We start from the raw sequence: 144179 nt of genomic DNA on the forward strand, positions 1-144179 counted from the left end.
CTCCAGCCTGACTTCATCTCACCAAAAAAAAAAAAAAAAAAAAAAAAGTTATTCTTTCCAGCCTCAACTTTGATCTATCGCTACTGCCAGCATTCCAGAGTTTATCTTGGATCATTGACTGCTTTTGGACTCTTTTGGCAACCCTAAACGAAAAAAGCAAGCAAGCAAGCAAACAAAAAAAACCCCTAAACAGTAAAAAAGTAAACAAATTTGTTTTCAAGAATTCAACGGCTCCCCCATAGGCCATCCCTGTTGCCAATCTCTGCGCTTTGCTCTAATCCTGTAAGTCAATTACAGAATTTGATGTGTATATATATACACAATGAGTCATAAAAACCACAACCACCTGGATCTGCCCTGTTTCAGACTTCCTTGTTTCAAAATCTTCTCAGTGCATTTGCATTTTTCTTGCGTCTTCTTCCTTTTTCTTGCATCTTCTTCCTCATGTGTAGCTTAGTGGCCTCTGACACCTTCCAACAACTGGAGTTTGAATTCTTATAGGGACATAGTGAAATTTGAAAGCCAGCCAGGCAGCTGTGCAACTGTCTTTATGTATCTTACAGCTTTTGCACCATTAACAAAACTGAAAGTGCAGGGCAAAGTGCTCAGTGCCAGCCAAAATAGCACATGCTCTAGCGATTTTACTAGGTGCTGATCTTTTAGCCTCTGTCTTGGTTCTTGAGAGTGTAGTTTAGCTCTTAAAGTGAGGTTACCTAGGTTGGAATTCTTGCATCACCAGTTTCTTCGTGACTGTGGCAAGTAGCTTAGCCTCCCTTTGCTTCACTTAACCTATGTGCAAAATAGAGACACAGTCATGCTGACCTCATGGGGTGGCTGCTGCTGCTTCCTTTTTTTTTTTTTTTTTTTTTTTTTTTTGAGACAGAGTCTCACTCTGTTGCCCAAGCTGGAATGCAGTGTTGCAATCTTGGCTCACTACAAACCTCCATCTCCTGGGCTTAAGCGATTCTCGCACATCAACCTGAGTAGCTGGGACTACAGGCATGCACTACCATGCCTGACTAAGTTTTGTATTTTTAGTAGAGATGGGGGTTTCATCATGTTGGTCAGGTTGGTCTCAAACTCCTGACCTCAGGTGATGCGCCCTCCTCGGCCTCCCAAAGTGTTGGGATTACAGGTGTGAGCCACTGCATGTGGCTGGGCCTTCTTAGAAGAATGAAAAGACATACTGATGTAAAGCACATAGTAGGTACTTAGTAGATATTAGCTATGAAGAGTATTGTCATTATGGTAAATTATCACCACATGTATTTAATAATTTCATCTTATAAACAAACCACCAGTTGGCCAGTTTTTTTTTTTTTTCTAAAGACCCAATAACTGAGCCATCTGTATTCTGTAGTGGAGATATGAAACATTCTTCTGTGTAATGAGAATGTAACTCAATGAATCCTATTAGGAAGAAAAAGGCCTTCTGTATGGTTGGCATTCTTCCTTTCACCTTTGATGTGATTGTACCAAGAAAAAGCAGAAACATAGGTGGGTGAATACATTTGTTGTTTGCCCACATAACATTAACAGCTGACTGTTGGTTTCTAAAGGAGTATGAAAAATAATCTTGAAATGAAGAGTTTTTTTGTATTTGTAAATACTGTGGAAACGTTTTGTGTTTGAATTCTTCAGTTAAACCCTTAGAGTCTCTTTGATAACATTTGTGGTCTGATTAGTAAGGGGGTACATTGTAGAGTAACTGGAAATTCAGAAAAACAAGGAGGAAAATTAAAATCCTGCTAAAATACCAATGGTGTGGCTTTTAACATTTTGGCATGTTTTCAATACCTTTTATGTATTTAAAACAATTTGGGATTATATGCCTTTTCAACCCTATAGGCTTGTATTTTTCATTTACTAACTTGTTCTATCATTAAATGTTCTTTTACAAAATGATTTTTTTTTTCAGACAAAGTTTTGCTCTTGTCACCTAGGCTGGAGTGCAGTGGTGTGATCTTGACTCATGGCAACTGCTGCCTCCTGGGTTCAAGTGATTCTCCTGCCTCAGTCTCCTGAGATGCTGAGATTATAGGTGCTTGCCACCATGCCCAGCTAATTTTTGCATTTTTAGTAAAGACGGGGTTTTACCATGTTGGTCAGGCTGGTCTTGAACTCCTGACCTCAGGTGATCCGCCTGCCTCAGGTGATTGGCCTCCCAAAGTGTTGGAATTACAGGCGTGAGCCACCACGACCGGCCTTTTACAACATGATTTTATTTGATTTTTTGGAGACAGAGTCTCACTCTGTCACCTTGGATGGAGTGTAGTGATATAATCTTGGCTCACGACAACCTCTGCCTCCTGGATTCAAGTGATTCTCCTACCTTAGCCTCCTGAGTAGCTGGGATTATAGGCATGCACCGCCACGCCTGGCTGATTTTTGTATTTTTAGTAGACATGGGGTTTCACCATGTTGGCCAGGCTGAACTCGAACTCCTGACCCTCAGGTGATCTGCCTGCCTCGGCCTCCCAAAGTGCTGGGATTACGGGTCTGAGCCACCATGCCCAGACACAATATGATTTTAAAAATAACTGTGTGCTCTTCCACCATATGAATCTTCTATTACTGATTTAAACCCATTATATATTATGGAACATTTAGAGTTATTTCCAGTTTTTCACTGTGGTGAACATTCATGAAGCTAAACCCATTCATGACGAATTCTATTTCCCCTGTAAGCAGTATCCCCAACATTTAGTGTCATTATTTTATTTTCCAATGATATTTTGTTGTTCAATTTTTGATTTACTTATGCACTAGTGAGGGTGATCTGTTTACCTACTTTTCATATATTTAGTAGCAGTTACTTGGTGTTTGTTTGTGAATTATTTCTTTAGGACCCTTATACATTTTGGTCAGAATGTTAGTCTTTTCTTGCAGTGGAAAGCTATTTATAAAGGAGGGATATGAACTGTTTGTCAGTTATTACAATAATTATCTTGTTTTAGTTGTCTGATCATGGCCAGCTTAAACAATATTTATTGGACAAATGGCCAACGATATTTGAAAGAAAAGCCTGTCTTTATTCCCTAGTACATCAGTTCTTTAATTTTTTTCATGTTCTTAGTCATCCCTGTGTAAATAGTAGTCATGTAATTTAGAGATTACTAAATGAAAAGCCTAGGTAGAGTTTTGTATTCTGACTTAAGAGTCATGTGTCTCATTCTGTTGAAACTCTGCCTAAGGACTGCAGTACAGTCCAAAAACCCCATTCCCAAGAAGTCAAATGTGTTTAGAATAAATCACCACTTATATATGCTTGAGTCTGTTCCCCCTCCAGTCCCCCGCCAGGATTTGAAATGATAAAATTAATAATTACTATCTATCCAAGAATTGTGTTTAAGGCCTGCCCTACCCTACCCTACCCTACCAATTTGCCTTTCCCTCCGCCATCCTGAGAGGAAGCAATCATAAAGGACCTGCCGTCTGACCCCTACCTTTTCCCTGTCTCCTCGGCAGCTGTTCTTAAGGGCTTCCTGGGTGCTCTCCTCTCCTGCCTTTGTTCAGCACACTTACTAAGGCCCCCCAGGCAGTTTTCTCCAACCACCCAGGCCTCACGGGAAAAAGTGTTGTGTGTCTTCTCTGGGTCTGGCATTCAAATTGTTATACCCCAGATATTTAAATATCCCTTATGTTCGAGGCCGTAGGGCTGCAAAAATGAACAAAATAAGGGTATGACCTGAAAGAGTCCAGATACCCCTGGGGGACACAGATAAGTAGGCAGGCAGTGGTTGTCTCAGGGACAAATATTTCAAGGCTTATTTTATAGTTTTTTTTTCTTTGTTTTTTTTTGAGACGGAGTCTCACTCTGTTGCCCAGGCTAGAGTGCAGTGGCACCTCAGCTCATTGCAGCCTCTGCCTCCTGGGTTCAAGCAATTCTTCTGCCTCAGCCTCCAGAGTAGCTGGGATTACAGGTGCCCACCCCCGCGCCTGGCTAATCTTTGTATTTTTAGTATAGACGGGATTTCCCCATGTTGCTCAGGCTGGTCTCTAACTCTTGACCTTGTAATCTGCCCGCCTCGGCTTCCCAAAGTGCTGGGATTACAGATGTGAGCCACCATGCCCGGCCTATTTTATAGTGTTTTAAGAAAGGAGGGGGCAGGAGAGACAGTGGTTGTGGCTGTCTGTCCTAACCACTTGCGTATTGAGGCCTTCAACTCCCCTCCCTGTCTCATCTTTTAAGAGAGTGGAAGGACTGTCCACTCAGTTTTGTTTTTACCGGCAGGTAATGTGGTACAGTGATTAAGAGCAGAAACTAGGAATTTATCAATTCTGGGGTCAGAAATGGGAAATGCCATTAGCAGATTTTTAGGCAAGTGACTTGAACCTCTGAGCCTCAGTTTTCTTATCTGAACAGTGGGGACAATGCCTTCCTGTGGGCTGTGGTGATGGGGGTAAATGAGATTAATAATGATGCTAGTTATAGGGATAGCACTCACTACCTACCAGGTTCGTGTTGTCTCATGCATGGAAGCAGCCTCCTCCAGATTGTTAATGCTGAATACATGGAATTGGTCTGGCCACCCTTGAGGACAGAAAATAACTGAGAACAAAATGGTCTTGTCAGACACACTGCCTGGTTTCCTGGTGGTGGGAGGTGTTGCCAAGATGTGTACTTTGAAGGTGGGTGGGGCTAGAGTGAACAAAACTCCATCTCCAGATTTCAGCAATGCAGATGGGAAGGTAAACAGCCCTGCATGGGCCTGGCAGTCAGCCTCTACCCCGTCTCCTCACAGGATGGACCCGACAGTGTATGCTGAGCTGTTGAAAGAATCTGGCAACCAGGTTCTTAAGAATGGAAACTTCTCTTTGGCCATCCGAAGGTACGACGAAGCCATCCAGATTCTCCTGCAGTTGTACCAGTGGGGGTAAGTGTTCGCATTTCACCCCACTTTTCTTTCTCAGTACATGGGGACTCTGTTCCTTATGTTTTCTTTTCATTTCTTATCATTCCACGTAGTTTCTGTTTTCTTTCTCCCTCACTTCCTATTTATCTTCTCTGCATTGTCAGCTTAGAAACTGTGGGTAGATTGTTTGTTTAAGAAGGGAAATAGAAAGTGAAACAGAGGACTGTTGATAAACGAAACAAAACTTCCCCTTCTGGCTGGCTGGGGTTAGATTTCTTGGGATGGTTGAAGTCCCTGGACGAACCTCCTGGTTGTCATTCATTTCATCTTCTTGATTATCTATGCCATTTACTCCCTGGCCACAGTGCACCCTGCCCCCCACCACCTGCCCCCGGCCCCACACTAAGGTTCACCTTCTCTTTCCCTGCCCCTTCAGCTTCTCTTAGACCTGTTCTCAAACAATGCAGTATCACAACATGCTTAAACATTTCTGAGGACCCCCAAAGAACTTCTTTTGTTTATGTAGGCTGTAGCTGTCAATACAGTATACTAGAACTTAAAACAAAAAAATTAAAATATGCATTTATTTAAAAATATCAATAAATTTGCCGGGTGCAGTGGCTCACACCTGTAATCCCAGCAGTTTGGGAGGCTGAGGCGGGCAGATCACCTGACTTCAGGAGTGCAAGACCAGCCTGGCCAACATGGTAAAACCCCTGTCTCTACTAAAAATACAAAATTAGCTGGGTGTAGTGGCACACCCTTGTAATCCCAGCAACTTGGGAGGCTGAGGCAGAGAATCACTTGAACCAATTACAGTGAGCTGAGATCGTGTCATTGCAGTCCAGCCCAGGCGACAAGAGTGAAACTCTGTCTCAAAAATAAATAAATAAATATATCAATAAATTTATTACATGTATTTTTTTTTTTTTTTTGAGACGTAGTCTCTCTCTGTCTCCAGGCTAGAATGCAGTGGTGCGATCTTGGCTCACTGCAACCTCTGCCTCGGGTTCAAAGTGATTCTCCTGCCTCAGCCTCCCGAGTAGTTGGGACTACAGGCACACACCACCACGCTCAGCTAATTTTTGTATTTTTAGTAGAGACGGAGTTTCACCATGTTGGCCAGGATGGTCTTGATCTCTTCACCTCATGATTCGCCCACCTTGGCCTCCCAATGTGATGGGATTACAGGTGACAGCCACCACGCCTGGCCTATGTGGTGTATTTTTAAACCGTATTTTCCAAAACAAAAACTTGCACATTTTTGCAAATCTCCTTAACGCCTTTTCTCTGTAGAAGACAGCTGGCTTCTTACATCTGCATTCCGTCTATTACAATATCACGTTTCATATAGCTTCTGGAAAACTCCCTATGTGTGTGTGAGGGAGTGAGTATGAAAAAGGCGCATTGAGGCTGGGCGCGGTGGCTCAAGCCTGTAATCCCAGCACCTTGGGAGGCCGAGGCGGGTGGATCATGAGGTCAAGAGATCGAGACCATCCTGGTCAACATGGTGAAACCCCGTCTGTACTAAAAATACAAAAATTAGCTGGGCGTGGTGGTGCGCGCCTGTAGTCCCAGCTACTCAGGAGGCTGAGGCAGGAGAATTTCTTGAACCCAGGAGGTGGAGGTTGCGGTGAGCCGAGATTGCACCATTGCACTCCAGTCTGGGTAACAAGAGCAAAACTGTCTCAAAAAAAAAAAAAAAGAAAAAGGCGCATTGATGTCTTTCTTACTGTATTAGCTTCCTGTTGCTACTCTAACAAATTACCACCAATTTAGGGCTTAAAGCAATACAAATTTACTGTCTTGCAGTTCTGAAGGTCAGAAGTTCTAAACGAGTCTAATAGGGCTAAAATCAAGGTATTAGCAGGGCTGGTTCTTTGTGGAGACTCTGAGGGGAGATTCCACTTCTTTGCTTTTCTCAGCTTTGAGTGGCAGCCTATATTCTTTGGCTTGTGGGCCCTTCCTTTATCTTCAAAGCTTATCATTCCAATCTCTCTTCTGCTATCACTTCCCCTTCTTCTCAGCTGTGCTCCTGTCTCCCTCTGTCTCTCTCTCTCTCATGGCGACTCTTGTGATTTTTTTCATAATTCAGGATGATCTTCTATTCCTAAAAGCCTTAAATTGATCACATCTACTACATCTTTTGTTAATCTCAGAAGTTAGTTTTTCTGTAAAATAGAACAGTATTTGGGGGCCATTATTCAGCTTACCACAATTGTGAAAGTACACCTTGTGGGTCATCTGCAGTGGTCTTGAGGGTCCTCAGAAGTTCCCAGATCATCTTTTGGAACAGCTGCAGTAGAGCGAGCAGAGGTTGGCCTCTGTGGGGTGCATGCAACCTAAGCTTGTGCTCGGAAATGGCACCTCATTAAATGACTGAAACACAGCTCCCACCTCCCACTCCCATCTCCTTGATGTCTACACTCTAGTTGAGCTTGAGTAGAGTGTAAGTGGCTTGTGCCTGTAATTTCTGCAGTTCTACCTGGCCCTGGTACATGTCAGAATCGTGTCAGAGCCAGGCCTAGAGATCCTCGATCAGGGCAAACATTCGGCTTTCTTAGAGGTGTTGTATAGTGGTTCTGGTTGTAGTTTGACCCCACACTATGTGTGTTCAGAGCTCAGCTCTACCACTTACTTTGTGACCCCTAATGGGACTTATGCCTGTACATTCATACTGCCTTTTATGGGACCTTCCTGACACTGTTTCCCTTGCCCATCACCTGCTGCTGGCCTTCCTGCCGCAGCTAGCCAACACTGAGACTCAGGTGCATGTGATTTACAGCGTACTTACAGGAGAAGGGGACTGAGGGAGGCAGGATGGCCCAGTGGAAGGCTCTAAGCATGGATGGTGTCTAAACCAAGCAAGATTTTGCGTGATCACATGGGCAGCTCTGGAGCATGAATGTCCTGCAGAGCTGGTTCCACTTTGAGGCAAGGGGGTTGACTGTTTGATTCTCATGTCAGTCAGCCACTGGCTGTAGGCTGTCTAGCCCCCCAGCAGTCATTCTAGGAAGTGGGGCTATATTAGTCTGCTTGGGCTACCATAACAAAATAGCACAGACTGGCTGTCTTAAACAACAGAAATTTATTTCCCAAAGTTCTACAGGCTGGGAAGTCCAAGATCAAGTTGCCCCCTGTGAGGGATGTCTTCCTGGCTTGTAAATGGTTGCCTTCTCTGTCTGTGTTACATGCAAAGAGGGAGAGAGAAGCTCTCTAGTGTCTCTTCTTATTCCATCGTGAGGGCTTTACCTTCATGACCTCGTCTAAACATAACTACCTCCCAACAGCTTCATGTTCAAATACTGTCACATTGAGGGTCAAGGCTTCAACATAGGGATTTTTTTTTTTTTTTGTGACGGAGTCTTGCTCTGTTGTCCAGGCTGGAGTGTAATGGCGTGATCTCGGCTCACTGCAACCTCTGCCTCCCAGGTTCAAGCGATTCTCCTGCCTCAGCCTCCTCAGTAGCTGGGATTATAGGCACCCTCATGACCGCTAATTTTTGTATTTTTAGTAGAGACAGGGTTAGTCAGGTTAGTCAGGCTGGTCTCGAACTCCTGACCTCAGGTGATCTGCCCGCCTCCACCTCCCAAAGTGGTGGGATTACAGGTGTGAGCCACCTTGCCTGGCCAACGTAGGGTGTTTTTTTTTTGGCTGTTGGGGGCGGGGGAAATTCAGTCCATAGTGTGGGTGTGACTCCTGGGGAGAGGGCAACTCTCATTAGGCTGAGGATAAATCTCTGGAGAACAGGGTGCTGAGAACCTCTAGCTACAGCCAACAGACATTGCAGCTGGGAAAGACTGCACTGGCCAGGGTGTCTGGGATGGACACCATGGCATCTCTTACACCTGTGGTCACAGCTCCCTAGCTGATCCCCCACTACTTGACCCACTGCCTCCTGTGTGTTTCTGGGCCTCATCCTTTCATCTAGAGGTTATGATGGGCCATGAAAGAAGCCAGACACAAAACACTGAGGGTGGGGACAGTAATGGAGGTGATTTTTCCTTTATTAATATTTTTGTGCTTATCTGTATCATCTACAGTGATTTCTGTATTATTCTACAGTGATTTGTATTATTTTTACAATTAAGATTTTTTTTTTTTTTTTGAGACAGTGTCTCACTCTGTCGCCCTGGCTGGAGTGCAGTGGTGTGATCTCAGCTCACTGCAACCTCCGCCTCCTGGGTTCAAGCGATTCTCCTGCCTCAGCTTCCCGAGTACCTGGGAATACAGGAGTGCACCACCACGCACGGCTAATTTTTGTATTTTTAGTAGAGACAGGGTTTCACCATGTTGGCCAGGCTGGTCTTGAACTCCTGAGCTCGTGATCTACCTGCCTTGGCCTCCCAAAGTTCTGGGATTACAGGTGTGAGCCACCGCGCCTGGCCACATAGGATCATGAGGTCAGGAGTTCGACACCAGCCTGGCCATCATGGTGAAACCCTGACTCTACTAAAAATACAAAAAGTAGCCAGGCATGGTGGTGCGCGTGTGTAGTCCCAGCTGCTCAGGATGTTGAGGCAGGAGAATCGCTTAAACCCAGGAGGTGGAGGTTGCACTGAGCCAAGATCACAGATCACACCATTGCACTTAAGCGTGGTCAACAGATCGAGATTCCATCTCAAAAAAAAAAAGGAGATATTACATAAAAAAGAAGTCATAAGGCTTGTTTTTTTTTCTTCTTTGTATCTTACATTCAATTGGTAGCTGGGCTTCTCTTGACATATTGTGGTTTGCTTTGAATTTTCCTTCTTCTTCTGGCCTGGTTTCAGCACTAACTTGCAGCTCTATTACCTCTAGACCCAGGCCAGAGCCACCCCTGCCCTGCCATGCTTTAAAAGGCCCCCTTTTGGCGTCTTCCGGCTGTGCCCCTCCTCGCAGGCAAGAGTCTGTGGGGCCAGGGCCATACTCACCCAAGAGAAATCACCCAAAGTAGATTTCTTGCCTCCACTTTGGTCTACACTGTGGGTACCAGGACTATGGAACTCTCTGCCAATATGCCCTGCTCCCAGGGCCTGCACAGGCCTCTTACCTGTAGCCCATTCTTCTGAGGGCTGGCAGTGAAGATGGTGTGATTCCATGTGGAGATCAGTGAGAGATGGAACCGACGTGTTGAGAACATTTGTCTTTAAAAGATGGGAGCAGAGTGTTTGGGAGTGAGGAAGGACAGATTTATAATTTGTAAATGTTGCAGGCTTTTTGGGGGCTTGGGAGACTGATCTGATAAGCATAAATGAGTCATTTCCTACTGAAACCCCTTTCCTGATGGCAGCAGCCAGCACCAGAATGAGGGACTTCAAGGAATGTTTTCTGTATTTGCAGAACCATGACAGAGCACCGATTTGTTCTTACAGGGTTCCCCCGAGGGACTTGGCTGTGCTGCTGTGCAACAAATCAAATGCATTTTACAGCCTTGGGAAGTGGAATGAGGCATTTGTTGCTGCCAAGGAATGCCTCCAATGGGATCCAACCTACGTGAAGGTATGGGGTGGGAGGGTGAAGGTATGGGTGGGAGGGTGAAGGTATGGGGTGGGAGGGCGAAGGTATGGGTGGGAGGGCGAAGGTATGGGTGGGAGGGTGAAGGTATGGGGTGGGAGGGTGAAGGTATGGGTGGGAGGGCGAAGGTATGGGGTGGGAGGGCGAAGGTATGGGGTGGGAGGGTGAAGGTATGGGGTGGGAGGGTGAAGGTATGGGTGGGAGGGTGAAGGTATGGGTGGGAGGGTGAAGGTATGGGTGGGAGGGTGAAGGTATGGGTGGGAGGGTGAAGGTATGGGGTGGGAGGGTGAAGGTATGGGGTGGGAGGGTGAAGGTATGGGTGGGAGGGTGAAGGTATGGGTGGGAGGGTGAAGGTATGGGTGGGAGGGTGAAGGTTTGGGGTGGGAGGGTGAAGGTATGGGTGGGAGGGTGAAGGTATGGGTGGGAGGGTGAAGGTATGGGTGGGAGGGTGAAGGTATGGGTGGGAGGGTGAAGGTATGGGTGGGAGGGTGAAGGTTTGGGGTGGGAGGGTGAAGGTATGGGTGGGAGGGTGAAGGTATGGGTGGGAGGGTGAAGGTATGGGTGGGAGGGTGAAGGTATGGGTGGGAGGGTGAAGGTTTGGGGTGGGAGGGTGAAGGTTTGGGGTGGGAGGGTGAAGGTATGGGTGGGAGGGTGAAGGTATGGGTGGGAGGGTGAAGGTATGGGTGGGAGGGTGAAGGTATGGGTGGGAGGGTGAAGGTTTGGGGTGGGAGGGTGAAGGTATGGGTGGGAGGGTGAAGGTATGGGTGGGAGGGTGAAGGTATGGGTGGGAGGGTGAAGGTTTGGGGTGGGAGGGTGAAGGTATGGGTGGGAGGGTGAAGGTATGGGTGGGAGGGTGAAGGTATGGGTGGGAGGGTGAAGGTATGGGTGGGAGGGTGAAGGTATGGGGTGGGAGGGTGAAGGTATGGGGTGGGAGGGTGAAGGTATGGGTGGGAGGGTGAAGGTATGGGTGGGAGGGTGAAGGTATGGGTGGGAGGGTGAAGGTATGGGTGGGAGGGTGAAGGTATGGGTGGGAGGGTGAAGGTTTGGGGTGGGAGGGTGAAGGTTTGGGGTGGGAGGGTGAAGGTATGGGTGGGAGGGTGAAGGTATGGGTGGGAGGGTGAAGGTATGGGTGGGAGGGTGAAGGTTTGGGGTGGGAGGGTGAAGGTATGGGTGGGAGGGCGAAGGTATGGGTGTGAGGGCGAAGGTATGGGGTGGGAGGGCGACGGTATGGGGTGGGAGGGCGACGGTATGGGTTGGAGGGCGACGGTATGGGTGGGAGGGCGACGGTATGGGGTGGGAGGGCGACGGTATGGGGTGGGAGGGCGACGGTATGGGGTGGGAGGGCGAAGGTTTGGGGTGGGAGGGCGAAGGTATGGGGTGGGAGGGCGACGGTATGGGTGGGAGGGCGAAGGTATGGGGTGGGAGGGCGACGGTATGGGTGGGAGGGCGACGGTATGGGGTGGGAGGGCGACGGTATGGGTGGGAGGGCGAAGGATTGGGGTGGGAGGGCGAAGGTATGGGGTGGGAGGACGAAGGTATGGGTGGGAGGGCGACGGTATGGGTGGGAGGGCGACGGTATGGGTGGGAGGGCGACGGTATGGGCGGGAGGGCGAAGGTATGGGGTGGGAGGGCATGGGGTGGGAGGGCGAAGGATTGGGGTGGGAGGGCGAAGGTTTGGGGTGGGAGGGCGAAGGTATGGGTGGGAGGGTGAAGGTATGTGGTGGGAGGGTGAAGGTTTGGCGTGGGAGGGTGAAGGTTTGGGGTGGGAGGGTGAAGGTTTGGGGTGGGAAGGTGAAGGTAGGGGTGGGAGGGTGAAGGTAGGGGTGGGAGGGTGAAGGTTTGGGGTGGGAGGGTGAAGGAATGGGGTGGGAGGCTGAAGGAATGGGGTGGGAGGCTGAAGGTTTGGGGTGGGAGGGTGAAGGTTTGGGGAGATGAGTTGGAGTGTTGGGTAGTGGATGGAAGCATGAGGATGAGTGAAGGGGTGGGGCAGAGGCATCTGGGGGTGGCAGCTGCTGCCTCCTTTCTCTTAGCCTGCCTCTTTTCATTCCTTTTAAAAGTGGAAATGCTAGGAATGCTTCTAGTTCAGCTCTCTTTGCGTCTTCAGACAGCTGCCCATAGGGCATGTGATCATTATCTGGAGAAGGGTGAAAACAAGGGTTGCTGAGTGTTGAAATGCACTGTGTAGGGACGGCAGAGCTTGGCGTCCTAGTGGATGGAGTACAGTGGAGGTTTCAGAGGAGCTGGTTTTGTTCTGAGGTAGTTACACCCAAACTCATAATCTGTTCATACTCTTTGCTGTTTGCAAGATTCATTTGAGCAAAGCTTTACTTCAAATGCAAGCTGGGTGAATGACACAAGACCGATTCTTCTGAAGGCATTTGATACAGTAGAAACCAGCTCTTTGGAGGGATCATGGAAGTTTGAGAGGCCAGTAAGACCCTTTAGATTGTTAACAAAAGTCAATAGACATCATTTGATTGTTTTTTCGTCAAAAATGCCCTGAGTGCCACTCTTGATGGCACCTTTACCATTCTTGCTGCCTCAAGGCGGACAAAAGGAGGGGAAGACTGATACTAGCTCTTGAGTAGTTTGCGTTCAATCTGGGGAGAAGCCGAGCATTAAAATCAGAGGCCTTAAATTCAACAGCAACTCTGGAGCATCTGAAGCAGCACACAATGTGTGACTGCTAGGAACAGAATGCGATGGGAAGGGAGTGGTGGAGGTTTGACCTGTGGAGTACTCCAACTTTGAGAGACAGATTTGGATATTTTACATGATAAGTGGACCTTGACTCTTAAACTTATTCGATTGGAAGATGGATACTTTAGAAAAACCTTGTCCAACCTGGGGTCCAGGACAGCTTTGAATGTGGTCCAAAACAAATTCATAAACTTTCTTAAAACATTGAGTTTTTTTTTTTTTTGAGACAAGTTTTGCTCTCGTTGCCCGGGCTGGAGTGCAGTGGCGTGATTCTCAGCTCACTCCAACCTCTGACTCCCTGGTTCAAGCGTTCAAGCGATTCTCCTGCCTCAGCCTCTAAGTAGCTGGGATTACAGGCACGTGCCACCATGCCCAGCTAATTTTTGTATTTTCAGTGGAGATGGAGTTTTACCGTGTTGGCCAGGATGGTCTCGATTTCCTGACCTCGTGATCCGCCCGCCTCCCAAAGTGCTGGGATTACAGCTGTGAGCCACCACACCCGGCCTGCGGTTGTTTTTTTAATGCTCATCAGCTCTTGTTAGTGTTAGTGAATTTTATGTGTAGCCCAAGACAGTTCTTCCAGTGTGGCCCAGGGAAGCCAAAAGATTGGACGCCACTGCTTTAGAAGTTATTGACTAGTTTCGAAAATGGGAGTGCATTCGTAGGAGATTTCTTCCCAAAGGTATTTTAGAATATTCCCAATTCTCTAGCTGGGATGGTGTTAATATTTGGGTTTTGCCCACATCTCTGAAGTGGAGGCTGTGACTGTGACCCAAAGTACTTGATGATTTTACATCAAAGGGGCTCTTCCTTGAGTGGCCAAACCTGCAGCAGCCCCTGAAGGCACAGCAAATTAGATTGACAAGAGACAGATTAATAGTAGACAAGTATACAGATTTCATTTGATGTTGACTTTTATGTGCCAAAGGAATCTTCCTAGAAAAGAAGTAAAGCTCCAAAAAAGTAGACAGGCCTGAGATCATCTATGATATTTTTAATAAAAAGTAATAAATTGTAGAGATGTGACAAGACAGAGGAGAAGAGTTTTAGGTCTGTAGGGGCTGCAAACTGTGGGAAGGTGTATGTATGTGGGAAGATAAGGGCTATCTTAGCAAGGTTTGTTCAGGCCAGTCTTGGTGCTGAATTTCTCTCTTCTTCATGGCCATAAAACTTCCCTGGGAGAGGAGATTTATGGCAGTCCTCATTTCTTCAGAGTTTCTGCTTTTTAGTCAGTTAAGTGAAGCTCAGGGAAGCTTCTTTTGCATCTGTTCAATCTCAGATACCTTCAGCTCAAAATAATCCTTATGCCAAAGTGGCATATTTTAGGGTGGCATATTCTGATCCCCTTCATCTTCCTCTAAACAAACAAACAAACAAACAAACAAATAAACAAAAAACCAAAAAACCAAACTCTTAAATCCGAGGAAGGCAAAGCAATGGGAGATTCTCTACTAGGTTGCCTGGTTAGAAAAAATAAAACATAACTTTTTACTTTTTTCTCCTCCTTCCTTTGTTATCTGAGGTCTTCAGACTTTCAAATGAAGGTTAAAACAAATCAATAAATAGTCAGAAATTTGGTGTAATGTGGAATTTTAAAGTACTTCCTATTTTATGAACCCAGTTGGTGAACACCTGTTACCTTTTTTTTTTTTGAGACAAGGTCTTGCTTTGTCACCCAGGCTGAAGCCTCGACCTCTTGGGCTCAAGTGATCCTCCTCCCTCAGCCTCTGGAATACCTGGGACTACAGGCTTGCACCACCATGCCCAGCTAATTAAAATTTATTTTCATTTTTATTTTTGTAGAGACAGGGTCTCACTATGTTGTTCAGGCTGGTCTTAAACTCCTAGGCTCAAGCAATCCTCCTGCCTTGGCCTCCCAAAGTGCCGGAATTACAGGCTTGAGTCACCACACCCAGTCTCCTGTTGTCTTAGACAGAAAATTGTTTTGGTAGATACCTGAGATTGATTCAGATAATCGAAGTGGGAAAGCAATATCATTTTATTCTTATTCGAAGAGTCATATTATTTGTATATGGGCAAAATGTGACCATTTTCTTCTATTGATCGTTGTAATTTTCTTCTTTCTATAGAAATCAAATCTTTCTTTGACCTCTCGAGAATGCTGCTTATAATGTAGAACTCAGTAAATCTCAATGTTTGTCATTACAATTTTTTTCTTACATACTCAGTGGAAATTGTGTTTATTTTGAAAGGGGCAGGAAAAACACCTTTGTTTTCATGTCAATCTCATTCTTTTCCTGAACACTAGTCAAAGGATTGTTTTCATTCTTCTGTTCTGGCCCAAGCTGTGACTTGAAGTATGAATAAATAAATAAGGCCAGGTGCAGTGGCTCACTTGAGCTGCACCCCGGCCTCATAATCTCAGCATTTTCGGAGGCTGAGGCAGGAAGATTGCCTGAGGGCAGGAGTTCAAGACCAGTTTGGGCAATATAGCAAGACTCTGTCTCTACAAAAAATAGAAAAGTTATGTTGGCATGGTGGTGCACACCTGTAGTCCCAGCTAGTTTGAGCCCAGGAGTTAGAGGGTGGCAGTGAGCCAGGATTGTGCCACTGTACTCCAGCTTAGGTGATAGGGCAAGATTCTGTCTCAATCAGTCAATCAATTAATCAATAAACAAACAAACCAACCACAGATGTAACTGGAAACAGACCTTCTTCCTTCTTTCTGTGTCATATGTTAGATGCTATTTAAGTCATGGATTTGAAAGTGATTGTTTTCTTGACAGTTAAATGACAGGAGCAACGTGGCACAGAATATAATGTGGAAACCCTGTACTCAGTGCTGGTTAGAAATCCCTGTTTACATGGAAGTAAGACAAGGTCTGAGTCTGTTGCCCAGACTGGAGTGCAGTAGCATGACTGTAGCTCACTGCAGCGTCGATCTCCTGGGCTCAGGCAATCCTCTCACCTCAGCTTCCTGAGTAGCTGGGACTACAAGGCATGTGACATTACACCCAGCTAATTTTTCTTCTATTTTTAGTAGAGACAAGGTCTCACTATGTTGGCCAGGCTGGCCTCCAACTCCTGAGCTCAAGCGATCCTCCTGCCTTGGTCCCTCGAAGTGTTGGGCTTACAGGCATGTGCCACTGCACCCAGCCAGAAGAAGTGAGACTTTCAGAGTTGGATTTCCCGTGTTGCCAATCTTGCTTTTCCTTTCACCAGCAGGTTAAAGGAGTTGTGGTACATGACAGCTTTGCTTTTTTCCTGTTCCAGGGCTACTACCGAGCTGGTTATTCCTTGCTGAGGTTGCTCCAGCCTTATGAAGCCGCCCGCATGTTTTTTGAGGGTCTGCGGCTTGTGCAGAGAAGCCAAGACCAGGCACCGGTGGCTGATTTCCTTGTTGGAGTCTTCACCACTATAAGCAGTAAGTTGGAACTGGGGAAACTTTTTGTAAAGTCCTTGTTATTTTATTCTAATAGCTCCTGGGGACTCAGGATCATGGGGAGATAATTTCTGGATATTTCTTTGTGATTGATTTATGTAGTTTAATGAAACTAGTTCACACATTAGAAAGCATTTTGGAAGCTTCAGTGGCTTCTGCCTTTGTGAAAACAATGAAGTGCTTTTTGCACAAATGACTTAAAGGTTTGCGAGTTTGGTTTCAGACTTTTTTTGTTTTTTGAGATGAAGTCTCACTCTGTCACCAGGCTGGAGTGCAGTGGTGTGATCTTGGCTCACTGCAACTTCTGCCTCCCAGGTTCAAGTGATCCTCTGCCTCAGCCTCCCAAGTAGCAGGGACTACAGGCACGCATCACCATGCCCAGCTAATTTTTTGTATTTTTAGTAGAGACAGGGTTTCACTATATTGGCCAGGATGGTCTCGATCTCTTGACCTCGTGATCAGCCCACCGCGGCCTCCCAAAGTACTGGGATTACAGGCGTGAGCCACCTTGCCTGGCCGGTTTCAGACTTCTTAAGTATTTTGTGTTGCTATACGTAGAGATTTCCGTATTTATACTACTCGCCTGATGTTTTGCTCTTTCCTGTGTTTGTTTTTTTTGTTTTTTTTTTGAGATGGAGTTTTACTCTTGTTTGCCCAGGCTGGAGTGCAATAGTGTGATCTTGGCTCACTGCAACCTCTGCCTCCCAGGTTCAAGGAATTCTTCTGCCTCAGCCTCCCGAGTAGCTGGAATTATGGATGCCTACCACCATGCCCGGCTAATTTTTTGTACTTTTAGTAGAGACGGGGTTTCACCATGTTGGCCAGGCTGGTCTCAAACTCCTGACCTCAGGTAATCCACTGCCTCAGCCTCCCATGGTGCTGGGATTACAGGCGTGAGCCACCGCACCCAGCCTTTCCTGTGATTTTTCACATGTATGTTTCCAGTCTATTAAGAAAATACTTATTTGCTATGAAAATAACCTGGAAGGGCTGAGGGAGGGTCCTGTGAAAGCTGATAATGGGTGCTCTGTGTCAGGGCCGTGCAGCTCACTGCCTGGTGGTGTAGAATCAGCAGAGGACCTACGTGCTCAGCCTAGCAGGGAGGGGAACCTTTTGTGTCACTGCATTAAGTTACTACTCTAATGACCTGGCCTAAGGCATAGCTTTGTCAGTGGCCTAGATCAGGCAGAACCAGAAACTAGTAAAGCACAGTGAATAAACTCACTCCTTGCCAGTGATGGTGCAGTCTAAAGTCCTGCCAATACCTAGGCTGTTGTTTTTAAACACGGTGTTTGATCAAATTTAAGTTGCACTAAGAGTGCTGTTAATTTATGCACTGCCAGTGAGAGACCACACTGATTGTAAGACACGTCCTGATTTCAGAGACGTTAGAATATAAAAAATGGCACATGTTGGAATTTCTGAAAAATGGTCTTTGTCTTTTAAATGTGGGGAAACCACAGCTGGCAATTGATAGACTGTTATCAATCAAACTGTTCCCATTGAAGTTGTGGGAAACCAACTTCTGTGTATGGTCTGTGGGTGGAATCCCACAGATTTTGAAAAGTTTGGTACAGAGAGGGGGTTAGTGCAGTAGCAGGCAGTGGGAGAGAGTTAGAGGCAGCTGCAGCCATGTCCCCTAGACAGAGAGGTAGAGGGTGTCTGGATAGGCGATGATGGGTCACAGCTTTCCACTCAGTCTTTTGCCAACAGTGGCCAGGGCTAGCTTCACTTTCTTCCTAACCTGGTGGCTTGGTTTTTCCCTGCACTTCCTCACTGCCTTCTCTGCATATTTCTTTTTTTTTGAAATGGAGTCTCGCTCTGTTGACCAGGCTGGAGTGCAGTGGCAGACCTAGGCCCACTGCAACCTCTGCCTCCTTGGTTCAAGCGATTCTCCCACCTCAGCCTCCTGAGTAGCTGGGATTACAGGCGCTGCCACTACACCCAGCTAATTTTTGTATTTTCAGTAGAGACCAGGTTTTACCATGTTGGCAAGGCTGGTGTCCACCTCCTGACCTCAGATGATCCCACCACCTCCACCTCCCAAAGTGCTGGGATTACAGGCATGAGCCACTGCACCCACCTGTACATCTTTTAAATGTCACTATTCTGTCAGAAGCCAGGCCAGAGTTATGGGAATTCCAAAACACTGCTTCCTGTGACTGCCCCTTAAGGTAACCTGGGTGGTTTGCATTCTGCCTCACCCTGAAAGGGGGCAGTTAACAGGACTTCTTAAGGCAACGCATCCAGCACTTTACCAAAGTACTCCTTTTTGGAAGGTAAAGAAATTGGCGTGACCTAGTTTCTAAATTTTGAAAAATATATTTGTGAGAAACTTTGTATCCTTTCATATAGTATACGTTTGTTTTGATATTTACTTGTTTTTTGAAATTAATAACCTTGGAAGAGGTGACAAGTTATTCTGACTCTTGACCTGTCCCTTTGGACAGTCTCATCTGTGAATTTGAGAAATGTGATTGGAGGATCATAAGGTGTAATAGGTTGATGGGTTACCAGGCCAGAAGAATGTACACTGATGACAAGAGTTGGTAGATGTGGGTTCCAATCTTGTTTCTTGTCATGGACTAGCTGCATGATATGCCATGAAACCTGTCTTCATTTGTCATAGTTTTTCATCTTTTAGGTAACAATATTTGTCTCATTTTTCTTAAAGGAAGTGAGTTTTGTGACTTAAGCTTCCATTTCCTCCTCTATAAGTGGAGATAATAGGTACTTCCTTAGTGGTTTGTTTGAGGGATTAAATAGAAGCACAGATCATGGGGCTTGGCAACTAGAAAAGCAAAGTGAATGTTAATTATGCTGCCTAACTCTTGGAGGATTGATTTCATGATGAACTGAAAATAATTGCCACTTTAATCAGTGATAAAGGACTTCATATTACTTTGAAAATACCTTTTTTTTTGGGTATCTTTAATTTGCCATTTGTCTTTGTGTGATCTTAATTGGAGGACCTTTTCTCAAATGTTGTAGACTTTTCCCCACATTAAAATCTCTAAATTATGAAACTTTCTTTCAGATGACTCCATTGTTTTGCAAAGTTTCTTGCCTTGCTTTGATCATATTTTCACAACTGGATTCACAACAGAAGTGTGGCAATCTGTAATAGAAAAGTTGGCAAAAAAAGGATTATGGCATGTAAGTAAAAGGTGATGGCTCTCTTGTGGGGAGCGTATGTTCTTGATTAAATGATTTCTTTTCGTTGACACTGAGGGATTGCAATTTATTATTTGTTTATCTTGATGCCAGGATGAATTTTTAACTGGGACATCATTAAAGATGGAAAGTCTTTGAGATAGATTAACTAGCCAGTTTCCATTTATTTTCAAAGATGGAGAAAAACACTTAGATTGTGGCAGCCTCACTCCTTGCTCTGTCTCCACTGTCATCAAAGAAATGTGAAGTACAGATGCTGATGGTAGCATGGAATGAGAAAAACAGAGTTGAGTGTTCATTTTCACAATTCTTTTTTATACTGTGTGTTCCCGGATGACCTATCTGGGCTGCTCCCAAGGGTTCCGATGTGGTTTTGAGGGACTGCTAACATTTGGGTAGTAGCTAAGTGAGGTTGTAGGACCTGAACCCAGGGCCAGGAATCCACGGAATGGAGGAGTAGGTGGACTGTGGAGGCCTGGGCTTCAGTTTTACACAGATGTGTCCTTGAATCAGAATCCTCCACTTACTATTTTCGGCTAATTACTTCCCCTCTGGGTTTTATTTCCTCATTTCTGAGTTGCATTACATAAACTTATTCCTTCAGAGTTTTGGTGAGAATTAGAAATAATGGACAAGAGCAACTATCAGGTAATGTTTGTTGATGGCTTGCAGTGCCAGGCGCTGCGCTGAGGAGTTTTATAACACCGGGCATATTCTAAGTGCCCGGTGAATAGTAGTTGTCATTGGTGATAGGCTATAAGTGCTCATGAGAATGTGCTGGCCAAAGCTAGGAGTTTGGTTAGAACAGGGAAACAGGGAAAGCTGGGCTCTCTAAAGCTGGGCAGTCCAGAAAAGTCACCAAAAGTAAGGGCACCCTATTAAGGACTCCTGATCCAAGCAGGTTGGGTGACTTCAGAATAGAGAATTCTTAAATTTTGGGCAAGATAATGGATTCTATTGGAAATCTAATGAAATGTATGGGGCTCTCTTGTCATGCATTGACAGTTATGCATATAGTTTCAGGGGCTCATAGGAAATCCCTAGAGTCCAGACATGGGCTCCCTGAAGCTTACCCCCATATTAAAAATCCCTGGGAGGGCAGGCTGCAGGGATGAGGAAAGCAGATTGAACTCTTGGGGAACCAGCAGTCAGAAATCCAGGGTCCTGTTAAAAGACATTTGGGATCTTTTCTCTGTGGATAAGGCAGCTGGACCAAGAGACCCATAATGATCCTCCCAGCTTTATTTTTAAAGAAGTTTTGAAATTCTGTAATTCCAAGTTCTGGGTTAGATCTATGAGTAGGAGGACTTAGGCCTCATTAGCAGGAATATAGTTTAATTTACTGCACTCGGAAAAAGAACCTTGTCCTCTCTTCCCTGTGTGGGATGGACATGAATAGAGCTCCATGGCCTAGGTAGAGGAGGAGAGAATGGGAGACAGGCAACTCCTAATAGATGATTGTCCCAGCCAGTCAAAGGAGGGCCCAGGAATCCAGCCCAAGTGGCAGGTCCAACATCCTACCTGCAGTGCAGCTCTGGTAATTCCCAAATATTGTAGACAGAGGCATCTTTTAAAAGGCCAGCAATCTGGACTGCTAGAATCCTGAACGTACTATGTGGAGTGGAGTGTGGGCAGTGAGGCCTGTTTAGGGTAAAAAGTTTTAAGAATGGGTGTCACAGAAGTTGCAGTGAGCTGAGATCACACCATTCTACTCCGACCTGGGCAACAAGAGTGAGACTCTGTCTCAAAAAGGGGAAAAAAAAAAAGAATGGGTCGGCTGGGCACAGTGGCCATGCCTGTAATCCTAGCACTTTGGGAGGGGCAAGGTGGGCAGATTGCCTGAGCTCAGGAGTTTGAGACCAGCCTTGGCAATACAGTGAAACCCTGTCTCTACTAAAATACAAAAAATTTAGCTAGGCATGATGGCATGTGCCTGTAGTCCCAGCTACTCAGGAGGCTGAGGCAGGAGAATTGCTGGAATCTGGGAGGTGGAAGTTGCAGTGAGCCGAGATTATGCCACTGCGCCCCAGTCCTGGGCGACAGAGTGAGACTCCGTAAAGACTGGGTATCAATCTGAAGGAAACTAGAAGCAAGATGTGGCCATGGGCTCAGTTCCTGTCATCCTAAGTCCACTGGCAAGAGCCATACATGAGAGAGGCTGGAGCTGAGACTGGTTCTCCAGTCATGGTCATCACAGAGCTAGGAATTCTTACACCTGGTAGCATACCTGAATGATCTCAGTAGGGGCTTCTCAGGATGTGCTGTGTGACCTAGGAAAACTGCTTAACTTCTCTGGGATTTATTCTCTTCAGCAACTTAGATAGGGTCAGTGGTTTAACAACTGGGTCTCTGAAAAAAAGGGTCCCGATCGTAAGGTTTGTTCTCGCCGAGTTTAAAGCGAAGAAACTGAGGCCAGCACAAGAAGATCCAATGTGAGGAGTTTATTCAGGCTCCCGGGTGAGGTTCTGCAGTCCGACAGGAAGGGCCGGAGAAGTCACAGACTCCTCTTCGACATGGGTTTTTATAGGGAGTGAAACAGCTTGATTGGTTGTGGGAGAGCAGGACTGCTACTGGGTAAGTTACAAGCCTTTACCTAGGACTTGGCTTGTTGTTGGTTGGAATTACTCGGCTGCTATTGGTTGTTAAGACTTGGCTGCTATTGGCTGTTAAGACTTGGCTGCTATTGGTTGTTAAGGCTTGACTGCTATTGGTTGTTAAGAGGCTAAGGTTACAAGACCTCGTTTGCATACTGGGCTCTTTAAGGGAAGGCCAGGCTGTGCGAGCAGGAGAGAAGGGAACATGCCCGAGCATATCTGAGCTTGCCTGAGCTCGTCGGGCTTGTCGGGGCTTTTGAAAAAGAAGGGGGTGGGTGTGCATCCGAGCTCCCGACGAGGCAACCGGCCTTACACTGATTTGTAGCATTTGCTAATTTTGGTAATATAAATACTCTCACCATGGCCAATTTCCAACTGCTAAAATGACATACAAGACCTGGAGTTAGGAAGAGATGTGCATAATCAACTCAGTAGCTGATAGGAGCTGGCTCCAGCGTACCAGTACCACTTGACAGGGTCTAATGGGCTCCACATACTTGGGGCTTTTAAAACACTGATGTGCTGAATAATTGATTGGAATGGGATATTTCTAAAGGATTTGAGTCTTCCAGTTGCTAAACCTTAAGAACTTGGGAGGGAATTACTTTTTTTTTTTTTAATCCCATTGCAACTATACCGTGAAATGCTGCCTGACATTAGCTGTTCCTGTCCTCAGCAGGCTTTGAGGAAGTGTGGAGGGGCCGTAGTCCTCAACAGGAAGTTGACTAGACAGAGACTTTGATTGTCACAGCAAATAGCTGAAAATCTTGGCAAGCGCTTTAAAAAAAGACAAAGCTAGACAGTGTTTTTAATTTGCTTGTTTTAAAGCTTAATATAACTTTTGTGCTCTAATAACCTATGTGGAGAACATTATTATTCCAGCCTTTTCTTTTTTCTCCTTCCACCAGCCTTTTCTACTTCTGTCAGCAAAAAAAGACCGGCTACCGAGAAATATTCATGTCCCAGAGTTATCACTGAAAAGTCTCTTTGAGGTAAGGTGATTTTTTTTTTTTTTTTTTTTTTGAGACAAAGTCTCGCTCTTTTGCCCAGGTTGGAGTGCAGTGGCACAGTCTTGGCTCACTGCAACCTCTGCCTCCTGAGTTCAAACAGTTCTCCCTGCCTCAGCCTCCTGAGTAGCTGGGATTACAGGCACCCACCACAACGGCTGGCTAATTTTTGTATCTTTTTAGTAGAGGCAGGGTTTTGCCATGTTGGCCAGGCTGGTCTTGAACTCCTGACCTCAGGTGATCCGCCTGCCTTGTCCTCCCAAAGTGTTAGGATTACAAGAGGAGCCACTGTGCCCGGCCTCGTGAGGTAATTTCTTGAAACATACACTTCCTTGTGTCTGGGACATTTTCCTTCAGCTGCCTTACCACAAATTTGTTATTTCCAATAATGCTAGGCTTGGACCACAGCTAATCCAAGTTATACTGATTCCAAACTTTATGGGTAAAGGAGTTTGAAGCTTCATCTTGACTCGTGACTTCCATAATTTTTCCTGTGTGTGTGTGTTTTTTTTTTTTTTCCAGAAATACGTTTTCATTGGACTGTATGAGAAGATGGAACAGGTGCCCAAGTTAGTCCAGTGGCTCATCTCCATTGGTGCCAGTGTTGAGACTATAGGACCGTATCCCCTTCATGCCCTCATGCGACTCTGTATCCAAGCCAGTGAGTCTTCTCCCAATTTTACAGCCTCTAAGGTGTACTTCCAGCCATTCTGGGACTCTGCTGAGCTCAAGTGAAACTAGAATTAAGCCACTTGAATGCACACCATTTGAATATTCAAATGATCTGATTATTCAAATGAAGGAAGCAGCAGGGAAATAGCATCATTTTTATCTTTCCTGGCATCTAGTAGCTCCAGGAGGCCCAAACGGAAAGGATTCTGTGTTTCTAGAGAGATCTTGGCAGCAGGGTGGAGCCCTGGGACCCAAGGAAGGGACTTAGGATAGACAGGGGAAGCAGCTAAGCAAGGATGTGATCCTAGTGGGGTCACTCCGGCCTGACCTCAAGAGCAGCTCTGCAGCAGGAATGCACTACACTCTGGACTGCCTTGAGGTGCTGGAGCTGGCCTTTTGAATCCCCATGTCAGTCAATCGAGAGCTACAGAACACACTCAGAGAGAGAGCCAAGGTCCAGAGGGAACCTCTCTGGGAAGTGGTTGCTGGGCAACGCTCCCAGGAGACCTTCAGAGATTCCTCCTGTCGGCAGAGGCAGCTTTGGTCTTTTTCTCTAGGTTCATTTTCACTTTAGCCCAGAGGGCTGACTGCTGTGTTGTGGGACACAGGACACAGTCCCTTGGCTGGGGGGACCCCAAGGGAGACGTGAGCTGTTGCTCATACAGTTTGGTTGTGCTTCTTTTAAAGGACTGCTATTTTCATGAAATTCTTTTTTAAGCTTCACCATCTGGTTATAGGATTTAACTTTAAAAATATTTTTATTTTATCATTAACACACACATACACACACACTCACACTTTAGATAGAAGTTTGTTTTTCTTTCCAAGCACACGTGGCATCACTGTGGGACATTCGCCCATAGCATTTTAGTGCCAGAAGGGGCCGAGAGAGCTTGTCTAGTCTGCCTCTTGTAGGCTGTATCATTTCCCCGGAACAGGGGAGCAGGAGGTGGCCATGGGGCTTGAGGCCTGGGACCCCTGTCTTTGCATTAGCTAGATTTATTCTGCTGTTATTCGTTTTATATAGTGGGGAATTTATAAGAGATTTTTTTTTTTTTGAGAGTGAGTCTCTAGTCACGTTAAAAAAAAAAAAAAAGAGTGAGTCTCATTCTATCACCCAGGCTGGAGTGCAGTGATGCGATCTTGGCTCACTGCAACCTTTGCCTCCCGGGTTCAGGTGATTCCCCTGCCTAAGCCTCCCGAGTATCTGGGATTACAGGCACCAGCCACCACACTTGGCTAATTTTTTTTTTTGTGTGACAGAGTCTCGCTCTATTGCACAGACTGGAGTGCAGTGGCGCGATCTCAGCTCATTGCAACGTTTGCCTCCCAGGTTCAAGCGATTCTCCTGCCTCAACCTCCTGATTACAGGCTCAATCTCAGCTCACTGCAACCTTTGCCTCCCAGGTTCAAGCGATTCTCCTGTTCAGCTGGGATTACAGGCGCCCGCCACCATGCCTGGCTAATTTTTTTTTGTATTTTTAGCAGCGATGGGGTTTCACCATGTTGGTCAGGCTGGTCTTGAACTCCTGACCTTGTGATCTGCCTGACTTGGCCTCCCAAAGTGCTGGGATTATAGGCGTGAGCCCCACCATGCCTGGCCAAGAGATTTTATTCTTACACAGAGATTGGTGGATAAATATTTAAAAGTAAAGCCTGACTGAAAGCTGCTTAATCTAATCGTCCCAGTTTCAGATTAGGAAACTGGAAGGCAGAGAAGTGTGGCTCTGGATAGGAATGTCATGGTTCCCCATTGTGTCTACTTTTTACTCTAGTTCCTGTGATTATAGATGGTATCAGTAAGATCAAGCCTTCAAGTTGACAAGTTTTAAACCTTGATTTGTTTCTCAGAGGAGAACTCCGACATGGTGACAAATGGGTGTCCAAAGATTTGACAGAAGTGTGTGACTTTCCTAGATCTCAGGAGCTCCAAGGAAGGAGTCTGGGAATAGAATTCAATATATGTCCTATTGATAATAATGTAGTAGGGTAATCTCACTAGAGATACTGGCTTGATTATTAAAGTGGAGGCTGTTGTGCCTCACCCAAATCCTCTTTACCACCAACCCCCTCACCCCCACCTGCTGTCAATGGTGGCTGCTAACAACTCACAGCTGGCCCCTTGGCCAGAGCGTTGCTCCTTGCTAACAGAAATCACTTCCCAGGGAGGTTCCTTCTGGACCTTGGCTCTCTCCCTGAGTGCATTCTGTAGCTCTCGATTGACTGACATGGGGATTCAAAAGGCCAGCTCCAGTGCCTCCAGGCGGTCCAGAGTGTGGTGCATTCCTGCTGCAGAGCTGCTCTTGAGGTCAGGCCGGAGTGACCCAACTAGGATCACGTCCTTGCTTAGCTGCTTCCCCTACCTGTCCTGCCTCCCTCGCTCTTTCTCATGCTGTCTCTAGCTCAGTCGCATGTATAAGAATCCCCATCTCGGGCTTCTAGGGAACCTGACCTAAGATGATTATGGGTAACTTTCTATAACTCACCCTCTCACTTGACAAACACCTGTGTCTCTCCACACCTGTTTGTGGTGAGTGGAAACATGTGTTGGATTCTTCATTTGATTACCTTAGTGTGGTCCACATTGACTTGCTTTGTTGATTTTCTTTCTTTCTTTTTAATCTATTGCTGCTGCACAAATTAACTTTGCTGACTTTCTGTATGTGGAAAACATTAGTAAGTCATTTTAATTCCCTTCAGGGGAAAACCATCTTTTCCGGTGGTTAATGGATCACAAACCCGAGTGGAAAGGCCGCATCAACCAGAAGGATGGGGATGGCTGCACTGTCCTGCACATCGTCGCTGCCCGCTCCCCAGGATACCTCATCAAGCGTGAGTAGCGCCCCCGCCCAGAGGGTGCGCTGTGTCTGGATGGTGCCAGGCATGTGAGGACTCACGACACCAATACCATGTTTTACTCATTCTATCCCTAGCTGGCTCAGAGGGCTAAACTTCCCCTTGAACTAAATTTGATTTTGGTGGGTGGGTGGGTAAACTGTAGGCAGAAAGAAGGTGGGGTGAGAGAAGGAAGAATTGCTGGGCTTCAAGTGCTCTTTTGACTTGAAATGGCTTCTGTGGGGTTGAATGGTTCAAGAACGTGGGCTTCTGGCTGCCTTTGTTCTCTCCCTGGTCACGTGGTTACTCATTTTATGTTCTGCCAAGTCAGTGTTAGCTGCCAGAGAGAAATCGTGAGTCAAACCGCACATGGTTCTGCCTTCATGGCACTTAGAATCTAACACAGGGACTGCATCTTCCCATACGTGCTGGGACCAGACGGGGCACATGAGGGAGTGAGGCTGGCACATGTGAGGAAAAGCTGGTTCTCCTGACAGCGGGCACTGTGTTAGCCTGGGAAGCAGGAAGGCTGTGTTGACTCTTACAGAGCTCTCTGATGTCACTCATTTTTCTTGAAGCTCTCGGACCCCCCTCAGTTTTTGCTTTCTGTTTGGGATGGAGAGAAACATATTTTTTCCCTTAATGATAATCGACTCAGCCTCTGTGGTGAGGGGAGTGGTGGGGAGCTTGTGCCTGGTGCTGCTGCAGCCTGGAGTTCATCGTAGGAACCAGGCTGGGCTGTCATCTTTTGATGGCAAGAGATGTTGGACATCTGAATTTTTTTTGAGACGGAGTCTTGCTCTGTCACCCAGGCTGGAGTTCAGTGGCGCCATCTTGGCTCACTGCAACTTCTGCCTCCTGGGTTCAAGCCATTCTCCTGCCTCAGCTTCCCGAGTAGCTGGGACTACAGGCATGAGCCACCACTGTGCCCGGCTAAGTTTTGTAACTTTAGTAGCTATATTGGCCAGGCTGGTCTTGAACTCCTGACCTCAAGTGATTCTCCCGCCTCAGCCTCCCAAAGTGCTGGGATTACAGGTATGAGCCACCATGCCCGGCCAGAAATCTGGATTTTTTTTTTTTTTTTTTTTGAGACAGAGTCTCACTCTATTGCCCAGGAGCAATCTCGGCTCACTGCAACCTCCACCTCCTGAGTTCAAGCAATTCTTCTGCCTCAGCCTCCCAAGCAGCTGGGACTACAGGCGCACACCACCATGCCTGGCTAATTTTTTGTATTTTTAGTAGAGATGAAGTTTCGCCATGTTGGCCAGGCTGGTCTTGAACTCCTGACCTCAAGTGATTCTCCTGCCTCAGCCTCCCAAAGTGCTGGGATTACAGGCGTGAGCCACCGCGCCTGGCCCAACAAAATCTGGATGTTTAAAAACTCTGAAGTTTTGTGATTTTTCAACTGTCTGTTCAGATTTAAACATACCTGTAAACTAGACCCAGCCTGAAGGCCTCCTTTTGGGGACCTCTGGGCTGGTGGTTACTCCTGGGAAGCCATACTTTCCTCTCCTCAGCATCTCTCAGGAGGAGCCCAGCAAGGCGTTTCTCTAATGTCATTCCAGCTGAACTGGGATGCAGGAACCTATATCTAGGGAAATAAGGGAAAGAGTCTGGATTTTTGAGCTTTACTGAAATATCATTCATATACTATATAATTTACCTGTTTAAAGGTGTACAGTTAAATGCTTTTTGATCTATTCAGAGTTGTTCAAGTATCATCACAATAAATCTTAGAACGTTTTTATCATCCTAAAAAGAAACTCCACATCCATTAGCGGTCATTCCATTTCCCCCACCCCAAGCCCCAAACACCACCACTTTTTGTCTGTATAGATTTGCCTATTTTGGATATTTCATATAAGTAGAATCATAGAATATGAGGCCTTTTGTGACTGGCTTCTTTCACCAGCATATTTTCAAGGTTTATCTGTGTTGTAGAATGAATCAATACTTAATTCCTTTTTATTGCCAAGTAATATTCTATTGTATAAATATGCCATGTTTTGTTTATTCATTCTTCAGTTGATGGGTGTTTGGATTGTTTCCACTTTCTGGCTGTTATGAATAATGCTGCTGTAAACATTTGTGTACAGGGCATTTGTTTTTATTTTTCTCAGCTAGATACCCAGGAGTAGAATTGCTGGGTCACATGGTGACACTATATTTAACCTTTTGAGGAACTGCTGGACTGTTTCCCAAAGTGGCTGTACCATTTTACAGTCTCATCAGCAGTGTATGAAGATTCCAGTTTCTTCACATCCTAACCCTTGTTACTATCTGTTCTTTTGATGTTTTCTGCATTTTAGTCCCTCCTTAAAGGCAGTGCTATTCTGGCAAAAAAAAACTGGCTCTTCAAGAGAGAAACCCTGAATTGTAGCATTTCTTGATTTCCATGGTGCAGTCAGGGGTGTCTGATTTTTTGGCTTCCCTCGGCCACACTGGAATAAGAATTGTCTTGGGCCACACATAAAATACAGTAACTAACAATGGCTGATGAGCTTAAAAAAAAAAAAGGTCTGTGCACAAATCTCAATGTTTTAAGAAAGTTTGCGAATTTGTGTGGGCCGTGGGTTGGACAAGCTTGGAAATGCTCCCATGGTGTCTCAGTTCATGGTGCCAATGTGATGTCACGCAACAGAGTAGGGAAGAGATCTGTGGTAGGATGACATTATATTTTGTTTTTAGCATACAGATACGTATTAAGATAGATGTAACAAAGCCTCATCACAGATAAGAGCAAAATGTATTAACAATTCAGAAGTAATGGGTTTTGTTTGTCATACAATTTTTTATTATAATTTGTATCAACCAGCTTGCAACATTTCTGGACATTAAACAATTGGCTCTTGTGAGCTGATATGAACTGGGTCTCAGCATACCACTGTGCTAAAGGTAACGTTAGCCTAGAATTTATGGTTAAAGAATGTGCCACACCAATCCTTGTGCTCTCTTTATGTATCTCTATTCTGCAAATCTTCAAGAAAAAAATACTTCCTGTCTGACTCTTTGATTTGCAAAAAACACATCTCCAGGTCTCCTGACATCCATGTAGCTTGGGAAGTATTTGGGTATTTTATATACATACTATGCCCTGGGTGCTAACTTGGTATGGGTTCCATTCAGATTTCAGCCAGCACTGTCCAATGCAAGTATAATGAGAGTCACATATACGATTTAACATTTTTTTTTACGTGAGTCATGTAAAAAAAAGGGTATTTATTTTAATGATATATTTTATTTAACCCATGTATCCAAAATATTGTCTGTTATTAAAATAAACATTATGAGGTATTTTTCTCTATTTTTTTTTGTACTATCTTTGAAATCCAGCACGCATTTCACTCTTGTCACGACATCGCATCCTGCAGTGGTCACATTTCAAGTGCTCTATAGACATATGTGGCTGAGACTCTAACCCATGTGTGGCTTAGAATAACAATTTTATACCATTTCTTATAAACACAGAAACGCTTCCAGCTTTCTGAAAGTTGGGAGGATAAAATATGAAGTAAAGAGAGGGCTGCTGGGTGTGGTTGCTCACGCCTATAATCCTAGCACTTTGGGAGGCTAGGGTGGGTGGATCACTTGAGCCCAGGAGTTTGAGACCAGCCTGGGCAACATGGCAAAATTAGCTGGGAGTGGTGGTGGGCATCTGTAGTCCCAGCTACTTGGGAGACTGTGGCAGGAGAATCGCTTGAACTTGGGAGGTGGAGGTTGCAGCAAGCTAAGATTGCACCACTGCACTCCAGCCGGGGCAACAGAGCAAGACCCTGTCTCAAAAAAGAAAAAAAAAAGGAGAGCTGTTTCTTCCTTCATATAGATGTCAACATAGACTGCCACTGTGTCTTTCAATGAATGAGGCTTCTCAGCTCTCACAGGCTCCTTCTCCTTCTGCTCTCTTCCATACCTTCTTCATCTTCCTCTTTTTTATCAGGGAAAATCTAGTCCCTTAAAAAAAACGTTTTATTTTGCACTAATTTTAGACTTACAGAAAAGTTGCAAAAATCAGATTTTCTATACTCCCCTCACACAGCTTCCTTATAAAGTTAGCGTGTATATAATATGAGTTCATTATGGACTTGGATATTTATTTTATCCTATGGGATAAAATCCAGTACTATGATTATTTTGTTCTAAAGTTGCTCCAGCTTTAGCCATAAGGCGCTTCTTTAGACTGGCTCCTGTGTTCCTTCAAAAAAGCCCCCATCTTTATTTGAGCGCTTCTTTACTTTCAGACACCACAAGATGTTCCAGGCTCATATTGTGTATTCCCTGTTCCAGCCCTGGAATCAATCACTTCTCTAAGGATCCCTGGTTCCTATTGGAGAATGTTAGAGGAAGCAAGATCTGTTACTAGATATGCCGTTGCTAAGTGGAAGGTCACTGTTTCTAGGACTTCTCGGCAGGCAGAGCTAGGACATACGTGTATGTGCACTAACTGATGATACTACAATTGTTATTATTGTATCTGTCTGCATATGTCTATGTTAAAAACCATGAGTTTATCCTGATATCTCTGATTCCAGTCCAGACACCATGATCATTTAGCCTTTTTTATTTATTTGTAACATCATTCGTCTACCATATATTTACTTAATCAGTTCTGTGAGTCTCAGACTAGGTAACCTGTAAAACCTCTGTGAGAAACACATTTACCGACTAGATTTTTATTCATTTTATGTTCGTTTATTTGCAGTGTTTTTTGTGTTCAGCCTTAGAGCCTCCAGTTAAGATACTGAAAGTTCTTTTCTTTCCCACTGTGGCTGTGGTAGTAATTTGTAGAGCACTCAGGCTCGTTAGTTTTAGTGTGTGTATTCCGTTTTAGGCTTTGCCCCACACTGTGATTGATTTTGTTTATATTTTGATTATATGAAGGGCGTGTGAAATACTACCACAGTTCTAGGAGTCAGAACTTTACAAAAGATAGGCTTAGAGAAATGTCACTTCCTTCTTATCCTTGCGCCCCCACCATTTTCATTTCTTCCTCCTTTCTGCCCCCTGCCCATCCAGCTCTATAATCAGTTTCTTTAATTTCTGGACCATTCTTTCTGGATTTCTTTTGCAGCGATGAGCACACACAAGCTATTTTCTTATACCTCCTTTTTTTTTCACGAAGAGTTACGTTTTCTTGATACTCTTTGGCATTTTACTTTTTCTTTTTTCTTTCTTTTCTTTTTTTTCTCTCTCTATTTTTTGTGTTTGAGACAGGATCTTACTCTGTCACCCAGGCTGGAATGCAGTGGCGCAGTCTTGGCTCACTGCAGCCTCACCCACCCAGGCTCAAGCGATCCTCCTACCTCAGCCTCCTGAGTAGCTGAGACTACAGACATATGCCACCATGCCTGGCTAAGTTTTTTTTTTTTTTTTTTTAATAGAGACAAAGTTTTGCCATGTCTCCTAGGTTGGTCTCAAACTCCTGGGCTCAAGCGATCTGCCCGCCTTGGTCTCACAAAATGCGGAGATGACAGGCATGAGCCACTGCACCTGGTCTGATTTTTTCATTGACAGTGTGTGCTGGAAATCACTCCATATTAATTCATATGTATAAATGCATATGTAGTTTTGTTAGATATTATCAATGTTTCATCTAGGAGAGGGTTGTGCCAATTTGCCACTGACAATGTCTGAGGGTGCCTCTCTCCCAACAGTCTCACCAGTAGAATTTGTTTTCTTATTTTAAAAAGTTATCTGGTACGATAGGTGAGAGTTGTTTTTCCAGTACAGGTTCAATTTGCATTTCTCTAATTATGTGTGAGTTTGAACTTTTAAGAATGTGTTTAAGCTGGGTGCGGTGGCTCACGCCTGTAATCCCAGCACTTTGGGAGGCCGAGGCGGGTGGATCACGAGGTCAAGAGATCGAGACCATCCCGGTCAACATGGTGAAACCCCGTCTCTACTAAAAATACAAAAAATTAGCTGGGCACGGTGGTGCGTGCCTGTAGTCCCAGCTACTCAAGAGGCTGAGGCAGGAGAATTGCCTGAACCCAGGAGGTGGAGGTTGCGGTGAGCCGAGATCGCCTCATTGCACTCCAGCCTGGGTAACAAGAGCGAAACTCCGTCTCAAAAAAAAAAAAAGAATGTGTTTAATAATCATTTTTATATCTTTTACCATGAATTATGTTCATGTCTCTTTCCCATTTTTTTGGGACAAAGTTTGGTCCTTTGTCCTTAATTTTTGAGAATTTTTTGTTCATCAGCTCTTGTCTGTGTTATATATTGCGTTATTTTCTCCAAATTTGTCAGTTGTCTTCTGACTTTGGTGTTTTTTGTCATGCAATTTGTTTTTATGTAGTCAAATTTATCCACCTATTGTTTATTGCCCCCAGATTTGGAGTTACAAAGTCTTCCCTTACACCAAAGTTAAAGAGGAGCTCATCCGTATTTTCTTCAGATGACTGTAGTGTTTCATTGTTTTACATTTAGATTCTTGGTCCCTTGTAGTTTAATGTAAGAATCTAGCTTTCTTTTTTCCAAATGGTTACCTGTTTGTCTCTGCAGTATTTATTTAAGTCTGTCTTAACCTCAGTAATCTGAGATGCCACTAATGCTGAACTTCCTGTTCTATTCTGTTTATCTCTTTGCCTATTCATGTGTTGTAGGCTTCTTTGAATCACCTTTCTGAAAACCAGTTTAAAAATTTTCAGTACACTTTATACCCACCAGGATGACTAAAATAAAAAAAGATAACAACAAATGTTGACAAGGAAATGGAAAACTTTGATACTTCATATATTGCTGGTGGGTAAGAAAAATGGTGCATCTGCTTTGGAAAATAGGCTGACAGTTGCTCAGAAAGTTAAACAGTTTCCATAAGACCAGATATGCTGTTCACAGGTATATACCTAAGAGAACTATAAACATGCCCAAATAAGAACTTGTACATACTTGTTCTTACCAGCATTATTCATAATAGCCAGAAAAGTGGAAACACCCCAAATCTCCTTCAACCGAGGAATGGATAAACATAATAGTGGCATATCCTTACAATGGAATATTATTCAGCCATAAAAAGGAAGTACTGATACGTGCTACAACATGGATGAACCTTGCAAACGTTGTGCTAGGTGAAAGAAGCAGACACAAAAGGCCACATGTTCAGCCTGGTGCTGTGGCTGACACCTGTAATCCCACTTTGGGAGGCCAAGGTGGGTGGATCACGAGGTCAGGAGTTCAAGACCAGCCTAGCCAACATGATGAGACCCTGTCAGTACTAAAAATACAAAAATTAGCTGGGCTTGGTGGCAGATGCCTGTAATCCCAGCTACTCGGGAGTCTGAGACAGGCCTCCCGAGTAGCTGGGATTACCGTGCCATTGCACTCCATCCTGGGCGACAGAACAAGACTCCATCTCAAAAAAAAAAAAAAAGGGCCACATGTGTGATTCCATTTATATGAAATTCCAGAATAAGGAAGTCCCTAGAGACAGAAAGTTAGATTACTGGTTTCCAGGGGTTGGGGAAGGGAGTAGAGAAAGACTTAATGTGTATGAGATTCATCTTAGGGGTGATGAAAATGTTCTGGAATTGTATAGTGGTGATGGTTGTACAACTTCATGAATATACTACAACTGATTAAATTATACACTATTTTTTTTTGAGACAGAGTCTCTTTCTGTCACCCATGCTGGAGTGCAGTGGTGTGATCTCGGCTCTTTGCAGCCTCTGCCTCCCAGGTTCAAGCGATTCTCCTGCCTCAGCCTCCCAAGTAGCTGGGACTACAGGCGTGTGCCACCATGCCTAGCTAATTTTTGTATTTTTAGTAGAGACGGGGTTTCACCATGTTGGCCAGGTTGGTCTCAAACTGCTGACCTCAGGAGATCCACCTGCCTCGGCGTCCCAAAGTGCAAGTAGTACATCGATGTGTAGAAAATGGGAAAGTGGAATATTTCCTTACTTCCTCACTGGAAGGGATTTACAGATGCTGACAATGCTTGGGAACCTGAAGAAAATTTAGATTCTCCAGAGTTAATTGAAGCATTTATTAATTCTCAAATTAAGTAAGAAAAGGATGGTACAAAATACTTTATCTCACAGTGAATCTGATGACAGCAAATCTAAGAAGGAAAGAGATGCTACTGAGAAACCAAGAGAGCTTGCTAGAGGTCTTAATCCTGAAGGAATAATTGGTGCCACAGACAGCAGTGGAGAATTGATATTTCTCATGAGATTCAGATGAGACCAAATTGATGCTGGCAAAAGAGACAAGTATGAAATGTCCTCAAATTGTAATTGCCTTTTATGAAGAAAGACTAACTTGGCATTCTTGCTCAGAAGATGAGGCTAGTAATTGTCAACATTATTTTATATATATATATATATATAACAGATTTTCTATATCTATATCTATCTATCTATCGATAGAGATATATAAAATCTGGGTCCTGGTTTTTTATTTACTAGTGTGAAGAAATAACTACATTCTAGTGAAAGTCAAGTTTGATATGTTCATTCTGAAATGGTGTTGAGAGAGTTGTTGGTTTTTTTATTTTCCCATCAATAGCTCTGTTTACTTTGAACAGAGAGACAAAGGTCTCTGTAGTTGCCTCCCTTATCAGAAAAGAACATTCGATACCAGGGTGTATTATTTCCTCTGCAGTAGAGAACAGATTTTCTAAATATTGGGGGAAATTTTCATAGTCATTACTCAATCATAACTTGGGTTTTCATAAGCCTAAGGATCATTCTGGTGGTTTTGTTTTTGTGTCTGTATATGTAAAATGCACACGTAATAGTTTTCCTTTTTTTTTTCAAACAACTGTCAAAACAGAAGTCCCAGATAAGCCCATGTTTCTAATATGCCATTATTCTGAGCAACCTAAGAGATAAATCCCTTCCTGGTAAATTGAAAATTTTCCTGAAGCCATGCATATTAAGTGAAATAAATGATTCTAATTAATCAGACAATTTAAATTGATTTTTTTTTTTTGAGACCGAGTTTTGCTCTTGTTGCCCAGGCTGGAGTGCAATGGTGCGATCTTGGCTCACTGCAACCTCCGCCTCTCAGGTTTAAGCAATTCTTCTGCCTCAGCCTCCCTAGTAGCTGGGATTATAGGCATGCGCCATCACACCCACCTAATTTTGTATTTTTAGTAGAGATGAGGTTGCTCCATATTGGTCAGGCTGGTCTCGAACTCTCAATCTCAGGTGATCCGCCCGCCTCGGCCTCCCAAAGTGCTGGGATTACAGGGGTGAGCCACCACACCTGGCCTTAAATTGATAATTTAAAAGCATTCATATCTACAAATGCAATAGTTGTTTGCAAAGTTCCTTAAAGAAACATTTTATTACTGCCAACAACCCAAGAACCTCCCCATCCAGATGAGGAAACTAAACTAATCCTAGTATGTTTTAAATAAATAAGACAGTTAAATGGGCATTTAAAAAGGTTCTTTGAGTGAGCCATTTCTCTTCTTTCTTTTTTTTGTGTTTTGAAGTTTTATTTTAGGTTGGTGGGGGTACACGTGCGGGTTTATTATATAGGTAAACTGGGTGTCATGGGGTTCTGTATAAAGATCATTTCATCAACTGGGTAATAAGATTAGTACCTGATAAGTGTTTTTTTCTGATCCTCTCCCTTCTTACACCCGCCACCCTCAAGCAGGCCCTAGTGTCTTTTTCTCTCCTGGTATCCATGTATTCTAGTTGTGTAGCTCTCACTTAGAGGTAAGAACGTGTAAGTTGAAATCCCTGTTGCTACATTGACTGAAAGATCATGATTCATGGAATATCTAAGACGTTGCTCATGGAAACTAATCAGATGGTTAAAGATGTTGGCAGTTTAGGATCTACTGCTATAAATGAGTGAACAAACTCTTGTAATCTAAACCAGCCATCCCCAACCTTTTTGGTACCAGGGACTGGTTTTGTGCAAGACAATTTTTCCACAGATGGTGTGGTGTGGTGGAGGGGTGGAAGAGGAGGATGGTTTTGGGATGAAACTGTTCCACCTGAGATTACCAGGCATAATAAATTAGATTCTCAAGAGTGTCAGTGTAGATCCTAGATACCACTTATGCACAGTTCACAGTAGGGTTTGCACTCCTTGAGAATCTAATGCTGCTGCTGATCCGACAGGAGGTGGAGCCGAGGCGGTTATGCTGCTGTCCTCTGCACACTTCCTACTGTGCGGCCCAATTCCTAACAGGCTGTAGACCAGCACCTGCCCACGGCTGAGGGGCTGGGGACCCTGGATCTAAATAATTGACTCCCATGTTTTTTCTTTACCTCAACTCATTCCTTATATGTAGCTCAGTCTTTTCAGTATTTGCTTTACTAGTTCAGCAAAAGCCAGGAAAAACAACTCTGCATTAATCAGAATGTTATCCAACTGTATATCGTTTATTATTTAAAATACTGGTGAATGAATACTTACCTGGCAGGGGAGATACCATGATCACAAAGGTGGTTTTCCCAGGGCGAGGCTTATCCATTGCACTCCGGATGTGCTGACCCCTGCGATTTCCCCAAATGTGGGAAACTTGACTGCATAATTTGTGGTAGTGGGGACTGCGTTCACGCTCTCCCCTGGTGTATAAAAAAAAAAATACTGGTGAATGATGGCCAATAAATAGTTTTATATTCCTTTAAAAAATTCAGACACTTCCAAAGAATGTGATGAAAAGTAAATCTCTTTCTGCAAAATCAACTACTAAAATGTTTTTTGTGAGTCTTTTCAGTAATGTATATTAATAATGCCAGTTTTTTCCTTTTTAAATATAAATGTAGCTACACTCTACATTCTGTTCAGCAAATTGCTTTCTTCACTGAACGGTGTATCTTAGTCATCTTTCCCTAATAGTATCTGCATGGCAGTTTCATTTTTTAACAGCTCATAGAATACTCTATTGTGACCATATGCTACTGATAGATGGTTAAATGTATTTTAGTTCATTTTGCAGTTGAAAACAATGCTTGGAGACCATTCTTCTACATACATGTTTGTGAATCAGTGGGATTGTATCTATAGGATGATTTCCTAGTTGAGAAATAGCTTGTTTGAAGGAATTGTACATTTTATTTATTTGGATGTATTTTAATTTTATTGAAATTTTAAATATATTCAAAAATCAAAAGGTACAAAATGTATACATCAAGGGTCTCTATTCTACCTCTGTCTATTAGGCACCAAGGAATGAATGTTACTGATATCTTATATTTTTTTTCTGCAAATATTTTGTGATGTCCAAGTAAAAGCATGTATGTTTAAGATGTGTCAGCATATTGGTATGTATTTGGATTTTGAAAGCTGTTGCTAACTTAAACCCCAGAAATGTTGCCTGAACACTGTGTGAGTTTATTATCTTCTTCTTAAGTATTTTTTGATACATAGAGAATCAAGAACTCTCCAGATTATTTAAGTCGGTCTAAATTTTAAACCCATTTGAAAAAATTGCACTGTCAGTAGGGCCTTAGAAATCTTCAGTTTCGTTTGTAGATTGGTGAGTGCTTGTTGTTACAGTGGTCTCATTGGCTCTGGTGCTTAGTGATTTGAGAGGTGGGTGCTTGTTACAGTGGTCTCATTGGCCTCATTGGCTCTGGTGCTTAGTGATTTGAGAGGTGGGTGCTTGTTGTTACAGTGGTCTCATTGGCTCTGGTGCTTAGTGATTTGAGAGGTGGGTGCTTGTTGTTACAGTGGTCTCATTGGCTCTGGTGCTTAGTGATTTGAGAGGTGGGTGCTTGTTGTTACAGTGGTCTCATTGGCTCTGGTGCTTAGTGATTGGAGAGGTGGGTGCTTGTTACAGTGGTCTCATTGGCCTCATTGGCTCTGGTGCTTAGTGATTTGAGAGGTGGGTGCTTGTTGTTACAGTGGTCTCATTGGCTCTGGTGCTTAGTGATTTGAGAGGTGGGTGCTTGTTGTTACAGTGGTCTCATTGGCTCTGGTGCTTAGTGATTTGAGAGGCCCAGGATGGCAGAGACTCAGGAACTCCCCAGAGCTGGGCAGCAGCAGAACCCAAGCCTAGATATATGGCTAGCTCCTAGAATTGAAGTGAGGTTGGGTCATGGCATCTGTCTTGGTTACAAGCTACATTCAAACTGGTTTAGGCAAGAAAGAGAGTTTATTGTCTCATGTGACTGAAGACTCCAAAGTTTGGTTCAGGTGCTTGCTCCAAAGCTGTCTTCAAGAATCTCTCTTGTCTCTTAGTCCTTTGTGTGAGGAAATAACTACATTCTAATGAAAGTCATGTTTGATATGTTCATTTTGAAAGTGGTGTTGGGAGAGCCGCTGGGTTTGTTTGTTTTCATCAATAGCTGTTTGTATTTATTTCCTCTTTCTGTCAGGATCTTTTTTAGACAGGCTGCCTTTCAATTAAGGCCACCGGAACCTTCAGGCTTACTTTGTGCTGATTTGTCAGTCTCGGTCAAAGAGGATACCTCCTCCCAATAGTTCAGTACAAGTCCTCCTAGTGTGTCTTAGAGACTGACTTTGGTCACATGTTCTCTATGAACCAGTTAATCACTAGAGGCAGAAGAATGGAATGATCTGATTGGCAAGACCCTGGCTAGGATTTAGCCCCTGGAAGAGGGTATGGGACAGAGCCAGAAGAATAGAATTATCCGAGTGGCCAGAACCTGGGGAAGTGTTAGCTCCTGGACCTGGGGGTTGGTGAAGTGGTAGAGAATGTGGTTGTTGCAGGGGTGTGTGTCTGTCCGTCTGGTGTTCACACCATCAAATCAGGTAAGACTGAGAGAGAGGAGGTGCCTTCTCAAAGGAAGACCGAGTGATTCTCAGAAAAAGGAAGAATGGATACTGGCCAGACAAAAAAGTAATTCTGATTTGTTGGTGGTTTTCAAATTTTGCTTCCTTATGCCCTGAAAGAATTTTGAAAACCTGTGTACCTCTCTGCATGTGTTTAAGTTGACATCTGGAATTTTGTATAATTTTTATAATTTTGTACACATTGATATTTAAAAATAAAACTGGTATTTCATGTCTTTACCTGTATTTAATAGAATGGAAATGATGCCCTCCAACATTTCTGTGATTGTAAGGCTCTAAGCATTACTTTTTTTTCTGGATTGAATTATTACTGATTATCAATATGGAGCTTATCAAAACAACATAAATAGAGTAACATTTCTATAATTGTTAAACATAAAGATAAAATTCTGGGGGGAAGTGGGTAGGGGCTGGATTATGCAGTGCCTTTTAAAGGAGGTTTTGCAGGTGTCAGTGTTAATTGTCCTTTGGGTTGATAACCTGGAGGTGAGGAGTTTTTACCTCCTTTGGGGCCGTATACTCTAGTTATGCTGTGTCACCATACACTTGGTGGCTTCAAACAACACCCATTTATTAGTTCTCTAGGTCAGTAGAGTGACATGATGTGACTGAGTTTTCTGCGCAGTGTCTTGCAAGGCTGAAATCAAGGTGTTGGCTTTGGCTGTGTTCTCATCTGGAGTTCTGGACCCTCTTTTAAGTTCAATTGGTTGTGGCAGAATCCAGTTCTTTGCCATTGCTGGGTTGAGGTCCCAGATTCTCTGCTGGTTATTAGCTAGAGGCTGTTCTGATTATTAGCCAGAGGCTGTTCTGATTATTAGCCAGAGGCTGCTCTCAGCTTCTGCAGGCCACACAGATTCCTTTTTCTGTCTCCTGTATCTTCAAAACCAGCAGAGGAGAATTTCTTGTGCATGAAATCCCTCTCTTACTCTGAATCTCTGATCTCCAGAACTTTGACCTTTAGGACTCATGTGATTAGATCAGGCCTCCCTGGATGATCTCCCTATATTAAGGTAAACTGATTTGGGACCTGTGTTTCATTTGCAAAGTTTAATCACGGCAGCACCTAGATTGGTATTTGATTGAATAACTGGGAAAAGGTGTGGATGTATAGCAGGTCAAGAATCTTTGGGGCTTAGAATTCTGCTTACCACAGTGAGATTCTCCATGGGTAGGAAATAAGACTTAAAACATGTTTTGTAAAGTGGGAGAAGGGCAGTTGCCTTCTCAGGAGGTGAATTTTAGGAAAGCTTACATACGGAAGTGAGATTAGGTACTGATTCATTTAACTCTCTGTGCCCACGTAAGTCTTTGTGTACCCTCAGGGATATACCTGTTTCATTCTGCAAACAGTTGCATCTGTGACCACAGAGATACCTTGATACTCGGCAAACAGATAAATCAGAGCAGCAAATGGAGTTGGCAGCCAGGGAATTGGGGCTAGGAGGGTGGTAACAGTGACAAAAAACAGCCCCTGATGCCAAAGCAATCGCTGCTTTCATGTCCTGTCTCCAGGCAGACTTTTCTTCTGGAAGAATATTTTGTTTCCTCTCAAAGGAATAAAGAAATCTGAAGTCACAGCTTGATGTTATCCTTACAGCTGTAACTGTTGCCTAGTAACCAGATTCCCCCTCTCCCTGCTTGTTACCAAGGAGAGGGGAGAAAGGTAGAGAGGAGCGTACTTCTGAACCTCTTGAAAGCTATTGTCCTTCCTACTCCACACAGGACTCCTTGCTTCAGGGAGTTGGGTGGACCACCTGAGGCTAGCAGTTCAGGCTCCGTGAACAGAGGACCCCGGTCCTCTTGCCCTGGGCTGCTTGGGAGAAGACTGAGAAGAGCACTCATGGGGACATCTCCTTATGGAAGGAACCATGACAAACCCCCCTTCTCATTTTGGCCTACCCTAGGACAAACAGAGGATGTGCAGATGCTCCTGCGCTTTGGAGCAGATCCCACTTTGCTGGATCGACAGTCTCGGTCTGCTGTGGATGTCCTGAAGAGGAATAAGAACTTCAAAGCCATTGAGAAAATCAACAGTCACTTGGAAAAGCTAGCTACGTGTTCTAAGGACCTATCAGGTATAGCTTTCAGTGAATTAACTTTTTGGGGGGATAAAACTGGTTTTGTGGTATTAGATACAAGTCAGTTTATCTCTTCTTGGTATATATGGATGTGAGACCTACCAATCTTTCAAAAACTTTTTTTTTTTAAAGATAGAATGAGACATCTCTTATTTAGAGAGATGCTACGTCATTCTGGGAACTTTTCCAAGTCCACCTTTGGACAGTATGGGTGATTTTTTTTCCTTTGCATACACGCACACACACACACACACAAATTAGAATATGAGATAACAAAAATCAAGTCTATTCTTTAGAAAAAATTATAGCCAACAATTTAAAATTTACATATATCTATCTATATCTTGATTTATCAATTTGGGACGGCACCTGCTGACAGGATGTGTAAAAGTTGAAGTGCTAGGCGGTGTCAGTCCTGTTTGTTGGATTTTGTGTAGTAATGCTATTTGTATCATTTATATTCTGTTTCTTAAGTTTTTCATGCTTCATCTACAGATTGATTCTAAAAATTGAAAATCAGTGAATGACATTTGCATGGTAGTGTAATTATGTAAATGTTACTCTTTCTACAACTAGTAACATGGCCAGACCCATAGAAAAGAATCACCAAATGTCCTCAAAACTTTGCTCTTTAAATGTGATACTCTTTAAGCATCTCAGTTTAATGAAATGTGTGTATGTTTTTATACTTCTTGTAGTTCTTGCACTCATACGTGACTCCTATGGCTAATGTTATCCACATAGATTTCCTTCTTGATATGTTGGAATACCTGGTCAAGTAAGTTTTTCATGGAGGAGGGATAGATAGTAGACTACAGAATTTTTGAAAATGTCTTTCTTTTATTCTCATCTTGATGGATAACTTGTCTGAATATAGGCATTGTATTTCATTAAGAGTAAGTTACACTCCCCTCCCTGATTTTAACATCTTTGAGATGAGAACGGTGATGTGTCATAGTTTAATGGCAGCCTTTTCTGGTATGTTCCATCAATTTCTATGGTATCTTAGGTGTATGAAATAAACTGTAAAACCTTGTTCTTCACAACTTTGTGTAAATTATTTCATTATCTTCTAGCCCTCATTGCTACCAATAGAAGTCTGATGTCAGTCTCATTTTTTCCCCCTCTAGAATTTTCTCTGTCCTTGGAGTTCTGAAATTTCCCTAGTAGGTATCTAGACATGGGTCCTTCCTCATTCTTCTGGCTTGGCACCTGTGGCTCTTGCCTTCTGTTTTTTAGCTCAGGGAAATTATCTTCTATTATTTTGTTCCCCTCCAAGTCTCTTTTCTCTTTGCCACTATTATTAAATGGATGAGCTTCTTGAATTTATAATATATGTCTCTGTACCTTTCCTTGCTACTCCTTTTTTATTCCCAGATCTTTAAATTGGTCTGAAACTTCTTCTTTTATAATTCAGCTTGTCCACTGCTGCGTTTTTAAATTTGGAAAATCATGGTTTTAATTTCTAGGAACTCTTTTTGTTCTGATTGTTTCTTATCTATAGCAGCTATGCATGCTTTATATTTGCCACATCTTGAATTGCATTTGAAAAAGCAAATAATTAAAAAAAAACTTTCTTATTTCTTCCCTGAATTATCTGGATTATTTATGTTACTTTTGGGGTTAGTAGACTCATCGTTTTTTTTTTTTTTTTTTGAGACAGACTCTGGCTCTGTTGCCCAGACTGGAATGCAGTGGTGCAATCTCAGCTCACTGCATCTTCCACCTCCCAGGTTCAAGCGATTCTCCTGCCTCAGCCTCCCAAGTCACTGGGATTACAGGCGTGTACCACCATGCCTGGATAATTTTTGTAGTTTTAGTAGAGACTGGATTTTGCCACGTTGGCCAGGCTGGTCTCGAACTCCTGACCTCAAGTGATCCACCTGCCTCTGCCTCCCAAAGTTTTGGGACTACAGGTGTGAGCCATCTCTCCTGGCCCGACTTATTTTCTTGCTTCTCTTTTGTGCTATTCTTTTTCCCTAATTATCTTCTGCTCTTTGGATGGTTTATATTTATGATTGATGGACTAGATTGATTAACACTCAATAGGTGGTTAGCATGCATTTCTTGCAGTTATTTAAATGTGCTTTCCTAGAAACACTCCTTCCCTTGAATGTGCAAGTGGGCAGCAAGTTGCAGGCAACCTGTAGAGGGCATGCATTGGGCTGGGACATAGTCTGCTCACTGTGGATTATTGCAGTTGCCAACCAAAGTGAGAAAAGCTTTATGTGAGGGAGATTGAAGCTGCTTGGTTTTTTTTGTTTTGTTTTTTTTTTTTTTTTGGAGGTGGAGTCTTGCTCTGGAGTGCAGTGACGCGATCTCAGCTCACTGCAACCTCCTCCTCTCAGGTTCAAGTGATTCTCCTGCCTCAGCCTCCCGAGTAGCTGGGACTACAGGCATGCTACCATGCCCGGCTAATTTTTTGTATTTTTAGTAGAGACAGGGTTTCACCATATTGGCCAGGTTGGTCTTGATCTTCTCACCTTGTGATCTGCTCGCCTTGGCCTCCCAAAGTGCTGGGATTACAGGCATGAGCCACTGCGTCCGGCCTGCAAATTTTATCTTTTGTTAATTTTAATCTCGGTTCTTAGAATACTGTGCATGTTCATTTAGTGTTAAAGTCTTTAGCATAAGTCATTCATGTTGGTTTAGTTTTTAAGGTTTTAGTTTTTTTATTTTATTTTAGTTTTCTTGCATAATAGAATCCTTGAATATCTGTTAATCCTAAAAATACCTCATCTTCTGAGACAAGGTTCTTGCTCTCGCTTCTCCTCTGTCTCCTTCACCAGTTAAATCTGTGACCTGGGTTTGGAATCGAGAATAGACTCAGTAGAATCGCAGCGTGTCCCCTTTTCACTCATTAGAACTCACCTGTACTTGCTGGGCAGAAAAGCATGCAGAGGGCACTGTGCATCATTCCAGGCTTGCCATTTGGTTCACCAGGTAGCCTGTGACACTAGTGAATGCAGTCAAGCCTAAAGCCCTCCATACTCAATGGTAAACTTGTTGGATGTTAGAAAACTGTAAAGTTTTCCAGACCATTGGTCACACAGATTTTCTTGCCATGCTAGAAGAATATTGGAAGACTATAGAGAAACATGAGTGAAAGGAACTAGTGAAAAAAAAATCTATAAAGAGGATAAGTTAATCAGGAAGGGCTGGCAAGGTGCAATCATATATTTCTCAAAGTATTCTAGGCAGTGGAACTTTTTTTTTTTTTTGAAATGGAGTTTTGCTCTTCTTGCCCAGGCTGGAGTGCAATGGCACGATCTCTGCTCACTGCAACCTTTGCCTCCCGGGTTCAAGCGATTCTCCTGCCTCAGCCTCCTGAGTAGCTGGGATTACAGGCGTGCACCACCACCCCTGGCTAATTTTGAATTTTTTTAGAGATGGGATTTCACTGTGTTGGTTAGGCTGGTCTTGAACTCCTGACCTCAGGTGATCCACTCCCTTCAGCCTCCTAAAGTACTGGGATTACCGGCACTAGCCACTGTGCCTGGCCCAGCAGTAGAACTCTTGGAGAGGCCATTCTCTAAATGTGATCTCTATAAGTGATGATCTTTGAATGAAATTGTGTACTGAATATCGTTCCTTTATACATCCAGAGAGTTGTATGGAGTTATATGCATACGTTTTGTTTCAAAGATTTTACCGATGGCACAAATAAAACCTAACGTGTAGCTGTGGGACCTTTCTAGACCAGGTCCGTGAAATATACATTTCTGAGATGATGAAAATGTTCAGCTACCTGTTCTGGTCTGATATAGTAGCCACTCATCACATGTGACTGTTGAACAGTTGAAATGTGTGTGGCTCATGTATCTGAAGAAACAGAAATTTAATTTTATTTAATTAACTGTAATTTTATGTAAGTTAGTGGCCATGTACGGGATAGTGTAGCTTTAGACTTTAGCCCCCAGAAAGTCTTTCTATCCAGAACAGTAGCTGAGGAGACTGCGGGAGAATCAAAAGAGGAGGCCCAGGTCCATGGGAATGAAGGTGGATCTACTGTTTTTAAGGACCTTAGTCCTTCCCCATCCTAATCCATTAAAGGGACAGATGGAAGCATTCATTATCTTTAGGAAGAGCTGCTGCTAGGGAGCTGTACTGGTGCCTGACATCTGTTTTTCACATCTATGGTCCTGAGTATAGTAAAATTAGGATATGAGTTGTGTTACATCTGGATGAATGAACATTCCAATTTACAGACTGTGATGAAAGATATTCTCCCTTGACTCTTCCTAAAGTTTGCTGTACCCCATTTTGCTGATAATAGCAGTGCTCATCTCTTAGGATGGGGCTGCTTTTGGCAACTAGGTGAGAAACAAAGGGTCTCGCTAAAGATTTCTGCTGTTCTCTAAACCAGTGTTTCTCCACCTGAACATGTACATGAATCATTTGGGGGCCTGCTAAAATGCACATTTTGATTCAGCAGGTTCAGAGCAGGACCTGAGATTCTGTATTTCTCACTCACTGCCAGGGCATTCCAGAGACCACTTTGAGGAGCAAGGCTTTAGTCCTAAATAGTCGAGATTATAGAACTGTCTTTAGCCAGTTTTCATAGCCACCACCAGAGGGCAGCATGTCCACTTTCTCTAGCTGCCGTGGCTGCTCAGTTTTTTTCTTAGGACCAAGAGCTGCAAGATTGGAAGCTTTGCTTTCCTCACTGTTGTTTGTGATCTTCTCTCTGATTCACTGGTTCTTGGCCTTTTCGAGTCCCTCACATGAGGCCTCTGAAGCCTTATCTCTCTGGTCCTCAGGTGGGGAGCCAGCTGCTTTCTGGCGGGTTCAGCACCAGGACAGTGCCCCTTCAGTCAATGCAGGCATGGGGTATTGACTTAAAGGATGTCTGTCCTATTTCTTCCTTTTTACAAAACCAGTTTTTAAAAATTCATCTATATTTAGAAAATGTATGAAACGTAGGAAAGAAACTATTAATTCTCTATAATAGTACCTGCCAGAAAAAAACTACTCTATTTGTGATGTGGTCATTTAGTCTTATTCCATGCATTTCTAGTTATATATTTATATTCCCTTTTATAGAAATGCAATGAGAATGTAAATTTAACATAAATATGTGTAGTAAAACCTAACAGTTTTGCTTTTTAAACCTTATAAAAAGATTTTGGACAAAAATGAAATCTCTTTTTGAATTAATTTATTTTATTTTATATTACTTCTGACTATGGTTGCAACTTCAGAAGAGCATTTTAATTTTTAATTTCCAATCTGCATATATACACAGTAAGTCTTCTCTTAATGTTATCAACAGGTTATTGGAAACCGACTTTAAGGAAAATGTGTAACGAAACCAGTTTTACCTTAGGTTAGTTGATAACAAGAGTTAAGTTCCTGGGGCATATTTTTGGTCACAAAAGCATTAGCAAACTTCTAAATAAAGATCAAAACACCTCTAATTTTAAGCATGGAAATAAATATGAGCCATACATGCATTTAAGAAAGGTTAATAAAAACGAGTAAGGTATTTACCCAGTCATTCCAGTTCAGGGTTGCAGGTGGCCAATTTATTCTGGCAGCTTGGGGAGCCAGGTGGGAGCCAGCCCTTGACAGGATGCCATTCAATTGCAGGGCTCACTCACACATCCACACTCACTCAGACTCGGACAACTGAGACATGCCAGTTCACCTGTCGTGCCCATCTTTGGGGTGTGGGAGGAAACTGGAGTACTTAGAGAAAATCCATGCAAACATGGGAAGAACATGTCCGTTCCACACATTCACCCTGGCAGGGACTCAGTTTATTTTCTCATCAATGTTATAATGAAACTCTGTTGAAGGAAATGTTATTGGAGGACCTGCTGTGTTTGCTAAATGTGATCATTGTTGGAAATTTGTAAAAGTATAGTTTTATATAAAAACAAATTTATTGTGATTACATGTTAGCACATTCTTACTCAGTCTTTTGTTGTTCAGTACTTACATAGTCATCTTTTTAAGAACTCTTGATGATAATGCATAAGGAACTTTGTTTCCTGATGTTTCCTTTGATTCTTTTTAAGCTTATAGGAAATTTAGAAACAAAATCAGAAAAGATCAGTGAAGTAAACAAGTCACCCACAGCCCTCCTACCCAGGGATACCATTTGGCAGTATTTAGCAAGTTTCCATCTGTATCATTCTCTGATTTCTTTCCTGATGTTTGAATATTTTGCTCATCTATATCTGCCTTCTTAACAAGCCTGAACCATGTAATCATGTATTTATTATGCAGCTGCATCTAATTGTCTCTTTTGTTGAGCTTAGTATGTTTCTGTTCATTTTCATGAGTTTTTTACTAAACTTATTTTCCTGGAGGAAGAATGATGTTTCTGCAAAGCTTTTATCAGGCAGACAAGCAGCGAGTTTCCATCAGCTTGATAGTGAAGGAAGTTTCTCTTTTACCAAAGGTCTGATTTTGTTTTTCTGTACTGTGAGTTTTTATCGTTTTTTGTGTCTTCATAGGTATTTTAGGCTGAAGATGGCAGGGCAAAGTCCAGGGATGCTAGCCAGATACTGCTTTCCTACACACGTTTTCTATCTCAGTGAGCTTCCAGCCAAGGTGATGTGGACTTTCTTTGCTGAATGATTATCATTTTTGTTCTCTGGAGGATGATGCTGTAGTGGATCCTCCTTCTGCCTGGCACTTGAACGTCTCTAGATTAGAGAGGGCAATGAGCATTTGCCCGAGAAGTGGATGTGTGTATGTTTCTGGCGTTCTGGCTTGATTTACTGAAATGTGATTCAGACGTGTGTGAGAAGGTGTAGCAGATGTCGGAGTTCTGCCTGGATCTCCTTGGATCCCTTTTACCATTTCTGAGTGACCCCTGACACTGGGGTGTGTGCAGTTTGAAAAGCCAGCACCCAAGGCTTGTTTTCAAGGGAGTGTCTTTGGCTTACAGAGCCTGTTTTACTCATGCTTCTTTAAATCAGAAATGTCTGGGAATTTATATTGTCCCAAGGCAGCCTGTAGCTAGTAACTGATAGATGCGAGAATATGAAAGCCCATTTCCTTTGCCTTGCATAGGGACAACTCTGAAGTGTGACTTACGCTCCTGAACCTTCCTGTGGGATAAGGCCAAGGCCGTCCTCTGTGGGACTTTGCCTGAGTGCGTACCTGTTCTTGGCTTCCTCTCTCACCCGTATTCTGCTTCCCCTACTCCCCTGCTGGTCTTCCTCCTTAATAAACCACTTGCACGCAAATCTAGTGTCTGCTGCCGGGGAACTGACTGAAGGATGCTTTCAATTTTTTTCCCATTTTCAGATAGTCTGTCTCTTGTAAAGTATTCCTACTCAGGTAGAACGTGACGTTGGCCATTCATTCATCTCTTCACAACCATGCTAGTGTTACTCTGGGCCAGGCTCTTTTCATTTAATGTGAAAATAAATGTCCAGTTCTGCTCCCTTATCTGTTCAGTAAGATTCCATTTTAATTAAAAATAATTTTTGATACCTAATAAAAAAGTTTGTCCTTTTTCTCAATATTTCATCAGTGAGTATTTTCTTTCTTCCTCTCCCTCTCTTTCTCTCTCTCTTTTTTTTGACACAGGGTCTTGCTCTGTTGCCCAGTCTGGAGTGCAATGGTGTAATCATTGTTCATTGCAACCTCAACCTCCTGGGCTCAGGTGATCCTCCTGCTTCAGCCTCCTGAGTAGCTGGGACCATAGCCATGTACCATTATACCTGGCTAATTTTTCTATTTTTTAAATATATGTATATATGTTTGTGTATATATATGTATATGTGTATACACACACACACACACACACACACACACACACACACACGTTTTGTAGAGATGGGGTTTTGCCATGTTGCTCAAGCTGGTCTTGAACTCCTGAGCTCAAGCAATCCCCTGTTTCAGCCTCCCAAAGTGCTGAGATTACAGGTATGAGTCACTGGTCCCAGCCAGTAGGTGTTTTCTCATCATGACTACTTTATCAAATAAGTTGAATGAAAAAGATATTGTTTTCCCTGTCTTGGCCAGAGAGATGGCTTCTTACTTGGCCTTTTCTTTTTGCAAATAAGACATAAAAGTTTGGGTGGCTGACATGTAGCTGGATGTTGCTATCGCGCTAAGCCCTCTTCCTGCTGTCACTCCCTGAATTGTTATATCAGTTATCTGTTGCTGCATAACAAAATACTCCAAATTTAGTGGCTTAAAACAACAAGCATTTGTTTAGCTCCTGATTCTATGGGTCAGCACTATAGTCTGGGCTGTTCCTACAGTCTTTGGTGATGTTGGCTGTGTTCTTTCACATCTGCAGGGCCTCAGTTTGGACGATTAGGCTGATCCTCCCTGTGTTCTGTTGTCTCTTATCTCTCAGCAGGCTAGCCTGACTTGTTTACACGATGGAGGCCAGAGCCTCAAGAGAGTCAGCAGAAGTATACAAGGTTTCTTGAGGCTCAGGCTCAGAACTGGCACAAAAATCACATCTACTGGGCCAGGCGTGGTAGCTCACGCCTATAATCCCAGCACTTTGGGAGGCCGAGGCGGGAGGATCATGAGGTCAAGAGATCGAGACCATCCTGGCCAACATGGTGAAACCCTGTCTCTACTAAAAATACAAAAAAATTAGCTGGGCGTGGTGGTGCACGCCTATAGTCCCACCTACTTGGGAGGCTGAGGCAGGAGAATTGCCTGAACCCGGGAGGCGGAGGTTGCAGTGAGCCAAGGTCATGCCACTGCATGCCAGCCTGCTGCCTGGTGATGGAGTGAGACTCTGTCTCAAAAAAAAAAAAAAAAAAAATCACATCTACTGCATTCTATTGGTCATAGCAAATCCTGAAGCCAGGCCAGAATCAGGGGAGGGTGGAGGGGAAAGAGGCTCCACTTCTTGATGGGAGGAGCGGCAAAGTCACATTGCACAGCATGTGAATATGTGGAGGGTTGGAGATTGTGGTTATTTTTGCAATCTGTAACAGCTGCAATTTCTGTATTCAGAAGCATCACCTGGTGCTGTTTTGTAGGATTCAGCCATGGTGATGGACCCGCTAGTGAAAACGACATTTTCAGGAAGGTCTTGGAGCAGCTGGTGACGTGTGCAAACTCAGGAAACTGGTTATTGCATAAAAACTTTCTGAAGCAGGAAGTAGTTCAGAGGTTCTTGCGCCTGCTCTCTACCCTCCAAGGTAATTTTTTTCACAGCGTTCAATTATGTTAAAGATGATTTATGTTCATCAAAATTCTTGTCTAATATCTTTCAAAAATTAATTTTAAAAAATAAAGGTAATGTATCTACAGGTAAAACATTCAGATAGCAAAGAGCATTCTTTGTTGTAAAATCTATTACATATCCCTGAACTTCAACCCCTAAATTCCATCCCCAGGAACAACCTGTTACTAGGTTTTTATGTGTCCTTCTAGAATTTCTCTTTGCATATACAGTCATTTAAAAAGTACTACAGCTGTTTCTGTCTTCTGTAGATACTGGCTAATGTTGGAGTATATAAAGTTATTGTAGAATTGAGTGTTCTTTTTCATTATGGGGAAATCAGGAAACTTCCTGAAAAGAACTTTAGATAACAAAAATTTTAATAATTTGGGAAGATTCTAGAAATTCTAAGTAGATGAACTTTAGTATTTTTAAAACTGACAATTCATAAGGCTGAGTTGTCTCAATTTTACAAAGAGCGCAGGAAGGCATGGCTAGAGAAACCCAAAGAACTCAGGGTATGCAGCAGATGATTGTATTTAAGGCTTGGAGTTTAGCATTCGAGTACCAGATTTGTGACCTTAGGCCAGTTACAACCTCTTTAATCTTCAGTTTCTTCATCCCTTGCCTTGGCTAGGGAAATAACCTCAGGAGATAATGGATATAGGACACTTATTCTAATGTCCTGCACATAAAATGCCAGTACTTGTTAGCTGTTAGGATGGGCTGGGATGAGGCTAGGTTGTCAGCCTTTCTTCCTTAGGTATCAGTGAGTCAAAGATAACCAGCATACCTGTTACACACACTCTAGGATGGGGCCGCTTTCTGTTAGATATAGACATTCTGTACAAACCACATCTAGGGAGCCTTTGGTTTTTGGACTTAACGCCATTTGCTCTATGACCCATAAAGACTGTCCTCATTTATACTTAGGGTTGTGGAAATAAAATCTTATTTAATTGGATTTGGTAAAATTCTCATAAGAGCCCATGCGATGGGAATGTGCTTCTCCAGTGTCGGTTGTGTCTTATGGCCTGTGTTCCTGTGCCTTCTTGTTTCTCTGGAGGGTATCGTGTGTGTTGGTGTGGATTTCTCTTTCTCTCGCTTCGGCCTCGTTACTTTCCCTGTTCCTCTTAACTCCTTACTCTCTGTACCTTTCTTGAAGGTCCCTCCCTCAGCTGTCTTCCAGAGCTGAGTGGGTCTCTAATCCACCCAAGCCTTTTGACTTTTTTCTGTCTTCACTTTTGCTTTTTTCCTCCTTTTTGTATCCATAACTGGCCATAGGGTAGGATATTTATAGCTCTTCCTATTGAAAATGACAGACTCAAATGGGCTAAAAATTGGCAAAAAAGTGACTTTTTTTGGCTCTCATAATAAAAATGCCAGGCTGGCTTCAGGGAGCTCACCACAGTCACTAGGACCCATCGTCTCCCGCCTTTCCACTCAGCTGTCCACCAGCTGGCTGCCAGCGCAGACTCTGTGGAGATGAGATTGGGGTCTCTAATCTCTGACTTGTCCCGCATTTCTGGACTTGTGGACCCCTCTGTTTCTCTCCCAGTGGTTTGAACAAATGTCCTGGGTCTCACGTTTGATCACGGTGTGTACCTCTGTTCCTAACTGTGATCAGAAGGATGGAGATGCTTGATTGGCTTAGGACCAAATCCCATGCTGCTCTCTCCCATCCCTGCATCAACGGAGAGTGCCGGAAGGTGGGAGAGGGCTGTTCCAGAAGGTGAGCAAATAGATTCTGGGGGACAAAAATTGCAAATGCCTATTTAAGTAGTTTGCCTTTTACACTTTTATTCTGATTCCTGTTAAAATAAGATGATAGACTAGCCTATATTTAATTTCTTCTTATTTTAAAATGAACATTTTAAATATTAAAATGAATATTCATTTTAGAAAACTTGGAGAAAGATGGGAAGCAAGAACTAGCAAATGCAAATCAGGTTGCTCTTATTTAGGTAATCCTTGATTTTTTTCCCCTTCTGCTCTTCCTGCTTTCTTACTGGTAGGGTTGCCAGACAAAATACAGAATGCCCTGTTGAATTTAAATTTCAGATAGGCAATGAATAATTTTTTAGTATAAATATGTCCCCGAATATTGCATGTATATACTTACACAAAAATTTATTTGTTGTTTATCTAAAATTCAAATTTAATTGGCATCTTGTGTTTTTATTTGCTAAATCTGGCCACCTACTTGCTGAAGATGTGTTTAAAATGTTTTCCACTCTGGAGATTCACCAGCCGTATGAAGAGAGATAACCCTTATCCTGTCTCTAGACATCTAAAGATCAGATGGAAACATTTATTTATCATGATAAAAAATTAAGAACTGAGGGATAAACCATCCTTTCATGGTTACCTTACAGCTCTTGACTTTTTAATTGTTCTCTAGGGTCTCTCAGTATTTCAGTGTTTATTAGGAGAGGACACTCTTAATATCATGCAGAATTCAGATCAGGCTTTTGCCCTTTTGATCTCAGTAGAATACTCTGAATTCAAGTATTCTGCTTTAAGACACAGTCATCATTCTTTTGCCTCCTGGGCCAGGCCCTGTATTCTTCAGAGGGTATTTCTAATCTTCCCATGAAGTCTCAAGGTCAGTGTTTATACTGATGTTCACGAGTGGTTAAGCAACATGCCCCAATTAATTAATTACTTGTTTGTGGTATCCCCAGTGCTTAAAAGGACTGACCTGTAATCCATGTTAAGTATATATGGATGTTGGGTTGTGGTTGGGGAAAGAAGAGGAATCATGAACATTTTTGGAATGTGTTTTTCCTCTTATTTTTGAAAGAAATTCCTCCTGACCTGGTCTGTGACATTAATCAAGACTGTGCCAGCACCTTCTTCAAATTCTTATTGGAAAAACAGAAATGGCCTGAGATGCTTCTGCTGCTGACCCGCAAAGTAAGTGGAGAGCCTCCACTTGGAGATTGCTTCATCAAAGACTGCAACTTCTCAGACCTCGACATCTGTACCATCATCCCCCACCTCAGCACCTGGGACCAGCGGAAGACACAGCTTCTGGGCTGCCTGATAGACAGTGGAGGTGAGAGTGACTGGATGCTGAGCGTTGGAGACTTGTCCACATTCTCCACATGATGGAGTCCAGGCCACTCCCTGCCTGTCCCTTGCTTTTGGAGGCACCATGAAGTTCACCCTCACTGTCTCCCCTGTGTATTCTTGTTTTGAAACAGTGATGGAGGTTACTGCCCTCTAAGTGAGTTGCCCTTGAGGAACTCTGCACTTTTGTGAATTCCAGTTACTACCTTTCTCTTTCTCCTGTATGAGAAACATCAGGTGTGTGGAGGCTCCTTGGCTCTGGTTTGGCCCACAGCAGTCATTTCCTCCTGACCTCTGGCTAGGCTTTGACTTGCAGTGGATATGCTGTGTGGATCCTTGTCCACTTCTGTGACATTCTTTTCCGATCAACTGATTGGAATTCGAGATGCTTGTTTTTAAAGAAACGGTCAAGTAATTGTGGGTGGAAGCATCTGCTGCTTTAATCAGAACTGTCATGCATGGCTGGGTGTGTGTCTGGAGTGTGGAGACATCTTGCTGAATTGGGTTTTATTTCCAAGCTTATTTAGAAACACCAAAATCCTCCCACCCCTGTCCCTCACAACCCCAGTAATGCCACTACTAACTGTGTGGCCTCAGGCAGGCTATATATGTCTTCATCTCCTCATTGGTAAAACGGGAATAAATAGGCCCCCTTTCTTAGGGCTGTTTTGAATATTAAATGAGTTAATGTGTGCAGACTTTTAGAAGAGTACCTTGGCTATGTAGTTTTCTGCTTGTTTTGTGCTATAAGAAGCAATGTCTTTCATGGGAAAAGAGGTTATATGTTGTCAATAACACATAGTTGGTAAGATATAACAGTAACACACGAGACATTATGTGTTATCAATAGCACATTGATCCTTAGCCCTCAAAGTGCCACACACTGTGCAAAGCCTTTAGGTGTTGGCTCCATCCACAGCTTTCAGGAGATAGATGGGGTTGCTTCTGTAATTTATTTCTTTAAACTCCTTCCTTAAGTGGAGTGTTACTTTCTTTGTCTGGAAACCACGGCTGTCATGGAATTCCTGTTTTATTCCTTGATTCAGCAAGCAGTTTTAGAGCACGTCTCAGGATCAGGTGCTAGGAACCAAGTCCGCAGAGGTGAGTGCACAGCTGCTGGAAGCGTGTGCAGGAGACTGCAGATCCACACTGGGGGGTCTGCCTTCTGGTGGAGGTTGGGGAACTTCCATGCAGAGGGGCTGTGTGAACTGAGCTAAAAAGAAGGTGATTTTGGGTGGAGAGGTGTCAGGGAAGATGGCAGTTGAGAATAAGAGCTCAGAAGCAAGTGATGTAGCGTGTTCTCACTCGTAAGTGGGAGTTGAACAGTGAGAACACGTGGACACAGGAGGGGAACATCACACACTGGGGCCTGTCGGGGGGTGGGCGACTAGGGCAGGGATAGCATTAGGAGAAATACCTAATGTAGGTGACAGGTTGATGGATGCAGCAAACCACCATGGCACATATATACCTATGTAACGAACCTGCACATTCTGCACGTGTATCCCAGAACTTAAAGTATAATCATAATAAAAAAAAAAAAAAAGCAAGGCATGTAGAAAGTATCCTCAAACTGACCGTCTCAGGTATGGTGTTACCTGAAATAACCAAGGGTTGGGTTTAAGTCCTCATGCCAGGACAGTGGGAATGGTGGGAACTATGCTCCTGTGGTGGGGAGGTGGAGAGGAGGCCGGGGCGAGGCTACTGGGGGAGGCCTTTGCCTTGCAGAGTGGGTGCTGGTAGGAGGATCTTGGAAGTTACGGAAGCATTAGCTCCTCCCTTGTCACTGAACGACTAACTGAAGCGGCCCCTCTCTCATCAGGCGAGCCAGGCTGTGCTTGCTCACATTGCCCTTCCTTCTGCCCCCTCCCAGCCTTGCCCGATGGTCTTCAGGAGAGCCAGGAGAAGCCACTTGTCATGTGCCTGAAACATGAGGACTTCGAATTGGCTTTCCTTCTCTTGACCAAGGGCGCAGACCCCCGTGCTATTTCTCTCATGGAAGGTGACACGCCTTTGCATGCGGCACTCCACATCTTTCTAGAGATCAAAGGTAAGCCCTTGTTTTTTAAGCAGCCTTTTCCTTGAGGAGAAAGCGGCTGGATATTAGAACTGATGCTATGTTTTCTGGTCTTTCCTTTTGTGAAAACTAGAGAGCTGGAAAAAAGCCCTTTTCTTGGCCAGGCCTGTCCAAGTCCCCTGGCCCCTCACTTGTAGCATGATGGGAAGAAGTGACAGTCATGATGAATAGTCAGGGTAGGTTGATGGAGGATTCTTAAGTGCCAGAGTTGCCTGTTGGTAGCTGAAAAGTACTTTCCATTTATTTATACCATTGTCAAGGGTCCTCATATGAAGGATCTTGCTAGAATCGTATACAGTTATTTCAGGAATAACCATGATGTTTGGGCTGGATAATTCTTTGTTGTAAGACACTGTCCTATGCGTTGGAGGATATTTAGAATTGTCCCTGACCTCCACCTACTAGTTGCCAGTGACACTCCCCTGGTTGTGACAATAAAAAATGTCTCTAGACGTTACCAAATGCCCCTTGGGGAATAAATCACCGTTGGTTGAGAACCACTGAGTTCTTTGATGGAAGTCAGATATTTGGGGGAGTTCAGTGTTCTGAGATGCCCCTGGCTGACATCACTCTCAAACCCCAGGATCTGCTGTACCCCGAGAAGAGTGGCTCAGTGCTCACAGGATTTCACTTGTGTCTTTCAGCTGACGTTGGTTTTAGCTTCCTCAACCATCTGTTGGATCTGTTTTGGTCCAACCCCACCGAATTCAACTACCTCAACCCCAACGTCCAGGACGGCAACGGGAACACGCTGATGCACATCCTCTTCCAGAAGGGCATGCTAAAGCGCATGAAGAAGCTGTTAGACCTGCTCGTGAAGTTTGACATCAACTTCAACCTGAAGAACAAAGAGGGCAAAGATGCACGGCACCGGATTAAGAAGAACGACTCTCTGCTCTTGGCCTGGAACAAAGCTCTCGTGGAGAACAGGCGGAGGAGCCGGCAGGACTCTGCTACCCACTTGGGGAAGCCCTCAAGGTCCACTGCCCCTGGTCACACGTCCCAGCCTAAGTCCCAGGGTTCATTCAAGTCACTGCCATGTGGTACCACTGCCAGAACCCTGTCTGAAGGAAATGCAGTCCCTGACAGCTGGGAGACTCTCCCAGATACCCAGGTGACCAAGGAAGAGCCTGGAGCTCTCAGGACACGCTCTCTGAGAGACCGCCTTATGCAGGACATCACAGAGTTGATTCAGCAGGTTGAAGTGGATCCATCTCTCTCAGAGGACTGTCCTCAGAGCTCTGAGTCTCTGGAGGCAGTAGCTGGCAAGGAAGGAAAGAAAGATGAGCTCCAGCCGACCTTGGGTGCAGGGGCCCCTGACTGTAGTGAGGTGGGGGAAGGACATGCTCAGGTGGGCCTTGAGGCCTTGCAGCTTGTGCCTGCTGATAACAGAGGGAAGGAGGGCAATGACGATCAGGATGACTGGAGCACGCAGGAGATTGAGACCTGCCTCCAGGACTTTGATAACATGACCTGGGAGATTGAGTGCACTTCAGAAATCCTGAAGAAGCTGTCTAGTAAGGTCATGTCTAAGGTCATCAAGAAGAAAGTCATCCTTGCCATCCAGCAGCTGGGGAATGGCGAGTGGACCCATGGCCTGCAGAAGCGACTGAAGCACCTGAAAGGAAGCATCCAGCTCTTCGAAGCCAAGCTGGACAAAGGAGCCCGGATGCTGTGGGAGCTTGCCATCGACTTCTCCCCTCGATGCAGTGAGAGCCCTGAGAAGATCATTGCCACAGAGCAGAACACGTGTGCCATGGAGAAATCAGGGCGGATCTACACGGAAATCATCCGGATTTGGGACATTGTCTTAGATCATGGTAAACTGGCCGATTCCATCAAGGCCATCTGCAATGCCTACAACCGGGGCTTGTCCTGTGTCCTGAGGAAGAAGCTGAAGGGTATCAATAAAGCCCAAGTGTCAGCTAACATGAAAATTCAAAAGCGTATACCTCGCTGCTATGTGGAGGACACGGAGGCCGAGAAGGGCAGGGAGCATGTCAATCCTGAGTACTTTCCCCCGGCCAGTGCAGTGGAGACAGAATATAACATCATGAAGTTCCACAGCTTCAGCACCAACATGGCCTTTAACATCCTGAATGACACGACAGCCACGGTGGAGTACCCCTTCCGGGTGGGTGAGCTTGAGTACGCGGTGATCGACCTCAACCCCAGGCCACTGGAGCCCATCATCCTTATTGGGCGAAGTGGCACGGGGAAGACCACCTGCTGCTTGTACAGATTGTGGAAGAAATTCCACGTTTACTGGGAAAAAGCTGAGCAGGCAGGGAGCCCGTTGCTGGCCAAACAGATCTGGCTGAAGAGAAGGTTGGAAGTGGAACCGGAAAGAGAGGGTCCAGGTGGGGAGGAAGAGGAGGAGGAAAAGGACGAGGAAGAGGAAGGTTCTGTTGAAGTGGAAACAGTTGACAGCATAGATGAGCAGGAGTACGAAGCCTGCATAGGGCGAGCCTGTGTGGAGCCAGCAGGGGACGGCCAAGCCACAGAAGCGTGTGCACCAGAAGATCCCCACCAGCTGGAGCATCTACATCAGATCTTTGTGACCAAGAACCACGTCCTGTGCCAGGAGGTACAAAGGAATTTCATTGAGCTTTCCAAGTCCACCAAGGCCACCAGTCACTACAAACCACTGGACCCCAACATTCACAAACTCCAGGACCTGAAGGACGAGAACTTTCCTCTCTTTGTCACTTCCAAGCAACTGCTTCTCCTGCTTGATGCGTCTCTGCCCAAACCATTTTTTCTGAGAAACGAAGATGGAAGCTTGAAAAGAACCATCATAGGCTGGTCCACCCAGGAAGAGTTGACCATCCCCAACTGGCAAGAGGATGAGGAGGAAGCTGAGGTGGATGGGGACTACAGTGAGGAGGACAGAGCTGTGGAAATGCGTACAGGTGACAGTGACCCCCGGGTGTATGTGACGTTTGAGGTGTTCAAAAATGAAATATGGCCCAAGATGACCAAAGGGAAGACCACCTACAACCCTGCACTGATTTGGAAAGAAATAAAATCTTTTCTAAAGGGCTCTTTTGAGGCCCTCAGCTGTCCCTATGGGAGACTCACTGAAGAAGCATATAAGAAATTAGGGAGGAAGCGGTCCCCCAATTTCAAGGAAGATCGGAGTGAGATCTACAGCCTTTTCTGTCTGTATCAGCAAATCAGGTCCCAGAAAGGTTATTTCGATGAAGAGGATGTTCTGTACAACATATCCCGGAGGCTGTCGAAGCTGAGGGTGCTCCCATGGTCCATCCACGAGCTCTATGGTGATGAGATTCAAGACTTTACCCAAGCCGAGCTGGCGCTGCTGATGAAATGCATCAACGACCCCAACGCTATGTTCCTCACGGGGGACACGGCGCAGAGCATCATGAAGGGCGTGGCCTTCCGCTTCAGCGATCTGCGCTCTCTGTTCCACTATGCCAGCAAAAACACCGCCGACAAGCAGTGTGCCGTCCGGAAGCCCAAGAAGATCCACCAGCTGTACCAGAATTACAGGTCCCACTCAGGTGAGTCTAGGCCTGGGCTTGCCAACTGGGGGTGCTTGGGCACAGACTTTGGGCTGCCTTTGAAGCAGCAGACTAGCTCTTGCTGGGTTTTTACAGCTGAAGGAAGGGGAATATTTTGGAATTTGTTAGTAAATATGCTCACGGACAAGAGATGGTATGATTTTGGCCACTGCTCCTTAAGTCGATAATCTAAGCTGTGGTTGGGTGGCAATTGACCTTTCAGTAATTATATCTCAAGAAGTTTGCCATAATATGAATACATTTCAGGGGGAACATTTAAACTGTTTGAGAACTTTTGTTAAAGCACTTTGGAAGTACCTGCTCATTTTATATAAAGTAATATACCAGTTGTAAGTCATTAATTCTTGAAGCCGGTTTTCTCCCAAAGAGAAGCAAAAAAAAAAAAAAAAGAGGGAGGGTGGTAGGCAGTGGAAGTTAACACACAGTCGGTGTTTTTTTTTGTTTTTTTTTTTTAAGACTGAGTCTTGCTCTGTTGCCCAGGCTGGAGTGCAGTGGTGTGATTTCGGCTCACAGCAACCTCCGCCTCCCAGGTTGAAGCAATTCTCCTGCTTCAGCCTCCTGACTAGCTGGGATTCCAGGCACCCACCACCACACCTGACTAAGGTTCTTTTTTTGTATTATGTTATTAGAGATGGGGGTTTCACCATCTTGGCCAGGCTGGTCTCAAACTCCTGACTTCAGGTGATCCACCTGCCTCAGCCTCCCAAAGTGCTGGGATTGCAGGCATGAGCCACCGCGCCCAGCCACACTCAGGTGTTTATAATTTGTGTCTTAGTTTTGCACCCTCTCTGTGCCAGGCGCAATGCTTAACACTTTACATTTAGTATGCATGCTTAATCTTCATAACACCACTGCAAGGGAAGCTCAGTCCTATTTTATAAAGGAGAAACTGAGGCACACAAGTTTAAATAACAGGATACCAATGCCAGGTATTTCCTTTATGGTTTATATATACTAATAAATTTACCTCCTTTGGCCTACAAATATCAGTTGACAATATGGAGTGTTATTTTACATGTTTAAAGACTTTAATGGGATCATGCTGGACATATCTTTCTGCAACTGAGTATTTTTATCTAATGTTATGTTGTCGAGATTTCTTTTTTTTTGAGATAGAGTTTCGCTCTGTCGCCCAGGCTGGAGTGCAGTGGCGCAACCTTGGCTCATTGCAACCTCCACCTCCTGGGTTTAAGTGATTCTCCTGCCTCAGCCTCCCAAGTAGCTGGGATTACAGGCGCCTGCCACCACGCCCAGCTAATTTTGTATTTTTAGTAGAGACAGGGTTTCACCATGTAGGTCAGGCTGATCTTGAACACTGTTGACTTCAGGTGATTCACCCACCTCAGCCTTCCAAAGTGCTGGGATTACAGGCATTAGCTACCACACCCGGCCTGTTGTTGAGATTCTGAATGTTTGTAATATGGAGTTCTAGTGCATTCATTGAGGTTCACATAGCATAAAAGGCACCCATTTGAAATGTGCAATTTAGTGTTGTTTAATGTATTCACAAGATTGTGCAACTATCACCATCATCTAATTCCAGAACATTTTCAGAAATTAACCCTCCCCCAAAACCCATAACCATAGTAGTTACTACTCATTGTGTCTTCTCCTCCCACTCCATGGCGACAACTCATCTTTCTGTTTCTATGGATTCGCCTATTGCGGGCATTTCATATCGGCGGAATCATACAATATGAGGCCTTTTGTGTCTGGTTTCTTTCGCTCAGCTTCATGCCTTCAGGGTTTATCCATGTATAGTATGTATCAGCACTTTATTCCTTTCTTTGGTTGAAGCATCTTTTATTCTTTGAGTATGATTAATGGTTATATCAAAAATTACTTGTCTAGTTCCCTAGAAGGCCGTTTAAGTGGATTCCATAGCAATTTTTGTGCCCTTTTCTGATTCTCTTGTTAATGAAGATAGATCTTTGGCCCCTACTAACTCCTAATGGGAAGGAAACCACAGTGAAAGCTTATTTGCTTAGATTTAGCAGTTTCCACTTCGGTTTATTCCTTTATATTGTATACCTTTAATGACAGTAGTATTGGATAGCCAAATTTTCCTTTCATTATTTGGTAATAACAATGAAGATACATATGCCCATTTCATGACATTCTGCCTAGACCGTTACATCTATCTGGCGTTCGTAAAGGGCACGTGGCCTCTAAGAATAGTGGAGAGACCCAGGAAGTTCTATATTCAAATCCTATCACTTGGAGGTATTTATTAGCTGCTCAGAACTCAGAGTTCCTATTTGTAAAAGTGCAATTGTCTCATCTGTCTCACTGCATTGTGGTGAGGATTAAATGGGATGACTTTTATAAAGGTGCCTGCTGTATGATAGGCATTCAGTCAATGTCACTATTAATGTCACTTCAGATATTAGAAGAGAAATGGGACCCAGGAATAAAGCTCTTTGGAAAATCCTCTCCCCTCCTCTGACGTTTCTTCTTAGTGTAATCCTCTCTCGACTGGGTATAAACCTAGTGGAAAAGGGTGCGTGAGGCCTTGGCTGCTGTCCTTAGCTAACGTGCAGCACTCTTGTTACCATGGTAATGGTGCTTCCAGCTCTGTAAGCACCAATGGGAGAGGACAAGGTAATTCTGGTTTTCTTACCAAAGTCTATACCAGCCCCTTATGTGAGCATTCTAACAGCTCTCATTGTTTATATTACATTTTTGCCTTGACTTTTTGTGAGGTAATTTTCTCTAATATGAATATAGGCTGGGAATGAGATCCCACAAAACTCTCTGAGCACAGCAACATGTCTCTGCCTTTATCCACTGTACCCAGAGAGCTCAGGGCTGCAGTGGTAATCAAATGGGAACTGGACACAGACTTGCAATTATACATACTGTAGGGGCCAAATCTGCTTCTCAAGAAAAACACGTGCCCCACCCCAGATAACCAAAACACTCAGTCATGTTGTTCATTATCCAACTTGTGTTTTCTGTTTTATTCCAGGAATCCTCAATCTGGCCTCTGGAGTGGTGGATTTACTTCAGTTCTATTTCCCAGAGTCTTTTGATCGCCTTCCAAGGGATACTGGCCTCTTTGACGGTCCGAAGCCAACTGTTCTGGAGTCTTGTAGCGTAAGCGACTTGGCGATTTTGCTACGAGGGAATAAAAGGAAAACTCAGCCCATTGAATTTGGAGCCCACCAGGTGAGCTACTTGGGATTTTACATTTTGAAATAAAAGGCAGTTTGCAGTTGAAAAAAGCTTTGAGAGGCTAAATTATTCCACAAGGTAGAATTCAAAATAGTCCCTGTCCCACAATGGGTGAGTTCCAGAGATGGCCGAGTGGCCAGGTGTTTTAATCTTCCCCCTGGCCTGCCCGACCACGTTTATGCTGGCCATTTCTCTTTAAAGACATTACCTACCTCCCACAGAAATAGACTGAGCCTTACCAGGTTTTTCTCTGTAGACTTTGATGTCCTTTTGTTTTTCTGCAGGTAATCCTTGTGGCCAATGAAACGGCAAAGGAGAAAATTCCAGAAGAGCTGGGGTTAGCACTCGTGCTAACAATTTATGAAGCAAAAGGCTTAGAATTTGATGATGTCCTCCTTTACAACTTTTTTACTGATTCTGAGGTATGTCACACTGAATTCTTTTCACACAATGAATGTATTTGTATGAGCTGGCCTTCACTCTGGGGAAGAGAATTTGGAGCTGAGGGTAAGAGAGTTTATCACAGGCTCCTGTTTGTATTTTGGAGCATCATTCATTCAGTGTGAGGTTTTGTGTGTTTAGATGTGGGTTTTGACATTAGCTATGGGTTGTTTCACAGTGTGTCACGGGCTTGTTCCCCCTGTGCCCTGCCCTTCTTTGGCTGTCTAGTACCCAAGTGCCAGTGTCCAGTTCTCATTAGCCACTGTTATCCTTAGCTCCCAGGGATGCCCAAATTGGAGCAAGCTCTAAGGAGAGCCTTACAGATGAAGCCAAGGTTAGCATTGTCCACCCTGTGATGACAGAACTGGGTAAGGTCAGTTCATAGATAGAGACAGTTCCAGGAAGACAAATGAGGCTTGGTTTCCGCCCTCTGGATCAGGTAACATGGGGGATAAGAACAGCTTCCTTGCATGGGAGACCTCTCTAGCATGGCTTCACTACCATTGCTTGCAGCCCATGCAGATGATGGCAGCCAAAGAGTCCCCAGATTGACCCCCAGTGACCTCCGTATTGGTCCACTGCTTTCACTTGGCTCCTGAGTCCTCGTGGGTTTTTCTCCCCAAGCTTAGTTCATGATGGGTAGATCCACCATCTCATGGCCATTGTCCTGGGTTTTCTAGCCACTGTTTTCTCTTTTCCACTGTCTTTTGGTGCAGACTTAGACTGGCTGCTGACTATACTGTGGGGTCTTCTCTGGGGACTTAGCTGGCTTGTTTCCCAGTCCTTGTTGCAGACTTCCATTGCACATGATGCATGCTTGAAGGGGCTGTGTATACCCAAGTCAAGAGCACTGTTGGCTTTAGCACTTGAAAAATCTTCCTCAGAACTGACCCTTTAGATAGAGTCCTTCCTTTTTTTCTTACCATTTTAAAAATGTTATTTTGCCTTGATAGCACAACTGTTACAATATTGCTCTGGGTGCTTTGCTGTTTACAGAGTACTTTTGGAATTCATTGTCTTACTCCACCAACCCTCTGAAGTTATAGGTATTTTTATTATTCTCATTCTTTTTTTTTAAATTTATTTTTATAGAGATACGGCCTTGCTGTGTTGCTCAGGCTGGTCTCAAAATCCTGGCCTTAAGTGATCCTCCCACCTTGGCCTCCTAAAGTTGTGAGATTACAAGCATGAGCCACCTTTATCTGTAGAGAAAGCAGAAAGTCACTGAGATTAAGTAAATTTCTCATAGTCATAACGTAGATGGCAGAGCCCAGAGACGAACTCAGATGCTTTGAGTTCTAAATCTCTTTCATTTTCCTTCTTTTTAAGCCTCGCATGCAAATTGAATTCCAGAACCTTCCACAATTAGTATATCATTGCGATTCCTTGTGTACGTTCCTTTTCTATTAAATTTTGCTAATAAAATCAGATGCACACTCATTAACCCTGGAACCATTTTTACCTTTGAGGACTAACATTTTTTTCTAATAATACATCCATCGGTCATGGTTGGACTGAGGCTCTCCTAAAAGAGGAAGGGTAAGACTTTGTTGTTTCTGTCCTTTAATAAGTACCAGTTCTATGCTTGTGCCAGTAAGAAGCTCAAGGAGCTCTGGACTTCAGGATCTGTGACTTGTGGTTGGCTCTATTTGGGAAAGAAAAATCCAGTTATGTGTCTTATCTTGAACCTGAAAGTGGTAAAGCCTTTGGTATCTTGACCCTGTGCTCCCACCAGTGGCTCAGGGAGTTGCCTGAAATTAAAACAATCCCAAACGGAATCTTTTGTTCACATCCACTTCATCCTGTGTACACAGTAAGACTTTGGAAAATACTTTCGTTCGGGTTCTTTCCAGTATTAATGCGACCGTTCATTCTGTGGCCCAAAGCACACTCTGAGTTTATCATTTACAATCTCCAGGCCACAGGCAGTCAGTCAGCAGATGAGAGGAAATGCTTTCATAACAGGATGTGAAAGGCAGGTCACACATCTCCACAGCCTTCTGTGGTCTGGCTGCTTACAAGGTTTATTTCGAGGTAACTGAAGGCTGCTGAACAGTGATTGCTATTTGAACTGGGGAACTGTGGAGAGCTCCCGTCTCTCCTTGACCTCTTCTTCAGTCTCATTTATGTTTCTGGCAAGCACCCTCTTTGAAGCAGCTGTTATCTGGGCTTATACGTGTGAGTGGGTTGAGGGGTGTGGTGCTTGTTGGCCTGGTTTGTGATTCTTCTCTCTAGAGGGTTTATTGTTACCTGTTGAACCACATGGTCACCAGAGCCATCCCCTGAGATGTGGAAGGGGCCATGGAACAGTTACCCCAAAGCTTTTTGTAGGACATTGCCTTCTTTTTGGGGGAGAGGAGGTCACCCTCAAACTGTCCTGTGGGGACTTGGAAGGGTGGCTGCCATTTATACCTTGCCCCAGTGGGACCTCCTTTCTTTCATACCCGTGGCAGTGGGACAGGAGGGACTTTGAAAACCACAATCTTTATGGATTGTCTAATTGACCTAGAGAATAGACCCCTAAAGGTAGGCTTGCTAGTAAAATCTAAGCCTTTTCCTTCACGATTGATGGTCCCAAGAGAAGAAACTGGAAGACTTTTAAATTTTGCTGCTTTTAGTCCCACAAAGGCTGTAGGCCTGTATCCTTGCTACAAGTACATGAGCGTACTCCTAAAAGGCCCCACCTTGGAAATACAATATGTTTGATTCATGAAACAGGTCAGTCGTGTGCCATCTGAGCAGCTTTTGCTTCTCTTCCAGCAGTTTTAAAATACACTGTGCTTCCCTAGCCCTTTCAAGGTTAGCCAGTCTGCACCTCGTGCTGCCTGCCAGAAGGATCCTCTCAAAGGTCAAGCACTTGTGTCTTCTGCCTACTTTCCTTGGCAGATAATTTCGTTGTCTACATGGCTTCACAAAGAGGACAGTCACAAATATGTCCTGAAGACTATTTTAAACCTTCCAACTACTTAAATGATTTTATGTTTCAGAACATGGTGATTGGTACTATAATTGATTAGTAGCATAACCATTCCTATTTAATAGACAGTGTTTAAGGCATTTAACCTTGTTTACATAGTTGAGGTGATGGAGTAACTTAAGACAGGTAATAAACTCTATCCACTTCACCTTTTCAGCATGCTTTAAAAGTTACGTAGATGGCAAGTTTTATAAAAAGGAAAGTAAAGGCTAGGAGAGTTAACTAGCTATTCTCACAAGACACAGGAAAGTATGAAATATGAAGTTTCTTAAGAATTTTGAATTCTAAATTCTGCATGTAATCTGGGCACTTCAGTTTTACCGGGATCTGCAAATGACAGCCTGCTGGCCAAATCCAGCCTACTGGTAGTTTTTTATGGCCTGTGGGCAAGAATAGTTTTTACATTTTTAATTGGTCGGAAAAAAACCCAAAGGAGAATAATATTTTATGGCATATAAAAATTATATGAAATTCGAGTCAGTGTTCACAAATAAAGTTCTGTTGGAACACGACACACTCATTTGTTTACTTGTTGACTGGCTGCTTTAGCACCAAAGCGGCAGAGTTGAGCAGTTGCAAGAGAGATCATGTGCCCTGCAGTGAGAAAAGTAGTTATTATTTGACACTTTCAAGAAAAAATTTACGAACCCCTGGTCTATGTAGTCACTTTGGTTTCGGTAAAGGAAAAGAAAATGGGTAAAATATCAACTATTAAACATTGTGCTAGACGTTTGACACTGATTATCTATTTTTATTTTCCCAACAAAGTTGGGTAGTATTATCCTCATTTTGAAGAGCAGGAGAATAAACAATGTGTCCAAGATTGCAAAATTAATAAATGGAAGAACCACAAATTTGTTCTGTCCGATCTGAGAGTCTGCCTTGCACACAGTAGCCCTGGATTTTCTTCCTCCTCAGTTACATAATTTAGTTAGAACATTCTGCCATATGTGTCTTAACTGCTGACCCTAAGTGGCATCTCTTAACCATGTTGTGAGAAGGGGTGAGGATTCCCCTGTCCATGCTGATTGTAGAAATTCTTTCAATGAGAATAACTCCCTGAGCCCTTAGCATTCTTCCCTGCAAGTGGTCATGTGTGCCTGGCTTCTTAGCTATCTTGGTCTAACGTGTGGGGAATTTTCACAACTTCCCTGGTTTCTGCCTGTGCAAGCTAGTCTCCCTCCTATCCATTCTAAGACCACAGGATGGACTGTTCCTCAAAGCTGAGGTTGAAGGCCTGGTACCCCGATAAGGCTTAATTTTCCATAAAGCTCAAGGAGGCTGTGTGTATAGTTCAAAAGCATATTCTGTTGGTCTTCAATTTTTTGTTGTTGTTCAGGCTTATAAGGAATGGAAGATCATTTCCTCATTCACACCTACATCAACTGACTCCAGAGAGGAAAACCGGCCATTGGTTGAAGTACCCCTGGACAAACCAAGCTCTTCTCAGGGTCGATCTCTCATGGTGAATCCAGAAATGTACAAGGTGAATTTCTGCCATTTGTCAACACACATATTTGACATGGAACCAGTAAACAAGGCCTGGGAGAGAAGATGAGAGGAAAAATGGAGCTTGCACTTGGCTGGTTTTTCCTCAGCCACAAGGAATGGAGGATAGGAAAGGAAGGAACAGGAATCTCAGTTTTGGCAAATTCCCTTTTTCTCAGTAGAGAGCTGGGCTTGATGGGTGGGCACTGTCTGAAGCAGAAGGAGGAGGGTTGTACTTTCTAGTCCACCTCTGAACTCAGCTTTGTTCTATCAGAAATTTTGATGCAATCATAGGGTAGGTTTGGAGTAATTCAGTGCTAGTGATAGTTATAATAGAAGTATATGACTGGTTTAATTTTTTAAAAATAAGTCACAGCAATTGTGTAAGAGGTAACCATTGGGGTAAACTGAGTACATGGGATCTGTCTGTACTCTTTGTAACTTCCAGTGAATCTATAATTATTTCAGAATTAACACTTAAAATAATTATAGCAAAAACAGAAAAAAAAAAATTATGGCCAATTCAAAGGTCGTCCTATACAGATGGCATGCTCACGTCCTGCGTAGGTGGGAAAAGGGCAGAGTTTCTCAGGGCCTCACTGGAGCCTCACTTACCTGTGCTGTGGCCATAGGGAGCTCCTGGGATCTTGCTCTCGGCTGTGCTATGCTTCTCTAAAATTTAGTTTTTGTATTTTTCCAAAATTAGATAGAGTAAGCCCATTGAAGTGTGTCACATTGTAGCTAATGACAAATGGCTCCTCATCTTTGTCCTCAATGTTATCTTTAGCTCCTCAACGGAGAGCTGAAGCAGCTGTATACCGCCATCACGCGGGCTCGGGTCAACCTCTGGATCTTTGATGAAAATCGAGAGAAACGGGCTCCCGCGTTCAAATATTTCATTAGGAGAGATTTTGTCCAGGTTGTAAAGACAGATGAAAATAAAGGTAAGATCCTGTTAAAATACTCTCACTGTTGGAGGAATCATGTTTCTCTCAACCGTTCTTATGGTCAGGAATAAAAGGTGTAGCTTTTTGAAAGTGCTTTCTTCGTTTTCCACAATATTCTAAGAAATGAAAGTTGTTATTCATTTGCCAAGTTGTGTGGGAAAGTGTGGCTGTAGTGGGATCGGGAAGGTTAATACCTTCAGGGAAGATCTTTTATTTGTCCTTTAAAAGTGGGGATTATGGACAGGGCTAGAGGAAATAGGCCCTTTTGGGAGAATACAAAGTACTATGAGTATTTGTACAGTTGATTAACAATATCTATGAAAATAAAGATTGTACATACCTTTGACCCAACAGTTTCACTTCTAGGAATATATCTGAGATATTTGTGTTCAAAATCTCAAAAATACCTGCGTAAGTATGCTCATCACAGCCCTGTCTGTAATTATAAGAAATGAAAAGCAATCTAAGTGTCCACCAATGAGGGAAAGGTTAAATGCATTTCTTTCAGGGGACTACTATGCAACCATGAAAAAGAATAAGGTGGTGGATTGTCATTTACTGATATGGAAAGATGTTCAAGATGTATTATGTGAAAGAAAAATTTAAAACAATATGAGTAGAATGATATAATTTATAAGTAACTTTATATTATGCAAATATAAAAACCATTTATGTGTATCAGTATATATCAGAACAGGATGTTTATGCATGCGTACTTATATAATATAAAAACACCTATTGAAGTGTCTTTAACCATCAAACCCAATTCAGTTCCTGAGTTTGTTTATCAATAACTGGGCTTGTGAGAGTTCAGCTACTGTGGTAACAGGTTGTCTGAATCTGTTCGGTTTCTACGTTTCACAAAATAAGGAAACTAAGAGGTCAGACAGTAAGAACTCTTAGTTCAGATAGTAAGAACCAAGAGCTGCGACAGTAAGGAATGAATCAGAAAACTTACCTGTATTCCGTTCCTGACTGTGGGTACCAAGGGTTTAAATAGCAAGAGTTTGGAGAGAGAGCATGCATATAAATTCATGTATACACCTATTATTTCTGATGCAAAACTGTTTATAGCGATTACCTCTGGTGCTAAGACTGGTGGGCATGGGGCTATTGAGTAGGTACGGACACCTTTTACTTTTTACCTTTGTATCTCTGTGCTATTTGCAGGTTTTTTTTTTAATTTTTGTATTTTTTTTTCATAATTTGCAAAGGCTACCTAACAAAGTGAAGTTCTCCTGATAGAATAACAGAAGAGACATAATCAGCCCTTCATGAAAGAGAAAATTGTTGTCTTTCTTGAGGGTTAGTTATCAAGTTGTCTCCTCAAGGCCATTGTTAATTTCTGTAAGTATAGGGCAATGAGCAGAGTTTGGCTGCTGGAGAGAGGTTTCTCCTGGGCATTCCTCAGCCAGTTTGGAGGCTATTTCTGGTTATTACTGATGGCTTGGTTGGGGACTAGGATTAGATTTCTTATCCTAAGACTTGACTGTTGTGATGGGAAAAGTCAAAACATACGTTCTCATAAAAACTCTCCACCTGTGTAATGACATGACCTTGTTCAGGTCCCACTTTCTCTCCCAAAGGAAAATGAGTGGATTGGCCTAGTAATGGGCCTTCTCAATCTTCCTGCAGCTCATTCCCCTGAATTCCCCACGTATGTTCTGGGACCCACTGTAAGAGATCATATGGCCAGATGCGGTGGCTCATGCTCGTAATCCCAGCACTTTGGGAGGCCAAGAGGGGCGGATCACCTGAGGTCAGGAGTTCGAGACCAGCCTGACCAACATGGTGAAACCCCATCTCTACTAAAAATAACAAAAATTAGCCAGGTATTGTGGTGCGCACCTGTAGTCCCAGCTACTTGGGAGGCTGAGGCAGGAGAATCGCTTGAACATAAAAGGTGAAGGTTGCAGTGAGCCAAGATCACGCTACTGTACTCCAGCCTGGGTGACAGCACAAGACCCAATCTCAAAAAAATGAAGAGAGATCATATAAGATAGGTGATTTTTTTTAAATTTGAAAATTCAAAATGAAAACAGATTACAATTGATTTTATGTTTTTGTAGCATAAAGAATACAAGAAAAAGTTCAGTCTTAATAACACATTTTACATTTTATATAGTAAAGTCTTTTAGAGCATCTGTTCCATTGTGCTTGGATTGAGTATAGTGACTACGCAATTATGGCATCTGCAGAGTTCACTGGCCCTGTTCGAGATAATATGGGATGGGGTTTTTTGCTGTGGGAATTAAATGTCACTGGGGCACTCATAACAGCACATATGGAGTCAGAACAAGATGCTGAGAAGTCATCACTGCAGTGCTACACAGCACCAGCAGAGGGAGAGCAGGGAGGGATCAGGCTGTGATGCTTAACATGTATTTTTGCACCTTCTAAACAAATCTGGCCTGTCTGCCTCACTGCCTCGGTTGATATCCCTTGGCCAAGGTGTCTCTCATTCCTTCAGCTCTGATTTGGCTGCCAGTGTTGCCCTGGTATTCACTGTATTTTGTGTGCTTCATGAAGCTGCGGCTCAGAACCTGCAGGGATTGTCACCCATTGTCGGTGATACTCAGGGGGAGGCAGGCGGCGGGGGTGGTGTGCTGAAATAGTCACCTGTAGGCTAGTCAGGATAACAGCGGATGGACAGCAGGGCGTTGCAGTGGTCTCTGTCCACCAATAGGAATGTGATGAGGGCAAAGTTTGCACATTTAGAAATAAAATTTTGCCACCTTTTTTCTTGCTAAAGCCCTGGCCTGGGAGCTTGCTAAGAGCTACTTGACTTTGGGTTTCCAAGGAGGAATTTTTAATTTCTATCTGCCTTCTGATTGGTACCCATAGAAAAGAAAAGTGAACCAATACTTAAAAATCGAACCACATCCTTTCTCCCCTCTCCCTCCTCCTTTCAATACCCTCACAGATGTGGTTTGGTAAGTTAAAATTTATCTTACATGAATACTAGAAAGGCAACACACGTTTTAGTCTGCTCTGGCTGCCGTAGTAGAATACTATAGACTAGATGGCCTAAACAACAGAGATGCATTTTCTTACAGTTCTCCACTGCTAGAAGTCCCAAGATCAAAGTGTTGGCAGGGTTGGCTTCTTCTGAGGCCTGTCTCTTTGGCTTGCAGACAGCCACTCTGTGTCCTCACATGGTCTTGCCCCTTGGGTCTCCCTGTGTTCCAATTTCCTCTAAGGACACCAGTCCTACTGGATGAGGGCCCACCCTAACGGCCTCATTTTAACCTAGTCACCTCGTTAAAGGCCCTGGCTCTCTCCAAATGCAGTCACATTCTGAGGTTTGGGAGGTAGAACTTTAACAAGAGAACTTGGTTGGCGGAGGGGGGTGCACAATTCAGCCCATAACAGTCTTAAGTGCATGAAAGCCCAGAGAAGTAACCACACTTTTCTTTTTCATTTAGACTTTGATGATAGCATGTTCGTTAAGACCTCAACTCCTGCAGAATGGATTGCCCAGGGAGATTACTATGCCAAGCACCAGTGCTGGAAGGTAAGGGGCTGAACTAGGAGCCAGGGGATGGGGGGTCCTTGTCACCGGTGCCTTCGCCAGACCTCACAGGCAGGTTTCCCATTGTGATGTCTGTCACCAGGATGGGATGAGAGTGATGGTGCTCGTACCACGTGCTCTGAAACATCAGGTCACCTCAAGATGAGGAGAGCTTCCTGTCCTGCTCCTTCACTGGCCAGCACAGGCATGACAGCTTCATTTTGGCCAAGTGCCAGGATGTGCTGATAGATGCATGGAGGGCTGTGGCCTTTGCCCCACCCAGGAATCCTTCTATATATTTCTTTTCTTTTCTTTTCTTTTCTTTTTTTTTTTTGAGATGGAGTTTTGCTCTTGTTGACCAGGCTGGAGTGCAATGGTGCTATCTTGGCTCACTGTAACCTCCCCCTTCTGGGTTTAAGTGATTCTCCTGCCTCAGCCTCCCAAGTAGCTGGGATTACAGGCATGTGCCACCATGCCCGGCTAATTTTGTATTTTTAGTAGAGACGAGGTTTCTCCATGTTGGTCAGGCTGGTCTCAAACACTCGACCTCAGGTGATCCGCCCTCCTCGGCCTCCCAAAGTGCTGTGATTCCAGGTGTGAACCACTGGGCCTGGCCACTTCTTATATTTCCTTTCCCTCCTGTGCTCTATGCCTAAAAGCTTTGCTATTATCATACTGCATTTTAAAGCAGTAACGGATTGATCTGTCATTTGTTTTTTTCAAATTGATCAAGCAGATTTCATTGCCAGTCTGAGTCTGGTGAATATAGGTTAAGCTTTATTATTAGAGTGCACTGACCGATTTCCAGATACAAGCCATATTAGTGGTCCTGAGCAGTCTTCTTCCAGGAAGTGTTTTCTCTGCAGTAGACCTCTTGAAACTGAAACCAGATTAAAGAGCCGCATTGCTTTTCCCAAAGTCAGCATTCCTGCACATCACAGGGTCTCAGGTGAGGCACCATGGCTGGGATGTGTGTCTCCCTTGAAATGGTGGTGATGATTTCACCTGCAAGTTTTAAACACCCTACTAAAAGAGTGTTTTGTTTTGTTTCAATCTAATAACAAGAAATCAGTCTTAGGGTTGGTTCTGCAGTTCAACAAAGTGAGCACGGGCCCAGTCTCATTCCATCTCTTCCCTGTGTCATCTGCAGCTTGTCTGAGATGTTCCCCTTCATTGGCTGTCTAATGGCTGCAGCAGCAGCTCCACGGACTCCATTTCCTCAGCAGCATTCCAAGCAGGAATGAAGTGCAGCCGCTTTATTCTCATTGATCTCTCTCTCTCTCTCTTTCTGTCATGAAGTCCTCAGTGGACTTCCTTCTATATCTCATTGGTCAGTACTAGGTCACATATGCCTTCCTAGCTGCAAGAGAGTCTGGGAGAGCAATCCCATCCGGCAGTTTTAACCCTTTATGGAAGGCAAGTTCTCCCAAAAGGCAAGAAAGAGAGGAGGAACTGCTGTAGGTAACTAACCAACAATGTTTGACACTACAGGCATGACCATACAAGATGCACATTTCCCTAAGATTTCTCTACCCCAGGCACGTGGAGTGCCCCATGCATGCAGCTGCTGCTGATGTTTTCTGAAAGAACAACTGGAGCTGGGTTTTGGAAAGATCACTTTCTTTCTTTCTACACCTTGGTGTTCATGTTAGGAGGCTCCAGCTCCTTGAATGTTACGGGAAAAGTATCTGCAGTTTCTCTTGCCACTTTGGAACAAATGTTTTAAAGCAATGTTTTCTATGGAGGGCTTGTCCTGCTGCCTTAATGATCCTTCTTCTCACTGAATTTCATGAAGTTGGGCCTGAGTAAAGGTACTGGGAAGTGATGAGGACAATGAAATCACATGTTCAGGACTTAATGGAAGCCTCAGCGTGAGGTATCTGTGATCTGGCATGACTGGAGAAGGAATTTGTAATGTTCACCCCCTCCACCCCGCCCCAGATGGAGTCTTGCTCTGTTGCCCAGGCTGGAGTGCAGTGGCACAATCTCAGCTCACTGCAGCCTCTGCCTCTCGGGTTCAAGCAATTCTGTCTCAGCCACCCGAGTGGCTGAGATTACGGGTGCCCACCGCCACACCCAGCTAATTTTTGTATTTTTACTAGAGACTGGGTTTCACCATCTTGGCCAAGCTGGTCTTGAACTCCGGACCTCATGATCCACCTGCTTTGGCCTCCCAAAGTGCTGGGATTCCAGGCGTGAACCATTGTACCCGGCTCCCGGTATTTTCTCAGCTCCAATTCTTCCAAGAGTTTTGTCTGTTGTGCCAGGGAAATTGCTTTAAGTGTGTAGCATATAACTTACATCTGGAGTTTATCAGATACTTCTTGCTGCACAACAATGCTGAGACATAGTAGCTTAACACAAGTCGTTTATGTGGCTCACAGTTCTACGGATTAGCAGTGTTGAGTTCAGCTGAGTGGTTCTGGACTCAGCCGAGCACTTCACGTGTCTGCAGTCAGCTGGGCAGGTCTGCCTCTGGGGGTTGGCTGGCTCTTGGCTTGGGGGAAAGGGGTTATGGGGGTTCTTGAATCACATTTTCTTTCCTAGCAGGCTAGTCTGGGTTTGTTCACATGATGTCTGAGCAGAGTTCAAAGAAAGTGAACAGAAGCACACAAGGCTCCCTGAGGCCTGGCCTTGGAACTGGCCCAGTGCCACTTCTGCTGAATTCTGTTGCCAAAGCAAGTCTCAGCCCAGACTGGATGGGAGGGCAAATAGGCAGCACTCTTGATGGGAGTGACACTTGTAAGGGGGTGTGGACGGATACAGGGAGGAGTGAAGAACTGTGGCCACCCTGGCAATGTATTATATGGAGTGAAAAAAACAGAACTTCCACTATTATAGCTTTGGTTATGTCTGGAAAGTATTTTCACAAGTATGTACTGTTTAGCTGTAGAAGTTGACTGATCACCACAATTTTATTCATTGCCTGTCCTTGTTAGAATTGGAAAGAAATATAGAACATTTGGTTGTTGTTATGAACAACAAGAAATTTTTTTTTGGTGGGTCAGGGGGTGGGTGGAAGGGAGGGAAGGGAGGGATAATATGGGGAGCAGGTATGGGTAGGAAATTGGAAATCTGTATAAAATCTTACCCTTTATTCCCTTCAGAACGCTGTTGGTGTTGCCCATATATGTTGCCCATGGATGTTTTAAAGCAATTCAAATATTCAAAAGGTATTTTTAAAGGGATAAAAATGATTTATCCCTTTAAAAATACCTTTTGAATATTTGAATCTAAAATCTTTTTAGGGCAGCCGGCACAGAATGTTATTAAAAGCCTTCTCCTCACCTGACTTTATTTTGACCCTGCTAAAGGACTTCAGGACTCAGTAAAGTTTATTGAGTTTATTGTTTTATTGAGTTTTTGGCTGCATGTCAATGAATGTTTCAGAACCACCACAGAAGGTTCATTTCATTCAACAAATACCTGTTTAGTTATGGGCTAAGCGTTGTTTGGATCCTAGGAACCTGATGGTGAGCAAGACAGGCACATAGACCAGTGCACAACTCCAGCTGCTGCAGGTGTCACAGATGAGAGACCAGTTGTCCCCAGAACCAACTGTCCTGGAAATAGAGACTTGGGACGCCTTCTTTAAGGAACAGAGCCTTGAACTGAAACCTGTAGAATGAATGAAGTTAACAAGACAGGGAAAGGAGAGAGGAGCACTTAAGCGAGAAGGAACAGTGTGTGCAAAGGCCCTGCAGTGGGAAGGGGGATGGCACAGGTCACGGGAACGAAAGGAGGCCCACACAGAGAGCATGAAGAGGAGAGTGGTCATCCTGTCCACTTTATCAGCAAGTGCCACTTATGCCTCCCTTGCCCACACTGAGACCTAATGTCTACATGCTGGGCAGAATGTGAACTTCCTGCCCATGTATCCTGTGCTTTGAGACGTAGCATCAGTACCCCTGTTTTAGAAAAGCAGCTTTCTTTTTTTTTGAGACGGAGTTTCGCTCTTGTTACCCAGGCTGGAGTTCAATGGCTCGATCTTGGCTCACTGCAACCTCTGCTTCCTGGGTTCAGGCAATTCTCCTGCCTCAGCCTCCTGAGTAGCTGGGATTACAGGCACGCACCACCATGCCCAGCTAATTTTTTTTTTTGTATTAGCAGAGACGGGGTTTCACCGTGTTGACCAGGATGGTCTCGATCTCTTGACCTCGTGACCCACCCGCCTCAGCCTCCCAAAGTGCTGGGATTACAGGCTTGAGCCACCGCGCCTGGCCTAGAAAAGCTGCTTTCTGCTGGCAGCGATCAGGGTGAAGCCTGACTCTTCTGTGACATTTGTTTGCCTATCTTTTAGTCAGAGGATTAGATTTGATAACACAGATCTGTATGCCCCAGGGATCTGGATGTGTTGTGCTACCATCTCTGTCTCTGTTTCTACCTCGAGTATGTGTACTCCAGCTGTCCTGCCCACACTGCAGAGTAGCTGTTGTACTCACCAACTGGGTCAGAGCCCAGAAGAGCCACTGGGTCACTTTGGGCCAGTTGCTCCGTGGCTCAAGTAGCAACTGTATACAGTGAGAAGGATGAGACTTCTTGCTGTGGCTGTTGGGAGATTAAATAAGGGTGTTACTATGGTAGCTTGTAAAAATATGTATTCTGTACCTTTTTGATGGGTACGTCCAAAAGATACCGTTGAGTGTGAGTACTGTTGGGTTTTATCCGCCAAGGCTGCTTTCTTTAGAATACCCGCATCTTCCCTCTCAGATTGGGCTGGAGCAAGACTTCATGTTTTGTCAGTACAAACTTATGATGCATGCTTTAACTCTTGTTCTGTCTGTTACCTCCATTACCTTGCTGGGAATAAAACTTTTTGCCTGTTCCAGGTTGCAGCCAAGTGTTACCAGAAAGGAGGTGCATTTGAGAAGGAGAAGTTGGCTCTGGCCCATGACACTGCCCTGAGCATGAAATCCAAGAAAGTCAGCCCCAAGTAAGAGTCATGGGTTCATTTCTGGTTTGCTCTGATGAGAGCAGCAGGTTAAATATCGGTGTTGGGTCAACATTCTGTGGAAATATTATTATTATTTCCTTCCCCTAGGGAAAAGCAGTTGGAATATTTGGAATTGGCTAAAACCTATTTGGAGTGCAATGAGCCAACACTGTCCCTTAAGTGTCTGAGCTACGCCAAGGAGTTCCAGCTCTCTGCCCAGCTGTGTGAGAGGCTGGGAAAGGTATGGCTTCCAGTCTGTGGCTGCTCCAGGGAAAACTGGGCTTCACTTGAGCAGATTGAGGGGTGGGCCCCTCAACCTCTACTCATAGCTGGAAGAGGCTGCAGTCTTCTAAGGAGGTAGATGCTGGCCCTGCGACTCTCCGGGAACCCTACTTTCTCTACTTGTGCAAACTTTTAGGAGGCTCTGAAGACTGTGTGCATGCACACACGTGTGTGTGTGTTTGTGTGTTCATGTCTGTGTTAATATTCAAGGCCTATTATTAACCACTGGGAAGCCAAATGCTCAAGCCAAAGGGGCAGAAGGGTTTTAGAATACCCCATTTCTTTCTCTGTGTTCCTAGTCTTCAGTCAGCTTGGCTGAGTGGCCTGGCATTTACATGGAAGTTTTTCCTGTAATCCTAGTAATCACGCTAGATCTGAACTGTCCAATTCAGCAGTCACGTGCGGCTATGTGATTTACAATTTAAATTATTTAAAATGTAATAATATAAAAAATTCACATCCTTAGTCTTCACAGCCACATTGCAAGTGCTGTTGTTACAGAACGTTTCCATCATTGCAGAAAGCTCTGTTGGACCGAGCCACTAGTCTAGAACACAGCTACTCACAGAGTGGTCAGCAGGCCACAAACTATTATTTGTCTGCAGGAAGATGAAAGTAAGCAGTTAGAAATATTTTGGCATTTCTTTGACATCCAAGTGGTGATAATTTTCTCATCAATTCATTTTTTAACATCTCAACTGTGATGGATTGGAAATTTAAAATAATTTGGTCCCTTACTACAGGTAGTGGGAGAAACTGTGCTTAAGGAGCTGTGGGCCATTTCATTTCCCCCTACCAGCTGTTACTACCCTTCAGTAGGAAAGGGGGTTTCCTTGTCTGTATGTGAAATATGGTGACTCCTGGGATCGTCAGAGCACCCTGGGCATTGCGAGGGGTAGGAGAGGGACCTACTGGGAAGTTGGAAGTGTGGCCCCAAGTCAGTGCAAAGAAGAGTAAAAGGCCCTCCTGATGATGCCTGCCCTGTTCCATGTTTATTATGGGATGTGACTTCTTAGGATATGGAAGATGGGACTGGAACAGGGACACAGCGCTGCTCTCTGGGGGCAAGAAGCAGGCAAGGCATAGGAATCCCTGAATGGAAAGCTTTCACTCTTGTGGCACCTGCATAAACATTTCTTCCCATGGGCAGAATGCATCTGGGGACTGGGAAAAGGGAGGTGATGTGGCCTGAGGATCCAGAAGAAGGCTGCTGCCAAGTTGGTTTATTTGAATCTTGCCAGTCAATTTGGGTGAGGTGACCACAAGAAATGGTAAATGAATAAGAAAAAGTGGCAGGGTCAGATCAGTAGGGCCTTGGTGACTGTGACAAGGACTGGGCTTTGTTCAAACGTGATGGGGAGCCAGTGGAAGGCTTTGATGGGAAGAGTGACGTGAAGCTAATTATCTGGATGCTCTGTGAAGATGTCTATAGGGCAGCAAGAGCTGAAGCAGAAAGGCCAGTTAGAGTCTAGCATCAGCTTAGGCTGAAATGATAGGGCCTGGACTACCATGGTGGTGGTGCAGGTGGTGGGATGGGGGCAATGATCTGGGAAATGTTAAGGAAACTGAGCAGATGGGATTAGCTGATGAACTGGATGGGAACTGTGATAGGAAGAAGAGTCTAGTAAACTCTTCTGTTCGTGGCAAGCCCGCCATTGGTGCATATGGGGCCCACTCATTGCATTTTATTTCATTCATCCTCTTCTTCACAGCTGGTCTCCATTCTCATTCTTTTCTCATTGGCGAGAGAGATATATATATATATATATTCTCAAATGCATGCATTTTTGAAGAATGAATACTGATATCTTCTATACATACATACTTTAGACTTATCTAGAAGACCTCTTGCTCTGTGTTTTACCTTTTCCATCCTCTGCTATATAGTATTGGTTCTGGCCATGCTTCTAACAGCTGTGTGTTCCAGAGTGGGCATCCACTGCATTGACAAATTCATTTCCCTAGTGATGCACGTCCAGGTTGCCACTACCTCCTGGCTTTGCTTCCACACACAGCATCTTGGCATAGCGTGTCTTCTTACAGTTCTGAGACATACTTTCTCGAGATGTATTTCCAGAAGCAGGCTTGCTGACCTCGGGTATGCACACGCTTCACTTCACTAAGTGCGGCCCCTTTGCTTTCCGGAATGGCCATTCCACTTTGTGCACGAGGGTTCTGCATACCCCACATTCTTGACCACAGTCAGCAGGTTCTGATTTTCTAACTTTTCAAACCTGGTGGATGTATTTCAAGGTGGCTTTAACTTGTATTCTTCTGATTGTCAGTAAAGTTGAGCACTTTTATTTATCTGTTAGTCATTCAAGTTTACCCAACAGTAAGCTACCAGTTTATATCCTTTGCCTAGCTTTCCGTTCTGTCTCCAGGAAAGTCTTTTTCTTGTGGTTGCAAAAATTATTTTTGTCTCGACAGGCCCAGTCTAGTACAGTAGCTATTAGCCATGTGTGACTCTTTAACTTTAAAATAATTAAAATGAAATTAAATTGAAAGTTCAGTTTGTTGGTTGCGTTGCCCGCATTTTAAAGGCTCAGTATTCAGATGTGACTAATGACTAGATTGAATAGCACAGAAACAATACATTTTCATCTTCACAGAAACTTCGAATGGACAGTACTGATCTGGATGTTATTATTTTTTGATTTAGTTTATTTCCTGTGTCTTTTGTTGAACAGTTTTGATGTAGTTAAATCCATCAGTTTTTCTCCTGAAATTTGTATTTTGGATTTTGTTGATTATTTTTGGAAGTCATGTGAAGACTCCTTCCACTTGAGTGTGACCTCAAGGTCACAAAGAGATTCTCAGACATTTTCACACAATAGTTTCCACACTTAGATCTTTGATCTGTCTGGGGCTTACCTTTGTGTATGGTGTGAGGTTGTGATTTAACTTTACTTTTCTTCCTTTAAATAATTGGTTTTCCTAATATTATCTATATTATAGAGCTTTTAACTGGATTCTAACAAAAGCAGACATGTGACTATCCTCTTTATTATTCGTGGTGTTGGTTTAAGATTAGAAAGTTAATTGTGAATACGCTAAATAAAAGTAAAATTTTACTCCATCCTAGATAAGAGATGCTGCCTATTTCTATAAGCGATGCCAGTGCTACAAAGATGCTTTCAGATGCTTTGAGCAGATTCAAGAATTTGATCTAGCACTCAAAATGTACTGCCAAGAGGAGCTTTTTGAAGAAGCTGCTATTGCAGTGGAAAAGTAGGTGGTTTTATTCTCTCCCTTTCTCCCTGCCTCCCTCCCACTTCTCTCTGGGGGCAGCCTGCTCTGGGTGGTGCTATCCAGCTGCTTCTGACATGGCTTGACCACGTTACTCTCCTTCCACTTAAGCGGTGGCTCAGTGCTGGGTCAGCAGCTCCTTCAGAGCAGGATTTTGTGTTTTCCAGTCTCTTTATAAGCTTTGACGCAGTGTCACAAGGAGAGGGGGCTGAGGAGGATGGGGGTGCGTTATGAGTGTGTATGTAACGACATATTCTGACTTCCATCAGCAGAATAAAGGGGAGTCCTTCAGAGCTTCATTAATCTCACAGGAACCCAAGTAATGCACACCTACTAAAAGAGAAGAATCACAAGTTGGGGAATAAGGGGAAGACTGATGTAGTGTAGTGTTGATGCGTGTACAGCCCTCATTTCATCCTTTTTCATTAATCACATATCAAACTGAACAGAGTTGTAGACCCAAATGATTATGATGCTTTTATGAGAACTGAAGAGATGTTTTTCAAGGATAATTTTGACTATATATAACATTTGCCCTATGGATTGACTTTCAGATTTCACTCCCACTTGTTTGAATTACACCCTCACTATATTTCATTAATTAAGCACATCGATTCCTGATTGAAGCATATTTTATTTACTATTGTTATACTGATAATAATATAAAATAAGGCCTTTCTAAAAATACTTGAATGCTTGACAAGTTTAGGTTTCATTTTGTGCTATCTGCATATGGGAGTTTTATTTAAGTTGCTCTGCGCTGTATTTTGGAGGAAATTTTCTATTGATTGGGTGATGCCAACTTGACATTTGCATCCTTTGTCTTTGCAGGTATGAAGAAATGCTAAAGACCAAGACCCTTCCCATTCCCAAGCTCTCCTATTCTGCCAGTCAGTTTTACTTGGAAGCTGCAGCGAAGTATCTGAGTGCAAATAAGATGAAGGAAATGATGGCTGTCCTCTCAAAGCTGGACATAGAAGACCAGCTGGTGTTCCTGAAGTCTCGGAAACGCTTAGCAGAAGCTGCAGACCTGCTGAACAGGGAAGGTAGGAGAGAAGAGGCTGCCCTGCTGATGAAGCAACATGGCTGCCTCCTGGAGGCTGCCAGTCTCACTGCCGACAAGGACTTCCAGGCCTCATGTCTGCTGGGGGCTGCCCGCCTCAATGTGGCCAGGAATTCCGACATAGAGCACACCAAGGACATTCTGAGAGAAGCACTTGATCTCTGCTGTCAAACTGGCCAGTTGTCTGGCATTGCCGAGGCCCACTTCCTGCAAGGGGTAATCCTGAGAGACTTTCAGAAGCTCAGAGATGCCTTCTTCAAGTTTGACACACTCAACCACTCGGCTGGAGTGGTGGAAGCACTCTATGAAGCAGCCAGCCAGTGTGAGGCCGAGTCTGAGAAGGTTCTGGCCCTGGCTCCAGGGGGCTTGGAAATCCTCCTCAATCTGGTCAGGGCCCTCGAAAGAGTGACCAACAATGCTGAGAAGGAAATGGTCAAGTCTTGCTTTGAGTTTTTTGGGATTTCCCAGGTGGATGCCAAGTATTGCCAGCTAGCCCAGAACAACCCAGGGCCCATATTAAGAATAATTTTTGACCTGGATTTGAACTTGAGAGAGAAGAAAACAAAAGATCATTTTTTGATAATGACTGACCAAGTGAAATTAGCCCTAAACAAACACCTTTTGGGCAGGCTGTGTCAGATCACACAGAGCCTACTCAGGAAGACCTACCGAGGAGTCTGCATGAGGTTTATTGTAGGCTTAAAATGTGAAGATGAAAACTGTGAACATTTTCACAGGCCTCTGCGGCGTTGTGAAGCCAAGTGTTTAGTTCAGTCGAAAATGAACTTGGTGGCAATCAATGGGTTGCTTTTGGAAGCCAAAAAAGTATTCCCTAAAATCTTAGCAGAAGAACTTAAAGAAATTGATTATATTTTGTCTACAGATACATATTGCAGATCCATTTTGGATGTCCTTTTCCCTAAACATTTCCATCAGAGAGTGTTGTCAGAAAACCCCATGGCATGCAAAGAAATCCTCCAACCAAATTACAAATCCTTTCGGTCCTACAGGTTTGCTTTGAAAGAGTACATCCACTTTCTGTTTGAAAACGAAAGCGCACGCAGCCGCCGGGAATCCACAGACCTGTGGCTGAGTGCCATGCAAGCTTTCCTTCTCTCTTCCAGCTACCCGGAGGAGTTTGAAAAGCTGCTCCACCAGGAGGAGAACAACTACAACAGGGAACTCAAAGCTCTACAGTCTGAAAAAGACGAAAGGGGCAGGGGGAGAGGCAGCAGGATAAAAGGAGTAGAAGGGAAATCTGGCATGCTGGCACCCAACAAGGATGATGAAAATATGGATAAGACCTACCTGTGCTTCATCCGGCTGCTGGAGAATTGCATTGATCAATTCTACGTGCACAGGAACCCAGAAGACTACAAGTGGCTCTTTTTCCGTTTCATGAATGTCCTCATCAAGAGGTGTAAAGAACCGCTCATCCCCAGCATTGGAAACACAGTGGCCCTCCTGGAGTTCCAGTTCATCCACTGTGGGGTGGTGCTGGCCCGCCTCCGGAAGAATGTCATTCTGTGCCTCCCCAAGAGCTACATTGCCCTCTTACACTACTGGGAGTTCCTGTTTAGCAAGAAGGATAAGGAGCTTGGGGATGTGTTCTCCATCATTCAGGATTACAAACCGAAGGACGTGACAAGAGCCATTCAGGATTTCCGGTTCCACCTCTCCTACCTTGCCAAGGTGCTGTGTGGCTGTGAGAATGTGAACTTTAACGTCCTGCTTGATGCCTTCAGTGAAATAGACTATGTGGTCTCAGGCGAGGCTGAGCGGACGCTGGTGCTGTGCTTGGTGATGCTAGTGAATGCTGAGGAGGTCCTGCAGCCATATTGCAAGCCTCTCCTGTATGGCCACTTCCAGGAGATCGAGTCAAGGCTGCAGCTCATGAGCGGGGCCTGCCCTGGCCAGGTTCCTGAGAGGCTCCTGAAGGTGGTGAGGCGGGTGTTGGTGGCAGTCAATGTGAAGTCTGTGGCTGAGGCACTGCAGGACCTGCTCTTTGAGAGGGATGAAGAGTACCTGATGGACTGTGGCTGGCGGTGGGACCCTGTGCACACCAAAGGGTCCATGGTCCGTGGCCTCTATTATGAAGAGGTCAGACTTAACCGCCTGCTCTGTTTGGACCCCGTGGACTACTTTCCTGAACCCGAGTGTGAATTTGGCCAGGATGAGATGGATGAACTGGCATTAGAAGACCGAGACCACGTCCTGGCCACCATCCTTTCCCAAAAGCAACGTAAGGCCTCCATCCAACGGAAGTTGAGGAGGGCATGCCTGGTGGTGTCTCTGTGTATCAGTTGGAGGAGAAGAGTGGGGACCCAGATGGAGCATGTCAGGGAGGAGGTCAGGGATCCCGGGGCTGGGAACTTCAAAAAGGCAGATGTGGATAGGACCCAGTGTGACCTGTGTGGAGTGAAGTTTACCCGTGGCCCAGAGAACTATTTCAGCTCCAGCAAAGCATTTGAGGGGGCAGCTTTGGAGGTGGCTGTCCTTTCTGGGGCTGAGCTGGAAGGGAAGGAGTGTCAGGAGAGGAACAGCGAGTCTTACGAGCAGCACATCCGTCTAGAACACCACCAGAGGCAGCAAGTGGCCTACCAGAGATACTCAGAATTTTTCCATGAGAAGGTGGACCCTGCCATCGATGAAGGCAAGCTGGTGGTGCAGGACATCGAGCAAAGTGTATGGATCCACAGTCATGTGGGCTCCAAGGAGCACAGCCACATGCTGCAGAGGAAGGTCCAGGAGCACATCAAGAGGGTTTCGGATATGGTGGAGGACCTCTACAGGCGGAAAGCCTGGACTGGCGGTAAGGGCATGCAGAGATGGGGACCCAGGTGGGGTTAGACCTGGGCTCTGAGGACATTTCTCAGGGTTAAGTCCCTTGTAGTGGCTTCTGACTTGGGGATGGTGGAATCTTGGCCTTAGAAGAAATACAAATGAGGAATGTATGTTCTAAGGTTATGGCAAACCTCATTGTTTGGATCACCCCTCCCCCAGTTAAAAGTTTGTGATTATCCTTGACTTGGGATAGTTACCCCAGGTACTCCAGATTAGAAAACAGTTTGCTAATTCTGTGGAGAACATACAGAGAGAATGTTTAGAGTGTTGAGAAGACTCGTTAAGGTTCTCCTGACCCATGCATCCCCTGAGTAAGATCTGGAAGTGTGTAGCTGTTCTCTTTCTTTTAGGAGGGTCCTTAAGTTATACCCAATGTGAGTCTTTAATAGAATTCTTATGTTATTCTAGAATCACATTTTCCCTGGCTTTTTTTTTTTTTCCAAGACAGAGTCTCACTGTATCGCCCAGGCTGATGTGTGGTGGTGTGATCTCGGCTCACTGCAAACTCCACTTCCTGGGTTCAAGCAATTCTCCTGCCTCAGCCTCTCGAGTAGCTGGGATTACAGGCATTCACCACCATACATGGCTAATTTTTGTATTTTTAGTAGAGATGGGGTTTTACCATGTTGGCCAGGCTGGTCTTGAACTCCTGACCTCAGGTGATCTTCCCACCTCGGCCTCCCAAGGTGCTGGGATTACAGTTCCCTGGCTTTCTTACTAGCTACTTCTTAGCAACAATAAGTGGAAGTTATGTATAAACTTAGTGAAATTACATATTTTAAAACATTCCATATTTCAGATACTCTTTCCAGTCTAGGGTTTAATGAGATTTTGGACACAAGTGTCTTAGAAAGGTTTGCAGTTGTGTGGCAGTCTGTGTAGACATACAGTAATGGCGTCAGGCTAGCCTGTAGTTTATGCTTGTGGCAGCAGAAGGCAGCTCTGGAAGGTCCCTTACCCCATAAAGAGGGCTCTTTTCAGGGAAAGCACAGAGACCAGCTCTTGGGATGTGTGGGCTTTGGCTCTAATAATTGGCGTTCTAGTCCCTTCAGTGGCATCTTTACTCAGAGCCCTGTTCTTTGGTCTCTGTAGCGGAGGAGGCGATGACTCAGCTGGCCAACATTCTGATCCTGTCAGTCAGGGCTGCACGAGACTGGTTGATGAAAACGGAGGTCCGTTTAAAGGAGGAAGGTAAGGAGTCCTTGATTCTGGGGACAGGTAACACTTTGGGTCCTGTGGTTCTTATTACCGCTGACTCCCAGGGGGAATCCGAAGTGGAGCAGCCCAGTGATGTCAATAGAGGACTCTGACTGTCTAGTAGCATCACTTCCAGTGACTCAAATTACTAGCAACCTAATATCAGAGTTTTCCTATCTGACTATGAGGGCCGTTATTCTGGGCATGGGTTAGTTGCCATAAACCTCTTGCTGCTCATGAGCTATTACTGATGACGCTCAGTCACTGCACATACTCAATACAGTGACTTCCAAGGGTGGATGAAGCATTGGGAAGCTATTCCTTGAGAAATGTTTTCCTGTGTCAATCAGTCATTTAAGCCGATGGACAGTTATGGAGTTTCTAGTATATATTAGTGCTGTTCTGGGCCTGGGGATATACTTCTGAATAAAACAAACAATCACTGGGGAAACTTGCATGCTGCTTCCTACAGAGGGTTAAAAGCTTGTGTAGAATGAATTGCTTTCTCTCCTGGCAGTCAGAATGATCTTGCCAAGTTATATGTGGTCCGGAACGTCTTTCCTTTTGCCCATTCCAGCCACTGGACCATATTCCTTTTTGCTCTGAGTATTTCATCAATCCCAGATGCCCCTGGAACATCCAGACCCCAGAGGTGGGGAAAACTTGAAGGGACTTGGCACAAATGTCAGGGCGATAAAAAATCTTCAGCATTTAGTCCCTTCTGGGGTCTAGGATTTTGTGATTATTTAACAAGGAAGGTAATTGGTATACCAATTCAAGTGTATGGTTGAGTTTATGTTTTGCTTGATTTCTTTGTTATTTAAAAGGCCTCTAAAATAGGGCCAGAGGAACCAGCCTATAAAAGAACTTAATTCTGGAGAAGGGTGTTTACTTCGATTCTTCTTGGGAAGCAACATCAGTATTAAAAGGAAATCTCTCTTTCTCTGGCACCCTGGCAGAAAGCTTTACTTCATTAATTTAAACCAATGATTAGAGAGACACTAGGTTTTACTAGGATGCTGTATTTCACAGTGGAGTGGGGAAAAAAATCACCATTCTGTACTTTCTTTCTCCTTCTTCTTCTTCTTCTTTTTTTTTTTTTTAACAGGAATCGTTCAGGAAGATGATTATGAAAATGAAGTTGAAGACTTTGGTGAGCTTCGTCCTAGAAGGCGTTCTCGGAAATCTGGAAGGCAGAAGAAGTACTAATGTCCACACTGCTGCTGCCTCCTCATCCTTCGGAACATTCCATTCTGACTTAGAATCCTGAGTGCTGGGGCAGAAGACAAAAAGAATGCGAATTAGCATTTTAAAAAGTAGGGGAGTCTAACAACACCATTGCTTTTTGTTCTCATTACTTCTCTTTCAGTGGCTTAGGGTCTGATTGCTCCCTCACCTGCAAGGACCTCTAACGTGTTTCCAAGTAGAGTGTAGCAGTACCAGTTCTCCCCACAAACAAGTTCAGGTAGAGGAGTTGTAGTTGAAGGGAATGTTGGGACTCCTCACTCCATGGTCCCTGGGCCGTCTGGCTATCCCCATCACGACCTAAGTCGGTAGCAGAGGACTAGGTGTTAAGACAGACATTCCTCACCTCAGAGTCGCTGCTGCTCTGGGCCAGGAAATCTCTCTATGGATTCCCTCATCTCCGGCTGCACTGCTGCAGCATCAAGTGTGCTGTGAGAGCTGTGTGTGCCCAGGGGTGGGCTACCACTGGCCTCCAGGCCACATGCTAGTCATTTCTGGGCCTACTTGTAGTGTAGTTTCTTCTGTTAGAGACGTTAGCCTTTTCTCTCTGTGGCAACTTTTCTGCCTCACCTCCCTCTGTTTTTTGTGACTCATTCTTAGCTACCTGTGCAAGTCACAGTTAGACTACCTCAGAACGTAGTCAAGAATTCACCCAGTGTTCTTTGCATGTCCCTTCCCTAGAGGGAAAGGCTGGGGAATGTCGCCGGGAGCAGTCCCAGCTGCCTCTCCAAAGTGGTCCTAATTCTGCCTTGGCTGTGGTCCAGACATTCCAAAAAGTGTTTCGTACACAGCCTAGTCTAGTTTTGTTGGTTCACCCTGGCGAGTTTGCCATCCTAGCTTAGGTTGGCATTCTGATGACTTTCTGCTTGCTGAATTAATCACTGCAGGACAGTGACCTGCAGAGCTGCAGGTTAGAGCAAGTGGACAGAGGAGGAAGCCAGCTCAGCCAACTCTGTCACTGCCACGTGGCTGGCAGGCCTATAAGAGGGTGGGTCTAGGCCTGTTCGTAGGAGGTCGTTGCTTACCCTCTCCCCATGCTGAGCCAGCAGCCATCAGCGTGGTCCCACCTGGGAAGCCTTCATGCCTCTCTGATTGTTACTGCCCACCCCTCCCCACCCCTCAGCTCAGCCTGGTGTGGAAGCCAGGTGCACGCTGGTCTTTGATTGACAGCAGACCCAGCTTTCCCCGACGTTGCTGCTGCTTTTGCTGCTCATGCTGCTCATTGTTTTCTTTCTCTTCCTTGTCTTTCCAAATTGTTTCCTTGAAATGCTTGTTTCTAAATTTTCTTAGATTTTGTTTCTAATTTTTTTAATTCCAGGTATTTTTTTTTTTTACTTGACAGAAAAAAAAGAAAACCTTAATAATATCTTGCTGTATGATCACATTTTTATAAAGTTAAAGCATTTCTCTTACCTGCTGGTGTTTCGTTGTTTATTTCCAGTCTCTACTCAGAGAGTAAGGGGGTAAATCTTGGAGCTGGTTCCCCCTGGTCAGCTGATTGATGTTGGCCAGGACGAAGCTTTCTGTGCCTTCAGAGATTCAGAAATCAAGGGACAGAGAAAAAAAGCCTAGTCCAGGACTCCCAGCTGGTTGGTGTTCTCGAGGGCCCGCCTCATGCACATTCTTTCCAATCTGGGTGCTCCCAAGCATGCACGGTTTGGACAGTAAGGAGTTTTATCTGTACCATGTACTGGGACTTTCCCAACAAGGAATGTTGCCCTGGAAGGCAGGAGGTCTGGAATCAAATCCGTCTCCCGTTCCTAACGAGCTGTGGAATGCCGGGCGAGTTGGGTCTATTCAACCCTGAGCACCTTCATGCCACACTACATAGGAGCCTCATGATCTGCTGTAGGACAGAGATGGAAATGTGAGAAAAGAGTGGTGATAGACATGTGTATTGCGTGGGTGGGAAATGCATTTACATAACCCAGCTGGGCCTCAGTTTCCCCTTTTGGGAAAGTGGTGTATGGTCCCTTTCTGCCTGACTCAGAGTGGTTCTGTGAGATGTTGCATGGTTTTGAGTACCCTCTAGTCTTGGTGCTGTGATGCCTGTGTTTGCTCGAGTCAGGTGAGCAGGACAGCTGAGTCTTAGCAAGCAAAGCATCTGATCTTATCCTTTGAAATTAAAGAGGCTCAGAAATGCGACAGGTGATCCTGCTGCGTCTTTATCAGCACTGTTCAGTAGAACTACCTGAGATCCACCCCCAAGAGTCTGACTCCTCAACTCATAAGGCTCCTTAGAGTGGGGCTGTGGAGGTTGCGAGAGAAGAATGGAATTCAGCAGAAGGGTCCGTAACTTCCCTTCATGACCTGAATCCTGGGCCCAGTTCAGTAGCTGTGGCTTTGGTGTCCTGGACTTGCCCAGAAGTCCAGGATGGAGGATGTGTATCTGAGGTCCCCTAAAACCACCACTGTCAGGTTTGGTCATTCATTAAGAGGGCTCACAGGACTCAGCATGAAGCTGGAGTCATGGCTGTGATTATTATAGCAAAGTCATACCAAGCACAGTCAGCAAAGGGAAAGGCCCATGGTGCCGTGTAGGGGATACCAGGTGTGAGCTTCCAGGGCTCCTTCCAGAGTCACACGCAGTAGGCTGCATTTCCTCGCAATGAGTTGTGACAACTTGCTGTGTGAAATATGCCAATCTGGGGAGCTCTTCAGAGACTCAGAGCTCAGAGTTTCTACTAGGGGCTGGTCATATGGGTATCTTCCGCCTAGCACATACCAAAGTTCCAGAGTCACAGAAAAAAAAGCAGTGTTCAGCATACACCACATTGTTTATACAAGCCCCTTAGGCACTGTGAGCCACAATAGTCCGTTCTGGGGGTGGTGGGAGCTGTCTTGAAATTCAAGTTTCCAGACTCAGTAAGCAGACCTTTCAGAGGGCAGCAGTTAGGTCTGCTGTGCCATTTTCTGCACAGGGCGTTCGCCCGAGGTGGGGCTTTGTCACGATCATCCCACTCGCGTGCCTTCCAGGCGCCCCTGCGTATCCAGCCACTGGATAACCACCCATGTACCTACTATCTACCTCCCCAGTCAAGGGAGTGAATCTTTAGGGATAGTTCATTTTCTAAAAACTCATCCTGAGGAAGAAACTGTTTTTCTAGGTGCCTTAGACACTGACTTCAGTTCCCTGCAGTCAGTGTTAAGCATTCAGAATGCTGTTTGGGTTCTTTGAGGCCTGCTGGGGAAAGAGAGAGGGCCTTCTGAGCCTCTGGCTGTTCCCTCTGTCCACCAACACATGCACACTTTGGCCTGACCATCCTTAGCCAAGAGCTGTTGTTCTCACATTCTCTCTGCCACAAGAGTCCAATCTTCCAGGAAGAATGAACTGACATGGGAGCTAACAGCATCCTAAGCTCTGTGCTAGCACCTCAGTACTTTAGCAAATTCCAGGAGGGGAAACTGAGGCCCAGAGATACAACTTGCCCCGGGTCACAGAGCTGATTTGGAGCAGGGCTGAGATGTAGACCTGGGTTTTCCGATTCCAGCTAGCACCCTTTCCACCAAGGACTCAAGACTCCAAGGTCAACAGCAAATGCCAGCCATGCTTTCTCAGAGCCTATCACTCCTGCCCACTTGTGCAGGGTGTGCCAGCCCTTGGGCATTTAGAGAGCTCATTCTCTTCGATCTCTCATCTTTTGGTGGTAGTGTTTTCCTATAGAAAAGTGGAAGGCCCAGCAAGGACACTTGTGTGTGTTCTACTGTTACCCACTTGGAGCACCTTGACCTCTGACCCTCAAGAACAGGACAGAGCAGCTGTCCAGAGTCATTCCCAGTGGATGGCACAGCACAGGGTGCACTGCTGCCACCATTGCCAGCTTTACTCTCTTTAGCACCCTCAGCCTTCACTACCCTGAGTATTGTGGTTTACATGCAGGAATCCCATCCCCTGCACCACTTCTCCCAAGCCTAGGGCTAAAGATCCTGTAATTCACCTTTTCCTGGGCAGCCTGCCTCTGTTTCCCTGATGTGGTTACTTGTAGTCCAAAATGAGCCCCAGGTTTGCTGGACACCCTGGCCAGCACCAACCAGCATGAGCTCTGGGTGATTTATAGCTTATGTTACACCTGCTCTCAGATAGTGTGGAAAGAGGAAATACTAGCGTTCATCGGTTCTGCTATCTCCAAGGTCTCCCACTGGTGGCCAGAGTGCATCAGCTATTAATCTCTCCAGTGCTGTCGAAGAGAGTCTTCTGGGCTCCTCCCAAGGGGCTGAGTCCAGTGCTGCCAGATGGCTCACAGTTTGTGGAGATGTGAGAGAGATGAGGCTGGCAGATGGACAGGGCTTGTACTTCGCACTTCAGAGCTCTCAGAAAGGGCCCTCCAGGCCGGACAGGAGGATGACTCCTGTGGCCAAAGAAAATGACCAAGGCTATAAAAATCCAATCTCGAATCTCAACAAAGCAACTTCCAGGTATTACCTTATGTACATATGAGGCATTCCATTTTATTGTAAATGTTAATGGGATTGGATATGAGCTTCCTCCCTTTCCTTCTGATTTCAGTATGGCTTGATAACGTTGGTGTCTAATGGTCGTATAATACATGTGAATCTCAGTTGTGCAAGAAATGTCACATTTTATTTAAATTAATTCAAGTCCTGCTCTGGGCCCTATTCCTACTTTGGTGGGAAATGTGGCCTAAGTCATTATTGAAGGACTCTCTGGTGTTTTGAGATCTCTGCAGTATGAGGAGGCTAATCAGGTATGGGGAAAATGAGGGAGGCCCTGTCTCCTTCAGCTCATCATGGCTGCTAATAACCCGCTCCTGTCCCAGCTGATAGGGTATCTGAGAACATGGGTGATTCTCCTTCTAAGCCAGGCTTGTCATTTACCTCCCGTGTGCACTTTGGCAACTACCTGGTAGTGCAGGCCTTCACCAGTGCTGAGACTTAGTTGCTGGACAAGCTGCTGGAGGGGTGGGTCCCTCTTATCGATGTTACATGGTTCTTCCCACTCGTCTCCTGGGTTCTGGTTCCCCTGGGCCACTCTCAGCCAACACTTCTGGCTGTCACAGATAGGCAGGCCCACCCCTATACAGTGTCTTCTTCCCCGCTCCTCCTCTTCCCGCCCTTGCTTGGTCCTATAGCACGAACGGCCTCTCTGGCATGTGTGTGACCATCTCAGCCATATATCCAAACTCATTTCATGTCTGCACCCCCTCTTCCCTAACCAGCCATGGTTGGCCTCCACTTGGGCCCAGTACATCAGTGGCTCAGGGCTATTTGGACACAGGGCTCCTGGGTACCGAAATGTGATTGGTGGGGGCCTTGGATATGTCCTTTTATTGCAGGTCTGGGGCACAATATGTAGCAAATGACACAGCATAGCGCTACTCTTCTTGATCATTTCTCCTTGTGCATTTAACTCCTTCAGGGTTCTTGCAGGACAAGAAGGCATTTCAGAGATTCTCTAGCCATAACCATTATCATCTGCTCAATGCCCAAAATTTCTCCCCCATGCTCCCTCCTTCTCTCACACACACATAAAATAAAATAAATAAAATAATAAATTCTCCCTGGCCTTCTCCAGTAGCCTAATCTGGCATCTGGGATGCCTTAAACGTGTTCCTGGATCAATACCAGGTAGTTGCCAGAAACCTGTGTCCCAGGTCATCTCTAAGTTCATGATTCAGAGGATGGGTAAATCGATTCAGCAGGAAATTGTTCTCCTGTCTGCCACAAGTATCTCTCTTAAGACAGTGGAGACTGGCTTCCCCTGATCTTGTCACTCTAAATCTGCTTCAGAGATTTTGATTGTAGAACAAAAGCCCAGGTGGGCGTATAAGTCACCATTTACCCCCTTCCCCCAACAACCATCATAATAGTGCAAAGCTTAAGAAGAGTTCACTGGAAAACTCGTTTAACCCGATAGACTTTAATTCCTTTTGGTAGCAGAGAAATCAGGCCTGTCAACCACAGACAGCTAAACCTTACTCCCACCCACCACCCAGGAAAATATATTTCTCTACTCAGTAAGGAGGAGGGAGAAGCCATCAGCAAGGTACCAGGCGTTCTTGAGGTGGGTTGTTGTTTAGAAACCTGATTCTGCAGAATTCTAGCCCTGTTAAGAACTTTCTGTCCTCTGTTTAAGACTCAGGCATCTTAACTCTTCTCATGGATGACATGACCTGAATATCTGATAGGACATTTTTGGGGGATGGGCTGCAACGGGGAATAGGGTACTGTCATCACAGTATTTTTGGAGTAAGATCTAAGATTAAAATTTGGCTTCTCATACTGACTATGTGAATTCAGACACCTTACTTAAATTCTCTGAGCTCCTTTGGGAGTTTATAAAATGGAAATAATGGCACAAACTGTAGCTTGGTTGTAATTGCATTATTCTCCCTCCGTCTTACTTCTGTTTCATAGATGGACCAAGAATGTGGAAAGATTTCAGGCAGGTTCTCTGTTTCCACGGTGGCAGGGAGAGTCAGGATGGACGAGGAGGCCTGGGCCACGCGTGGCAGCTTTGTGTGCCCTCTGTGGAGGTGGGAGCATTTCTAAGAGGGCTTCGTTCCAGGGACCCAGCCTTCTTTTAGAGACTGAAACTATTTTTAACTTAAGTTTTAGTGATTCTGTAGGACAGCTGTTTCAGGGAAATATGTAGGCCAGTCTGTGATTTTTGGAGTCATCATTTTAAGGTTAGGGAGTGGGATGGGGGAAGAGAACCAGAATAACTCCAGAGTTTCTGGAGGCATCGTGGAGATCTGCACCTACCTTGCAGAAAACTGCAACCCAGTTTGCTTTGTGACCACTCTTGAGGATCAGGACAGAGCTGAACAAAACATTCTTTTGTTATACTTCAAATAAAGTGTATCAGTTTCTGCCCACTTTCTCTCCTTTTCGCTATTACCAAATCATGATGGAGAAAAAATGGACAAGAAAGGCCCCACACACTGTAATGAGAACAAAAATCAGTCCAGCTTTTCTTGAGGGTACTTCAACAATATCTATTAAAATTGAAAATGGACTCACCCTTGGATCCAGCATTCCCATTTTTTGTTTTGGGCGGCCCTTTTCTCTTTTTTATTGTTAGTTTTGATTGTGGTAAAATACAAATAACATAAAATTGACCATCTTAATAATTTTTTTTTTTTTGAGATGGAGTTTTGCTCTTGTTGCCCAGGCTGGAGTGCAATGGTGCCATATCAGCTCACTGCAACCTCTGCCTCCTGGGTTCAAGCGACTCTCCTGCCTCAGCCTCCTGAGTATCTGGGATTATAGGCATGTGCCACCACGCCTGGCTAATTTTGTACTTTTAGTAGAGATGGGGTTTCTCCATGTTGGTCAGGCTGGTCTTGAACTCCCGACCTCAGGTGATCCACCTGCCTCGGCCTTCTAAAGTGCTGGGATTACAGGCGTGAGCCACTGTGACCAGCCCATCTTAATCATTTTTAAGTATACAATTCAGTAGCGTTAAGTATGTTCACATTGTTGTACCACAGATCTCTAGAACTTTTTCATCTTGCGAATTGGAAACTCTGTACCCACTGAACAGCAATCAAACAGAGCAGGGAAAGAGTCCCCTTACCCACAGCCCCTGGAAGCCACCCTTCTACTTTGTCTCTGTGAATTGACTACTCTGGTACCTCATGTAATTAGAATCATGCGGTATTTGTCCTTTGGTAACTGGTTTATTTCATTTAGCATAATGCCCTCAAGGACCGTCCATGTTGTACCAGGGGTCAGAATTTCCAGGGCTGAATAATATTCCATTATATATATATAACCAGCATTCCTACTTTTAAGACTTTATATTAAAGAAACATTTCTACCAGTTCCCAAATAAATGTTGACTTAAGGAGTGTCTGGGAGAGTGCAACACTGGGGACAACCCATGTATTCCTCAGGAGCATGGCTGAATACCATGAACATGCGCTGGTTTTTAACCTAAATCTGCGGGCATGAAAATATGGCAAAGATCACTTGCTCACTGAAAACTCAAGCTGCAGAGACGCCTCTATGGTTCAATTATTTGTTTACTTTGTAAAACAGAAAAATTCAGTGCCAAATCGTTGTTGCTGGTGACCTTGAGTATTCTGTAAGAGTTAGACTTTTAAAAACCGTTTGGATTATGTTTGTGGTCACAAACAACAAAGAAATTTTTAGACTGCAAAATAGAGAGGTGTGAGAGGGAAAACATTTGTGGCCCAAAGAGGTGGTCAGAAGAGAACCCTCTCCCCACACTCAGGGGTTCGCAAAGCAATACTGAGAGCCAATGTTGTGTGCCCTGTGGCGGCGATACCCTGGTAGGAAACGATGCTTGTCTAGACATCCTTCGAGGTCCCACCTGGGTCTAGCTTGGCCCTGTGCTTCTCATCTTTGAAATCAACTTTACTTCAAAGAGCTTCGAAACAAAATTTTTGAAGCAGAAATCCTGTTGGAGATGCTGGAGGAGGCAGAATGAGGCCTGGGCCCTAAAAGCATACCTGGTGTGCATCTCCACCCACCGGGAACTAAAAGGGAATCCCTTACACTGTTCGTTATGTACAGCTTGAACATTATCACCAGATCCTTTTGTGTCTTGCTCTTGGTAATCTTGGCTTTACACTTCCTATTTCACTCCATGAGAGCATCCTGGCCCTTGAGTCTTGGAACTAATGGCATCCTCCTGCTTCCTTCCCTGACTTCTTCCAGGTCTAACAGCTGTCATACTGGGATAAGTCCTTCGGTACTGGTGCAGACAGGGACTGACCCTGCATGAATACTCACGACAACCCCAGGAGAGAGATGTCTTTAGTACATTCACTAGGCAGATGGAAACTGAGGCCCTGAGAGCTCTGTCTAGCTCTGTCCCCCGGGACCTCCACTCCAGTGGTAGCCCAGGCAGGTCATTGGTAAGTTTGTTTGAACTGTACAGAAATAGAGAGGACAGAAGTTTTCCTGAGGATAAGAATACCTTTCTTCTATCTTCTACCCCACCTCTTTTCTTCTTCTTTCAGTTTCCCTTCAAGCAGATGTCAGCTTGCTTCCAATGATCCAGAGTCCTTTGGCTATTTGACCTCAGGTCTGGCAGGTGCTAATTTGCCAGTGGGATGGAGGTGGGGCTGCGGCAGAGCTGTTACCTGTCAGCTGCAGGCTGAGCTGCCCTCAAAGTCCATTTTCCTGGGTGAGAGGCATGATAGTGAATCCACTGTCAGGGATTCTTTCCCACTGTCCCGTCTTGCCGGCCTTAGAGAGGAACCCCTGGGACAACACAGGGTTTAGACAGATCCAAGGAAGAGAAAGAGTCCCTTGCATGGATATTCCTAAGTTCACAAGGGAGGGGGGTTTGCAGAACTACCGATCAAGTTGGTGACTTTTTCACCTTCACTCAGAGCTTGGTCACATAACCGGGTTTTTTCTTGGGTGCCGGTGATCGTTGTGGGTTCTTGGCCTCCAACCGCTTAAAGAATAAGCGGTGGGGCCGCTTCAGCTGCACCGTGTGCTCGCAAAGTGAATATCGGACCCAAAAAAGTGTTCCAGAAAGGCGATTTGATTTAGGTAGAGAAAAGAGAAGGAAAGGAGAAGAGGAGAAAGGCTTCCACGAAGAGCGTGGAAGAGGATTCCAGAGGGGAAATCCGGCCAGGTGTGTGGGCACGGACATTTATCCTCGGAGGAACTCCCACCTTCTCCAAGACCCTGGGCCAATGAAAGGGGTTCCTTAGAACTTCCGCTGGAGTGATTGACATTTAGTTTCTTCCCGCGCCTGCGAAATTCAAACATAAACCGTTGAATCTCCCGGATGGAGAGAGATTGGAGGTGGGGCATGGCGCCGGGGAAATTCTTGCCCTTAAAGCTACGCCCCCTCATGGACCCGGAAAGAGAACACATTCCCTCAGTCAGGGCAAGGGGGAAAAGAGGGATCCCTCTGGCTGGGGTGTCGGGATGTCAGAACAGCGGGATGAAAGGCAGAAGATGCAGCCTGCCATCCTGGGACTTGGTGCGCCTGATGCCAAACATCGGAGTCCTTGGAGCCAGCTGCAGGACTGATGGCCTTGATCACCAGCTCTCCTGGTTCGTCAGAACTCAGCTCTTAGGACCCCGAGTCAGGTCAGGGCTGTCAGGGAGACCTGGGCTTGGGACTGAGAGATGCTGGACCGTCAGGCTGTGTGTGCTGGAGGAGGTAGAAGGTGGCCTGGGTCCCCAGCTTTTGAGTGATAGGACATTTGCCAGGGAAAGGGGACACATGCACTGTCCGTGTGTGTGTGTGTGTGTGTGTGTGTGTGTGTGTGTGGTGTGTTTTGGGGGCTGGAGTACAGAGGAAGAGGATGCATGCGGCTGAATTTCTTTTTTTGTGTGTGTGTCAGATACATAGTTTGCAAATATTTTCTTTTATTTTTAAATTTATTTATTTAACTTTAGGTGCATACTATATCTGGCATTTCTCCCCATGTTATCCCTCCCCACCCCCCGCGGCTGAATTTCTTATCCTTCTGTTTCTTCTTTGCATTTAATTAAAAGGCAAAAAAGTAATGTATAGGCTCCCTGGGGGTGTTCAGGTGGAGTCAAAGCCCCTGCAGTGTAGTGCACACCAACTACAATCTGGAAATACGTTTAAGAAGGAGTTTTGCCAAGGGACACACACTGTTTTGTCTACCCATACCATGGGAGATATTTTAAAAAATAAAGTGGGAGACTGAAACCTGAAGGGCTCTAAAAATCCTTCTATTGCCCCTGTCGGGATGAGAGTAGTGTGTGGGAGTGGGGTCCGGTGGGGAAGGGGGCGAGGTTCTGCTCCGTGGGGAGGGGGCTGTTTGGCAGGAGAAGAGGATTAGGGGCTTCCTTGCCTAAGGCTGCCACCCACCGAGCAGTGGCCAGGTGTGTTAGTTTGCTAGGGCTTCCACACAATGCACTGCGCAGACTGGGTGGCTGAAACAGCAGAAAGTTATTTTCTTATGGTGGTGAGGCTGGACGCCCATGATCAGGGCAGCGGCAGGTTTAATTTCTTGTGAGGCCTTCTTCTCTGCTGGGAGGTGCCTGTCTCCTCCCTGTGTTTTCTCATCGTCTCCCTCAGCCTGTCTGTGTCCTAATTTCCTTTTATAAGGACACCAGCCATATTGGATTAGGCCCAACCCTAATGACTTCATTTAACTTAATTACCTCTTTAGAGACTGTTTCCAAGTGGAGTCACATTCTGAGGTACTGGGGGTTAGGACTTCGAATATGAAATTTGGGGAACACAGCTTAGCCCATATCACGGTAAAAGTTGGCTTTTTTGAGCAACACTTAAAGGAGAATGGGTTTGGTTGAGTCCATTAGCCCCACGAGGCAATCGCAGAGACCAGAGCCCGTGATGTGACGGGGAGCCTGAAGGCCGTGTGTGGGCACTGCCCTCTGCCTCCATTTCTGGTTCTACTCCCTGGACATCTCTATCTCTTCTGCTCCCTCAGTTTCTCCACTGTGCTCAGGACGCCACAAGCAAATATTGTTGCCCCAACACCTATTCCGAGGACCAGCTGGGCCTCTCCACCCTGATGTCTCACTGGCATACTGAACTTGGCATGCCTTAAACAATAATCCTCTGCCCCACCTGCAGCTCTTCTTCCTGACTTCTCAGATTTCATTAAGGGTTATCCTCTATTCAATCGGGAGCTTCAGAAGCTGATTGCCTCCCTCAGCGAGGCTGTGATCTCACCCAGGATAGGGCTTGGGCTGTTTTCTGCCACATCCCCCACACCTATAGGTGCCGCCCTTAGTAAGCACTCAAGAGCTCTCTGGAGTTCAAGGGAATGAATCTCTATCCCTGTTTCATCCCTGTGGCTACAGTCTAACCAATCATCATACCTAAGAGACTGCTCCATTGCATCTGTCCTCCCAGTAAACATTTATCGGACACTATGTGATTTGACTTCCCTTTATTGTCTGAAACTTAGCTGGGTGCTTGGGATGCAAGACAGAGAGGAAAGTGCTAGGAGTGGCTTCGAGGGCACACTCACACTCCCCTTCCCAAATCCTTACCTCTATCCCGACTCAGGTCTCCATTCCCTCTTGCTTGGATCATGGCGCCCACCTCCCAGGGCTGCCCAGCTTTCCCCCTTATTTGTCTTAGACATAACTGCCTGCTTCTAAAGCTCAGCTCAACTGCGTTGTTTCATTGCTCAAAGGCAGCAGGGTGTAGCCTGAGAGTCAAGCTTTCCTCAACCTGCCAGTCCAGCCTCATGTCCCATTTCACCCCCTTTACCCCTAAGGAACTGATGAACCAGCCTCCCCCTTTCCTAACAGCTCCCTGGAGATAGTACTAGTGTCTGCCTGGAAGTCCCTTTCCCACTTAGACTCCCCTGTGGAAGTCCTCTCCCTCCTTCAATCCCTTTTGGCCAGAACACCACCTCCAAGAAGCCTTCCCTAACCCTCACTCTCCTGCCCCCTATCATGTGGTCTCCAGGCCTCTGTTGCAGGACTTTGGAGTGGAAGGTGGAAGAGAGCTCTCGTGCACACACCTGCCTCCTTCTAGCCTGCATTCTCCAACGTAGCAGTCACTGGACACCTGTGACAATTAAAAATCAAATTAAATGGACAGTTCGGTTCCTCAGTCGCACTAGCCACGTTTTAAGTGCAGTGTAGCGATGTGTGGCTAGTGGTTGCTGTATTGGATGGCCCAGGTTTAGAACATCCTCATTGCCCAGAAAGCTCTGTGGGGCTGTGCTGCTCTAGCGAAAGCTCCTAGTGGCCTGTCCTGGTATTAAGCAGGGGCCTGGCTCGCAGTAGGTGCTCATTTTTTTTTTTCAATGTTTATTAAATTGTTTTCAATGTTTGTTGAATTGAATTGGACCTCTGTTTCTGAGGGAGTAAGAGAACCAGAGGATCATCAAAAAGAATTCTTTGGAGTCCTTGAACCAGCTCTGCAGGCTTCCAAAGTGAACTTACAGCTGGCCCCGAGGGGCAGAAGGCAGGAGAAGAGGGGAAGGCTGGGAGTGGAGTACCTGCTGCTTGTCAGGCCTAGTGTACAGTCCAAAGTTTGGTGGGGCTGGTGGGGCGTGTGTGTGTGTGTGGGTGCAGACAATGCTATTCTAGACACATTTTCCCGTCTAGATGAGACGTATTTTTGGCTCACAGCTTAACACAGAATCAGGGCCAGGAGTGTGCACTCGAGTGGGTGCATCTGAGACTGTCAGTGTTTGAGTGCGGCCTCCTTTGTTCCCTGTCTCAGCAACTCCTCTGCCCTGGGAACAAGATGGGTGAAGGGCCAGGCCACCTGAGCTGAGCTCTGAGAAGGGACCTGGGGAGAGCAAAGAGAACAGGGGGAGGCCAATGGGGAGGAGGAAAGAACAAGGCTCCTGGCCTTTTCCCAGCCTGAATCTGGGGCTGTGTGTCAGTCTTAGCTCCAAATAGAGGCATCTCCCTTGCAGCAAGAGAGAACTGGTTTCTCTGGGAAACCCATTCTGCAGGTCCTCTGCTGTGAGTGGGAGGCTCTGAGCTCTGTCAGGCTCAAATCAAGAAGTGGATCATCTCCCCTCTCAGACTCTGTTGCCTTCCCTGTAAATGCTCCCAGGAATTAATATGGCAAGAAGATGTTAACACCTGGGAATAAGTCCATTTCTGGCCAAAAAATTGGCACTTAGTTCCTTTACCTTTGAGAAGGCTCATGAGAATCCAAGCATAGCGATCATGGCCTCTATGTGGAGTCTCCATTAACTGGCATTTATAACCAAATGTCTCAGCTATCCTTGTACTTAATCTTCCTGGTAACCCTGAAAAGTAGGCAATGTCCACTTTGCAGATGTGGAAACTGAGATCAGAGACATTAAGCAACCTGCCTTTTCCTCACCAGCTTCTAGTGCACTGCTCCACACCTCCCTAGCCCTGTACCACTAACAGGGATTTTATTTGCTGCCCCACCGTGTCCATGATAGCTCCCAGATTTGCCCCTCCTGCCAGCCAAGACTGAGCCCAGGACACTCTGGGATCTGATACAGCATCAGGTGCCACTGACTCCTGCAACTTCAGGCACACTTTTAACCTGTCCCACCACACCCTGGCATCATCAGTCCTAAGCGGCACCCAGCACAGATGCCACCAAAGAAAGGTGACAGCTGCCAAGCAGGCCATGAAAGCACCTTGCTGCTTACCAGCGTCTCCAGCTTGCTCTCCATCACAGGCAGGCATCGCTTGCCTGCTTCCTCTCCCAGGCTCTTTGCAGCCAAGCTTAGTCATGCCCCTACTCTCTTCTCTCACCTCAGAGACACCGCCTACCTCATTTTTCCTGTGCTCCCCCATCCCCTGAGGCAGACTGTATTTTCCAAAAACAGACACAGCAATTTCTAGTCCACATGCTGTCCCAGCACTTTTACACTCCTCATCAAGAGATGGAGTCTAGGCTGGGTGTGGTGGCTCACGCCTGTAATCCAAGCACTTTGGAGGCCAAGGCAGGTGGATCACCTGAGGTTGGGAGTTCAAGACCAGCCTGACCAACATGGTGAAACCCCATCTTAAAAAAAAAAAAAGATGGAGTCTATTTCCTCTCCCCTTGAACCTGAGTGGGGCTTTGTTATTAACCTAAGGAACAGAATACAGCAGAAGGAAAACTGCATTATTTCCAAGGGTAGGTCTTAAAAAGTGATATAGCTTTCAACCATATATGTAACAAATCTCATGTTGATAGATATTTAGATTATTTACAATATTTCCTAACACAAGGTTCTTGGAGAACCCAGCCACCATATTATAAGGGAGCCCAAGTAGCCATATGGAGAGTCCACAAGTAGATGTTTTAGCCAACAACCCCAGCTAAGGTGTCAGCCAGCATCGACCACTAGACGCACAAGTGATCGGGACTTCAGATGGCTCTAGTCCCTGGCCCTTGGGCTGCCCCTTATGATGCCAAAAGGACTGAAGACAAGGTGTTCTCACTGAGCCCTACCCAAATGGCAGATCTGTAAGCAAAATAAGCCATTGCGTTTTGGGGTAGTTTGTTATGCAGCTGTAGCAACTGGAACACCCTCAATGGACTTTTGATCCAAATAATTAATAATTGATATACCCCTTTTCTGATTTTTTCCCCCAGGATGCCTGCCTCTAGCTGCTCCTTAGTATATATTCTATGAGAAAAAAAATCCATAAGGCCACAGAAACTAGGACCTTGAATGTTAGGGTTTTCTGAAAATGCTGTCTTGATCCAGAGTTGAGGCCCTGGCTAGAGGCTGGTCAATTCTCTGTCTTGAGCATCCAGTTAAACCCACATCCCCAGCTACATCCTCTTCTACGCTGTCACACTAAGGGCCACCATACACCTGGACTGCTCTACCCCTGACCTAATAACCCCAGGGCCAGGTATTAGGTGACTAGTGACAACCCCCATGCCCCAGAAATTATTCAAACTAGCTAATTCTGGAATGACTCAAACTAGGCAAACTAGCTTGCTTACCCTGCCTCATGTATTCCTTCCCCCAGAAACCACAATAAAGACACCTGCCCACATGTGCCCTTTCTCCCTCTGCCTCATGATCAGCCTGGAGCTTCGCCTGAGCTTCCCTGCATGGTATGCTGTGTTCTCCCAGGAACCTGTGAGTAAAATAACTATAGAATTATTTCCCATTTCTCTTGTAATCTGCTTCTGGCCTTAACACACTACATTCAAGGTAATATGGTTAAAACATCTTGACACCATCCCTGATGGCTGGCAGTTGTCAAGTAACAAACCACCTTAACAATTATTTATTTATTTTTTAATAACAGACTAGCTTTATTTGATTCTTACCCGTTTCACAAAGAAGGAAACTGAGGCTCCTTTGCTTCTCTGCCCATTTGCATTTTCTTACTGCATAACTTCCTGGCCAGAGTCAAAATGATTGACAGGCAAGAGTGAAGGTATCAGGGAAGAGACCACTAGATGATCTATAATTTCATCTATGTATCCACAGTCACTTTTCCAAAATCCCCCAGGTAGTCCTAAACTTTCTGAATCGTCCAATTATTCTAATAGAATAATCATCCATTATTCTAATATTATTTTCATTTTATTGAAAATCTGTGTGCTTCATTAGACTGTAGGAATACAAAGGATTGAGATATAGAGTATACCTTGGAACACATCGGGAGTTTGTGATTGACACTGTGGGTTGTGGTTAAACGGGCAATTCCTCTTCTCTCTTCCTTTTCAAAAAAATTTTATTTCAATAGCTTTTGGGGTACAAGTGCTTTTTTGTTACATGGATGAATTATATAGTGATAAATTCTGAGATTTTAGTGCACCCATCACCCCTGTAGTGTACATTGTACCTAATGTGTAGCCTTTTTAAATCTCTAGCCCCCTCCCACCCTCCACCTTCTGAGTCTCTAAAGTCTATTATACCACTCAGTATGCCTTTGTGTACTCATAGCTTAGCTCCCACTTATAGGTGAGAACATACGGTTTTTGGTTTTTTACTCCTGTGTTACACTTAGAATAATGGCCTCCAGCACCATCCAATTTGCTGCAAAAGATATGATTTCATTCCTTTTAATGGCTGAATTATATTTTATGGTGTATATATAAACCAGATTTTCTTTATCTACTCATTAGTTGATGGGCACTTAGGTTGGTTCCGCATCTTTGCAATTGTGTTAGAAACATGTATGCAAGTGTCTTTCATATAATGACTTCTTTTCCTTTGGGTAGATACCCAGTGGTGAGATTTCTGGTTTAACAATTATTTAAAACAACAATTCATTATTAAAGCTCACAGGTTATGAGGCTGGGCTTGGCTGATCTTAACTGGGCTTGCTCATGCATCTGTAAGTCCCCTACAGGTTCTGCTCAAGGTTGGGGTTAGCTCAGGCTGAGGCTGGATATGCAATCTTAGCTGCAATCAATCCGATTCATATGACTTTTATTCTTCTCCTGGGACAAGTGCGCTACCGAGGCAAGTCCTTCTCATGGAGATAGCAGAAGAACAAGGAACAAGCTGAAACACACAGTCTCTGAAAGCCTAATCTTACCACTGACATCTCATCACTTCCATTTTATTGTATTAGCCAAAGCAAGTCACATGGATGTCAGGGGTGGAATTATGTCCCACCTACAGTGAGAAACCCCTGAAAGTTACCTGGCAATGACAAAAGGCATGGATACAAGGAGGACTGAAGAACTGGAGTCATTACTGCAAATATGCAATATTTCCCACTGGCTGCTGCACTTGGGAGAGTTTGTTCTGGTCTTGGTTTTGATTGGTTCTCAGATAACCACCTCTTATTATTTATCATTGAGCTTAAAATGGATGCTTTGGATAACATATTTTAAAATTAATTATTTTTTGCTGGGTTTTTATTTATAGGCACATCGATTATGCACATAATATAAAATATTAAAATAACACCAGGGAGTATACTATGCATATTAAGTCCTCTTTCCTCCTCTGGGGCTGACTTCCTAATTCTCCTTTCAACACTATTACCTTTGACTTTTTCACTGAATAACATATATGTATGAGTATATAATGATCTATCTCATTTTTTTCTACATTTACAACATATGTAACAAATCTTATGTTGATAGATATTTACATTGTTTCCAATTCCTATCACAAACAATGATGTAGTTATAACCTTGTGCATTGGTCGCTGCATACATATGAGAGCAAATCTATAGGATACATTCTTACAAATAGAATTGGTAGGTCAAGGTACACTTGCCGTTTGAGATTTTGATAGGTTTTGCCAAATTGCCATCCACCGATGGTTAATTTATGTTTCCTTTTACAAAGTATGAGAAACATATTTTCCTATTTCCTTATCATTGTGTTATTTTACTTTTTGACCTTTGCCAATGGAGTAGTTATATCTAGCAATCTGAGTTTTAATATTCACTTCTTTTTCTATTAGTTTGTTTAAAACTTTTTCAGACATTTAAAATCCATTTGTGTTTATTTTTCAGTGAGCTGTCTATTCATATTCTTTGATGGTTTTTCATTTGAGTTTCTGTTTTTTTTTTCTTATTTACTGTATATATTTGCCATGGACTGAATGTTTGTGTCCCTTCAAATTCATAACCCCCAGTGTGATGGTATCGGAAAATGAGGTCTTTGGGAGGTGATAAGGTCACGAGGGTGGAGCCCTCATGAATGAAATTAGCGCTCTTGTAAAAGTTACCCCAGGGCTCTCTCATCCTCTTTCCTCCATGTGTGAGCAGAGTGAGCAGTCCAGCCGTCTGCAGCCTGGAAGAAGGACCTCATCAGAGGCTGACCATGCTGGCATCCTGAACTTGGACTTCCAGGCTACCGAACTATGAGAAAGAAATTTCTGTTGTTTATCCAATCAGTCTATGGCATTTTTTATAACAGTCTGAAAGTACTAAGATAGCTTTCTTTTTTATTTTTATTTTCATTTTTATTTGAGACTAACTCTCACTCTTGTCTCCAAGGCTGGAGTGCAGTGGTGCGATCTCAGCTCACTGCAACCTCCGCCTCCTGAGTTCAAGCAATTCTCCTGCCTCAGCCTCCCGAGTAGCTGGGATTACAGGTGCTCACCACCATGCCTAGCTTTTTTTTTTTTTTTTGTATTTTTAGTAGAGACAGGGTTTCACCATGTTGGCCAGGCTGGTTTTGGACTCCTGACCTTAGGACTCCTGAACTGAGGTGATCTGTCTTCCTTGGCCTCTCAAAGTGCTGGAATTACAGGTGTGAACCACTGCACCAGGCCAGCATTCTTTATATGATGGAAAATTAGCTCCTTACTCATTATGTCTTGCAAATATTTCTTCAGAGTTTGTAGTTTGACTCTGTTTAGTTTTTAGTTTTTGCCTTGTAGAATTTTCTTTAGTTTTTTCTCCCTTCTTTGTTTAGTCTTCTGTGTCTCTTTTGCTCCTTCCAAATTGGCTTATGTTTCTGCATTTGCTTTATTTTCCTCTTTCCTGAGTTTTCATGTTTTTTCATATTATATTGAAACATCTTCTAATGTTGTTTCTTCCTTGAATATTTTATGTGGCTTTGAGCTCTTGTTTTAAAGGAATAATTATTTCATTAATTTCTTGGGTCATGGTCAAATGTTTGGTCATGATTTTCATTTGCCCCGTGGTGATATGTTTCTGATGTATATTCTGATGTATGTTGTTTTTTGCCCTGTCCTTTTCCGCATATTTCTTGCTCTTCTTTGCAGATGTTGTCAGGAGAATCAAATGGCAGGTCTCAGCTGATGGGTGCATAGTGAACTCACTTATACAGCAGTGTGTGTGTGTGCATGTGTGAGTGTGTGTGCATGTATGAGTGTGTGTGTGTGTGTATGTAATTTGTTGAGCTAATAGAGACTGGCAGCTACAGAGATACTCATTATTCAGTCTTTCGTGGATCCACCTTCAACCACAGAATTCTTCCTGCAAAATAATGTGTCTCTTTATTTCTGTCTTTGTCTTCAGCCTATTTCCCATACCAAGCAGAATCCAGGGAATCTCCTATAGCCAGCCTGTAAGCTGATTCCACTGTCCCAGGGACAGAGTCTGCCACCAACACTGGAGCTCTGTTTTACAGGATTTATCTGGGAAAGCAGGAGCAGGTGTTTCTGCTCAGTGTCTTCCTGGTGTAAGAAAAATAAGACTTCATTTACTTTTTCTGTATTGTAATTTAATAGCCAATACAATCCCCTATCAATCAGTTAGTAGGAAAATTCAAGTTCAGTTCTTTTTCCATGTTTCTCCACATTTTCCTGATATTATATCAATATTTGGAGTTATGTTGATGTTACATCCTCCAGCAACACTTACTGAGTCCCGGTGCTTATTAGAAAGAGTCCTAGGAGTGGAGTGGCAAGAAGAAACTTTAGAGCAAGCGCAAATCATCCATGAAGCAAGCTGTATTCTTCTGAGGTCTTCTTCTTCCATGTTTTTATATACCGGAGCATCTGAGACTACAAGTGATTCCTCAGTATTCATTTTCCTCTTCTTTTATAGAAATAGAATCCCTGGTGTTTAACATTCTGGTGTCCTAAGTTCAAATGCCTATTCTAGCTGCATAGGTAAGGTCAGTGAGGCTGGTTGGTGGGAAGTGTGATAAACAGGATAGCATGTGACCCTTCTAAGAAGGATAGCCATGGCCACGTTCTGGCAGCCCATTTCCAAGTAGTAGTAACCTGGTCAACATTGCTATTAGAGCGTATATTTATGCCTTCCTTTTGTCTAAGGGTAGCCAAGTGGTTAAGTTCTGATCAGAACTGGATGGAAATGGGATTAGTGTGTTTGTTAACATCTAGAAGTTGTTTAAGAAAATAAACGTATAATGTTCTTCTTTTCCTTCTCCTTATGTGGACAAGATTGCTAGAGATGGGGGACATCTTGGATCATAAAATGGCATGCCATAGATACAAGGAAAATGGATACTCACTATGAGGAATGTCATACCAGCTCTGGATTGCCTGCTTTTGAACTTTGAGGAAAGAGAGAAAGAAGCTTCTGTCTAGTTAATTTAAATGTGTTTTGAGTGATGTGTCATTCACAGCTGAACTTACTCTTAATTCGTATACTGGAGTCAAAGTTTTAGCCTTTATCAGTCTCCTTCCTAGGTCCCTCTGTGAAGGGCACAATTATTATGTACCAGGGAAGCTAATGGGAAAGTTAAATATCTTTATTTCTTCGAGGCTTACCACGAAGATCTTGTTGTCTTGGAAATTGAAGGTTTCCTTTGAACTGGAAAAGGTTTTATTTTCAAATGCCAAACCAGATCCTAGGTTCAAATGCCTATTCCAGCTGTATAGGTAGGGTCAGTGAGGCTGGCTGAGTGGAGATTGTGGTAAAGAGGACATGTGACCCTCCTAAGAAGAGTAACCATGGCTGCAGTCTGGTAATCTGTTTCCAAGTAGTAACCAGTGTTGCCAGCTTTGGTTGATCAAGAAGCCGAAATTCATGTTTGTAGTGAAATCTCCCAATTATAAAATCTTGGCACTAATTGAAAAAAAATTCATTGTACAGTCCAAACAAAAGGTGTCAGAGCGATGAATCTGGCCCTTTTGTCCTATGGGAGAAAGAGAGGGACAGAAAGAAGGCAGAGAGGGAAGCTTGCTGGCTTAAGTTGGGAGGGATGATGAGGGGCTCTTTTAGTGAGGGGGTGTATTCCCTTCCCAAAGAGCCATATATAGAAGGTGTCTGGACTTCTTTTGGCTTAGTTGGAAGGTAGAGAATGGGTGCTATGAGCTCATTTATTTATTTAGTCAATACATATTTATTAATAATTTGCTATGTGCCAGACATATGCCAGATAATACATGTGCATCCAGTTGATATAGGAGAAAAAGTTTGTACTTTGTACAACTTTTGTTTGATGAATAAGATAAGTAATAACTAAGCAGAGAGACAGAAATGAGCAAAATAGTTTGAGTGTGGTGTGGTTTGTGAAGAAATGAACAAGGTGGTGTAATGAAGCGTATTTAGGGTACAATTTCTGCTTCTGGTCAGGATGGAGTAAGAGGAACTGAATTTACCTTCGTACTTTAACCAAAAAATGTGAACAAAGTAGAAGACACAATGGTATACCATACTAAACATCAAGAGAGTGATCCTCGAGAGATGAAAAACAGATGAGATGAGCCCTCTGATTGCCCCAGCTTCCTGCCTGGAAAGTTCTCAGGTGCTTTTTATAGCACCCAGAATTTTAGTCTTGTTTTTAATGTAAACATAGGAAGCAAAGTTATTCTAAAGTCTGTGTTTGATATTCCAGAATCTGAAACTCCTGTGGATCTATTTCTATTATTCTTTCTGTGAGTTCTCATCCTTGCTTCCTTATCTTCTCTTTTGACTGATTATTTTTGAATGTATACCAGAAAACACATTTGAAAAATTGTTTGTAGAAATAGTTGAAGCCTAGAATAATGGAAGTTTCCTCCAGTGTGGATTTTAATTTGTTTTGGCTCGGGGCACTAAAAATCCAAGATCACCTTAATCTGTAGTCAGGGATTAAAATTTTCTGGATCACTCAGATGACTTCTGCACACTGAATGTTTTAATTCTGATTCACTCTTAATCCTGGGATCTAACCTTCTGGGGCCCCAACTTAAAGTATGGGAGTTTGTCAGTGACCTCACCCTTGGTGGGCTTTAAACTCTGTTATGGGCCCCTAGACCCATAAAGGTGCCAAAGTACAGCTTGTCCTGCTAACAGGCTCTTTTGGAACTGGCATGTGCTACCAGAAGAAGAGCAGCCCCAAATTCTGGGCCCCCCTCTTTTTTCTAGCCTCTTGCCAAGTCTTTTCCACTAACTTCTTAGCTCTCTTCTGCCTTCATACTTTAACAGTTCTGGACAAATCAGGAGGGGTAGATAGCCTTAGGTCTTTTTTCTACACAGATATAAGGCTGATGGTTGGCCACATAACATCAGAACTAAAATTCTTGAATAAGAAGAGAAAGAAATGTTGCCCCTTGATCTCTGAGAAGACCCAGGCATTTGGCAAACATACCCTCAGGCTGGCCAGGATGGCAGTGTCTAGGATGTTGCCTGATCATCACTAGCAAGAGATTCTTTGAGTAGCACCTCTCACGTGTTCCTTTACTGAAGCTGAAGAAGCTATCTAAGATGCTTGTGGTTGAGGGTGTGTCAGAATTAAAAAGGGGCAGGAGAGGCATTCTCCCTTGCTCAAAACAGGTCTCCGTGTCTCAGGCCAATAAATAGAGCCATCCAGTGAGAGTCCCTGCTGCTAGGTGCTGCCATGACTGCCTGTCAGTTTGCCAGGCAGGGTGTGGGGCCAGGGAGGTCAGTGAAGACACAAGGGCCGATCAGCTGAAGGCCAGGATATGAATAAGAGACATCCAGTGACTTTTCTGGCTAAGATTTGCTTAGTCTAGTGCTAGGCATAGTTGCTGTTGACACTGGTGCTTTTAGTCTTGTCTTCTTCCAGGTACAAAGACTTAGAACTGCTGACACTGCCCCTCACAAGTGCTTTTCCTCCTGTCTCTCCTTCAAGGAGCTACTAGTCAAGACCACCTAGGCCCCAAGATGCTCTGGGCGAGTGCTTTCCTGCTCAGCAGAAATTGGCTTTGCTCACCTGGGCTCTAAGTTCTGCAGGAGGTTTGCCTGTGGCATGGCTGGGTTGCCTGGCAACGGGGCTCAGATGACAACAATCTGCTGAAATGACAGAGGGATCCACCCCGACTGCACCCCCACTTCCTCAAGGTGCTTTTCTTCCCTTGGAGGATGAGGACTACCATCCTCAGCCCCTGGGCCAGCGGCAGTCGAGGGTTCCCCCTTCCTAGTCCCTCAGTCACTCACAGAATCTGCTTTATCAAACCTTATAGCATTTACTACAATCAGAATTCTTTATTTGTTTTATTCTTTATTGTCTGTATTCCTCCACTGGAATGGAACGGGCATTAGGTTTTTGTCTACTTTATTTATCTCCACATCCTCAGCACCTGGAGCTTGTCTAGATGACCCTTCCTCCTTTCCTCCTTTCCCAAGTGTGTAGAGAGACTGGGTTATCAAGGTTTAAGAATGAGAGGCCATATCAAAGAAGAGGAGGAGGCAGAGGCTGGGGAGAGGACGCCAGGTCAGGTAGAGGGGTCTGGATTGGCCAGGGTCTGTCAGTTGCCACAACAATGGCAGTTGACAGTCTGAGCAAATAGCTTGGTGTTGGCTGCTCACAGAGCTTACTTTTCTAACGTTCCCAGTTCTATTCGGTCTCCTCATGCCCTTCCTAATCACCTTATAGATTGGGTATAGCCCCCATGATTATACACACAGGTCTACATTCTTTTCTGAACAAGGTCCTGTAGAGAATTTAGTGCCCCATGACTGGCCTGCTGTTCCTAACAAGAAAGCTGGGAAGACATGGTTGCTGTGGAAAGAATGTTTTTGTTTTTTTCTTACATGGACCAACTGTTAGAACTGCTGACTGTGGTCTTCTTGCTAAATGAAACCGTGTAACCTGGGCTGCAAGACTGTAGTGGGTATGCTCCAAGCACAAACTGCGCAGCAATTTCACATGCAGGAAGCCTCAAAGTCTTGGGTTCATGCTGATTCATGCACAATTACTCTTCAGACTCATTAAGCTTTAACTTGTTACTTAAAGACAAAAGCTTATCCCTTTAGATTATGAGTTTCTTTCCCAAATTCTCTGGCTCTTCCTCTTTTTCTTCTCTCACACACCACATATCAAGTCTCCATAACCACCATCTCAGCACAGACCCCTGCAAGTGTCCGGTCCCAGCACAGCCTCCATGGGGGCAACATTCTGGGCAGCATGGGTACATAGCAAGTGGCTCTGGAAAAGTCTGCTGAGATGCACGCAGTGGTAAATGTCTTGTGGTGGTGTCCTAGCAACTGTTTGTAAGATAGCACAGATAGATCCCCACAGCATTACTTTGCCACTTTTAGAAGATGGCTTTTAGCCTAACATCTGTGCCCACTCCATAGGATGGGGAAAGAAGAATGAGTCTGCTTTAATGAGAATTAAACAAGACCTGGTGTCAGCTGGGGGTGGTGGCTGACGCCTGTAATCCCAGCACTTTGGGAGACCGAGGTGCATGGATTACCTGAGGTCAGGAGTTTGAGACCAGCCTGGCAAACATGGTGAAACCCCGTCTCTACTAAAAATATAAAAATTAGCCAGGTGTGGTGGCAGGCACCTGTAGTCTCAGCTACTCAGGAGGCTGAGGCAGGAGAATTGCTTGAACCTGGGAGGTGGAGGTTGCAGTGAGCCGAGATCATACCACTGCACTCCTGGGCGATGGAGGGCGACTGTGTCTCAAAAACAGCAACAACAACAAATCCCCCAAAACCCAACAATACCTAGTGTCTTAGTGTGGGCTACTATGACAAAAATACTATAGACTGGGTGGCTTATAAACAACAGAAATGTATTTCTTACAGTCCTGGAGGCTCGGAATCCAAGATAAAGGTGCTAGCAGATTTATTGTCTGGTGAGGGCCTGCTTTCTGGTTCATAGACTGCTGTTGTTTCACTGTGTCCTCATATGGTAGAAGGGGCAAGGGAGCTCTCTGGGGCCTCTTTTATAAGGGTAGTAATCCCAAAGGCTCCACGTGGGAACTGGATTTTAACATGTGCATGTGTGGAGGACACATTTGATCTATAGCACCTGGAGAGACATCTCTAAAGGAAACGCTGTTGCTCTGGTCAGATACTTGCCAAATCAGATTGATGACTCCAGAAGGGGTTTGGATTGTAATATTAACTGTCCCTGAGTCAGACAGCACATAAAACATAATATATAGTTATGAGCACTTTAAACCACCCTGCTTTCTGGCGTTTTGCTCAGTCTCTGGATATTACGTCCTCTGAGAAGACTACTCCATGCTCAAGTCTGGGTTGGAACACTTGTCTGTGCCCATAAGACATGCTGTCACTGCCTTTTACTTGTCTGTAGCCTTAGCTAGCTCAGTGGTTTCTGTAGGTTGAGGATCATACCTATTTGCTCACTCTTGTATCCCCAGGGCACAGCCTTGACACAGAATATACTTGGTCATGATGAATATTTGTCATAGGAATGAATCAATGTCATCCATTCAGACATCTATTTTAGCCAAACCATTGAACACAGAGATGCCCTCTGAAAGCAGATCGTGTCCTCTTTTACCCCCTTTGTAAATCAGCATGCTGAGACTTTTTTCCCAGCTTCCCTCACTCTGGTTTTATTTTTAATACTTTTATTTTGAACAAACTCAAATTCACTGAAGAGTTGTAACAACCGTGTGAAGAATTATTTTCCTGAACCATTTAAGTTGCTGACTAGTGCCCATCATTTCCCAAAAATTTTAGTGTGTATCTGCCACAAAGTGAACGTATTCCTGCATGACCTCAATACAGCCGTCAAAATCAGAAAATTAAACTGATACATTATTACCATCTAATCCTCACATCTCATTCAGACCACCAAATGTTGCTGCCACCAATCTGTTCAGATACTCTCCTTGCCCAGTTTGAGCTCTGAAATCCTGTAATGAACTATTCCCAATGTGGAGAGACCCTACTCCCAGTTGACCCCTGGCATGAGTTCCCGCTTCCTGCCCCCCCTCCCTAATCCCTTACGCAGACACCTTTCTTCACTCTACTTGAGCTCCATGACAGCTCCTGTCCCCCAACTTCCTCCTGACTTTGCTAGGGCTCCATGGTTTCTTTCTGGGCCAACATGCATTTCCCCCAATCCTGACACACACATGCAAACTCCCATCTTGCGTGGCTCCATCTAATGGTTTTTGTTTGTAATTATTCAGAGAGGGAAGATAGTGATGGGAAGAGAAATGAAAGAGGAAAAGGAAAGAAACCCTCATTTGACTTTAAGACAATTTTTAATTTTTGAAAAAGTAATATATGTACATGATAAAAATTCAAAATACTGCTCTGGCACTGCTTCTTTCATAATTGCCCTGATTAATCATATTTAACTTTTGTCCCTGTATTTTATGATGCTTTGACATCTTGAGGACCTTGCTGGATGGAGAGAGACTGCTCCTCCCAAGACTAGCTAATTCCTAGAGATGGCAAAAAACTTGTCTGTGAGCTCACCTTTCGTATGCAAATCAACCAGTCCAAGGCCCACATCTTCCACACCTCATTTATCTAATTCTTACACACCAAGCCATTATATCTCCCATCCTAAATCACCTCTGGGGCAGGTACCAGATAACTAGAGACTACCCCTACAGCCCAGAATCCCGAAAGTACTCATACTATCTCATCCTAAACTCGCTCAAGTTTGCCTGCCCTAGCTGCTCCCATTCCTTCAGGCAGGTATCACAGTAAAGGCTCTGGGTCACACTTTCCCCCTTTCTCTGTTTCCTGACTGACCCTGATGTTTCCCCATGTGGCCCTGCATGGCATGGTGTGACCTCGTGGGAACCATAAAACTTCTTTCAATGGCATTGACTCCTCCAGGATATCACTCGGTCACTTTTATAAATTAGAACCCAGGTATAATCAAAACACGCCCTTCTCCCACTTTAACAAAGCTTACCTCTCACTCATCCTGTGTCTTGTTCTGCTGCATTGCCCTAAGGTGTAAAAACATTTAGGGCATCAAACAAAAGGTTAATTCGTCATTTTCCATTGAATCTCACTAAGAGATGCAGTCTCAATAAAAGTTTAATTTTTTAGTTTAATAATTGCTTGTCAAAACTAATAGGACCATTTATGCAGTTTTAAACAACTGTGTCCGTATAATATAACCATCTAATACAATAAAATTATAAAATAATATTATATTAACAATTAAATTACATATTAGTAGTTATATATTACATGAATCATTTACACAATTAAATGTAAAAGACTGGTTTCATTTATATATATTTTTGTTGCAGAAAACTAGGATGGAATGATCAGCTAAACGTTTTCTAGTATAAAGATAGAATGGAATTCTGTGGGAATATGCGATGGAACTATAAGTTCAAGGAGAAAAAGGAAGATACAATTTCCAATTGTTAACAAGACATTTGTTCATATATATATATGTTTTTAAATGCCAGTGACGGGTCTCAAATTGTTTTGGTACTTACACTCTTTTGGATACTTAAAAGACCAATATAATAGTTTTATTTTATTTTAAAAGTCAGTATAGTGTCTACAATGCACTAAAAATGACATTCCTTATAAGAGAATAGACTCATGTTGAAAAATTTTAGATGACATTGAAAATGTCATATATAATGATGTATATAATTTTTCAAAATTCTTTTAGGGGTATATATGCAGAGAAGTTTAAAGGTAAGACAGAGACTGGTACAGCACCAGGGATCTTAGCAGCAAGAATTCACTGACTATTTGAAGTATTAATATCAGATGAGTCGGCTTCAGCAAGCCTCAGGCTTTGTGCTTTTCCAATCAAGAGTCAAATACCCAGGAGAGAGAGTCTGGTTGTCCAAGCATGAGCCATTTGCCCTGCTCTTAAAGGCAAGGTCCATGATTGGCAATTCATGAGACTCAGCTAGAGTGGAGAAAAGTGGGTGTCCGCAAAGGAAGTGATGTTGGTGGACTAAAACCGTGTATCGATACTGTATTAGATTTCTAAAAAGATACACTTTTTCACTTCTCTCTCTCCACTTCCTAGGAGCAATTACATGACTTGAGTATTTTTATCTTAATGGCCATAATGTATATCTTTCCCATCGCTATGGTAAAAGGAAATGAGGATATTTAATAGAGACATTTTGACCCACAAAAGAAAACAGAGAAGGAAAAAAAGACTATGGCTCAGAAAAAACTGTGGTTTATGCTGAATGTAATGGACTGTGCCTTCATCAATCATAAAATATGCAGGCATGTTCATGGACATTTTGTATTTACCCATGATAAAATCACTAACTTATTCCAGGGAGGGTTTTTAAAAAAAATTATTATATCATTTTTAACTAAAGGAATGTAGTCCAAGCATGCTGTTTTCTTGGATCTAAATAATTGCAGAGAAAGAGATGAGAAATATTTAGAGAAATGGAGAGCTAAGAAGTTCCTTGGGCCAGTTTTCTCAAACATCTGTTGTCTCAACTGTGCTTTTGACAAGCAAGTCTGAGAAGGCAATTGGAGATGGAGTTTCTGGCAAGTGCCTCAGAAGAGGCATTACATTTTAAGTAAAAAATATTTATGTTCAGGGTCCAAATGCTTTTACATGCTTACTGAATCTGCCTGCTGGGATGCTTCTTATAAATCAGTAGTTTTCACTGAGGGCTGATTTTGCGCCACGGAGGACGTTTGGCTATGTCTGGGGACATTTTTGATTTTCATAACTGGGAAGGTGTTACCGGCATCTTGTGGGTGGAGGTCAGCAATGCTGTTAAACATCCTACAATGCACAGGACAGCCTCCACAACACAGAATTGTCCAGCTCAAACTGTAGATAGCGTTTAGGTTGAGAAATCCTGCTCTAAATGTAAATCTTCTGATAGTCTTGATTTTGAGTGACAGGCGGCAGTAAGATCAAGAGGACTCATGTATTGATTGTATTATATACATGTATCAGTGGTTTTCTGAGGTAATTTTGGTTGCAGGTTGGGTTCCATGGGAAACTGACTCTGAGACAGAGTTTAGCTTGCAAGATGTTATTAAGTAGAGCCCTGGAGATCAATACTTATGACAGGGAGAGGCAGAAAGCAGAAGTGAGCCAAAGGGAGGCCAATGACAGCCATGGCTCTATAACTAGAAGGATGCTTCAAAGTTGTCCAAAGGTGGATCAAGAAGGCCAGGCCTTTATACCCTACCTTGATTAGTCATTGAATGTTGGCTATCCAGGGAAGAGTGTGATCTTGGGTGAGGGGACTCTGAAGCTGAAGCAATATCTGAAGGGGCTGAGGGTTCAGGACTGTCCACTGACAGCTCTCCCAGCAGTTGGGGCAACAAGTCATTCCCCTAGAGGGGCTTCTGGGCAGGGCATCTCAGTGTGTCCATCACAAAATATGGGGGTTTTAGGATCAGTAGGAAAGATAGGGAAGTGGAGGAATTGTGCAGGTGAGGGCAGGAACTGCTAACACTACCATCCCTCTTTCAGGGAAGAATGAACCAAAAGGCTCTTTTGGAAGCTGCGGCCATTCTTGCTGGGTAGCAAAGAGAGCGGCATTCCCAGATGAGGAGCTCCCACATTTGGCCTCCCTCATGGCACTGGAGCCTTGCTCACAAACTGTTGCAATGGTCATCCCCTTAAAGCACAGTAGACCTTTGAAAGATTAGGAACTGCCCCCTTCTGTGGAAAAGGTAGCAGTTGGGTGAACCAAATTGAAAGACATTGAAGTGAATGAATGTGGAAAATGAGGATCCATTAGGAAAAGAGACTGAGAGAGGAAGGGAGGGAGGTGCATCCACAGTGGCCATCCTCTTGAAAAGGCCCCAAACCCTTTTAAATGGAGCTCCTCCTCTGTTTCTCCCTTGAGTTTCTACTACTCCGAGGTTGTTCAGAGCATTTGGTTCAGAAACTTACATGTGTGTTGTGATGCTGTGGTTTGTTCTGGGCGGGGGTTAGCAAGGCTGGATGGATTAAGAAAGGATGGATAGAATCTGCCCTAGTCCTCATGGCTGTGAGGATCTCAAGGGGAGTCACCAGTAATTATCAGCAACAGTGGATGGAACCAGGAGCTGGTTGTGTTAGCAGGGCAGATGCTGATGTGTAGGGATCAGTAAGCCTGAGTTTCCTAGTTGCCTCCTTAGGTCAGCAGGACTTCTTTTGAGTCAGTAAGGGTGGGGGAGATGAGTAGGGGGCACTCTGCTATTTCAAGTCACATGTAGAACCAATGGCCTATCTTAAATAGTTGGTATATGCTAACAATTCCGATTAGTGTGAGAAGAGGCATTGGAACTATGGTTCTACAACCCAGCTGGACAGGCAAGAGGGGAATTCAGGTATTGGGGTGGGACTGTAAAATTAAGCATTAAAACTGGAAAGAACCTTAGAGGTTCACTCCTCTTAGCCCTAGACCCTGACACACACACACACACACACACACACTCACACACAATTTACAACTGAGAAACAGGCCAGAGAAGAAACAGCTGAGCCAGAACTTGACACCCATTGTGGTAAATCAGATGATCACTCCCAGTTGTTGGCTGCTGCTCTCCACTGGGTTTATGGCCACAGTGTCCCTCGCAGGTGCCCCTCTCTGTGGATGAATTACATTTCTGCCAAGGACATCAGGGTTGGCCATTTTGACTTGCTTTGGTCAGTACCCTGTTCTATTTACCATATGTAAATATAAGCTCTAAGTGCATCGGAAGGTCCACCATTGCTCTTTCCCCTCTGCTATGAGACCGATGTTCGTCTCAGAGAGGGGCTGCCCGTTTAGCCTAGATTCAGAATGAAGAAGACATATGGGCCGGGCACAGTGGCTCACACCAGTAATCCCAGCACTTTGGGAGGTCGAGGCAGGCAGATCACTTGAGGCCAGGAGTTAGAGACCAGCGGGCCAACATGGTGAAACCCCATCTCTACTAAAAATACAAAAATTAGCTGGGCATGGTGGCTCATGCCTGTAATCCCAGCTACTCAGGAAGCTGAGGCAGGAGAATCGCTTGAAACCAGGAGGCAGAGGTTTCAGTGAGTCAAGATTGCGCCACTGCACTCCAACCTGGATGACAGAGCAAGACTCCGTCTAAAAAAAAAAGACGCATGGAGCAGATGTGTAGTTGACTCATCACCCACATGTACTATGAACAAGTAATAATCCTTTGCTGCTATAAGTCACTGACATTTTGAGATATTCTTTTCTTTTCTTTCTTTCTTTTTTTTTTTTAAAGAAAAAAACCAGCATAACTTTACCAAAGCTGATTCTTCCAAGAGTGGGCTAGGCAGGCCAAAGACAGGATGAGGTCAAGGCAGAGGCCTAGTTGAAAATAGGGCTCAGAAGAGCCTAATTGAAGTTTGGTGGGGGAGAGTGTCTTTGCCATTATATAATACAAGAATAAAAAATACAGCATCCGTATGACCATTGCAGGCATTGCTAATCAGCTATGGCACTTTTCCTACTGAGTGCTACTGAGAAGGATTCTGACCCTTCTCAGTAGCACCACAAGCTAATCAGTGTTTCAAGCAAGATCGAATCTATTTGTCAAGAGCACGGACTTTGAGGCCAGACTTCCTGATTTTACATTCAGTCTTCACTACTAAGGAGCTGTGTGAGTTTAGTCAAGTTACTTAGCCTCCCTGTGCTTCTGGTTCCTCCTTTGTAAAATGGGAATGGTACTAGTATGTACTTCCTAGGGTTGTTGTGAGGATTAAATGAGTTAGATACATAAAGTTCTTACAACAATGCCTGGCATATAGTGAGTACTGAATGATGATGATGTTGATGAAATTAGAGAAGAAGAAACTGAGACCTAGTCACTGGTGGAGCCTAGCCTGGCTGTCACTCATACACACCTCCCCATTCCCAGCCTGCCTTATTAACAGGGGGTGCTGTGAGCACCCCATGCTATGGGAGATCACAGTTGAGGAGAATTAATGTGGTCAGGGACAGATATGTAGGCCTGAATGGTGTGCAATCACTAAATCAATGTCAGAAAGAGACGTTAAGAAAGGGGCTGGGTGCAGTGGCTCACATCTGTAATCCCAGCACTTTGGGAGGCCGAGGCGGGTGGATCATGAAGTCAGGAGATGGGGACCATCCTGGCCAACATGGTGAAACCCTGTCTGTACTAAAATACAAAAAATTAGTCGGGTGTGGTGGCACGAGCCTATTCCCCTGCCTCAGGCTCCTGAGTAGTAGTCCCAGCTACTCGGGAGGCTGAGGCAGGGGGATAGGTTTAACCGGGAGGCAGAGGCTGCAGTGAGCCAAGATTGCACCACGGTACTCCAGCCTAGCAACAGAACAAGACTCTGTCTCAAAAAAAAAAAAAGGACCCTGCTGCTTCCTTTGCCTCAATATCTTCCCCTTCTAGGAGCGATATTTTTAGATTGAAATCTTCTGATCAATATAGTAGTTTGTTGTTTAATAATAGAACTGCATCCCCATTATCCTCATCCCCTAGACTCCCTAGGGCCATTATGGTCTCTTGCTTTCTGGAGACTGACACTTGCCCTATTGCTTGGGTGGCGGGGTGGGGGGTGGTGCTCAGGGTCTGCCTATCACCCCCCCTCCCTTAAGCTATGGGTGTCCCTATGGATATCAAGGCTTCCATAGCCTGGGGAGATACCTCTTGGGCAGCAGTTCTTGAGCTCCCCCTGTGGGAGAAGCAGATTCCCAGGCTGATCAAGAAGGGCCCCTCTGCAAATCAATGCAGATGATACAGGGAACAAAGCCTGCAGATGAGTTCTTTCCTAAGCGTCCCAGGTTTTAGTTTGGAAACCATTGTCTGGATCCAGGTGGGAGCCATCTCCTTCCCTCCTCTGGCTATGCCCTGGATCCCCCCACTTCTGCCTCCTTCCATTTTTGCTCTTCTCATTTTTTAACGTGTGCTCTGGAGAAATGCTATGCTTGTCTCATCCACACTGCAGTGTAAATATATTCATTCAAGGAGTATTTATTGAACATGTCTTCCACACCCTGGCTAAATCCTGGGGACACAGATGCTCTAGAATATAAGAACCATGCAGTACAGTTCTCCTTGGACTGACCTAGTTCTTCCTCCTTTCTCACTTGTAGTTCTCAAGAATAACTGGCACATGGTGGAAATATAACATCCTGAGATAAGGAGAAACTGGCCAGAATATCCTGGGCTCCAATCTTGTCCCTTCTAGAACAAGATGTCCTTCAATACTCTAGCCCAGCGAATCATGTTGTCCCCAGGTTATAAAACCCAGGTGGACTGCTTTCCTGGCCCTTCAGCTGTGGGGCAAGTGAGGCACATGAAGACAAGATTCTGTCCACTCAGGGCAGCTTTTCTAAGCCTTGGAAACTGACTTGCTATGAATTCTAGGCTTTCACTCTTTCTTGCTGTCTGTGAGTAAAAACGTTGCTTCACTTAACTTGCAGTGAGTGTTCTATCTCACTGGACTCAAGCAAGTAGTAGAAATTGCAGCCCAAGATGCAGTGGGCTAAAGTAACCTGTGTATCGCGAGCCCGCTCTGCAGCCCACACAGGCAGAGATATTCATCTATTTTGTTCCCTGATGACTCCTAAGGGCCTAGATCAGTGCCAGCTATATAGAAGGTGATCTATAAGTATTTGTTAAATGAAAAGACAGAAAAGAACTATGGGACACAGATATACAAACAGCTTAACATCACGAGGGAGCCACAGCTATCTGGGCTGGTGGCATGGGGGTAACACAATTTAGCCGGACAGTTGTAGATAAAGAAAGTCAGTTTTCTTAGACAAAGTAGGAACATGCTTTGTAGCAATGAGGCAATGGGCAGACTCAGCAGAAGAGGAGTGGCCTGCCAGCAAACAAAGGCTTGCTGGGGATTTTGTAGAAGAGTGTTTATGCTGTGTGCCGAAGAGGGCTTTGTGCAGCACTGAGGAGGCCAAGGCTGCAGTGGGAGAACTTGCAGGTCTCTGGTGGCAAGTTGGGTGCAGGAGGGCTGCATGTCCTGGACCAGAAAGAAAAGCAGACTTGCAGCTTATCTGCGTTCCCTTTCCTGCTTTCTCCTGCTCCCACCAGCCTGACCTCAGGAAAAGCCTTTGTTTGCTGGCAGTCCACTCCTCTTCTGCTGATTCCGCCCATTGCCTCATCACAAGAAAGTCTTTTCCTACTTTCTCTAGTAAATCTGCCTTTCTTTATCTACAACTGTCTTGGTACATTTTTTTACCCCCACGCCACCAGCCCAGATAGTTGTTGTGCTTGAGACAGTGAGCTGTTTGTGTATCTGTATCCCATAGTTCTTTTCCTAATTAGGACTTTTTCCTAATTAGGACTTTTTCCTAATTAGGACTCTACACTAACTGCCACACTGTGGCAAATACACAGATGTTGTAAGGATTGGGGATGACGGAATTCTGGCTGCCTAGTAGGCGCTTGTTAGAAAGGTCTTCACGAGGAGGAGATGATTAGGTTGAATCTTAACGAATGAGTCGGAGTGGAGCTGGGCACAGTGCCATGCACCTGCAGTCCCAGGTACTTGAGAGGCTGGGATGGGAGGATAACTTGAGCCCAGGAGTTTGAATCCAGCCTTGGCAACATGGTGAGACCCTGTCTGTTAAAATAATGAGTCAGAATGACTTGTGAGAAGTCTGAGGTGAAGGGGAAGAACATTCCTTATTGAGGACCATATAAGCAAAGGCCCACTAGTGAGCAATTGATAGGCTTTGGAAGCTAAGGAAGAGGGAGGGGTCAAAATTGACTCCCAGATTTTCGATTTAGGCAATTGAATTGACGTTGGTTGCATTCACTGAACCAATATGGACTTAGGCTTCTTTCAACAAAGGACATGTTTGTTTTCCTCAATTCTGAAAGGTGAGTAGGAGTTAGACAGATGGGGGTAGAGTAGGCATATGAGAATGTTCTAGGCCAGGGGTTGGGAAAGTTTTTCTATAATGGGCCAGATAGCAAATCTTTTCAATCTGTGGACCTGTGATCTCTGTGACTGTTATAGTACCAAGCAACTATAGATAATATAGAAGTGAATGGGCATGGCTGAATTCCAGTAAAACTCTACTTACAGAAACAAATGGCAGGCAGGATTGGCGGAATTGTCCTGTGGGCCATAGTTTGCCAGCTACTATTTTAGGCCAGGGGGGCAGGAGGTACAAAGGCCCTGAGATGGGAAGGAATGAGGTGTGTTTAGGGAACTGATTCATGGCCAGTGTGGCTGGAGTTATTAACCAAAGGGGTTAGCAGCTCAGAAGAAGTATGGAGTTGAGGGCAGGCGATAGATGACTTACAGGCTTGTAACCCATGTTAAGGGTTTTGTATTTTACCTTAGTGGGAAGTCACTGAGTAATTTAAACACTTTTAATTTAGCTGTAAACATATACAGAAAATGCACATATTATAAGTGCTTAGTTTGCTGAATTTCCGCAAACTGAATATCCACATAAATAGCATGCAGACCAAGAAACAGAGCATTATCAGAAGCCAAGAAGTATTCACCTTGCACCCCCAGCCAGTCCACACCTCTCCAGTAAGCACCATTTTGACTTTCCACAACATGTATTTGTTTGCCTGGGTTTCTATTTTATGCATATGGAATCATCTGTTATCTGGCTTCTTTCACTCAAAGTAATGTCTGTGAAATTTGTCTATAGTAGTTGTAGATCGTCCATTCTCACCATATGAATACACAATCGGGTTGTGGATGAGCATTTGGGATGTTTTCAGTTGTGGGCTGTTATGAATTGTGCTGCTCTGAATATTTATGAACATGTCTTGATAAATATGCATTTCTGTTGGATGAATATGCTTAATGGTTTAATTTCAGGGTCACAGGATGGTTGTATGTACAGCTTTAGCAGATACTATAGAATCATTTTCCAAAATGATGATACCATTTTACATTCTCACAAACAAGGTATGAGAGTTACAATCTCTTCTCATACTCACCTCCACTTGATGTTTTGCACTGAAAATTTTTTAGCTATTCTGGTTGTTTTGTAGAGATATATCACTGTGGTTTTAATTTTCATTTTCCTAATGAGTGAACAGGGGAGCATATATTCAAAATTTTATTGGCCATTGTAGACTTTTCCAAGAGCATGAAATGATCATATTTGCATTCTAAGTAATCCTCTCTGGCTTTTGGTGTGGAATATCTATCTGTGGGTACAGCAGGAATCCAAACAGGGATTTATTTGAGTTAGGAGATCACGGCAGTATTGAGGCCGAATGTGATAACAGCTTGGACTAGGGGAGTGGTAGTTGAGTTGGAAAGATGTGGATGAATTTGAAGGCCATTTTGGAGGTAAAATTGAAAGGACCTGGTGGTGGATTAGATGCAGGAAATGAGAGACAAGAAGGTATACAAATTGTGGCTGTAAGATTTCTGGTTAACGTATCATTTCTTTCTGAGTTTTAGGTTTGAGATCATTGCATATATTTTCTTTAGGATTTTTTGGTTACTTTCAAAAGACTGGAGAAGAAAATTTCAATGGAAAAAAGAAACACATCTAATATGGTAATTGAAAATGACCTTTTTATTATTCATTTTTTATTTGACATTTCTTTCTTGTTCTCTCAGGTTTCTGAATTCTTGTTTCAGATGACTCAGAAATGAAATAATCACAAGGACCTAGCTGAATATTACATTGATGGTGAGAGAATTCTCAGAAGCACAGGGCCCTTTAGAGACTGCTGGTCTGGCTGGTGAGGTAGAGTTTTGGATATTTTTCATGACCCGCTCTTTCTGTGGCTTATTTCCATGCAGCTTCTGGGAAGGATGCAAATCTTGTGGAAATCAAGAGTCATCCAGGATCTTAACTAGACCCGTGCTCAGAAAGCCCTCCCCAAAGCTGGCAGGGTCTAAGATGGATTCCTTTGAAAGATCTCTTGAAGCCTGAGGAGCAACCAGGGAGAGGAGAGCTACAGCTTGATTCCCACCCAAAGCTCAAGGAGGCTATGACCATGAGTGGCCATCACTTTCTTTAATATTTTTTATTCTTTTAAATAGGCCAAAAATTACTGTTTCCTTCCATGGCATAAAGCAAGTTCTTAACCAGGGCACAAAGCCCTGTCTCTGGGTTTCAACAAGGGAAGTAGGAATCTAAGCGATCTTGGGGCTTTATCTCTAGATCAGCATGGCAGGCATCAACCATCATTCATGGTGCTCTTGTCCAGAGTCCATATTGGAATGGAGACTGTGGCACAGCAGCTCCATCTATGAATTTTTTCTTGAGTTCTTTTTTCTTTTTTAAGGGAGCTCCTTATTGCCCTGGCCTAACTACCCAGAGCACCTCAGCACCTCTCACTCAAATAAGCTAGCTTCCTCTGGGTCGTGTATGCTGACCAGAAAGCAGGTATCTTGGGAGTCTCATTAGTTGTTCCCCAGAATGTCCCCGAGTCATGTTGAATGTTCCGTGATTTAGGTCTCAAAAGAGTCATTGGCGTCTATTAGCAGAGCAGCATTGATTTTATGTCTCTGGAACACATTTTTTTCCATTGAGCTGATTTCCTGTGGGCAATTCCCATGATATACTGACCTCTGTCTCTAACACTATTAAAGAAGAAAATTTTCATTGAGAATTGGGCAGTTTACAATGAACTCCCACACTTACACTCTTGGGTTTTTCTTGGAATTTCCTGTCTGATCCAGATGTTTTCCTCTAACAATTTCCCAGATATAAAGATAACCAAATTTCATCTGATAATATTTGCTTGGAATTTAACCAGTATTGTTCAGCTGAGGGCTGAAGATGTGTCTCTTGAAGCCTCAAATTCCCACTCAACTTCTCATAAACATTATGACTGATTTAGCTGAATAATCTTGGGTAAGTGACGTAACCACTTAGAGTGTCTGATTTTTCAAAAACATGTAAAATGGTGATAATAACATCTGTGCCTTACACGCTTGTTTTGAGGATGAAATGAGCTAAGATCTGAGAACTTGCTCTGTGAAGGACTCCTTGAATGAGAATTATGACTGAGGCTGGCTTTACCTTCAGATCATTATGAACTGGACTATGAAATTTGGTAAATTACATGAAAACTCTTTAGGCTTAAATGAAATTTCTTGCTCCCATGCTTTGCATTCTAGTACCATTGTTTTAGGTTCCAGGCATCGCATTTAGAAATTTATCTGTAGCCTTTAAGTCAGTAACCTAGGTATGAACTTTAACCTGATTCACTTATTTTTCTCTGGATTTAGATTGAAAATTCTACTGCTGCTAGGTTAAGAGTAGATTCACAAATAAAATCTCTGGTTTCTTGTGAACAGTTTCCTTAAGTCTAGGCTCACAATAAAATAAGAAGGAACCAAGTAAGTAGTATTTTCATATACAACAACAACAAAAGGATAAATACTTTGATTAAAAAAATAAGCATTACATACTTACATACTCAAAGCAAAAAACATTTAAACAGTGAGATCCAAAGATGTGTTATTTCCATGTCTATGGAAACCAGTTACTGAGACAGATTAAATACATGCATGGTTTATAATGTTTACATTCTCTTTGGCAATTATTCTATAGAGTCTACATTTTGGATGGTTATCTAGCCTTGGCTTTGTATTGAAATAGTTTAAATGTTTTCCATCAGTCTTTTTATCACAAGTTTTTCATTCATCTCCTATTGTTGGATTTCTTACCATGTAACATCACCAAGAAGGGCTCACAGATACTATTAATGTATTTCTTGAGATCCTGCATGTTTGAAAATGTCAATGCCTATATCCTTAAATGTCATTTGAACTGAACATCGCCAAGTGGCCATGTCTTCTTTCTCTGAAGACTTTGGAAGTTTTGTTCCACTTTCTCCGGCTTTGAATGTTGCAGTGGGAAAGTGTTAGGCCCATCTGATTTGTTTCCCTTTATTATGAGTCATTTAATATTCTTTCATATGTCCATTCTTTCTTTACCTTTCAGGTCTAGTAACTTTACCAAGATATGGCTCATTGTTAGACTTTCTGAAGTTTTTCAATCTAAAGAGTAAAGGTTTTTAAAAAATAGGAACATTTTCTTCTATTATATCTCTGGATATTATCTTGTTGCTTCATTTGCACAGTTCACTTCAGAGATGTAAATAATTTTCATGATGGATTTCCTATGCATGGCTTTTATTATTTATAGTTTATCTTATACCCTTTAACATTTTTTGGTTCAACTTTCTTTCTCAAGTCTGTCAAAATTCTACATGCTTAACTGACACAAGAACAGAAAACCAAATACCGCATGTTCTCGCTCATAGGTGGGTGTTGAACAATGAGAACACATGAGCACAGGGAGGGGAGCATCACACTCTGGGGTCTGCTGGAGGTGGGCTAAGGGAGGGACAGCTGGGGATGAGGAGGCTGGGAAGGGATAACATGGGGAAAAATGCCAGATATAGGTGATGGGGGGATGGAGGCAGCAAACCACCTTGCCATGTAGGTACCTATGTAACAATCCTGCAAGGTCTGCACATGTACCCCAGAACCTATAGTACAATTAAAAATAATAATAAAATAAAAATTTATACAATGTATAACCCTGAAAAAAAAATTCTACATGCTTAACTATGTTTCCATTAATGTCTGTTCATGGTTTTGCTCCTTCTAATATGGCTTTTATTTTTATAAAAAATTTAGTTTCCACTTTCACATATCTCCTGAGTCCTGTCAGCTTCTCTTTTACTTCTTTCTATTATATCATCATGTCTTCCCTGAGCATTTGCTTTAGAAAACCCATAGATTCTTCAATTTGGTTGATATGATGGAAAATAATTTGTTGAAAATTTCCCTGTAATTCATAGTGAGCTTCTGATGTGTATTCTTCATCTGCTGCGTCTTCTTTTTCTCTTATATTACCTAGGTTAGGTCCCAAAGTGGTTTGTTTCTCATTATTTCTTATCTATGAATGCAGACTGTTTTTTTCTGGCTTCTACCTGTTAAAGAAGAGCAAGGCTAAGAGACTGGAGAAGTGAACTAAAACTGCATGCACCTTAGATTGAAGATATTGCCTTAGAACTTTTTTTTTTTCCCCACAATGCCCTAAGGAAATACTTCCACCAGGGCTGAGCATCGGGCCTGCTTGGCTCATTTAGAAACTCATGTATAGAGATTTAGCACTTGCTTTCAATTTTAGCTGTTGAATATAAGCACTTGCAGAGCTAATTCTTACCGTGTCACATTGACCCCAAAGAGCCTGTGAAGATAATGGTCTGTGAGCCTTCTTGTCAGCTCCCTTCCTCCCCAACTGCTTCATGGAGAGTAGAGCTCAGGATGTTCCCGGCCCCCTTTGCACTGAGCAAGGGCATAATGGTTTAGTTTTTCAGACCATTTTCCCATTTTCTGCTATGAGCCTGCAATGACACAAGTCATTTTCCAGTATCTCCCCTTTATTTGGTTCAGATTTCATTGCACTTGGCAGCTGATCTTTCTAGATTGAGGATTTGGATATTTATTGTTTCCTAGTTTTACCAAAGGCAGAGTTATTTTACTTACTATGTTTTTTTTTGTTTTTTGTTTTTTTTTTTTGGCTTCAGAAGAGAGAGTGGGATAGAAAAGCTTAATTTTGCCAAATTTAACTGAAAGTCAAAAATACATATTTATTTCTTTCTAAAGAGACCCAGTTTTGCATACAAATTCCTTGTGGCAAAGAGAAATGGTAAAGTGACATCTAAACCACTAAACCACTGCTGTGTGCCCTATACATATTGATGAATACTACTAGCTCACCTCTAGCAGTGTGGAACATACGATGTCTTAGTGTGTTTACAAAAAGATCCTCCTTCTAAGAAAGTGAATTAGAGGAAGAGACTGAGCTGATGCAGCCCAAGAGCTTATAATTGGGTCAGCTCATTAAACATTTATGTGTGGGAAATAATAATTTTCTTTGGTTGGAGATGGCTCTGACTCAGAGCCCGTCTTTGACAAAGGGTATGTTGGCTGGATATCAGCTTCCTTTTACTTCTCTAGGAAGACCAATGGATCTCAAGCAAGACAATTAAAGAGAAATTCATACCTAGATCCATCATAGCGAAACTACTGGACATTGAAGAAAAATAGGTCTTATAGTCAGAGAAAAAAAGCAAATTATCTTAAAATAATGACAATTAGTATGATTGCTGACTTTTCAGTAGCAACAATGAAGCCAGAAGACACCAGCAAGACAGTAGTATCTTTGTATTCAATATACTGAGTGAGAAAACCTAAAATTTTACCCAGTGAAACTATTATTCAAGAATGAGGAAAAAATATGACACTTTTGAAAAACAAAAGCAGATGACTTTGTTACTAAAAGACATTTGCTGAAGGAAATCTTAAAGGATGTACTTCAGAAAAAGGGTTAAAAAAAAAGAAAAGAAAGAAGGTCTGTAACCCCAACAAAGGTAAACAAAGATACTTATCTATCTATCTATCTATCTATCTATCTATCTATCTATCTATCAATCATCTATCTATCTAAATGTGACAGTGTAAAACAATAATGTTGACTAAATCATGGGGACCATTGGCTATAACTAAAATACTGGAACACAATGTAAGCCAAAAGGGGGTGATCAGAGTAAAAGCAATCTAAATTATTTATGTTAATCAGGAGAAAGGTAAAGTATTGATTAAGTTTAGGCTGTTAAAAATGAATGCATATTTAAGTTATAAGGATAACTTGAAAATACTGAAGTATAAACTTTAAGTGTAGGCATAGAGCACGTAACTCACAAACAAGTACAGAGAAAATGGAATAAGAAAAAGAAAAAAGAAGACATCAATCTAAATAGGCCAAGAAGGGAGGGAAAAATAAACTTAAAATTGGACAAGTAGAAAACACATAATGAGAAAGTGGAACTAGATTTAAATATAAGAGGAAACACAGTATATTTTATAGTTTACAAGATTTTCAGATCAAATAAAAATCTTAAGATATAGGTGATGGGGAGGAAGGCAGCAAATCACACTGCCATGTGTGTACTTATGCAACAATCTTGCATGTTCTTCACATATACCCCAAAACCTAAAATGCAATAAAAAAAAGTTGAAAAAAAATAAAAAACAAAATTAAAAAAAAATTTCAAAACCTGGCTGTCTGATATTTATAGTAAACTTTAAAACGTAGGAACATAGAGAAATTTAAAGTCAAAGATAGTAAAAAGCGAATATTGACCAAAAGAAAGCTGCAATAGTTGTGTTAATATCAGGCAAAAATACACTTTAAACTAAGAGCACTGTTACAGATAAAAGGAGCCACTATATAATGGCAAAATGTATAATTCACTAAGAAAACAATCATTTAAAACTTGTATGCAGCTAATAACATGATGTCAGAATATATAAGGTAAAAATGGACAGATCAATAAGGAGAAATAGGGAAACCTATTTCGGTGAGACATTAAAAATATAACTCTCAGTGATCAATAGATTATTGTGCTGCAGAAATTTAACAAACTAAAAGGACATTATGAATTACTTTATGTCAATAACATTTAAAATTTAGATGAATAGTAGAATTCTTGGAGACACATAACTTATGAAAACCAACTCTAGAAGAACCAGAGAATCTGAATAAATTTTTTTTTTTTTTAGACGAAATCTCCCTCTGTTGCACAGGCTGGAGTGCAGTGGCATGATCTCACACTGATCTGCAACCTCTGCCTCCAGGATTCAAGTGATTCTCCTGCCTCAGCCTCCTGAGTAGCTGGGATTATAGCCGTGCACCACCATGCCCAGCTAATTTTTGTAGTTTTAGTAGAGATGGGGTTTTGCCATGTTGGTCAGGCTGGAATCGAACTCTTGACTGCAAGTGATCCACCTGCCTCAGCCTCCCAAAGTGCTGGGACTGAATAGTCTTACAGTGACATAATAAATTGAATCAAGTGTTTGAAATCTTCCCACCAAGAAAATACTAGGCCCAGATGGCTTTACAGGTAAGTTTTATAAAACATAGAAAGAACAATTAATTTTAATCTTAAATTTACTGTTCTAAACAACATAAGAAAATGTAATAATTTTATTTTAAGAGGCAGGCTATCATAAATTTGATACAAAAATGTTGACATATTAAAAACAATGTAAAAGGAGAGGATGAGTAAGGTAAATTATAGACCACTCTTACTCATAAATAGAAATTCAAACATCCTAAAGAAAATATTATCAAACAAAATTCAGCAATGTATGAAAAGCACAATACATTATAATCCAGCTCTATTACTCTAAGAATATAAGACTGTTTTAATTGCAGAAAACCAATTACATAAATTGACATATGGTTAATTATTACCATATCAAGAGATGAAAACCATATGATTATTCCAACAGATACAGAAAAAAATGTACTAAAAGTCAACATACACTTATTATGCAAAGCTCTTAGCAAACTAAGAATAGACAGGAATTTATTTAACCTCAATAAATGTCATCAATTAAAACTACAGCAAACATCATGCTTAAAAATATAATGTGGAAAGCATCCCTTTAGGTTAGATATGAGTAAAGTAACATAACTTATCCAAACCAGGACACTTTATTTTTTAAGAAAACTATAGACTTGGTTTAGATTTAGCCAGTCTTTCTACCAATGTCCTTCTGTTTCAGGATTCAATTCATAACCTTAAGCTGCATTAGTTGTCATGTCTGCTTGGTTTTCTCCTTCAATCTGTAACAGTTCCTCAGGCTTGCTTTGTCCTTCATGACCTTTACACTTTTCTATGAGGCAGGTGCCTTGTAGAAGCTCTCTCAAATCGGGTTTCTCTTGTGCTTTCTCATGGTTAAAGAGAGACCATGGGTTTCAGGAAGAAAATCAGAGGTGATTGCAATGTGGTTTGCAGTTCCTCTCTTCAAGAAGTGAAGTCTGTATCTTCCACCTTGAATCTGAGCTAGAACTGAGATTTGCTGTGGACAGGAGAATGTGATGGAAAGGATGTTGGGTGAATTCAGAGCCTAGATCTCAAAAGGTCTTACACACTGCTGCTGGTTCTCTAGCGACAGTGCCCAGCTACTGTGTGTACAGGCTTGGGCTCACGTGTCAAATGACTAGAGACTGCATGGAGCAGAGACAAGTCTGCCAGCCAAGGCTATCCTAGACCAGACAGCCCCCAGCCAACCTATCAGCTGACTGCAGGTACACGAGTGAGCAGTCAAGACAACAAGAACTGCCCATCTTAGCCCCGCCTAAATAATTAACACCAGCTCATTACCTAAGTAAGTGGTTTTGATTTTAAGTCACTAAGTTCTGGGGTTATTACACAGCAAAAACGAATACACTTGTGTTCCAGCCTGCAACAGTGTGGAACAGTAAATGAACATAGACTTTGGTGTCAAACAGACCTACCTTTGTTATTAGCTGTGTGCTTTGGGGGTCTCAGTTCATTTGATTAATTTTTGCAATGGGCATAATAATTTCCACACAAACATCGGAGTAACTAAGACAATTAGAATAAAGCTAGCAACACAGAGCTTAGCACATAATAGATGCTGTATAATTGAGGTTCTGTCTAAGAACCAAGGTGATACCTTCTTAAAATTCAAGGTGTAGGAGGTATCACCCTTCTGGGAACCAAGTCTTCTATCACTGATTGTGTGTCATTTGCTTTCTTTTGTCAGAGAAAATGTTCTTTAAACTATATCCTGACTGTTTTCATTACCAGCGATTTCCCTTTGCACTCTTCAACTTTTGTTTTCCAAAAGACTAAGATAAAGATAAATAGTGTCTATCTCTACAAGACATTTGATTGACAGTAACCTTGTTGTTTTGCACTAGAGATCTTGAGAGATCTGAGGCACAAAGTTCTGTACATATAAAGGCATAAAATAAATCCCACCCATTCTTTAAAACAAAAGTTATCATCCTGCCAAATGCTATGGAATTACATAATTATCAGTTTTGCTTGTTAGATAATCGTGCTTTTCAAATGCTTTCCTGAAAATAGCCCTTTAAGGTCTACATTTGCTACCTTCTCTGACTTAAGTATAATTCGAGGGGTTTTTGTCCACATTTTCTTATTGCTAAAATACTGTAAAAAACGACATTATTGAAAGTGAACCAGAAAAAAGTTAGGACATTTTTTTTCATCCTTATTCTCTTCTCTGACACAGAAGAGGCTGTTTCATTTCGCTGGGTCTCATGTTCTCCACCCACTCTCAGTGTAAGTGGGATGGTCTAAAGATTCATGCAACACTTGCAGAATTCTTGAAATTTCAAACTAGGAAGATTCTATGCAAGTGTAAAAGACAAAGACAAGGACTCATACAAAAGACAATGGATATCAAGACGGAGCCATGACTGCTTTGCTCTTAGATTGCAAAAAGAGCTGTGCTTTCAGTTGTTTTTCTTTTTAATATGCTTATTCAGGAATTTATTCTGTTTTTCAATTTAGACCACTCATGGGAATTTGGACCAAGGAACTTACCAACTTTAGGGTAAAAAACCCCACAATTTTTAAATATTACAAAGTGTGATATTAAAATCAAGGCTGATAATAAAATAGGTCAGTACCAAGAGGGAAAAGAATATATATCTTTTTGCTTTTTGTTTTCTAAGCCATCTATATCTGTCAACTCGAGCAACAGATCAGGCTATCTAACTACATATTTTCTTCCTACTCTTTTCAGGCACTCAGGACACAGCAGGTGTTTCATAGCTCTGCTAGTTGGTTTGGATATTGGAATAGGACTATCACATAGAAGTTAAGGAGCAATTTCTTCCTGAAGACCACACTCACTCACAGTTTGTTAGGTCGATAGTTGCGTTGCACTCAGAGTTCAGAAGGGTGGATGTTAGAATTTGGAAGAGAATACCACTTGCTTCCCTTATTCTGTACTTTATTAATTTGGCCTGGGAAAGAATTTCTTCGTGGTCTGGTACAGTGTTTGAATGTGGCTTTTAAACATGCCTAATAATATAATATTGACTTCTTTCAGTGATGAATGGAGAAAATAAAGTGTTAGAAAAAAATTCTACTCAGTGATAGATTCATTTGTACCACAGCTTAACCTCCTTATGAAATTCTGATAACTTATCTTTCATATTTATAACTGTGATATTTTAGCCCTGAAGTTAAAAGCTTAGCCTCTCTAAGATACTGAATGTGTCACTGACACTTGCCACTTGGAATCATAAATGAAGTCTTTTATTATGGCATGGAAACACCATATTTATAAGCTCATCTTTGTCTCCATAGTTTATGTAAACACACTTCTGACTGTAATCATACTTGAGTGTGGGAAACCAGAGCTGTTCTTTTTGCCCATTTCTTCTTGCAGCAACTGAGAAGGCAGAAGACACTTGCTGTGATTTGATCACATCCAGGATTTTCAATGGCTTCTTTGATATCATACTATGGCCAAGAGGGCATGCTGTTGACCACTGACTGTTCTCTGTCACCATAGCTGTGTTTAAGTTGGCCTGCAGGAGCAGACTCTGAACTGTATAGGAATATTCTTTTTTGTTTTTTTGTGTGGCTGATGTTTCATCAGCCCTGACCTTAACTCTTGTTTTTCAGTTATAACTCCCCAGTCTTTTCCTGTGGAGCACAAAAGTCATTCAGCACTTCTCCCATACACATGTGGCATACATGTCAAATGTAGGATTATGTTTTGCAGTGCTTTGTTCAAATCTAAGCTGAAGTCACTTCTATCACACACACTCATAATACAGATTGCTCTTTCCTATTGTATTCCACTGATTTTTATGTGACTTCCCATATTGTCATTGGATAGGGGACTTTTGCCAATAGCCTTTTCTGCTTTCTCTGCAGGCATGATTCTTTCATAACGGTTGTGACTGGTTTTACGGGGTACCTTCTTCTGTTTTGCTGTGAGGAGTGTAACTTGGAGTGATGCACCCATTGCTTTAGGTGTTTTTTTTTTTTGCCATTAATTATTAATTAATCAGTTTCATGCTGAAACGTGATTTATTCTGGGGATTGGAGAAATCACTGGATTGTCTATAACTATGGCTCTGTTAATGTGCTTAGTTTGAAAAATGACAAAAAATATAGGTGATTTCCTGCCAGTTTTTGACACAGATTCAAGATAGCTCTTGAGGATCAGGGTTAGAAGATTGCTGATCCAGAGATGGTCAAGTTTTACATCTTATTTGTTGAACTTCTAGTTGGCTTTAAAAAAATAAATAAAAACAAAATATTTCTGACTATGTGAAATCACACATTAGTTCTAGCATTATTCACTCGTCCTGACACAGACAGATTAATATTTGTTACTTCTACTGGAGTCGTCTTCACTATGTACATTTCAAACATTACTTGGAGTTGCAATGTTTATGATACTATTTTCTTTATTACTTTTAGGTTTCTAGAAAAGATATCACATGGCTGTGAAAATTTAGTAGAAATAATAATATAATCATCCCTTAAATAAGCAGAGCTCTGTTGGAAATTTAAGATGCTCTGTCAAGATGGTAAACTTCCAACTACTTAGACAAGAAAAATGACCCAAGATTATATTAAAAAGTGATAACATCCAAATTAGAGACTACAGCATAGTGACTGAGTGTGATTAATAGCAATCTGTGGGTTCAATGCCAATGTGACACCAGAATTATGTCTGGCATGGTGGCTAACAGAATTTAAAAATATAATAAAGATAAAATAAAAACTAAATTGACTTGATAAATTGCCTTAAATTTTATAAGCCAGGTAACTTCTCCGATATCATATCAACATTCTATATATCATGCATAATGCTTAAGGTTATAGTCTAATTCATCAATACTATATCTTTTAGAAAAATAAAATGGAACAATCTTTCATAAAGATATGATTATTCTTAATTTTTAAATTAGATTGTGGATTAAGGGTTTCTGGGGTGGGGGCCACATCAATCTTGTTTAAAATTTATCTGGCTGGGCCTTTGGGAGGCTGAGGCAGGCGGATCACCTGAGGTCAGGAGTTCGAGACCAGCCTGGCCAACATGGTGAAACCCTGTCTCTACTAAAAATACAAAAATTAGCCGGGTGTGGTGGTGCATGCCTGGAGTCCCATCTACCCGAGAGGCTGAAGCAGGAGAATCGCTTGAACCCAGGAGGCAAAGGTTGCAGTGAGCGGAGATTGCGCCAATGCGCTCCAGCCTGGGCAACAAAGCGAGACTCTGCCTCAAAAAAAAAAAAAATTATCTGACTGGGCATGGTGGGTCATGCCTATAATTCCAGCACTTTGGGAGGCCAAGGCAGGCAGACTGCTTGAGCCCAGGAATTTCAAGACTAGCCTGGGCAGCATGACGAAGCCCCATATCTAAAAAAAAATACAAAAATTAGCTGCGTGTGGTGGTGTGCACCTGTACTCCCAGCTGCTTGGGAGGCTGAAGTGGAAGGATTGCTTAAGCCCAGGAGGTCGAGGTTGCAGTGAACTGTCAGCCTGGGTGACAGAGTGAGACCCTGACTTAAAAAAAAAAAGATCTGACCTTGGCGTCAGTCACTCTTCATTATTTTTAATGATCTTTGTGTCCTTGGTGCCTGGCATACCACCTGGAAGATGCTCCTGGCACCTTCAATAATTATTTATTCAATGAATAAATAAATAACAATCAGGCAGCAAGGGGTGGTAGAAGGAGCATGGGCATTTCAGTAATGAAGGAGCACTGTATTCCAATAAAACTCTATTTCTTAAAATTGTCAGTGGGCCAGATTTGGCTGCAAGGGTCATATAGTTTACAGACCCCTGCCCTAGAGCAGCAAGTCCTTAAGCTAAATGCAAGAACCAGGAAAGCTCTGTCCACTTTCTCTGTTGGTGAGACCACCACCTATATCTGAGGCGACTTCCTATCCTTTGACATTAAGATGAACAGGAAGACATTGTCCAAGGCCAACTGAATCATAGATAAATTTGTTTTGAATTTTTATATAAGAGAATTTGAGCCCATAAGATAAACATTTCTTCCTAGCACTTTCAGTTTCAGTGTGTCCCATACACAGGCATGCACCGTATGTACACAGTTTGAAAATGAGCGTGTGCAGACGCATGACTCTAACTTGGTATGCACACATGCCTCATTCTTATTATTTACTTACTATCTCGTCTTTGCTTTTTGTTTTGTTTCAGAGCCAGCCTCTGTTGGACCGGCGATGAACTGGCCAGGTGAGATCACAGCTCACTGTTTCTCAAACTTCTCAAGTGATCCTCCTGCCTTGTCCTCTCAAAGCACTAGGATTTCAGGTGTCAGCCACCATACCTGGCCCTCTTCTTCTTTTTTTTATTTTTGAGGGCAGGTTTGGTAATTCAACAGAGATCACACATATTGTTATACTATGGTCTAGCTTTTTCACATTTAAGTCCAGTTCAGTTTTCTAACTAGTATGTATAAGTATAGGCAGTGTTTTGAGAAATGCTTATTCAGTTTTTAAAGTGTTAAAGCATCCTATGATACTTGAAATCTTGCCCTGAATCTATTACTGTACTGAAGGACTTGAGAATGTTTCAGGCTTTCCTCTAATTACTATTCTGCATTTGAAAACTGACCAGTAGTTTTGCAAAGAATTTTGTTTTTATTGCTATAATACAGAAACAATGATCTGCCTCTTGCTTTTACAGCATTGAGTGCCATATTTGTGGGCATCAGGAGGGTCCAGATGGCAACTTTACCAGACACTGGAGATAAACTGATTTGTTTAAAAGCAGGAGGTTGCATCCAGGAAAAGTGGTAACATTTTTAGATATATTCCATAAACCACGTCTACACACAGCCTGACACACAGTTATCTGAAAAAAGTGAGAAGAGAGATTTCATGCATCAGTAATGTCCACAGGAAATCCCACATTTTATCTCAGGTAGGAGATTTGACTTCTTCCTCTTGAAACCTTTCACTAAAGTAAACTCAGGTCAAACATCATGAGTCTGCCAAACCAGACAGGCATTTTGGCTGACTTCAAGGTGGGTAAGAATCACTGGCTGGAGCAAATGTACCACTGTCTGGGTCGGTTGTCAGCATTGGGGAGAGATCAGATTGGCCATGATGTAGACATTAAGCACACTGGCCCACCCTATTTTCCCATCCTTCTGCTGGTGGTAGTGGTGGGGCAGGGAGAATAGAATAGTTAATGGTGAACATCATGGCTTAGCAGTTTACTTATTGAGAGGAAATAATGCTTGAGTGAGGGCTGCACATGGCAGAGTATGAAGCAGAGTATGGAAAGAGATAGTGGCCAAGATAAAGTAAGGAATTTGTACTAGCTGGAGCCCAGAGTATCTGTGGGAAAATGGCAGGAGATGAAGGTTGAGTCGTGGATAGGACTCAAGGTTGAAAAGCCTTGAAGATCATACTAGGGGGTTTGGCTTTTAACCCTCAGGAGACATAGAGCTTCTGGAGGATTGTTAAACAGGGAAATTATATAATTATATAGATCAGTACGGAGAAAGATTTCCTTGACTCTAGTAGGGCTGATAATCTGGAAAGAAGGATGGAAAGGATGCAGCAATGTAAGGGAGGAGATGCTTGGGGTGGTCTAGATGGGATGCAGTGGGAGTTTCAACAAGGCAATGGGGGAAGGTAGGAAGGAAGAGAAGAGAATAGAGGATTTCGTGACTGAATATGGGGTTGACAGTAATTCCTGGATTTGTGGCTTGGAAAACTAAGTTATTTAAGACTGAGAATCCTGTAGGAGGGATAGATATGAGGGGAAAGAGTTTTATTTTGGCTGTGTTGTAAGGGGTACCTATGAGATATCTATGAAGAATTTTCTAGTAGGCAACTAAATTGGATTTGGGAGAGATGAGGTAATGATCCCTCAGCATTTACAACTGAGGGATTAGGTAAGATCACCCAGGTTGTGTCTAGCAAAGTAAAGAATAAAACTGAGAGATAACATTTAAGGACTGAATAAAGGAAGACCCACAAAGCAGGAAAAATGTTTGCCTTGAGAAAGAAAAAGGGGTAGAATCGAAAGTGACTGGTGCTATAAAGGCCAGGATAGGAGAGAGTTTCAGGACTGGTCACAGCTGCAGTGAGAGGAAATAAAATAAGACTGAATCGTGTTTACTGAGTTTGGCAGATGAGTGGCCTTTAGCAATGCAGTTAAAGCAGCAATGCAGAGAGAGAAGGAAATCAGTCACATTGTAGGTGGTCTGAGGAGCTTACCAGAGGTGAGGGAGTATAGATGGGGAATATAAAGTAATCTCTCAAGAAGTTTACCTGAGGAGGGAAGGAAAGAGATGGTGACATCTTGGGGTGCAGAGGCACATACAAATGTTCTATCAACATGATGACAAGACTGAAGAAAACACATTGCAAATTTGTTAGAATATCCATTTATAGAAAATTTGGAATTTTTCTCTTTTCTTGAGATCTCAATCTAGAGTCATCCTGGCTGATGCCATGAGGTAGGGAAATTTTTCTTAGAGGTTCCATCATCCCTCTTGTCTAGCTCTCTCCTCCAAACCATTTCTACAAACACAATGGTATCCTACCCAGGCTTGAATTCCTGGAAATGTTTTTTTTATTTCCTCAACAAAACTTACCGGGTGTCCTGGATATGCCAGTCAATTTGCCTGCCATATGTAACTTCCCCTCCTGGTTTAAAATGTCACATGAAGAGCTTCAGAATGACTGTCATTCAATGCTTCTTCCTCTGTCTTCTTTCCCACTGAGACATGACTGTTTGGACCAGCAATGAACACCCCTCCCAAAGCAGCCAATCCAGTGCTGGCCAATGGTTTAAGTGTCCTGGTTAGAATAAATAGGCTGGGCCAACTATATTCTCTCCTTGGAGAAACTGGATTCTGAAACAGCTATTGTGGGGACATTTGAGAGTAAGGTCCTGAGGTGGTTACCAATCAGCTCATGGATGTGTTTGTAATTTCTTCAGATATCCTTAAAATGCCCTGTGCTCCCTGCCACTTAAGATGAGCTGCTTGTCCTGGCGCAGTGGCTCACACTTGTAATCCCAGCACTTTGGGAGGCCGACATGGGCGGATCACGAGCTTGAGATCAGCCTGGCCAACATAGTAAAACCCCGTCTCTACTAAAAATACAAATATTAGCAGGGCGTGGTGGAGGGTACCTGTAATCTCAGCTACTCGGGAGGCTGAGGCAGGAGACTAGCTTGAACCTGGAAGGTGGAGGTTGCAGTAAGCCAAGATTACGCTACAGCACTCCAGCCTGGGTGACGGCAGGAGACTCCATCTCAAAAAAAAAAAAAAAAAAAAAAAGAGCTGTTTAAGCGAATTTTGCTCACCTGCAACCAAAATAGCCCTGACACCTGGGCTAGACCACAATGGCTATTGTTCTATTCTCTTTAGCTATGCTAAATGAGTTCCTAGTTAAGTGACGTACTGTAAGCATGGTGATCCTTTTCTGTCTTCTATTTTACATTTAAATGATTGATACTGTGTGTGTTCAATGTTCTCTTAATATGAAAAAAAGTGTTTTCTTTTTTGAGTGAATTGATACAAATCATCATTTGACATAATAACAAGGGACGACTCCTGCTGTAGCAGCTTAAACATACAGGGGTTTATTCTCTCTTAAAAAGGAAGTGCAAATTTAATACTTTGGGGTGGTGTGGTAGCTTCATGGTGTCAAGGGACTATGGCTTGGCTTACTCTTTGTTTCTGCTCTGTGATCCTTAGGGCTTGGCTTCCACTTTTAAGGTCCCCACATGACCTAAGTAGGCTGCTGGGCCTCCAGTCATCATCAACCATCATGTTAGCTAATGTTTGCTGCAATAATCCTGAGTAACGAACCAGCCAAAGACCCAGTAGCTTACAACAATGGGCATTTTTGGTCTCATTCCTACAGGTCTGCTTCAGGCTGCAGGTTGGCTGAACTTAGCTACCAGTTGAAGTTTAGGTCTGCATCATATTTCTCCACATTTATCTTGGACCAGAAGCTAGCTATCTAGGCTACTGGCAGAAGCATACCCGGGCAAACCAAAACATGGGAGTACTTTTCAACCCTCTGTTTGCATTATGTTCAGTAACGTCCCATTGGCCAAAGTAAGAAAGATGGCCAATTAGCTGGGCTTGGTGGCATGCGCCTGTAGTCCCAGCTACTCAGAAGGCTGAGGCAGGAGAATCACTTGAACCTGGGAGGTGGAGGTTGCAGTGAGCCGAGATGGTGCTATTGCACTCCAGCCTGGGCAACAAGACGAAACTATGTCTCAAAAAAAAAAAAGGAAAAAAAGATGGCCAAGCCTAAAATCAAGGTTTTGTAAGGAAACACACTCCAAGTAGCATAAAGGGTGGGTTGTGGGTTGTCTAATTCAATTAAGGAAGGGAGTGAATAATTGAAATTAATAATCTCACCTACCACATCATTATCATTCTATCTGGATCCCAGGATGAAGGAAAAGGGACAAAGGAGTGCATCTGTCAGCCACATCACATCAGCATCTTTAAGGCATCTACTGAGATTCCAATACAACACTTGCAATTACATTTCATTGGCCAGAAACTCTTCATATGGCCGTTCCTTGCTTCAAGGGAGGCTGGAAAATGTATTTTTTCAAACTGCAGGTTGCAGTATGCTCAGCTAAAAAATTTTTTTAAAAATACCAAATCAGAAAAGAAAATAGGTGTTGAGTAGGCAACTGGCAATTTATTTGCCAGTGTTCAACAAGATGCATTATGGGTATCCCTCACTCTTGTGAAGTAATCTGATAACTTTAGGTGCTCATTGTGGTTGCTTGATATGTGTATAACTAGTTAATATTTAAATCATGATAAACCAGCCAGTAATTAAACACTGCAAGACTGCTGCTTTGCAAGGAAGAAAACACAAGTCATCTGATTTCTCCTTTACAAAACTTAAACCTTTTACTAAAACTCAGTTTATTTAACTTTTATTTTTTCCCAAAATATAGGTGATAGGGCCAGGAAGAGGGGCTATAAAAAAGTACGTGCTTTTAAAAAGAAAGTATTTAAGTATTTCAAGGACACTGGTCTGCAAGAGAGATTTCCAACAGGCTCTTCCTTCGGGTTTTTACTCAAATGTTACCTTTCCGGACCACTCAACTTACACAAACACATTCCCTTTTCCCTGGTTCATTTATCTTCATACTATTTATCACCACACTTGTTCATTTTATTATCTGTCTCTCCCTACTAGAAGGTGAGTGACTTGAAGGCAGGGCATTTTTTGTGCTCACCGTTGGTGAATTTTATTACCGAAAATGGCCCTTAATGATGACTTCAGGGTAGCTGGCCGACAAACCAGCTAGAATCAGGAGTTATTTTTCTCACAGCAGCATCATGGGGCGGCTGCAGCCATTTTGGAACCTTGAGACAACAAGTCTGAGCAGAAAAGGCGGGGTGTTGAAGGTGGCCATGTGTAATCCTGGAAAGAGACTGAGTCCTAACGTCGTCCCTGAGCAGCTGAACACACGCGGAGCAGGCTTCTTCCAGGCTTCTTGTTACGTGTGATAAAGAGAAAGACAGCCCCTGCCATCTGGGAGTTGGCCTGGTTCTGTCGGCCTTGGCGTTCTGTGGAGCATAAACAGTTTCACAGAACAGCAACATCAGACGCAACAACAGACAAGACCACTTTGTGACTTGGTTGATAAATGCAGAAGCCAGACCACTCTGTAATCACGCCCACGCCCTGTGGACAGGAGCGTATGGCTGATGCAGGGAATTCATTCTCTCTCATAGGAGAGTTCTGGGAGCCAGTACCCGGGAATATGGGTCCCCAGACCCCGCACTGCAGACCTGAGGGACGTGCAAATATGAGGAACAGGTGTGTGGTGCTGGGAAGAGATACAACAACGCGAGGGGCCATTGAGCTGCCTTCAGATGGTACCAGGAAACCACTAGGCTGGAGGAACGTTTTGCAGCCGTGGGTGTGGACCAGAGTGTAAGCAGGTCCCCGAACCTGGGGGGCAACAAGTGCGTTAAAGTAGGGCTGCCCTGGGACCTAGAGTCCGTGCGTGCCAGTAGCGGGAATGGGACAGGAGGAAGGGAGAGGAAAGTCTGGCCCCTGCACTGCAGGGAAGCACGAGGATGGCTGGCGGTCCTGGGGTCGACTTTGGGCTGCCCCCCCCCCACCCACAGAGGACAGGGGCAGAGCGCACGTTCAAAACCCGGCGCGGCCAGGTTCCACGGCGGAACTGCGCGGGGAAGGAGAGCAGAAAGGCTGGACTGCGCGGGCCGGGAGGGGCGGGACCGCCGAGGGGTCCCCGGGGGCCGCCTTTGGGCGCTCACTGGAGAAGGAGGGGGTGTGGGAGCAAGTTCAAAGCCCGGCCCCGCCCGGCCTCCAGGGCCAGGAGCTGCGCGCACGCCGGGGCCGGCGCAAAGAGGGCGGCGGCGGCTGGTGCGCGGTTGCTAAGCCCCGCGCCCCCGGAGACGTTCCCGGTAGCTGTCGCCGGGCGCTGCGCGGCGCGGGGCTGGCGGGCGGGCGGCGGGAGGGAGAGAAGAGGGAGAGTCGGCGCGGGCTCGAGGCTGCTCGTCGCGCCCCGCCTTCCCGCGCCTGCTCGGCCGTCGAGCCGCGTCCCAGCGCTGTCACCTCTGCTCCAGGCTCGCCCATCGCCCGCCGCCCGCCATGCCCGCCGCCACTCCAGCCCCGAACCCGCCGCCGCCCCCGGCCCGGCCAGCCCCAGCCTGCCCGGCGCGGCCTGCCCCAGGTGAGTACCGCGCGCCACAGCGCGGACCATTCTGGGCGCCACCTTGGCGGGGGCGGGAGGGCTGATTCGCCGCAACTTCGGACCCCGCTCCGTGCGGGAGGGAGTAGCCGTGCCAGACCCCGCGGGGGTGTACGAAGGACTGTGTGTGTGTGTGTGTGTGTAAATGTGCGCGCCCGCGGGTGTACACCACCTGCAACTCGCTTGCTGGGGGGAATAACGCGGTCCGGAGCTGATTTAATTTCCCTCGCCAGCAGGGGGGCCCTTCCTGGGAAACGCACTGGGCATCTTTCAAGGTGCAGGTGCGGTGAGGCTGCAGAAGAGCGAAGGCGCAGGGAGGGAGCTGACATTTCTTGAGTAACTCAACATGACAAGCGCTTTACCTAGAGTTAACCTTATTTCATCCTCTCCACAAATCTGTAAAGAATGGAATTATTCCCATTTCTCAGATGAGAAAACTGAGGCCCACAGAGCTCGTGCCTTGTCTAGGGTCACATGGCTCCATAGTGGCCGGACTGGAGCTGGAACCCAGGTTTCTAGAGGTCTCTGACCCATCTAAATGACAAGAAACTCTCCTTAGAATTGAAGAAACACAGAAGAACCAAAGATGATTAGGAAAAAGGATACAGGCAGAGCATTTGGGAATTAATTTAAAACAAAAAACAAAAACAAAAAAAACCCTGAGCTTGTGAAATATCCTTTCAATTAATTTCAAATATAGGACCACATTTCACTCCTTTCCATGTCTGGCTTTGGGGGCGAGATGTGGTGAGGAAGGGAGAAGGCTGTGCCAGTGCTGGGCAGAGGCGTCTGGGGACACCTTTTCAGAGTATCTGCCTGCTGGGAGCGGGGAAGTGTGTGAGAAGTTGTGGAGGGAACTCGGTTGTTATTTGTTCCTGACAGCTAGTCATTCTGTCACCTCACCTCCTTCTAGTTGATTCCATTTCCTTTCCTTGATGTATTGTCCAAGATGACAGCTGTCAAATTAAAGTGGGGTCCCACCTTCACTATTGGCTGTCATAAAGCCTCTTGGCATTAATTAGGTGGCCCTGCACTTGAGTGATTGTATTAGGAGCAGTGTTACTGCTTGCAGGGGAGATCTGTTGGATGATGTTGAGCTAATGATCTCAATGAATGAGGCATCTTGAGCAATAGGCAAGCATTGTGCTTATCCTTAGGACAAAGCAGCAAGAAGCAAGACCCTCAGGAATTAAAAAAAAGAGTATTGGGTTTGCCTCACAGCCCAGCTTTAGAAAAGCATTTCAATTTAACATTTGGATTGCCTCACTGAAGAAAGAACAAAGCGGGGCAGAAAATGATTTCGGAAAGATGCTCTGTAACTCATTTCATTTAGGTTTGAAATCATTTTGAGTCATGTTCTTTTATGGCCAGGTTTGCCATCTTGGTGCACATTGGTACCCTGGGTGCCTTCACTCCCAATTGTCGTTCCCTCCATCTCTTTGTTGGAGGACGACCCTTGGGCTGCAGAGCCTATGTTTGTAGGGACCCAGAACAGTGAGTGCCTGGGAATTTGCATCTCCCCTGGGGCAGCCCCTATTCAATGACTGAAGGGTACTGGAGTATAAATAGTCCAGCTCCTTTGCCCTTGATTGGGACACTCTGAAGCATGACATCCTTTGTTTCCAGAGATCCAGTGTGGAGTGGTGTCAAGTTGACATCTGTGGGTCTTTGCTTGGCTTGCTACTCTTCTTGTTTTACTTCTTCACATCCCCACCTTCACATCCCCACCATTTTTTCCTAGGAATACCTCCTAATACACTTTCATAGGAATTCTTATCTCAGAATATGATTCTAAGGAATCCAGGCAAAGACATGGACCCTTCTCACTGTTCATGTTTTCATTCTTCCTATGGATCCCCATGCCCAGGCAAAGGATTGGCAGGCAGGCAGGTGTTCAGTGCTCACTGGCCCCTGATCAGTGCATCTTTGGCAGTGCACACAGTACTAGCAATCGTGGTGGTGTGGTGCTCAGAAAAGCAAACAACAGGGTTACTTAGTTGTCCCAGGATCTCTTTTCTTGGCTTCTCTTTTTTCTCAAGAAAAAAAACCCTC

At 43.8% G+C, this 144179-nt stretch overlaps 1 protein-coding gene and 1 non-coding gene across 2 annotated transcripts; both read left to right on the forward strand.

The window, feature by feature from the left end:
• Nucleotides 1–4134: 4134 nt before the first annotated feature.
• Nucleotides 4135–88143, forward strand: TRANK1 (tetratricopeptide repeat and ankyrin repeat containing 1). The gene is made up of 23 exons (XM_021666560.2): nt 4135–4877; nt 10211–10337; nt 16287–16437; nt 19493–19611; nt 23132–23215; nt 23753–23891; nt 26603–26734; nt 41362–41532; nt 50502–50663; nt 53490–53744; nt 55632–55808; nt 56480–59359; nt 62349–62548; nt 62839–62976; nt 67312–67458; nt 68248–68404; nt 71833–71921; nt 76748–76851; nt 76960–77092; nt 80219–80364; nt 81214–84257; nt 85382–85480; nt 86595–88143. The coding sequence occupies exons 1-23, from the start codon at nt 4564–4566 to the stop codon at nt 86693–86695; spliced, it is 9069 nt and encodes a 3022-aa protein (XP_021522235.2). The 5' UTR covers nt 4135–4563; the 3' UTR covers nt 86696–88143.
• LOC135268192 (U1 spliceosomal RNA) lies at nt 37104–37265 on the forward strand. The gene has a single exon (XR_010336473.1). It is a non-coding gene; the product is annotated as a U1 spliceosomal RNA (small nuclear RNA).
• Nucleotides 88144–144179: the final 56036 nt, after the last annotated feature.

The sequence above is a fragment of the Aotus nancymaae genome, unplaced genomic scaffold (assembly GCF_030222135.1).
Source record: "Aotus nancymaae isolate 86718 unplaced genomic scaffold, 86718_ANA_hifiasm-v0.15.2.pri h1tg000038l, whole genome shotgun sequence".
NCBI classification, from domain to species: Eukaryota; Metazoa; Chordata; class Mammalia; order Primates; family Aotidae; genus Aotus; species Aotus nancymaae.

Bases quoted from the DNA above. Each gene is read 5' to 3' on its own strand.
- TRANK1 (XM_021666560.2), top strand. From the start codon at position 4,564: ATGGTCTTGTCAGACACACTGCCTGGTTTCCTGGTGGTGGGAGGTGTT. The intron at 53,745-55,631 runs GTGAGAGTGACT...GCCCCCTCCCAG, and splicing joins CTGCCTGATAGACAGTGGAG to CCTTGCCCGATGGTCTTCAG. The intron at 59,360-62,348 runs GTGAGTCTAGGC...GTTTTATTCCAG, and splicing joins GAATTACAGGTCCCACTCAG to GAATCCTCAATCTGGCCTCT.